Below are 144,179 nucleotides of genomic sequence, written 5' to 3'. Positions count from 1 at the left end.
GGAGGAGAAATGAGGGCATTTCTGAACTGCATTGTTTTAGGAAGTATTTCCCTTAAAAGTTGCCATTTATTCTCCAGGACTCTGTGCTGGAGCCATCCTAAGAAAACTTAACGTAAGAACTAATCCTTTGGTGGGGAATTTCTGGACAAACGTCTAGTTGGGAAGGAGAGTTCTGGAAAGGGTAATCCTGTAATCTGTTCGGTACTAGCATACTTCTGGAACAGGGGAAGCAGAATTTAGGATCACAATTTTAAGTTTTTCATCTTGACCTTGTGACATTAAAACAAAAGCAAAGCCACATTACTGTTTACTCATGTGTTCAGTCTCAAGATAACTAGCAATGGATGAACTGGCATGAGTATTTTTTTAAGAGCACATTGATTAGTACCAAAAGTGAAAAGAATACTGGATGCATCCAGTATTTGAAGAGGCACTTCAGTGCTTGCATTCTTATTTATTTACAGCAGCCATGCATGATAGGCTTTCATGAGTTACCTGAGATTCTGTTTTGTGTCTGAATGAAGTCATTGCGTTTACATATTCTCTTGTAAAGATTGTGTTAAAAGGCTCCTGATTTCTTTATTATTACAGATAAAAACTCACATTAGCATTAAAAGAAGCTAACATTGCTGGCATTGTCTTCTAGAAAAGTATTTCATATAAGAATGCCCAGTACAGGTGATCAGGTTCAGTTATTTTAAATGATTTGTCCTGAAATTGATATATCAAGCTGGAAAGCTGACTTCACATTCTTCCCCTGATGATATGAAAGGAGACCTGCCGGCCTTCTGAGACACACTAAGAGGCCAGGTTGGATGACTTCCTCCATTTACTTTAAAAGCATGGAGATTCTTGGGGGAAATGACATTCACTGACATTACTGACACCAGATAAGATGCTTTGTGGAATGTATGTGTACGTGTTGAGTTCAGGGGAGCTGTTTGCCTGTGTATCTTCATTCTGCAGGATTGGGATAGTAAGAGGTTGCTCCTTGACCTTGACATATAATGCGTTACAGAATCTGTGGAATCTTCTAGTGACTCCATGTCTCAGTAACAGGTTGGTAAACAATATGAAGGACTTGTGGTATTTTTTTGTATTTATTTTGTTTTGTTTCGTTTTTTTCATTCTCAAGGTTTCTCTAGAAGGTACATTGTGTACTGCTAGCCTCAGCATGTCATAGTAGCTTTAAATAAAGTGTGTAATAAATATCCAACTTACATCCTTACCTTTGCTAACCCATGAGCCCACAGTGGTTAGTGGTTAGTGGTGGGAAGGTAGGGAAGGAAGGGAGGGGTAAGCACCTGCCTCCCAGCAAGGAAAGACTGAAAAATGAAGGTTACAGTTATTCACACACACGCGCGCGCGCGCGCATACATACACACGCATACACCACTTGCTCACTTGTAGTTGCTCAGCAGATGGACATGCTCTTGTCCCTGGCTTCACTCTTCCATGCACTAACAGGGTTCATCTTCATCGTTTGCACTTCCTGCTCAGTAAGGTAAGGTGGGCTTGCCAGGCTTTGGTGAAAGCACCAGGGCGAGGCTGGTGCCCGAAGCAGAGAGGTAGCTACTGTCCATCAGTCAGTACTCAAGGTGGTTTAATTTGACAAATCACTATTGAAACTCTGTCACTGCAGAGCAGAGGGGCCTGGCTTTTATGTGTTCCTTCATGTCAGAGTTCTGAGGGCCACACACAAAGAGGGGGCTTGTCCTCTTGGCATCCTTTGCCTTCTTTCTAAGTGCTCTCAGTGCCCAAGAGCCCCTCGTGGGTGAGGTGGAATACACACAGCCTTCAGTTTCTCCCTTTGGGTCCCGCAGCACTGCCTTTCATGCCTGTGCCATCGTGTCATGATAAAACACAGGGAGCTGCATTTGGCGGCTCTTATTACAACATCTCTTATAAACACTATCTCACATAGAAACTGCACTTGAACGAAAGGCACAGTCAAATGTAAGGAAATACTGCTTGAAACATTTCAAGTTTGACTGTTTAAACTCATTTGACCATTTTAGGACATGTTGTGTTTTTCTTACCGGTAACAATAGCTGAATGAGGCTCCACTCTTACCAGTAGAAAGATAATGAAATCAGTCATCTGTCTTTTCAAGGAAATCAAAGCCCTACAATCCATCAGGAGCCCACACGTGTTATAGAACTTGAACTCAAGCCCTAGGTAGGGTACTGTCCACCATCAGTTGAGCTAGAGCTCCACTTCTGGCTTTTCCCTGCTTCCTTTTTCTTGTTCTCCTCCTCCTCCTCCTCCTCCTCCTCCTCCTCCTCCTCCTCCTCCTCCTCCTCCTCCTCCTCCTCCTCCTCCTCTTCCTCCTCCTCCTCCTCCTCCTCCTCCTCCTCCTCCTCCTCCTCTTCTTCTTCTTCTTCTTCTTCTTCTTCTTCTTCTTCTTCTTCTTCTTCTTCTTCTTCTTCTTCTTCTCTCTCTGTGTGTGTGTGTGTGTGTGTTTTGTAGTGAATTGGAGATAAGAGTCTTGGGGACTTTCTTGCCCAGAAAAGCTTCAAACCATGATCCTGAGAACTTAGCCTCCTGAGTAGCTAGGATTATAGGTGTGAGCCATCCTTGCCCTTGTTAGCTTTTTAATAAAAGTTAACAAAAATAGCAACAGTACAAACCAATAAAATGAACTATACTAGATTTTTAACAGTACATTTATTTATGATTCTTTCAACTTATGTATAAGTTCTGTGATCATCTTAGATTTTCATTAAAAATTTTCATATAATGTATCAAAATAAAACAAGACAACATATAAGGCTCTATATCAAGTTATATGATTTTCTTTTTAATTGGCAATTTGTGACACTAACAGGGAGGCATTACGTACCTGCTGCTGCTGTTTCTTGCTACTTGTCTGGCTTTCATGAGTAAGATGGCCTTTGTCTTTATGTTTATGGAGCCAAGATGCAGATCCGCTTGGTGTTGAGACTGGCCTTTAGCAGAGGGCAGTTAGTTGTAGACTGTTTCCCTCTTGAACAATGCCTTTTGTGGGAAAATGGTATCCATACAGCATACCAGTAATGCAATGCTTATAGTCTATTACTATTGCCTGAGTAGAAATAATGTTAATACACAGTTTCTTCCTTATTTTGTTTCCTCCGTAGTTGCATCTGTTCCCTTAGGGGAATGCTTCAGGAACATGGGTGAGTGAGCTGTGAGAATTACACACCTCTGGTAGAGCCTTGTACATCCACCTCCCCTTCCACTCACTCCAGAGCTTAGATACAGTAGGTCTTAAGGAAGTAGCAAATAAACTTGATGAGAGTCCTTTCTCCCCTCCCTCCCTCCGTCTCTCTCCGTCTCTCTCTCTCTCTCTCTCTCTCTCTCTCTCTCTCTCTCTCTCTCTCTCTCTCTCTCTCTCTCTCTCTCTCTCTTTCTTTCTTTCTTTCTTTCACAGCTCAGCTCTCAGGTGTCCACAGAGAAGGGTGAACTGGGCCTCCTGGTGGCGCTGTATGTTTCTCTGACATGGCACTTAGGCGCCTCATGCAGCCTGCTCTCAGGAATTGCAGCCTTCTTTGGCATACTTGCCTGTTGGGTGGTGGTTCCATTTTCTGAGTACTTTGACTTACAGTCATAAATGATGGCAGAAGTAAATTTGCACATATAGCAGTAGTTATGTCACAGGATGCCAGTTTTGTTCCCACTTCTCCCTAATATGTAGACAGAAGGTTCACACATTCATTACCATTTTCAAACCTTTATATCATAAATGACTGTAAATATACAGAAAGTTACGGAGAATAACTGCACAGGCATCATGTAGTCTTTGTTGGCCTTTCCCATATTTGTTTTGAATTTTACTTAGCAGTCAAACATTTTATATATCTATCTATATCATGAATTTTCCCTGTCTTCAGAGGTGATCATTCTTCTGAATTTGGCCTTTTAATCTTTTTTTTTTTTTTTTTTTTTTTTTGCCAGTCCTGGTGTATGAACTCAGGGCCTGAGCCCTGTCCTTGAGATTTCTCAAGGCTAGAGCTCTAGAACTTGAGCCACAGCACCACTTCTGGCTTTTTCTGTGTATATAGTACCAAGGAATTGAACCTGGGTCTTCATGCATGCTAGGCAAGCACTCTACCACTAGGCCAAACTCCTGGCCTCTGGTCTTCTAATCTTTTTTTCAGATAACACTTTGGTTTGTAGGGTAAAAGTTGAAGAAGTTTGACAATTTAACTTCGTGGATCCATCAATATATTAAGTACTATAGGAGAGTCTTGTGCAAGCTTGGCATTTATTTTTCAAGAAATGATCATGAGATAAAGAGCATGTTATCTTTGTTTATTATTAATGTTGTTGTTATTTTGACTCATCATGGGGCTTGAACTCTGGGCCTGGGCTCTATCTCTGAGTTTTTCAGCTCAAGGCTAGCACTGTACCCTTTGAGCCACAGCACCACTTCCTGTTTTCTGGTGGGTAAGAGTCTCACAGACTTTCATGCCTGGGATGGCTTTGAAATATGATCCTCAGAGCTCAGCCTCCTGAGAGTTTTAAGTATTTTTGAAGATGACCATTCTCAACATTACCAAGATTGAAAGTATCTTTTGTTTTTTCTTTTGGGCCAGTTCTGGGGTTTAAACTCAGGGCCTGGTCTCTGTCCCTGAGCCTCTCTCTACTCAAGGCCAGTGCTTTACCACTTAAGCCACAGTGCCACTTTCAGCTCTTTTTCTGTTTCTGTGGTACTAAGGAATCGAACCGAGGGTTTCTTGCATAGGAGGCAAACACTCTACTACTAAGCCACATTCTCAGCCCAAAAGTATCTTAATGTAAGAATTAAAACCATCATTTCATTGAGTCCTTTAAAACAGTTTCATGAAAGTAGACAGTCTAGACTGATTTCTTGAAGCTACTGTAAAAGATACCAGTTTTAACTAGCTTCCTTTGTAATGCAGGATTTGGGTCTGGTTTTGGGTTAGATCAGAGGGCAGTAAGCAATAATATTTTTCTCTATTTTAAAGATGTTTAAGAAAACTGAGCTTTGGCCACAGTCTGTCTTCTTTCCCGGAAGTGCCTTGCTCCCCATTGCTCAGTTCCAGGGAGACCCGGATGAGGGACAAAGGCAGCACCTGGCAGACAGACCACAGGGCCGGGCCTCTGCTGGGCACAGAGTCCTTCCAGGAGGCTGTCAGCTTCTTCAGACAGGGGTTGGCATTCCTGCCGCTGCTTCTCCTCCTTCTCTTCTTTGTAATTTCATGATGGTTTCATGTTTGCTTAAACGCTGGAATCTTCTGGGCTCCTTTCGGGGGGGAGTACATGTCTGCTCCAGGAAACAGCCTATCTTTGCAGCTCAGAAAGAGGAAGTTGGGATAATCAGATGCCAGCCTGCCTTTTAACAAACCCAAGCTGCCTTCTTCAGATCTCGGGACCTTAAAATGCATGGCGCACGGCACCTGTGTTTTGAGTGGCACAACCTCTAAAAGTGGAATGGAAGGTTTTTCACTTGTGTGGTGCAATCAGCAGGGTTGACATTGATCCCTGGTTTTCGGGGGGCCCGGTGCAACAGAAGGGGAGACTGCAGAGGGCCAGTAAGCTTCTGAGCCTTCTGTCTGATTTGGCAGGAGCACAGAACATAGGACAACAAAGAAGGCTCCCTCCTTTCCATAAAAATCCGTCCTCCCTCCTTCCCCTCCCCCAAAAGGGGGCTGAGTTTTTCAGCTGCACACAGCGATTTGGTGCTCACTGTTGCAGGGAAACAGTTGCTGTCTGAACAGGCAGGAAACAGTTTTCTTTTAATTGCCGAAATCATTCGGAAGTGCTCCATGCCCTGCTTCTATACAGCAGATGCTGTGCATTAATTGGCCTGCGTAGAAGTGACCCAGGGTTCCTTGCAGCGGGCCCAATTTTAGGCAGAGGGTTTAAATAGCTTATTTATTATTTTGTATAATCTGGCGTACATTATGTGCTCCTGCACGTGTTGGGTTTCATGGTCTGCAGTTTCTAATGTCTTGTGGGTTTCAAAACCTGTGTTTCTCTGGTAATGTACTAGCAGCAGGTAAGCTCAAAATACCATCCATCAGAGCTGATTTTTTATCCAGATACTCCAATGACTGATGAACCTGTCTTTTGTATGAATGTTTAGCACAGTGGAAAGCCATATGCCACTGGCACCGGTTCCTCTGCATTCTTTCCAGTTGCTGGTGAGTGGGCTTCCGAAGGGGACAAACTCGATGCCATTTGTGTCCTCCTGCCTCGATTTAAAACAATTGCACCATAAAACAGCCCTGGCTTTGGATGACAAAAGAGGGCAGGGGCCGTCTTAAAGGAAACCCAACTCCCATAATGATTTTCTTGATCCGAAGTCTGACTCCACACTCTTAATAGGGAACCTTGTTTTGTTCCTCCCCGTCTGTTGCACACTAGACCTTAGCCCATTAGAAGGGCGTCCCTCGTGTGGGAAGACCACAGCTGTTACTGTAAATCTCATCCAGTCACTGTATCACCCCCATTTTGTGGCTCTGAAGGATGAAATTGAGAAATGGAATACTGTGCAGTCATCCTTTACGTCTCCAATTTATGCCTTTGCCATCATTTTCATGCTTTTATTCCAAATCAAATAACATTAGTGGGTTACCCCACCTTCTGATACCCCACCTTCTGATGAGTATCCAGGCCCAGGCACAGCTTTCAAGTCTCTACTTTGGGGCTTCTTTTATCCTCATTGGAAATTCCCACCCCCAGCCGCTCCTTTTTCTTAGCCTGCTTGCTCGCTCGTTGCACAGTCTGAGGGGTAGTGGCAGTTTGCAGTTGGAGCCATACAAGTTGTCAACTGTGTCCCTGTCAGAGCGTGTGCTCCAAGAGGGGGCGTGTGTGCAGGAAAGGCTTGTGTGTTTTTTAATCTTTGTGGAAGGAGTGAAGAGGACTTGGTAGGAGATTGGGAGCTTTAATCTGAAACAAGATGCAGCTTAAATCATTAGCACAACAAAGCATACTATAAGCTTCAAGATAAAAGTCTCTGGGGAAAAAGTCCTCTGAAAATAAATGGAACTTGATAGATTTCCATATCATTTATAACTTCCCTTAATTACACTTGGAAGACTTGCCAGCAAAACTGGAAAATTGGCAGCCTCTATCCATTAGAGTCATTTTGCCGACCATGGCAAGCAGCTGGCTTCACTAGATTTTATTTCCCATCACTCACAATTAATCATCAGCTGGAGATGTCTGAAACTCTTCAGCACAGAGCAATGCTGGGTGACATTCAGGCCCCCAAACATGTGAAAATCTGCTGAGTAAAAGGGGTGAGTTCTCTCTCAAGCTTACTCATTTAGGGACGAGGCTGCCTCCTGCTTAATGAGCTCTGCTCTGATAATCAGATGCGAATGTGAACCTTGACCCCATGTCAGAGGAGAGGATGCAATAAGCTGGATGAAAGACACTCGATTCAGGCCTCCAAACTTTGCACTAATTACACAGGGAGTGCAGAAATACATCAGGCCAACGAGGCTCATCAGAAAGACTTGTGAGGCTTGTGACCAGTTACTAAGCCTAACATTGGAGACATCCTGTCACATTCAGTAAGTCTTTATCAGATGATTCACAGAAGTGTTCCAGAGACGTGTGCGAACACATGTTGCAGGACTGAGCCCTGCCATGAGCGCTGTCTGGCAGGGACTGCAGGCGGAGGAGCCTGCACCACGTGCCCAACTATGCCCCTGCTTCCCGAGGCCCCAGCATGGAAGGTGGGATCTGCTGTCCAGGCCCTGCCCCTTAGGCAGGTCGGTTCCCGTTGGCATGACTCTCCTGGGAGCTAGACTCAGGCATGGTGCCCTCCCAGGCCCACAGAGACTGAGTCGTGCGCTTTGCTTGCGCCATTCTCTGACATGCAGCTTATGCTATGGTTACAGTTGCTCTCCTGACTAGATTGCCTTCTTTTTTTTTTTTTTTTTGGCTCAATGTTGGCACTATACTGCTTTTTGCTGCTTAATGGGAAAGAAAAGTCTCTTAGCCTTTTCTGCCTGACCTGGCCTCAAACCACAATCCTTAGAATTCGGCTTCCTGAGCTGCTAAGATTATAAGTGTAATTCACTGATCCTCAATTCTGAGTTAATTTTTCGGCGTGTATACAGAGGTCCTCTTGTATAGTTTCTAAGAGCTATCTCCAAGTTGGGCACCAATGGCCCCCATTTGTAGTTACTCAGGGAGCTGAGATTTGAAGATTGTGGTTCAGAGCCACAATCTTACCTCTAATTAACCACTAAAAAGCCGGAAGTGGAAGTGCAGTACAATGGGTAGAGTGTGATTCTTGAACAAAAAAGCTCAGGGACAGTGCCCAGGCTTCAGGATCGACATCCATACATACATACACACACACACGCGCGCGCGCGGGCACATGCATACATACATACATAAAGATATGAGAGAAAACAACCAACAAAATAGATTGCTCCAAATAGAGAGTAGGAGAAACGGATGACTTTGGTTCTGTGTATCACTACATTATGCATGTAGATCAGCAGATACTGCTGAAACTAGGGGCCAGAAAACAAGAAGACAGTTGGAGGCCAAGATCTAATTCTGCAAGTTGGGACAAACTGTAGGTCAAGCAGAAAGAAGACAGATCTCTTCTAGTCAGGGTGCTTGTCCTTTGACAATCCTTTTCATCAATTACCAGTGCCACAGGCAGAGCATTTCCTCCTCCTTCTCTTCCTTCCTTCTTCCTCTTTTCTTCCTCTTCTACCACATCCGGCCTTTTCTGTGTATGTGGTACTGAGGAATTGCGCCCAGGGCTTCCTGCACACTAGGCAAGCACTCTACCACTAAGCCATATTCCCAGTCCTGAAACATATACTTCTGATGGTCTCCAGCTGAGGTGGAGGTTTGGAGACCTACTGCTCACAGTCATCTTTTTTGCAAGTTGCCATGTTACGAGCATTCAGAGCCTGCCAGGGAGAATCATCAGTAAGCAGCGATGACAGGGCCCCCTAAACTCATTGTCCCTCTCCCACTGCTCGCAGGTCCTGGAGGGGAGACGTGACCCTGCTCACCATTCTCTCTCTCCCTGTTCACTGTGCTCACTTCTTGGATTGGCCGTTGCCCTTTGGCATGGCCATCGGCACCTCCAGGGTTTGCTCCTGATCTGAAAAAGCATTCATGTAGGGAAGCAGTGGACTATTCTGTAAGCCAGCACGTCCCAAGAGATGGGTGAGAGAGGATGGAGGCACAGCTGCGGGCAGAGGGACAAGGCCGTGCCTGCCTATGACGCTCCTGGGGTGGGGTGGACAGAGCCCTGGGCTCTCCTCACAGAGGAAGGCAGGCCAGCTAGGTGGGTTGGGAGGCCAGCTCACGATACTCACTGGGTAGAGGTGGGGTCATCCATAGTTTTTGGATAGAATTTCCATGGTACTGTGTGGAGCTTCACATCTGTTCACAGGGAGCCATTGTGCCCTGTAGTCCGAGTTACCTTGTCCGTAGGTTGAAGTAATTGGGGTCTGGCTGTTGGACAGGCATTTGGCTCTGTGTAGGTCATGGCAGGACCTGCAGGGCTTTCCTGGAGGGAGCTGAACGGCAGGGGCACTTCAGCAGACCTGCCCTTCTCCTGGCTTTCTTGGCTACTGATTGCCTTTGAAGAGAGAAAGCAAGTCTCTAGAATGATAACGTGTGGAGTAACTGTTCTAATTCCTTGGACTTGGGCCTGAGTGTCCTCTTGGCACTACCATCTCCTGCCCTCCATGTTTTGAAGAACAGCCCTTGGAAGTCACTGTGCACAGAACGTAGATGCCAGGTGAAACGAATCAAAAAGCAGCAGTGAGCACTGTGTTCAGAGCCCCTCTCAGTCTCTCTCCTCAGTGCCAGCACCAGAGCCTTGGCATCCCCTCTCTTCCTATATTCTTGTGCCAGGAGAATGCAGCCCCCACCTGGACAGCAGAGGAAAGAACGCGCAGGGCCCAGGCAAGCGGCACTGCCAGCAAGACAGCTTGCGCGTCCCGGGGAGCCGGGAGAGGGACTTGGAGATCATTTGGGGATTGCAGGAAAGAACGTTCTCCAGGCACTTCCGCGCTACCAGCCAGCAGAGGCACTGAGACAGGACTGTCCAGGAGCTGCATCCAGCATGCTCACCACACCCCACGGAGTCTCATTCCACCATTCCAAAGAGCCAGAGGTCCTGTGCCAAAGAGCTAAGAGAAAAAAATCTGGCCCAGCTCCTCAGTACTTACCCATCAAGGCCAGAGAAAAGTGAATTAAAAAAAGTGGCTTTTAGTCACAGCTGATTTCTGGATGGAGGCCTCCACTTTCACCCCTGTGGGTTTGTACCCAGCTCTGCCTGGATTTTCCTCATGGTAAGAGGCAAATGTAGAAGCCAGGCTTGAGTGAGCACCTGTGGGTCTTCTTGCAGGACCAAGTTTGGTATGTGTGCCTCCTGCAAAGGAAGGGGCTGTGGTCCCTGGGCTCTAAGTCAGCTGCTGTTCCAGGAATGTAAGCAGAAATGTACCTTAAAAATCTTTCCTGAGATGTTATTCCCATAACCGAATTCACCTCTTTAGTGTATAGTCCAGTTGTTTTACTCTATTTAGAGTTCTGCAACCACATCACAATCTAGAACATTTTTAGCACCCTTGAAACTTTGTTTTTCCTTGGTTCCAGATCTTGAATTCAGGGTCTGGGCACTCTCTGTGAGCCCTTTTGTTTGAGGAGAGCACTTCCAGTTTTCTAGTGGTTAATTGGAGATAATAACAGCATGGACTTTCTTGCCTGGGCTGGCTTTGAACTTGGATCCTCCATTCTCGGCCTCCTGAGTAGCTAGGATTACAGGCGTGAGCCACCAGCGCTTGGTGAAGGAAACTTATCCATCAGCATTCACTCACCTATCCCCATTTAGGCCACTGTAGAAACTTTTCTACTCTGGACATAGCAGATAAATGGAATCATTCTGGTTTCAGCATCTCTGTAAGACTCAGGTTCCCAGGGCAGCCCCACAAACAGAATCACCAAACATCTAGTATCTGGGTGGTTGTCTAATGAATGAGGACTTGAGGATGGTGGGACACAGCCTTTCTCTCCTGTCCTTGAAAGATGCCGCTGGAGTGGGGAAGCATTAGAGGTCATTGGTGCTTTGATGAACATTTCAGCATGTGTGACAAAGTGTCCTAGAATGGCTTTACTGTAGGTATTATCGCAAAATTAGAATGCTTTTAAAAAAAATCTCAGTCCATTTTAAATTCATTTTCCAGGTAGCAGAAGGTCAAGAAATTTGTGTGATTGAAGCCATGAAAATGCAGAACAGTATGACAGCTGGGAAAACCGGCAAGGTATGTCCCCACGTTCCCACCGGCTTACCCGGCCCTGTGATGGAAGCAGAACTTCCACCTTTGCGTCATGCCCAGTTCTGGAAGGAGCATCGTGGGGATGCTGCAACTCTGTCCCCGGGGAGGAAGGTAACGCAAGGGGCTCTTCCCTAGCGCCTCCGCTGGTCTGTGTGTATGTTCAGGTAACCAGAGGACAATTGTTCTTCACCTTAATGTCTTTGAAATGAAGGGATCTTTAATTTTTAATGTTTACATCTGTCTTGAAGGCAGTTAGTTATCTGAGGATACTTTGATGACACTGCAGTAGACAGTTTCACAGATTGCAAAAAGGTAATATAACTCTTCAAGATAATTTCCACACAATGAGAATAGTCTATGCAGATGAAGAGGGTCTGCAAATGCCATTTATATACGTGGAGCTTAGTGATTCTGAGCAAAGAGAAAAATGTGTCACTGCTGAATTTTTTTGATTGAAACTTTTTTTTTTTTAAAGTGGGTCATAGGGCCTGGGTGCTGGCCTTGAGCCCTTCAGCTCAAGGCTACTGCCCTGCCTCTTGAACCACAGCTCCATTTCTCATTTTCTAGTGGTTAATTGGAGATAACGGTCTCAGGGTCTTTTGTGCCTGGGCTGGCTTTGAACCATGATCCTCAGATCTCAACCTTTTGAGTAGCTAGGATTACAAGGGTGAGCCACCTAGCCCAACTTTGATTGAAGCTTCTTGAAGATCTCTCTCTCTCTCTCTCTCTCTCTCTCTCTCTCTCTCTCTCTCTCTTGCTCTTTCTCTCTTTCTCTCTCTTTCTCTCTTTCTCTTCTCCCCCCACCCCCCCTCCAGGAATTGGTCCAACCTTTTTGCTCAAGGCTAGGCTACTCTCCCAGTTAAGCCATAGCTCCATTTCCAGTTTTTGGTGGTTACTTGGAGATAGGAGTCTCATGGATTTTCCTGCCTGGGCTGGCTTCCAACCACAATCCTCAGATCTTAGCCTCTCGAGTAGCTAGGAATATAGGTGTGAACTACTGCACCTGGCATAGGTTTATCTTTGTAAAGCAATTCCTTCACTATCTTTCTGTGACTAGATGCTGTTAGTAGGAAAATGGCCCTTTTCTAAAAGATGTCTGTGTTTGGCCATATCTACATGGTGGCGGGTGACTGGGGAAGAGAAGAACAGCGAAGGCTGCCATCAGCCGGTGTGCTGGGGTCACACTGGGGGACATGCGTGCAGAGAAGGAGATGTTAGTTTACAACTAAGCTTGCATCAGAATTACACATCTGTCCATCTGGTGGTCTATCACCCCAAAGTGCAGTGAAACTGATTGGAGAGGAAAACCCAGGAGCTACCTGTGTTCTCCCCAGAGAAAGGGTAGAGCCCTGTGCACAGCAGGGGCGGGAGCAGCAGTAGAAGAATGCGCGGCCACAGAGCGTGGCAGCATAGAATAGCATGATTTATGTAGAGTCTTGGGAATCCTTCCTTGAATTATGGTTTTTAACGTCGACAAGAGATTGTGTGCTTATTTTGGGGGATTATGGGACATTTACATGGCACTAGTATGAGAACGTGTCCGTCCATGGTAAGAACTTGACCTAGTTATGGGACCAAGAATGAGGGCCACATTCTAGGCACAGTAGCCTATGGCTAGGCTGGGGTGCTGACGCAGAGAGCACCGAGCCCATGCTGGGTGTCCTGCTTCCTCCCAGCTCAGATCTCACAGAGCCGAGCTGCCCTCCTCCCCAGCCATCTAGAGCTGAGCACTGCTGCTGGGTGTCCATGAGTTCTGCCCTACCCTGACTCTGCTAGCTGGAGTCCCTCCATCCATCTCCTCACCCAACTTCCTCTCAGGCATGCTTGAGTCTAACCCTATAAAGCTCAGCAGGCTCTGGCGCTGTGAGGGCTCCTGAGAGGAGGGTCCCTTGCCTCTTACACAGTTCTCAGTGGAAGCACACGCTCTGCTCTTAAGAGTCGTGCCATCATATAAAGCGTCAGTGTCAAACGGCATCAGGATTATAAGTAGCATCGGCCAAGGGAGGCCTCTGAAGAGCCCGTTTCATAAGTTCTCATTGTTCCTAAAAAGCTTTGGGGCTTAGGGTTTATTTAGGTTACTTGCAGGGGTGGCGGGGGTGGGGGAGGACGATAGGGACACAGGCAGGCATGCACTAGCCTAGCTGTTGTTGGCATTTGGGGTGTTTGCCAATTAGTTGGAAGCCATTGCTCATTCTCAGACCCTCGCAGCCACCTTTAAGGAGGCAGGGATCGCCTCTGAGTGTGCTCCACTCCTCCCTGCTTGCTTTCAATTGAACATACATTTGGCAAGTGAACATTGGTTATGTTCAAGGGAAATGAATGGAATGAGCAGCACAGGTCCACATGTATGCCACTCATCCTGCAGGGCAGCCACAGAGCCATGTGGTTCCCAAATGTCTTATTTCCCTTCACAAGAGAGATGAGTGGTCCATGCAGGTTCTCCTTTTAATTCCTCCCTGTTCAGAGTTTGTATTTCAATTCTGAAAGCCTTTCTACAACCCTAGCCCATAGCAGAGTGGGTGATCTGGAAACAGGAAGTCACCAGGATGGTGACAAGACGGTCAGGATAATGTATAGAGGGGTTACAGTTACATTCACTAGGTAGTAGGTACGTTACTTCTCGCACGTTGATAGACCTTCTCATGTTTTTGTCCCCATTTCCCTTTCCCACCCCCTCCCAATCATCTTGTTTCCCCCCCCTTTCCCATTTCAAATAAACAAACCTATGTACAGTATACCAGGTAACAAAGTCAGATACATAAGATTAACCATAAGGGCACAAAAAGAGAAGAGAAATAATAGTACATTAAGAACAACAGCCACATGAGATAAAGCTCTTATTTCCATATCCTAGAGATCCTTTCATTTAGTCTCATCCTATATGACCTTATGTACCTGGGTTCTAAGGTATTGTAATCCACTGCTAGGAGAGTCCTCAATGTATACTAATTATTACAAGTGAGGGAAACCACGGAATGTCAGGCAGGGTCCTGGGTATCTACTGCCAAGGTCCAGCCTGCAAACCATAGCTGGGGTTCCCAGAGAAATTCCCTTGGGCTGACAAGAGGAGACAGAGAGGGACAGGCAAAGACAACCTTCCTTTATCCAGGTTGCCGTGGTTGACCAAGCAGCCACCAGGCCTGCTGGTGTCCAGGGATCCTGACGTGGTCACCGCTACTCACTCTTCCCCCATTTCTTCAATTCAAGGTGAAGCTGGTGCACTGTAAAACTGGAGACACCGTTGGAGAAGGAGATCTGCTCGTGGAGCTGGAGTGAGGGATTTAGTCTCTCAGTCACCGCCTGCCCTAGTTAGCCATTTGTGTTATTCTCTCACACTCAACGAATTCAGGAATTTTACAGGAAGACTCCTGGACAGCAGGTTTTACATCAGCACATTTATTCCTCAGAAGTAAAATCAACATTCTGCCAAAAAAATCACCAATGGAAAATTTCATTGATATAAATACTTGTACATACGATTTGTACTTCTGCTGTGAGATTTCCTAGTGTCAAAATTCAGTCAATAAAACCAAGCATTTGTCTAAATATTAGTCTGCCCCCCCCTTTTTTGAATGAAGACAATATCCACATAAGCAACAAGCTATGCCAGTTAACTGTAAGTCCTAATGTTTCATTGATTCTTTACCTATATCTAGTTCTGTGCTTCTTGATGGTATTAAATTAACATTTGCCATTTTATAATCTGATTGCCTTCCTTGCTGCACGATTGAGAGCTAGCCCCTGGGCCTGGTTGTCCAGGCCTTCCTAAGGACACAGCAGCTCTGGTGAAGGTCATCAAGTCCCTTCCTGTTGTGTGGATCCACAGGGTTGCACTGGATGGCTGACCCCTCACGGGGTCGCTCTGGGGCCTGCTGGCTGAGCCAGGGAACTGACTGCATTGTGCTGAGGACACTGGCAGGGCGAGGGCAGGCTGCATCAGCTGATGTGCATCCTTTTCTCTGTTGTGTGAAGCACATTTCCAATTAAGAAAAAGAGGCTAAAAATACTGCCCATATTTTTGTGCCCGATGCAGTTAGGGACCACAGTCTAGCATTAAGTTGAAGCATAAGTGAGCTCTCCCAGTGGAGAAGGAGGTTTACTAAGGACCAGCAGCTGCACTTTCATTTGCTTCGGAAATTCTTGGAATCCATTTTCTACTTGCTTGGAAGCAGAGTCGTGCACCGACTGGCTGCGTGCTGACAGATTATCAGATGGAGGTGGTAGTAATTGGTACTTCGTGCCTTGCTAACATTATTTTAAGTGCTGTTTGTATTTGGAAGTGCAGCCTTCTGTCAGGGCCTGAGGAACAAATTACTAATGTGTTGGTTCTTCTGTGAAAGGCCCACCCCCAAGGGCTGAGCCTTGAGGTGGCAGTGATGGGCCAGGCTGCCGCTGGGAGCTCCGCTCAACGGCCCAGAGCTCAGCTGTGTCTCCAGCAAGTGGGTGGCGAGGATTTTGCTAGGTCACAATGCAAAGGACCTTCTATCGAAAGTAAGTATACTAACACAAGTGCCACACATGGCACCACACTGTACGTTCTTCCTCCTATGAAAATCGAGTTTCATGGTAAATGGCTGTCTGGAATAGTCACTGTGTGTGACCTGAAAACGGTGCTGTAAACCACACGGTGGTTTTCTTGGATCTTTTTAAGTGCTGAGCCATCTAGAACCAGCTTTTGGTATCTTTTTCTAGGTGCTACAGGCCAGAATCCAGCCTGCTGTTAATCCTGCCTGTGGTCTTAGCCTTCCTCAGAAATGGCATCTACAGTGCGAAATGTCACGCAGCAGAATTAAACCTTAGCGTTTTCTCATCGGGACATTCAAGCCGACACTGCCCTTTAAACTGCAAGCGCGGATAGGAGGATTTAAGGTACAGTCTTATTAGAATGCCTCATGGGGTGGGGGTGTGTGTGTGTGCAGAATTGGTGTCGCTGGGGGAGGCGGGAGAGGACTGGGCCTTCCTCCCGGGGTGGCTGTGGGTCCAGGCCGGCTCAGGCCCCGGCCCCTGCCGCCGTCCCGCCGGCGCTCACCGGTTCTCCCGGGGGTTGTAGCGCAGCCCGTGGGAGCCCTCGGAGTCGTAGCTGTCGTGGTAGGGGAGGTGGACCCACTCGGGCGCGTAGGTGGCCGTGCTGTAGACGAAGCACTGCACGCTGTCCCCGGGGCCCGCGCCGCCCTCCCACTCGAGCACCCGCACCTGCACCGCCGTGCGCTGGTACATGGCGGGGCAGCCTTCGAAGTCGTCCAGGAAGCGCAGCATCTTGTCGTCCACCTTGTAGATCTCCCCCGCCACGCAGTGGCCCCGGCCCGGCAGCTGCAGCAGCCGCGGGATATTGTGTTCCCCGGCGATCACCAGCGGGTAGGGCTCTGCGGTGCGGCCGCGGCCGCGGAAGGCCGCCAAGCCGTGCGCCCCGTCCAGCATGACTCGGTGGTTGGGCTGGCCTCGCTTCAGGGTGCCGTACACGAAGACGTGCGCCATGGGGCCGCAGGGCCTGCGGGGGGGGGGGGGAGACAGAGATCGCGGCCTGGCACGGCTGCCATGGGGAGGGGGTAGAGCCTGGGGGGAGGGGCAGGGAGGTGGGCAGGGCCTGGGGGGGGAGAGTGGCAGGGAGGTGGGCAGGGCCTGGGGGGGGAGAGTGGCAGGGAGGTGGGCAGGGCCTGGGGGGGAGGGGTAGGGAGGTGGGCAGGGCCTGGGGGGGAGGGGCAGGGGGGTGGGCAGGGCCTGGGGGGGAGGGGTAGGGAGGTGGGCAGGGCCTGGGGGGGAGGGGCAGGGGGGTGGGCAGGGCCTGGGGGGAGGGGCAGGGAGGGCGCCCTGAGGCCAGGCTCTGCGCTGCGCCCCACCTGCCCGCCACCCCGCCCCACTCTGACCGCCACCCGCGCCACGGCTTCCTGGCCAGGCTGGCTTTGTGGACGCACGGAGTTCACGCGGCCATCTCTGGCTTAGAGGAAGCCGCGCCCTGACCCGGACACCGTCTGTATTTTGCAGAAGGGACCCGGCCTTCCGCAGGAGCCTCTCCACACCTGCGGCCGCAGAGCAGCCCCACAGCGACAGGGAAGTGACATGTCCGCTCGGCAGGAAGAGGAGGTGCCAGGCCCTCGGTGCTGCCGGCCAGCACAGCCCGTGCCGGGCCAGTCCAGACCCTCAGTGGCCATCAGCAGGACGTCCTCAGCCCCCCACTGGACCCTAGCCACTAGGCACAGCATGCCGCCCTGACTCCCGCACTCCCGGGACCTCACTGGCTCTAACCCACCCAGGGGCGCTGCTCCAAGGCCCAGGATGCCTCTCCTGCCACCGCCTGAGCCTTCGTGGGGGCTGCGCTGGAGACTCCGGGAGGAGAAGGCTCTCGGAGACCCCGGGGACCCGGGGGCCGTCAGCTGGGCACAGCCTGGCCTGCCGTCAAACACTGCACATTTTCCAGTTTCTTCGATAGTTATCAGCGTTTTTCAAAAGGTCTTAGAAATTTGCACCACAAATATAGTGGGCAAAAGGCAGGGAGGGGAACTAGAGTTGAAGAGTGCTGGCAGAAAAGATGGTGGTGAGGAAGGAGTTCCAGACCAGCCTGGGGACACAGCCAGACTGGGCCAAAAAACAAGGGACATAATGAAACTCACTTTGCAAAAGATTTTAAAAGAGAGGTAAGAAGGAATGATAGGAAACAGTAATCCAAGGGGTAAATGTGATCCAAGTATGCAAATACGGAACTGTCACAGCTCCCCTTCCTTCACTGAGCAGTGTTTAAATGGGAAGACAATCAGGAAATGAGCAAGTCCACCTGGCTACAAGAGATGGCCCCAATTTCAGCACTACGTTTTTACTCTGTTCTGGTTGTGTTGCTGACCAAAGCTTTAAGGGCAGCCGCTGCCTTGCGTGGCCTTTCATGTCTCCTGGTCTTGAGTTACTGATGCTTCTGGCCAATTCACTGTGGCCATGCAGTGACCTTATGAAAGTCACTCCTGGGTCAGGGCCACAGACTGTTACATGACAATGCAATAATGACAAGTGACTCAATACTGCATTTAAACACTAAAAAGAGAGGCCTCACTCAGCCTTATCTGGGTTCCACTGACCTCTGCCCACTGCTATCTGGTGCCAGCACACTTGCCCGAGGCAGGCTTTGGAGATGGGACTGTGGGCGTGCTCTCGGCGCTGGCTCCAAGGCGGGCTGTTGGCCTAGCAAAGCCAGGCCCTGAGTTCCAGCTCCAACACAAAGAGTCAGGAGACTAAGACTTGCTTGTGAGGAAGCTTGTAAATAGCTTTACAGGAGAAATGAAACCCCTGTCCCTCTCTGCACCCCGGTGGCAATACTTCACAGGTACGTTTGACATTTCCACATGGCTCATGGAACTGCAACTTCTGCTATCCTCCGACTGCTACTTTTTTGATGTTTCATTTATTATTATTTTCAGGTCTTGATCTCAATGTCCCTGATGTCCTTTGCTCAAAGCTAATGATTTACCACTTCAGGCCACAACCTGGTTTTCTGGTGGTTAACTGGAGATAAGTGTCTCATAGACTTTCCTATCCAGGCTGACTTTGACCTGCAATCCTCGGATCTCAGCCTCCTGCATACCTAAATTTATAAGTACTTAGCACCTGGCTTTTGTGACGGTCCAAGTTATGTCTTTCCTTCCTGTCCTAGGAGTGCACGGGAGCAGTGGTTTTAAAGCAAACATCAGAACTTATAATTGCCTGTTGCAATACTGGCTATGATGCTTGTTAACGGTGAGACTTCAAGCAGACCACTAAACTCTCTGTGCCACGTGTTCATCAACTGAAAAATGAAGGAATCCCAGCAGCTTCCTCCGAAGGAGTTTGCGCATGGAGCAGCCCTCCATAGCACGAAGCGTACACAGTGCCTCCCGGCTGTCTTGGCCAGCACCGACCCATTTCTGGACAAACATTTAGCGTCAGCATCACAGCTATGTAAAACTTCACTCAGCTGACCGAGTGCACTGCTTGTGTTTCCTTTCTCGGCACTGTCAAGTTTTTCTTGGAATTAGAATTGTGCCACGTTTGTTTTGCTTGGGAAGTTTGTCTTGCAGTAGCCCAGCCTTGCCTTTTCTGGTGCAACTGGAACCCGTGGCTCTGAGCCATCATCACTTGTTGCCCTCAAGCTGTTTGTGCTAGAGCCCAGCCCCTTTTGGGGTAACCCCCCATTTGCAGACACTTCTCTCCTGCCCAGGTTAACAAGGGGGGCTGGTAAGGGGCAAGGCACACCTTAGCATCACAGCATGCCTTCACAGTCTTCTGCTTGCCCAGCTCTGCTTTTTCTCAGCAGGTGCCTCTCCTGCAGCCTGTTCTGAAAGCTTCCCGTGACATGGGCTCAAGTGCATTTTCTTTTTTATTCATGTTTCTGGGAATTTCAACCAAAAACACTTGATCCCAGGTTCTGGGGACTTCTTCCTTCCTGTCCCTCTGTCCCTCTGTGAACTCAGGGACTGGGCATTGTGGCTGAGTTTTCATGTTCAAGGCTAGGGATCTACCACTTTGAGCCTCAGTGTCATTGCTAGCATCTCAGCCTCCTGAGTAGCTAGGATTATAGGCGAGAGCCACCGACGCCCTCTCCTCGTCTTTGTGAGTCTGGAGGTTTCCCCCATGGTCTTCTCCTTCATTCCAGTTGTCTCTATCTTTCAATTCTGCTCATTTAAAACATTCCTTTGCCGTGTGTATTTCTAGCATCTTTCTTCCACTGTTTTCAGCTTCTTGTTCTTCCACAACTGTCCTTTCTTTAAAGTCTCTTATTGCCCCTTTCTTCTAACTTCCCATCTCCTCTTTGTTTTGGTATCAGTTTCTTGAAGACATTTCCTTCTACCATCAAGCCTTTCTTACTAAAAACTGACACAACCTTTTCACATCACTCTTGCAAGTGTGGGAGGCAGGGGCTCAGGACGGCTGTCCCTGGGGGTGGGCTGGGCTGACTCCAGACAGTCTGGGTGTGCAGTTTCCTTCCATACCCATTTCCAGGGTGCCATTCACAGGCACTCTCCGCTGGGCCGTGCTCTCTATACCAGGGCAATGACTGAAACAGCCAGGCGGGCGTAGGAAGAGTGGGGACCCCCTTTTCCTCTGCTGGGACAGAGAAAGGGGGGAAGAGGGCTCAGGGGACACGGGGCACTGTGCACACCACGTGCCTCGATACCCTGCACTGTGACATCCCCGAAACCCACGAAGAGACGGAGAAGCATGCCTGGAGCATGCCTGTAATCTTAGCACTCGAGACGCTGAGGCAGGAGGATCACGAGTTCCAGGCCAGTCTGGCTTCCTAGTGGGATCTTGTCTCCAAAAACTGACACTAAAAGCAAATCGCAGAGCAAGGTCAGAGTGGGGGCGCTCTCCTTCAACTGGAGGAGGAGGAAGTAGAAAAGGGTGCCACCAGAGCTGAGAACCAGCCTGGTATAAAGAGGTGCTAGTGGGCAAATGTGAGGTTTAGAAGGAGGGCTCTGAGATGCCCCGTGTTCACAAAGGTACACAGCACAAAGGTGTGTCTTCAGGGAAGGAAGGCAGAGAGGGATGGAGGAGAGGGGAGGGAGGGAGGAAGGAAGGAAGGAAGGAAGGAAAGAAGGAAGGAAGGAAGGAGTGAGTTTCACCCAAGAGTTGTCAAGAGTCTCTGGAGAGGGCCAGCGTCACAGGAGCTTTGACTTTGGTCTCAGCACCACTGAGCACCACAGGCTGCATGGCTTTGATAGACATGGCCATTTTCAGTTCTTGGCAGTGTGAACCGTGCTGCAGTGACCAGGGCGTGCATATGGCTGAGGTCCCGCTGTCACCCCCTCTGAGTGCACACACCCTGAGGTAGGGTTGCTAGATCCTGTAGACCCTGACTCCATTCCTCCTCCTTCCGTCAGCCTCTGCACCCTTTGCATTCCCAGTAGCATCAGTGCCTAGGGGTTCGATTCCGCCCCAGCACAGGTGCTGTTTCACTGCCGCTGTGGCCGTCCTAATCGGTGCGAGGCTGTCTCTCACTGTAGTTTTGGTTTGCATTTCCCTGGTGAATAATGACCTCTTTACTATGTTGAAGTCACATCGGAGGCGGTGCTTTTGTTCTGATCAGTTGAGATGAGTGTGTGCTCTTTCTCCATCCCTGTCAATGTGGTGTGCTGCACTGTGGTAATCGATTTTTGTCTGTTGACTCATCCTTGCACTCCAGGAATAAATCCCACATAATCGAGGCTGGTAATACCTTGGATTTGTGTGTCCGTCTTCCTCAGGGATGCAGGCTGTAGCGGCTTTTAATGTCCTTGTCTGCCTTGGATATGAATGAGCAGGAGAGTGTTTATTCCCTTCCAATGTTTTAGAATGACTTCACAAGGACTGGTGTTCGTTTGTTAAATCTCTGGGAGAATTCACCAGGGAAGCAGCATGCAGTCCCATCCCCGACCCCACACCAGTACTTTGGATCCTCTTGCTAGTGAAGGTTGGTGGATACTTTATTTAGTGGTTCAGCTACGCTAAGCTGTATCTGCCATTTCATTCAGGTGAGCCGTTGTCACACACGTGTTCATACTATTCTCTCCTAATCTTTTGTGTATGTATGTGTGCATTTGTGCGCTGAGCTTCAGGCACTAACAGGCCTGAGTGCTGTCCCTGAGCTTTTGTGCTCAAGGCAAGCACTCTACCACTGAAGACACAGCTTCACTTCCAACCTTTCTACTGACTTTCCTGCCCAAGTTGGCTTCGGACTATGATCTTTAGATTTTAGTCTCCTGAGTAGCTGAGATCACAAGCGTGAACTCCCAGTGCCCAGCTATAACCTTTATGTCCACAATGAGTTCTAACGAGTTCCTCTGTGATTTCAAGTTTAATTGTTCCAGACATCTGTTTTGTTTTGATTTGTTTTGGCCTTTATAAAAAGCAAAACAGATTTGGTTGTTTTTCAATCAATCAGCTAAAAAACATGTGAGCCAGGAACTGTAGGGCATCGTGTATATAATCTCAGCTACTCAACAACCCAAGATTGGGAGGACCAGAGTTCAAGACCAGCCTAAGCAGAGAAGTTTATAATGCCCCTTCTCAACCAGGAGCTGGAGGGGGTGGCACATCCTTCTCATCCTAAGTATACTAGCAAGTCAGACGCAAGCGGGTCCTAATGGATGCATACTTCTGGACGGGAAACAAAGCCCTGTCTCAAAAGTAACCAGTATAAAAAAGGCCACAGTGGTTGCCCCGCCAGTGAAAGCGTGACTTCAATAGAGCTACCCCAAAGAAAAAGACTGAATAGGGCCAGGAGTTTGGCGTAGTGATTAAAGTGCTTGCCTAGCATGCATGAAGACCCGGGTTCGATTCCTCGGTACCACATACATAGAAAAAAGCCGGAAGTGGTGCTGAGGCTCAAGTGGCAAAAAAAAAAAAAGAAAAAGAAAAAGACTGAATAATGTTTTAATATTGGTTGTAGCCATACGATCGATCTGTCATCTGTTTACCTTTCTGTCTCTCTGTCTCCCTGAAGTCAGGGCCATGAGCTTGTTAGGCTTGTCTCATGCTCTACCTCCTGAGCAGCAGCTAGGATTATAGCTGTGAGCCACTGGTGCGCTCTCTCTCTCCAACTCTCTCTTTTTCATGCTCTCTCTCTCACGCTCTCTCTCTCACTCTCTCTCTGTCCCTACACACACACACACACACACACACACACACACACACACACACACACACCATACCACCACACTTCTATGACACAGCTGTGGTCAGAGTCTTGAATAAAAATGCAAGTTGGAATAGAAAAGGCATTGGGAGCTATTAGCAAAAGAGGTTGGGGATGGTGCTTAGCTCTGAGTTCACACCCCACTGCTGACAAAAACAAACCCCGGGCTCATTCTATTTCCTCATGAGCTGCTGACTTCTGTGAACTGCTGGCTAAGTGCCAGCTCTGTGGATCTACCCAACCTGAATTCCCTTCCCCTCCACCTCCACCTCTTTATACCCCTCCCACCAGGTCCTTTCCAAACTCTATCCTCTGTCAAGAAATAATATGCTAATCGTATTCTTATGCACTGAGTCTCTAAACAATTGAAATGAATACATTGTATCTAGAGAAGGAATTGAAGCCTATCAAGAGGTGGCTGTGATCTAGGCCATAAAGAGTTCATCCCTACTCCAAGTTCATAACTTTCTGTATTTTGTGATAGCTGATTTCTGTGAGGGAGAACAAGGTGAAAGAAACTAACTTTTTCTAAGAAAGTCTACCAAGTGTACCCTTAATGATGTCCAATAAGTTAGTGAACACTATGCAATACACAAAGTTTGGCACGTCTGGCGTCTGCCATAGGAAAACCATCGTTACCTTTCGGATTGTTTTGAATGACACACACCGGTCCTTCAGGAAGCAACCTGTCCCTGTGGGGATCAAGAAAGATCAGAGTTAAGCACTGAAACAAGCAATTAATTCCCATTAGAGGATTAAGGCACTCGTGTTCACTTTGAATCAGACAGGCAAGTTGTGAGTAAAGTGGTGTACAATCAAGAGGTTACTTGTCAAAGTGAATAAATTAGGGAACCAAAGCTCAGCACTTGAGAGGCTGGGCAGGCATGTGACTCGGCCAGGGGGCGGCCGGGCTTTTATGTTGAAGGGCCCGAATTGTCCTGCCCTTCCCTTGGCAACCCAGGAAAATGCTGTGTGTGTTGCTAGCTGCCGCCGGGACTCACAGACACGTCCGATGGAAATGGGTCTGAAAACACACACCCGCCTCTGTGCATGGAGTCCGGTAGTGAACTCTATGTAGCCTTAGTCCACGGACCCCAAGCCCACATGTAGAAGATACCAACCTCTGTGTTGGAGGATTGCACGCTGGGTCCTCAGAGCCCGTTCCAACTGAATCCTGGAAGCTCTCCGCAGTGACAACGCAGATGTCCCAGGATGGGAGCTCCAGGCCAGCGCCGATGTGCCCTCTGCTCAGAAATACAGAAGCCCCAAATGGAACCTTTGTCCCATATCCAGGCTGCCAGCTACAACGTGGACAGCCAGGACCCAGCCTGGAGGTGGGACAGGCTCAGAGAGTCTCCCAAAGTCTTGGTTCAGGAAAATCTGACTCATTTAGCCTTGCCAAGATTTACAAAAACGAAACAACTTATAGAAAAGTCCCTCTGATCCACCAGGCCTCTGGACTTCTGCAAAGTGAATGAATAAGAGACACAGTCCGTCTCCACTGCCACATTTCATCACCCGGGCAGAAAGCCACAGTGGTCACAAGTCTTTTGTATAACTGTCATATTTGTCCTGCTTATTTTCTGTAGCCACCTGGTGGCAAGACCATAAAAGGCAAGATTTAAGAATGCATTGAAATAGTGTAAATATGTCTCAGCCATACCTGAAGACAATGAATTTGCAAAAGCATAGTGAACGCCATCCTCTATCATAAAGTAACTATTCACTGTTTGTATTGGTGACATAAGAAATGATAGCAAAATCTGTTTGTATCACATGACAAATCAAGCCCTAATCACGCACTTGCCAGGTGCCAAACTGCACCTACAGTGGTAGGAAAAGGACAGAGGCCGGATGTAGGTGGCAGGAGGTCTGGGCCTTGCAGGAGTCAGCTCTGCCACTCACCACTGGAGGGAGAAGTGATTCCAGAACCAGAAACTCCTGGCCCACAGACAGCCTGGCAGCGAGCAGCCTCTGCCTTCATTAGCTTCCACCGGTTCCTGTGTGTGTCTGCGTTGACTTCAGCAGCACCTCATTCCTGTGAGAACTGATCCCAGTGCAGGCCACTCTGTCCCAGCAGAACCCATGTGCCAAATGCCACCCTAGTCCTTGGTGACCACTAGCCGCCACATGCTGCCTGGAGCACTGGCAGCCAGAGTGGTGGAAATGCAGGGAGAAGCCCGAGTGTTGGGGCCAGCCCGCCCCGCCCCCGTCTTCCCTCCAGCACAGAGCCAGCTTCTGAGACCGTTCAGTTACTCATTAATTCTTCAGAAGTTTCTTAGAACTGTAGGAAACAGGTGAAAAAACAAGATACTGGGAATTCTAAACCTGGGCCTGGCCTGGATCAGGAGCAGGCGTGGAGGTCACCCCTGCACGGGAGCCTGGGGGGGAGGGCTGCATCCTGTGGGGGCTGTGATGCACTCACTCCAGGCCTGCTCAGTCCTTTACGGTGCACGGGGCTTCCTGCTGCAGCCAGCAGCAGCTCCCATCGTCCCCAGAAGGTGCACAGCTAACTGCCTGCCTTCCATCAGCTGACAGGCGCCTTTGAAATCAGAGCTGGGCCTCACCAGCCTGGGCAGAGGGGGAACAGAGAGGCCAGCTGCTGTGCTGTGGGATTTCACTCTAACCACCCCAGGTATTGCTTCTCCACTGAGGCATGGCTGAGCCGGGGGTAGGGGGCACGCAGGCCACCCTGCCCTGCATTGTCCCCAGAGTCCTGAGAGTTCAGCGGCCCCGGCCCCCCCAAGGCAAGGCAGATGCTCGCTCCTTGGCTCTCACGTAGGACTTCTGCCAGCCTCCAGTGTGCGCACACATCTCTAACGCACCACATTCCAGAAGCCAGCCCACAGGAACAGAATGAGGCAGGCGTGCATGCTGTGGCTGCCTGCGTTCCAGCACAGGACCACATCCAGGCCCGAGCCTTGAGGGTACAGACGTCCCGGCCGGCACTGGACAGGCAGTGTGTTCTACTCACCCAGTGCCCCGTCCGGGCTAAGCAGTCGTCTAAACAGCCATGCCCATCCCTGGGCTAAGAAGCGCAGTGAGTGATTGGCCTTGTGGAATACTTCTCCAAGCCTGCTCAACTCACCCTTGGCACTTGCTCAAAATACGTTTACTCTGCCAAGGGCAATCTCACAGTCAAGCTGGGAAGAGCCGTGAACCTGAGTCCAGTTCTAACCTGCCCTGGCTTAGGAAAACAGAACAAGAGTCAGGTCTAGCGGAGGTGTGTCCCTGGGGCTGGACCCAGCAGAGAGCAGAGCACGCCGCACAGGACTGCTGAGCTTTCTCTTACTTGCATTTTTCTACAGCACGGATTTGTGTATGTGTGGGGGTGGACTTTGGACTGGCAATGCCATGGCTGCCCTGGTTTTAAACAGGAAACAACATTGTATATCGATGTTCTATTTGGAAGGACTTGTCTTCTTCAGAAGGTTTGGCAACAAAATAGTGCAGGAAGATGAGTCTGCATACCCTTTAAATGCTTAGATAATTACTCTAGAAGGCAGAACTACTCAAAGTGGAAGGTAAACACGCCAGCGGGGCCATGTTTAAGCGTGCCGCTCTGCTCTGCAGTATGCCCATCCAGTGGCTGCGATGGGTGCAAGTCTTCTAGAAAGAGCAGTGGACGTTGAAGCCAAGTTCAAGGGGCCAGGGAAAGGGGCTACCCTGCCCTGCCTGGCCATGCAAACAAGGCCATAGAAGAACTACAGCTGCCTGGAGGGACCCACCACAGGGCAGTGAAGAGTGAGCTTTAAAAGATGACATCCAAACACAGTTGCAAGACTTGGGCTACAAAAGAAATCCAAAACACAACTCAGAAAGCCATGTCACGTGGTCCTATCTGTTAGTCCAGTGCCTGCGAACCAGCACAAAGTCCATCCTCACCTGCCACTTGGCATTGCCTGCCCCAAGCCCCAAGGCCTTCTGCCAGGTCCATGAAACAAGAGCTAAAAGGGAACAGAGAGCAGTGTGCCACAGTAATCTAGTTTCTGTGCCAATGTAGCCAGCAGGTTAGAACAATGCAAACTCTATTTCCAGTGGCTTTGAGAGCAGGATTCAGTTCTTCAGAAGGAACAACAGTGAGCTACAGAACTGCTTTTCACTAATTAATACAAAGCCAGATATTTTTTTTGTCAGTCCTGGGGCTTGAGCTCAGGGCCTGAGCATTGTCCTTGGGCTTTTTCAAGGCTAGAGCTCTACCACTTGAGCCACAGCACCACTTCCAGCTTTTTTCTATGTATGTGGTACTGAGGAATCGAACCCCGGTCTTTGTGCATGCTAGTCAAGCACTCTACCACTAGGCCAAACTCCCGGTCTAAAAAGTCAGTTTTCAACCCTCTAGAAAGACACTAGCTCCAGGAAGTAGCCAGGAAGGCAGAAGGCAGCAAACCTTGAGATGCTAATTGTCCCCCAACACTTGCATGTCCTATTTTTAAACAGTTTAAAAAAAAAATCCTTAGAGAAATAAAAGCACTGAACTCAAAATTAAGCCTGATAGGCTTTTTGACTAATTACTGTTCCCACAGCATTCAAATCTTCTCAGTGCTTGTATAATTACTCCAAGTTAAATTCAATTACAACAGCCTGGTGATAAGACTGAACCACAATAGGAGGGGTAGGGAGGAAATGAAAGGCATCTTCCCGCCATGCTTTTAAGTATTTTGCATCAGGTAGATGTGCTTACATCTGGGTAAGTTCAACCCCTACAGATGGCCACTGCTGGCTGGAGGCAGCCCAAATTCTGAGTCTGAAATTCCAGAAACTACTATGAAGCTGGGCTGATTTGGCCAGGAAAGAGATGCACTGATGATGTGAATCTTTATCATACACTGCCGCCCCCCCACAACACACAGGACTTTATGGTCTCTAGTGCTGGCAGTGAGTCTGCGACTCCCAAATGTTACCAAAAGGCACATTTTGGTTTATACTTGGCTTTTGAAAAGCACTTAAAGGGCAATGCCTAGACTATTTTTCTAGAACACAAAGATCTTTTGCTAAAACAGGAACCTGTGGCAGTGTGGTGCCCTGGGAACCAAGGCCAGCCACAGGTGTTTTCCAGGCTTTTTCCAAACAGAGCAAAAACTGCCTTGTGCTTCTGGGGATCTAACCTGGGGCCTACACTAGGCTGCTGAGCTGGACACCAGACAAAAGCTTTGGTGGTTTTTGTTTGTTTCTTTTTGCCAGTCCTGGGGCTTGAACTCAGGGCCTGAGCACTGTCTTTGGACTTTCTCAGGGGTAGAGCTCTACCACTTGAGCCACAGCACTCTTCTGACTTTTTCTATGTATGTGGTACCAAGGAATCGAACCTGGGTCTCCATGCATGCTAGGCAAGCACTCTAGCACTTGGCTTTCCTTACCGATTTTTAATTTTATAAAGATTACCATATTCTTTTAACCATGATAAAGGAACATGTATGTTTCTCCACCGTTTTCTTAATTGGGGAACTGGAGCAAGTTCGGTATTTACCATATTTTTTAGGGGGGATCCACACAAGCTCTAGCACTTCCCTTGCTCAAAGCTAATTTTGTAATTATGAAAAAACAAACATGCATGTGAACAGGAAGGACTCCCGGACATGGCTCCCAGCCCCCTGTGGCCTCCAGCTGTCTGTCCCTGGCTGGAAGGAAGGGACATCTTGCCCATGTCATTTCCTCCCTACAGGGGATGCCATCTTGCCACAGGCCAGGCTGTCATGCCTACGGGGCCTCGGCTTTAACCAAGGCCTCCCGGGAGCTCACGCAAGCGCAGCTCTCCTCTCAAAACTCATGCCACCTCCCTCGTCGGGGTGGAAATGTAAGAAGGAGCTCACTTCAAGTCATTTCTCTTTCCCTTCATTCCTTCAGGCTCAGCCACTTGAAGTACAGGTTTGTGTGCCAGAGGCAATGGGGGCCACCAGCACCCCAGGAATCCCCGCAGAGAGGGGCATGCCCCAGAGCTCCTGTGGGCGCCCTCCCACCCATCTTGCTGCTTCTTCAGGGCCCAACCTCATCTCAAACTCCCGGTGTCCTGCACCTGCAGAGCAAGCTGTCAATCCCGCCCAGCCCAGAGCTTCCAGAAAGACCCTGGGCCCTGCTGAGCCCCCTAGTATGGCACTGGGAGAGGAGAAGACGATGGGGGGCTTTGGTGGGCTTTTGTCCCCACACTTTGGCATGCTTTTAGATAATGTACCTTGGCCACCCTCTTCTCCCTCCTCTAGCTTGAACTGGAAGGGGAGCACTGGAGCGGAGTCAAGCACCTAGTCTAGTCTCTGGCACGTGCTCCCTGCTGGACAAACACTTGCTGTGTTTGCAGTGGGCCTCTGCTCTCAAGAGCTCTTCCTTGGCCTGCCCTGCCCCCGCAGCCTGCCGCGGCTTGTGGAGACATTTCTGTTTCTTCACATAATTGCTCTTTGTTTCCCCAGACCCTGGGCCAAAAGTGTTTTGTTTTGTTTTTGTGCCCATGTTTTTTGTTGCTTTTGCTCTGGGGACGCACTGTCCTGAAGCACAGGGAGCGACTGTGTGTGCGGGAGTCAGGGCACCTGGCCGTGGCCACCCATGGATGTGCAGCAAAACGGGCCCACATCTTACATCCAGAACCCCTCCAACAGCCCCACAGCTCCTTCCAGCTCAAACCACTCCCAGCCACCCCAGAAACGCCGGCCTCCCTCCCCCACGGGGTCTGTGAGCCCACAGTCATCCCAGCCCGTGGACCTGCCGTTCCTGGATGCTGTGCTGTGGGCCTGTCTGTCTGCTTTCTTTTTTTCTTTGCTTGGTTTTGAACTCAGGACTTGCTGAGCTGGCACTGCCCCACCAGCCACAGCTCCCAGCCCAAGATTTCAAAACTCCAGAGCAGCTCATGAAAATGACTGCTTCCTGCTTCCTGTTGATAGTTAGGTGAATGGCGAGGGAAATCCTGCATTTCCACTCCCATTTCTGGCCTAGTTTAGAGCTGGACCTTGGTGCCATGGAGAGACATGGGGCCTTTGTCTTCCCAGGTGCTGTCAGCCCAGAAGTGAGGAGATTTTGAAATAAGCAGTGCAGGCCTGGAGGGCGCCAGCTTCGGGAAGAAAAGTCCACGCAGTGAAGGCTTGCTGTCACGCCCACACCTGTCCATTCATCGTGAAGAACAGGACTGGGGGGATTCTGCTCATGGGTGATGTGGGAGCAGTCCCCTCACTCAACCTTGAAGTGACCTTGGAGAGGTAAAGGGAGGAGGGGCCACCTGGAGCTGAGTGGAAGTTGGGAGCTGAGGACCTGGTGAGCAGGTGCAGGGAGTCCCCCGGGGGTTGGGGGGGTCGTGCCAGGGCCTGCCTGGCTGGGGGTAGACAGGCCTGGGGCTTCATGTAGAAATCCAGGGATTAGAGGCTGGGAGCCTGGATGGAGAATGCAGTCATTTGAAGAGCCTCCCAGGGCCTGGTCCTCAGCCTCTGGGGCCAGCATGGCAGGGGCGCTTTTGATTAAAGACTGTGTACTATAAAAACAGATGCTATGCTCATTCATTATAGGATTTGCTAGAGAAAAGTTTTGTACCCAGCCTTCACCCAACGGGAAAGTTCAGTTGGCCAGAGAGCAACATTTCCAAGTATTAAAGATTTAACATCTGTAGGTACCTATTATTATTATTATTATTATTAGTTGTTGTGGGACTTGAACTCTAGGCCTGGGCATTGTCCCTGAGCTCTTCAGTTCAAGGCTGTGTCGTAGCACTTGAACCACAGCACCACTTCTGGTTTTCTAGTGGTTAATTGGAGATAAGAGTCTCATGGACTTCCAGTGCCTGGGCTGGTTTTGAACCATGATCCTCTGATCTCAGTCTCCTGAGTAGCTAGGATTCCACCAGCAACTGGCTATTTTTTTTTTTTTTAAATAAAGGCCTTTAGGTATCCAAATAATGTAAAATACATGAAAACAAACACAAAATTCCTGGTTCAACTAAACCCCCTTTCCAAGTTCAGTGTGGATTGCACTTCTACATTTTGCAGCAACGATGGAGAAGTTTTAAGTATTCATTTCTATGCTCCTGTGATTCAAGGTCCACTGAAGTAGAAATACTAAGCAACAAGTACGATAACTTAAAAAATTGGAATGCATTACATTTTTTACTTCCCACACCAGTGTCAGCCACATAACACAGGAAGGGACTCTGAGGGCCTGGGAAGGGCGAGAAGTCCAGGCCTTTCCTTCCAGGGCAGGATTTTAACCACACTCCAGATGGCTTTACCTGGGCCTGGTTTCCACAGCCATGTTCTGAGCATTTCTACGTTGGCTGGTATTTCACAGCGGCAGCCTGTCAGCGCCCCTCCGCCCGAGCCTGGTCCATGCCAGCTCCACCTCCCCCAGCCACTCACCTTGTTTAGTCTAGCCAAAGTCACACTGTGGCAGTTGACTGCACTCACCTGCTGCCGGGCCTGCGCCCTCCCCCAGGTCCTGGGCCCCGCTCCCCCATCCTGGTCTCCACTCCCTCCCCAGTCCTAGCCCCCCATCTCCTTCCCAGGTCCTGACCCTCCCTCCCTGTCCTGGGCCTTGCTCCCTCCCCATCCTAGGCCTCTGTCTGGTTCTGCCACCCTCTCCCAAGCCCTCCTGACCCGCAGGCAGCACCGCTCCACTCACCTCCACCAGGGGCGGCAGGTGCCCCATTTTGTTACCCTGTCTAGAGGCCTCAATCCATTCCCGCTGTCCACTCCACCCCCAATATGTATACACATAGTACTTAATTAAAATAATGCCAACCAGCCACGGTGAAAGAAGAATCACAAGTAAATTTTCATATCCTTTATTCTGTCTGAGACTGGGACCCAAAGTTTTATCTGATGTTTTTAATCTACCACCCAAGCCACACCTCCAGCTCCCATAAGTAATTTTTTTAAATAAAACAAAGCCTTGGGTACTGTGAAGGGTCACCCACCTTTCACTTTTACTGAATTCTTTTCCACCAACTCAGGTTGACATAATGAATAATGTAATAGTTTTGTTTTGTTTTGCCAGTCCTGGCCATGAGCTCAGGGCCTGAGCACTGTCCTTGGACTTTCTCAAGGCTAGAGCTCTACCACTTGAGCCTCAGCACCACTTCCGGCTTTTTTCTATGTATTTGGTACTGAGGAATTGAACCCGGGCCTTTGTGCATGCTAGGCAAGCACTCTACCACTAGGCCAAACTCCCGGCCCCGATAATGTAATAGTTTTAAACCCAAACTGACCTGGCTCTGAACTGCAATCTACTTTTTTAACCCTTTGTACCACATCTTCCTACCAGTAGCCACTTCTGAGGCTTCAAACCACAATCTCAAAAGCCCCCCTTTCTCATGTGCCTGTGTTAGGAAGGACAGGTCTAACCTTCCAGCCACCTTTCAGAAGCAAACGAGGGGTAATCAAGTCTCCACTTAAGAGGTCTGTGGCAGGACGAGGTTGCTTCCTCCCTCTGCACACTCTTCCAGGTAGAAAATGGACGGACACTTGCACTTCTTCCCTGGTTCTTAATGTTCCATTACCAACCCAGCACACCCACCACAGCAGCAGAGAAGTAAGGCTTGAATTTACCAATGACCCCTTAAAAAACCACAATATGAAGTGCTGCCACGCATGTGAAGCAACTGGAACTCTCACAAAGGTCTGCTGGGGACACGGAGCAGGAGTGCTGCCCTGGAATGTCTCCTGCAGAAACCAAGCCCAGTAGGGTCAGAACGGTAAGCAGATGCTGGCCATGCCAGCCGCCGAACGCATAGGCTCTGCCCAGGAAGACGAAACTTCTTCACATGAAAACCTGTATACAGCTGGGCACTGGTGGCTCACGCCTGTAATCCTAGCTACTCAGGAGTCTGAGGTCTGAGAATAAAGGTTCAAATCCAGACCTGGAAGTGAAGCTGTGGTTCCAAGTGGTAGAGCTCTAGCCTTGAGCAAAAGAGCTCAAGGATAGCCATCAGGCCCTGAGTTAAGTCCCATAACCACCACCACCACCACCAACAGAACCTAAAACCAAAATATTTTAGCACCTGTATTCACAATCACCAGAAACAATGGGAGTATGGGACTGTTGTACACAGTTTGTCCCAAAGTGAGTGGACAACAGAGCAGGTGTCCAGTTGCAATAAGAAATGATGTACACAGATCAATCTCCCAGGTGTCTGAGTAGCAGAAATAAACCTTAAAAGCTCTGTGCTGTATAATTCCATTTCCATGACACTGGAATGGGCAAAAAACAAAACAAAACAAAAAACCCATCCGTGGGCCAGGAGTTTGGCCTAGTGGTAGAGTGCTTGCCTAGCATGCACGAAGACCCGGGTTCGATTCCTCGGTACCACATACATAGAAAAAAGCCAGAAGTGGTGCTGAGGCTCAAGTGGTAGAGCTCTAGCCTTGAGAAAATCCAAGGACAGTGCTCAGGCCCTGAGCTCAAGCCCAGGACTGGCAAAAAAAACCCCACACAAAAACCAAAACCTATCCATCACGGAGCCCACAGGCAAACTCTGTGCCTTCAATGGGAAGAGACACGTGCAAGCCCCTTCACAGACCCCCATCACAGGCCGGGGACCCCCCATCACAGGCCGCCCCCCCATCACAGGCCGGGGACCCTCATCACAGGCCGGGGACCCCCATCACAGGCTGCCCCCCATCACAGGCCGGGGACCCCCCTCACAGGCCGGGGACCCTCATCACAGGCTGCCCCCCCATCACAGGCCGGGGACCCCCATCACAGGCCGGGGACCCCCTCACAGGCCGGGGACCCCCATCACAGGCTGCCCCCATCACAGGCCGGGGACCCCCCTCACAGGCCGGGGACCCCCTCACAGGCCGGGTCCCCCCATCACAGGCCGGGGACCCCCCCTCACGGGCCGGGGACCCCCATCACAGGCCGGGGACCCCCCCTCACGGGCCGGGGACCCCCATCACAGGCCGGGGACCTCCCTCACAGGCCGGGGACCCCCATCACAGGTTGCCCCCCATCACAGGCCGGGGACCCCCCTCACAGGCCGGGGACCTCCCTCCCCCCATCACAGGCCGGGGACCTCCCTCCCCCCATCACAGGCCGGGGACCTCCCTCCCCCCCATCACAGGCCGGGGACTTCCCTCCCCCCCATCACAGGCCGGGGACCCCCATCACAGGCCGGGGACCCTCATCACAGGCAGGGTCCCCCATCACAGGCCGGGGACCTCCCTCACAGGCCGGGGACCCCCATCACAGGTTGCCCCCCATCACAGGCCGGGGACCCCCCTCACAGGCCGGGGACCCCCATCACAGGTTGCCCCCCATCACAGGCCGGGGACCCCCCTCACAGGCCGGGGACCTCCCTCCCCCCCTCACAGGCCGGGGACCTCCCTCCCCCCCTCACAGGCCGGGGACCTCCCTCCCCCCATCACAGGCCGGGGACCTCCCTCCCCCCCATCACAGGCCGGGGACCCCCTCACCGCCCGTCACAGGCCGCCGCCCCCGCCGCGCCCCTCGGCGTCCGGCGAGCCAGCCGGGCCCACGGTGAAGGACACCGGGAGCCACGCCGGGGCGCTGTCCCCGAGCTCGGAGGCGGCTCCCGGGCGCCGCAGCGCCGAGCCAGCCGGGCTGATTAGATCCCCGCCGCCCCGCGGAGGCCCGGCCGAGGCCCGGCTTGCTCCTCCGGAGGTCGGCGCTGCCATCCCGCCCTGCGCGCCCCAGACGGCGGGGGGGGGGGGGGGGGGGGGGGGGGGGCCTCGGGGGCGCGCGGAGGCGCCGCTGCCCAGCTCCGCCCGCCGCCCGCGCCGACGCCCCCTGCCCGCCCCTCACCTGCAGCCAGCCGCTGCCTCCTGGCGGCCGCGGGAACCGGGAACCAGTGCCCGGCGCAGCGGGGCGCCGGCCTGCCCGCCAGCGGCCCTCGGCCGCCCCCGCCGGCGCCCCTGCAGGCGGGACGGGGCGGTGCACACCCGGCTTCGCTCGGGCACCGCGGCACCACGGCGCCGCCTGCCGGCGGGGTGCGACGCTGCAGCCCGCTGTGATCGCCCCCTGCAGGCAGGACCTGGAACAGCAGCCCAAACGTGGCGCCCCTGCAGGTCAGTCGGGGCACTACAGCAGGCAACAACTCCTGCAGGCCGGAAGATCATAGGGTGCCCTGGGCGGGTAGGACGCACAAAGCGGCCGAATGCTCTGCCCGAAGGCCAGACACTGCACTGCATCCCCATGGCAACCCCTGCAGGCAGAACGGCAGCCCACTGTGGTCCCCTGCAGGCAGAGGGGGGCACCGCACCTCCCACCATGACACTCCTTACAGGTGGGATACGGAACAGCAGTCAATTCGTCCCCTGCAGCGAAGTCATGGCAGTACATGAGAAGGGCGCCCCCTGCCGGTAAGACATGGCACTGCAGCCCAAAGGAGACCCACACCCTGCCGGCGGGACCCGGCATCGCAGCCCCGCGGCGACCCCTGCCGGCGGGACCCGGCATCGCAGCCCCGCGGCGACCCCTGCCGGCGGGACCCGGCATCGCAGCCCCGCGACGACCCCTGACGGCGGGACCCGGCATCGCAGCCCCGCGACGACCCCTGCCGGCGGGACCCGGCATCGCAGCCCCGCGACGACCCCTGACGGCGGGACCCGGCATCGCAGCCCCGCGGTGACCCCTGCCGGCGGGACCCGGCATCGCAGCCCCGCGACGACCCCTGCCGGCGGGACCCGGCATCGCAGCCCCGCGACGACCCCTGCCGGCGGGACCCGGCATCGCAGCCCCGCGACGACCCCTGCCGGCGGGACCCGGCATTGCCGTCCAGTGACGCCTGTCTGGTGCCCCGTCTCCAGTCCCACCGCGCCAGCTCCCCCGGCCTTCCAGCACCCCGGCTCCACCTCCCCCCGCCCTCCGGCCATCTTCACGAGGAATCGGGAGGATTTCCAGCCGTCCAGCGATGCCCGCGTCCCGTGGGCTCCGCCCGTCCTCGAGGTGGGCACAGGCGCCCCGGCCTCGCCAAGCGCGGCCTCCGGGCGGGCAGCAAGGGGGCTCCGCACGGCTCGGGAGTCCGCCCTCCCTCCTCCCTCCACCGCTGGGCCGCCCGCGCCCCTGCCGCCCCGGGCGTGGCGGGTCTGTGCGGGCAGCGGGCACTCACTGCGTGTGCGCGTGTGCTACCGAGGACTGCGTGTGCGTGTGCGCGCCCGTGTGTGTGTGCGTGTGTGAGCCCGTGTGTGTCCACGTGTGTCCGCACGTGTCTGTCCGCGTGTGTCTGTGCGTGTCCGCGCGCGTGCGCGCCCGCTCCAGCGCCAGGCCCCATCCCCGGCTCCTGGCTCTCCCGCTCCAGCGCCAGGCCCCGGCTCCTGGCTCTCCTGCTCGGATGCGCCTCCTCCCCTCTGTCCGCGGGCAGAGCGCTTCTTAGCCCCCTGTGAACAAACCCAAGCGGGAAGCTCGGGGTCCTGGGCTCAAGCTCCAGTCCTGGCACAAAAGCGTACAAATAAAAGGAGCGGCGAGGGGGGCGGGAAGGAGCCGGGCCTTGCCAATCCGCTCTGCTAGGACGGAGACCCCAGAACCAAAAAGGCCGCCTGGGGCGGGCGAGGGCAGCGGGCGGGCGGGCGCGTCCAGCCGAGGCCCCGCCACCTGCACGACCGCCTTCCCTGAACGCAGCCCCACAGGGAATCCTTGGAGAAGCGGTGAGCAAGCAGGGATCCTTCTGCGGGGTGCGGGGGGCAGATTTACACATCTTGATTGACACCCAAGTTTTAGCATTAGTTCAAAAAACAAGGAGCCCGAAGGAGCTTCTAGAAGAAGCTCAAAAAACGAGTGCCATTAAAAAAAAGAGACATTTCCTTAAAAAAAACCTCCGACACAGCCTGAGGCACGTGTAGCATCCGTCACGCTGAGGCCTAGGGGACGTGCAGAAGCCAGCCTCCATTCCTCAGGAGTCCGTAAATTACTGCTGAGGTTTTGAGACCGCTGGACAACGCTGGAGCGCAGCGCATTCCTTGCTGACATATTTCAACCACGACAAGTCCCAGGGATTGACTTACAACTCTACCCACACTGTGCGTCAAAGGGGGGAGGGGCACAGAACCCAACTTCCCCCAGAAATTCCACCAAACAGACTCTAAAACCCACCATGTCACACACCAGGAAGAGACCACTCGGTCACGCCAGACACTCCACTGAAGGGAAAGGAGGACAAATGTCCACTGTCTCCAATGTCAACTGTTAGGAAACAATGTGACATCTCCATGGTAGTTTGTGTAACACTTTTACTATGTAAGATCAACAACATATAGTGAAAAACCCAATCAAACAGGTAACCAAATAAAGGAGAATAAGAACAATTCTTAAAAATGCCTCAAAGTCCCCAAATGTGACTCTTTTTGAGAGAAAATTTACCTCCTGCCTTTCCTGGATGGATGGATGGATGGATGTGAGTACTTCCATTTAGCAAAACAAGCAACAGAGTCATGATTGAAGTAAGCCTAGCACCCACACTGAACTCGTGTAGGAGGGACACGCTGCGACAGGCCACCCACTCTCACCAGGGCATGGATGGAATATTCTATCAGGAGTGACATATCCAGAGAATATGGAATCACCACCTATGTTATAAAACTGCAAAAGTAGGGGAACACACTCAAAAAATTCACAAAAATCTTTCTTCCCATGGAAGAAAAAGTAAAAAGATATGCTAGGTATCAAACATTTTCAATTCTGATTCAATTATCTGCCCTACTTAGCACATAAAAATAAAAATAAATATTTCCTTATGATATTTCCTTGTGCATGATACAATGGTGCAAAATGAGATTAAAAACCAAACATTTTACTTTCTTGTCAATAAATAAATATGCTAATATACAGACACATTTGCTATTTACATAAATTGTAGGATTCTGTCATTTCCTGCTCACAAGTCTCACCTCCCAAAAGCAGGTGTAACGATAGTCAAAGTTACTCAAGATAATTTTTTTTCTCATTTTCTGTTTAGTTAAAAAAGGTTTCATTTTTGGGGATTTTAGAGTTCATTTGAGTTGTCTGGAAAAATACAATTTTGATGCAAAAACTGTTATCAAGCATTCAAGAGTATATTGCTGGTGCTATAATCTTTTTTGCATGTCTTTGTTTTTATGTAAAAAAAGAGTAAAATAAACATGTCTAAGAATCCCAAATGCTTAAACATAACCACCTAATTGATACGCTCCATGCATGTAGAAAGTCAAGACACAAAAGGAAAAGATCAGACATCCTTCTTCTGCCTTTGTTCCAGCTTTCTTCTTAGCAGGCTGTAGTTCTCTCGGGTGCCTGCGGCTGTGGGGTCAAGCTGCAGGGAGATTTCGTAGTGTTTCTTGGCAGCGTGGAAATGTCCCCAGCGGTGATAGAGTACAGCTGAAACGGGAGACACGGCTGTCACTGGAGGTATTGCTGAGTAACATGTGCAAACAGCTAGGAGGGGACCTATACAGTTTTCCCTATCATTGCTTCAGAAATGTTGCTCCTACCAATAAACTTTATTGTAACCACATGCCGGGATTCCTGCCAATTCACTCCCAGAGCTTCCTAGCACAGGGTGGGACACCGACCTCTGCCTTGTGACTTGTTACGCAGGGGGCAGACACAGGGTGCCTTCTGTACCAGGGTACTCAGGACCAGGCAGCGAGGCTGGAGAATTCTGACTACATCTTTTACGAAGAAAAGGAACCAGCCTTCCATTTTAAATAAAGATTTCCCGGTGCTATACCTTCTGGCAAAGTAATAGCTTGGGAGTTGGGGCTGACGTGTCTACCAGGATCTGAGCACAGCATCATGATTACAATGAACCTGGTTATCCATGCAGCAAGCCTGATTGTCATAAAGCTTCTGTAAGAGAACTTAGTGTGTGAACTGGAGAATGATGCTCTGTTAAGTTTTGTGATGAGAGGTTCTGAGCGAATGATGAAAGAAGCTGGGTGACCAGAGAGCAGAGACTGGAGGACTGAAGATGAGTGCCAGTTCGGGGCTAAGAGTAAAACCCCATCTGAAAAACGAACCAGGGGGGGAAAAAAAAAAGGACTGGGGCTCAGGTGGCAGACCGCGTGCTTTGGAACTATAAGGCCATGGCAATATTCTAAATAGCTGGTAGCAAGGTAGTATTTAGAGAATTCAGAGAATCTAACTGTGACGCTAGAAGAGGGGAAGGAAAGAATTCTGGGGAACAAATAAAGACAAATGTGCCCTTCACCTCCGCCTAAGAAACTCAAGCGGAGAGGACTGGAGGAAAAGACCGGAGTTTGATGAGAAACTCGCAAAGTACCTCTCAGTTTAATACCATAAGATCTGAGTTCTGCCGCATTCAGTGTGGTGGTGGAGCTGTCCTGCTTGGGAAAACAGTCTGTAAATGTAACTTTTAAGTGTCAAAATAAAACCACCTATAATCAGATCAAACAGGAGGATATGGATAATTCTTAATACTCTCCCAACACTGATGGCACAGAGTGTGACCATTTTATTTTGGTTACACACAGTCCCAATGTGAGCCAGAGGGAAAACTTTCCTTACCCAGATTACCATGGTAACTCGCAGTGTTTGGATTTGCTTTAATTGCCTTGAGGAACAGAGCTTCAGATTCCTAAAAAAAAAAAGAGAAGACACACACATGAAAGAAAGTACCTACACAAGCAGCAAAAGCAATCCCAAGGTTTATGGCTTGTCATTTTTGTTCTTCTCTGCTTTGGAGAGGGTGGGTGGACGCCTACGGTCTGCACCACCTCTGGGACAGCCAGGAGCTGTGAGATTTGAGCAAGTGGAGCAGTGGATGCAGGGGAGGCGGCCAGGCCAGGGCCAGCTGAGGGCGCCTGTGGCTGTCCACGCCTGGGGAAGGAGCTGGGGCCCGTTTGCCCGGTGGCAATCTGGAGGATGCTGTTCCAGGCAGGGTGGCATGGCAAGGCGGTGGAACGGTGAGCACGGCTTGGCTGCGGTCCTGCTGAGCACAGGTGACCCGTCCACTCCCAGCCTGGGGCGGCCCGGTGTCGTGAGTGCCTGGGCACCTCGGCTGGTTTGGGAAGGAGGATTCTTGTGTGCGGTGTGTGGTAGCTCCTCTGTACTGGGCAGCTGTGAAAAATGGCCCGGTGCACAGCAGAGCAGGCCTGGTAGGGTCAGGGGGTGGGGGTGAGCAGGTTTGGGGGGTAAGGAGCAGGTCTGAGGGTGAGGAGCAGGTATGGGGGGTGAGAGTGAGCAGGACACAGGTAGCACAGCCCCCGAGGTAACAGCAGGGCCCCAGTGCACGCGTCTGCGCAGTGGGCCTCTTCTGGACATCCATTTTCATCAACAGAAAGCTTAAATAAAACTTCACTTTCTTTCGTGCATTGGACTGGGCTGGGCCAGGCCTGCGGGTCTCAGCCCCATGGCTGGCTTATGGAACTGTAATCCCATTTCACATCACCTTCACAATAAAACGAAGAACAAACAAAAAAACAACACAAGAAGACAAACCTGTTTTAAAGTAAGTTGTTTAAAATCTTTTCCCCAAAATTTTCTTCAAAAATTTCTAAAATAAACTTGAAGCCTGGGAGAAAGTGAGGACGGGACGCTGTAAGCTGCGCTTGCCTGACAGGGTCACTGCAGGGGCAGGCAGGCCTCTAGGAGGAAGCCCCAAAACTTCCCTTGCAAACACAGTAGAACCAGGTGCTCCAAAAGCCATCTCTGGAGCAAGAGCAAGATGTACAGGGAAAGCTTCTAACTTCCCTGTGGTTCAAACAGGACCAAACACATGCCATGTCTTTCTCTTACAGTCTGACTTCTCATGAACAGAGCGAAGTCAGCGGTGACAATATTAATCACTTGCCACCTTTAGGCCTGGGGTCTTATCTGTAGTCTCAGAGTGACCAAAGTGACACATGGCTGTTATGAGTCTGAAACTGTTATTTGCAACACTAAAGTTTTGATTTTGCTAATTGAACTTATTAAAGCATGCATCGCTGTTTTAAGTGCATATTAAAATACCCATGACTTTTAATTACTAATGAAAACATTAGCGCTTGATTCTAAAATAAAAGAGTTCTCCCTGCCACAGCATAGGAACCATCTCTGATGTAATGCCCCCTGCACCACCTGTGTGGGGTGACCCTGAGCTGGAGAGAAATGTGCACCCCTCATCTGATCCAAGCCCCAGGGCCATCCAACAGGCTGCTTGCCCTTTCCCACTGGGCAGCGTTAGGCCCGCCCACGGCTCTCCAGACCCAGGGGCCCCCAGGGGCAGAGTCCACACCAGCCACAAGTCGCCCAACGCAGATCATTTCCTGTGTGCCAGGAGTAGCACTCAGATAAATCTCAGCACCTGGCAAGGGAGGTAAGGAGCCCCCTCCCCTGCAGTGGGGTGGGGGGGGGCAGCACCAACTCTTCCTGGCAGCCCTCTGTGGCGGCTTCTCTTCACTCTGCATGTGAACAGAGCTGAAATCTTTTCTCCTGTGACAGGACATGTCCATCTTTTGGACAACTTCAGAAAACAAACCAAGCCCTCCCCTGGCACACTGCCATGATGGTTGTGGCCTAATTCTGAATTTAACTGGGAAGGAGCGCTGACGGTTCTGTCAGCTGGTGTCAACTGTAAGAAATCACAGCCGGGGTTCACACACCTTGTATTTCTGGGATTTCCCCAGCACGTTTGCCAAGGAGAACATCAGAGAATGATCGTTAGGTATTAATTCCAGGGCTTCTCTTCCGACAGCTTCTGCTTGGGCTAAGTTGCCTATAAGGAAAAAATAGTAAAATGATGAAAAGGATGTTCATGTTATGCTTGTGTGTTTCTCTCTCCCCGTAATTAACAGGGCGGCTCACACGCATTATGATTAGGAATAAACCACTTAAGAAAAATCCATGTAAAATGTGTGAAACCTTGCCCGGCAGAGTCACTGCAAGTCAGGACAATTCTGACACAATCTACAAACAGCTTTTGATTAAATTTGGTAAAACCACATGAAACTGAGTTTTCATTTTCTCCAGATACCAGTTATCCTCAAACAGAAGAAAACAACTCTGCAAAATAACAGGAGTGCAGTAATACTAATTTCTGAATGTTTTTCATGTGGAAGTATATCTTCTATATTTTTCTTAGAAACAAGTATTTAGATAGCTTGTAGCTTTAAATTCTGCCAAATCAACAATGTGATTTTTTTATTTTTGGTACCAATACTGGGGCTTGAACTCAGGGTCTGGGGGCACTGTTTCTGAACTTTTTTTTTCTTTCTAATCAAGGCTAGTGGCTCCACCACTTGAACCACAACTCTACTTCTGGCTTTTCCGGCAGTAAGTTGGCAATAAGAGTCTTACAGACTACTCAGGGCTGGCTTTGAACTGGGATCCTCAGATCTTAGCCTCCTGAGTAGCTATGAATATTGGCAGAGGTCACTGGCACCCAGCCCATCATTCCTTAAAGGGTATTTTTGTTTTTTTTTCTTAAATGAGGGTGGCTAAGTACTTGAGTGTATTTCAGTGGTAGAGCACTTGCTTAGAACATACAAGGCCCTGGAATTGATCGCCAGAACCACAGAAAAGAAAACCAAACAAAAAGAGCAGAATAACTCCTTACTCATTGGCTCTAGCTCACTGTGGCTAAGACATCAGATCATCAAAGTCATTATAATGCATTGCATCTCAATGAGCGCAGACTTGAGGGTGCCCCCTGCAGGGGTGCAGTGCTGAGAGTGAGGCCTGCTCCATGTAGCCCAGAAACCCAGAAGCTGGTCTCACCCCGGTCACACTTCCTGCCATGATGTGATGCCAAGCGTAAGTGGAATTTCAGTTTCCTTCAAGTTCAAATTCTATTAGATCAAAGGAAATGATGGAAGAGGCATTTTGTAATACAAGTATTTAACCTTGTATTTTTTTAGGGGGGTGCCCTAAGCCACAGCCCCTGAGTGGACAGTGCTGTGGTGTGTGCAGGTCCGGGGCGTGGCCCCCACGGCACCTGTGTTGTCCAGCAGGATGATCATGTTGTTCCAAGCCAGGCTGTGCCCGGGCTTCAGCACGGTCGCGTTTCTCCACGCATTCAGTGCGTCCGCGTGACGATTCAGATCTGCATACTGAAAACCAACACCCCAAATCACTATTCCAGTTCTCCTGCCCCTCTTCTGAGACCACCAACACGCCCAACAAAATACCCCAAACACAAATGTGGAACAACTTCCCCTCTCCGAAGCTTCTGATTTTTCCCTATCAATCAGTTTACTTTCCAAAACAATCCCAATGAAGCAGGTATAGTTTGCCCATTTCACAAATGGAGCAACTTGGGGCATAGAGAAATTAGGGACTTACCTCGAGTCACACATCTATGAAGGGAAGATTTGGAATTAGAACCAGGTGGTCTGCCAGGTACCATGATAGTGTTTTTTTTTTTTTTTTTTTTGCCAGTCCTGGGCTTGAGCTCGGGGCCTGAGCACTGTCCTTGGACTTTCTCAAGGCTAAAGCTCTAGCACTTGAGCTTCAGCATCACGTCTGGCTTTTTTTTTTTTCTGTGTATGTGGTACTGAGCGGCAGCCCTCTCCCCAGTTCTAAATTTCCCCTTCTTGCCTTGGAAGTGGAAATGTCTGCCCCTGATCCAAAGTTGGAAACATAGACCCTTCCTCCATTCTGATAGCCCTGTTTATTCCATCCACTCGCCCAAACCTACGGAGTTCATTATAGAGCTCTACATTTTCTTCTTTCAACTACTCAGTGATTGCCCGACCAATCCTGTGTTAAATCTCCTGTTCGTGGAATCCTTCCTGTGTTCTCTTCTTGTACGCATGTCCCTATACAATCTGGCCTGCAGTGAACTGTCTCCTGCATTATCGCAGGCCACTGTTAGCAAGCTCTCTAGAATGAGCAACAGCGTCCAAAGAATCCAGCTTTTCCTAATTTCCTATTCCACAAGAGAACTGCGTTATACTCCATTCTTATCATGATCCAGAAATCAAAACTCTCTCCTGTTAAAAAAAAATCAGACTTCTAACAAATACACCTTGAAGTTATTAAGTTCCTCTTATTTGCCAATATATAAGTGGATGGGCCGAGCTGTTAAAAGATTCAAGTCTTAATGCTTTTAAGCTGTCAAGTGGTCAAAAGCTGGACAATTAAACCATAGTGGAGATTTGTAAAAGCCTTAATAAGCAGGATGGGTGAGTGGAAGGGACAGGGGAACACCATTTCAGGACAGCATAATTAGTAAACATCCCAAGGTTACTTTCCAGCTACGGAGGATCTTCAGCGAAAGTGGAACGAATCCCGGTAAGAGCCGGAAGTTTACATTCTATGCTCCTTCCTTTGGCTGTTACTCTTATAATAAGAGGCTCATTGAGCACAAATTCTTTATTTCTACATGCCAAAGAACTGCTGTGACAGGTAGCTAGTAGGGAAAGCTGAGGCAGCGCTTTGAAACAGCGGCTGCAGGTCAACTCACTCACTCTGCAAACAGCAACTTGAAAGTGGTTACATCCAGAGTGGGGAAAAAAAATTAGGAATGAAAGAACTCACAGGGACATTACCTGTAATATCTGTCACTCAAGAACTAGTTTAATAGACACTAACTAGAAACAGCAGCGCCCCGGCCGTCAGCCGTCAGTACAACTATTCAGATAATTCACAGCTCCTCTCCTCACTCAGTGCTCTCACTTCCTTCACTTTACGAGATCATAAGGCATGTGATTTCGAGGTGCAAAAGAAAACAGAAATGTACACGAGGCCCAGTGACTCCAGAGCAAGCCAACGTGGCACAATTGAATGTCATCAACCATCTTCCTTGCTGCCATCCCGATAAAGGATAGGAAGTCTGGAAGGGAACAACAATAAACACCAAGGCAGGTGCCGTGCTGTGTCTTCCTACACCGTGCCAACCACCACGCTCCACCTCTACCCTGTAGTGATCACTGTTGACAAGGAGAGACTACTGAGAGATACAGTAGCCAGCGGGCCAGCGCTGAACCCAGCGGGGACTCCCCACTTCTACAGGTGAGCCAGAGGCCTCATTTGCATCACACACCTGCAGCTTTCTGCACACACCTCCCCTCAAATGGCCCTCTTAGCTCTGAGGACACTTTATGAGGTAATTCATTCTCAGTTCTCTAGTTCTTTCAAATGCCTGCCAGTTCCTTGGAAACTCCACAGTTAGGAATATATCCTTAGCATAATCACTGAGTCCATTAAAGCTGAAGACTGGGGGATAGGGAGTAGAGGCACGTGATCTCATTAATTGCTTTATGATTACTTCTGTTGATTTAGCTTTTGTTTAAACAATCAGTTCTGTTAAAAACTCCTCTGTAGGTCCACTCCCTAATTGTTTCTTCAGTGAGACCAACTATTCCCACTCATCTCCTCTGACAATCTAGCCAGGAGAAAATAACTGTCATCCCCGTCTCCACCCCCAGTTTAGTAATCACACAGAGAAGGTATCTTCCTATAGTGCCCAAAACATGCTTTGTATCTTTAAAATAAAGACACGCAAGCCACTTTAAAGTTTTTCAACACAAGCATTATCCCCACTCATGAGCATGTATCTATCTCATCTGTCATCTTTTTTCCTTCAGTCATAAACTTCTATTTCCAATACTCACAAAAGCATCACAACTACATTCACAACCACAGATATTAAGAGCAGAGGCATTAAAAGCTGGGTACGGGTGGCTCATATCTATAATTTTAACTACTCAGGGGGCTGAGATCTGAAGATCATGTTCAAAGCCAGCCCACAAGTCCATGAGTCCATGAGACTCTTATTTCCAACAAAGCACGAAAACAAACATAAAACCAACAAACAGAAGAAAGGGAAGTAGAGCTGTGGTCAAGTGTAGAGCCCTAGTTAGCCTTGAGCAAAAGAGCCCAAGGATAGAGCCCAGGGTTTGAGTTCAAGCTCTAGGACCAGCAGAGAAAAAAAGAAAGGAAAGACATTACGGTGAAAAGGGAAGCCTGGTTTTCCATAAATTAAAGCAGTTAATGCTTTCTGGGATGGCCTTCTCTCACCCTTTAGCTCTGATGGAATCTTCTTCCTTCCTGTTAATATTGAGACAGGAATGCCTCCCAGATGCACAGCCAGAGACAGTGTATTTATTACTATTTTATAAAAATAATAAATTTTCTGGTGCTTCTGCTTCTCTAAATCTGATACGGGGTAGGTTAATATGGTACTATGAGAGGGTCAGGCTACATGACCACATGTGGTTTTGATAATACAAGGACTCCGTGAAACAAAGAAGTTCCAGGCATTCCAAACAAGGATAGACAGACTCTTTCCTTCCTCTTGCCCTGCCCTTCCTTCCTCTCTCCCTCCCTCCTTCCCCCCCCCCCCACTTTCTTTCTTTCTTTCACTCTATGATGTTATTTTACTTGTTGAGGCCAAGTTAAGAGTCTGGCAAGTTCTATATAAATTTATCTTAAAAGCCATTCACCCTGGGTGCCCATGGCTCACTCCTATCACATCCTGGCTGTACAGGAGGCTGAGACTAGAGGATCTCAGTTTGATGTCGCCTGGGAGAAAAGCCCATAAGATGCCATCTCCAAAATAGCAAAAGCTGACCTGGAGATGTGGCTCAAGTGGTCACAGGCCAGCTGAGAAACCAAGCTGGGTGAGTGAGAAGCCCTGAGTTCCAACCCCAGTAACTCAGCCGAAAGGGGTAGAATGCCAGCCTACAAGACAAGTGAAAACAGTGAGGGGCTCTGAGTTCAAGTCCTAAGACAGACCAGAAAAAAAGAAAAGAAACGCAATATTTTTATGCATCTGTCATGGTTTACATGAGCCCAATGTTTCTCCTTTAACAATTTCATCTAAGAAACGTAAGTATATTAGGGACTAGATATGATTCCTTGAAAATAAATCGAAGAGCTGACTGAGGAGAAAATACAGTTATTCCTGTCTAAAAATGTTACCATTTATGCCTCATTTCTTTGTTAAGAAAATTGAAGCAATCAGATCATCATAAATATTCAGTGGCCCATAATATAAGGTTATTGTGGATGCATTATTTTCTCTTTCCAGCACTTAAAGGCAACATCCTTTTAATTAAATGCCCTGACTTCCAACCTGGGCTTTTTTGGGAAAAATTTCCTTACAGAGGAAGGGACTAATACCTGACACTCTCAGTTTCTATTCAACTTGTGCTTTAAAAACAGACATGAACATTTGTCAGGAAGTTATCCCTGGGAGTACTGTTTACCAGAGCAGAAAAGATTTAAAACATTTTAATTTATTCCTTAGTCTAACCTATTGCCTTGGTGATCTCTTAAGCCTGACTAATTCAATTTGGATTGCTCACTAATTAGAGTGTCAACATCACACACAAAGAAACCAAATTGCGCTACCTTCAAATGAAATAAATACATGTGAAAGGACTTTATAAAATGGAGTGTGCTGGACAGGTTTTAAGAATATCATTTTATTTTACTTAAGCCTTTCCTTCAGCAGGCCCAGGGCACCCATCCTTACCAGCCGCCCAAGGTTGTAGTAACAATCTGGGTACTTCCTCCTGTGCTTAATTGCTGTCCGGTAACTTTGCTCTGCTGCCTCAAATCGTTTCAGGCTGTTCTGCACTATGCCCAAGTTCATCCAGGCAGCAGCAAAGTCTGGCCTGGTAGCAGGTGAAAAGAAAAACAAGAAAGGGTAAGATAGTGCTAAACATTGGCACCCACTTCTTTGTCCTTGACATTCTTATAAAAACAAGGCTTACTGAATTTGGACAGCCAAAGATAGCAGCTCTTCAGCTTCCTGTAGCTTGTTCCTTTCTTTTAAGATATTTCCAAGATTATTCATAGCATGAACATACTTGGGATTTAACCTGGAAATGGAGAGAGAAACCAAGTTGGCTGTTATCCCAGGGTCTGACAAAAGTATCTCAAACTTGAGGTCTTTAAGGGAATAGGTTTTGGAATTCTAGGAAGTGAAAGCAACACGTGCACCAAAGTTGCATTTCTTCTGTACAGTACCTTACTGCTTCCCGGTAATATATGATGGCTGCTGTCTGGTTGCCTTTATCAGCCAGGTTTTTGCCAATGTTGTAATGAACCTGAAAATACAGATTACAGTTTGGCCATTGACACATAAAACTTCTGATACCAATCACCCCTTCTAATGGAAGACAAATGGAAAAGCGATTTTAAAAAAAATCACCCATCAAAACTTCTGTTAAAACATACAGAACTTTAGCAAGCCTCGGGCTTGCAATTGTTTGAATATCTACAACCATAAGAACGGGAGGTGACAAGCAGACATCACTAAAGTATGACAGGAGGAGGAATAATAAAAGAACCCACCAGAGAAAATGGAAAATCATGAAACAAAGCTTTTTTAAAAAAAAATTACTAAGCCTTAAATTTGCTTTCCTCCCCTCCACACACACTTCCATTTGAGTCAAGTACACATGACTACAAGAGGAATAAACAATAGTCTGCCTACCTTGTCCAACTATGGTCTTTACCTGTATGATGCATTTCTCCGATGGAACTACAAGCATTTGGCTTTACACATGTTGGGGGGGTATTTAGGTCCCTTCCCCATTCTTATGTTCAAATCCTGGCTCCTAATAATGTGTGGAGTCTTTATGGGGTGATCAGATCATGAGGGTGATATTACTGTCCTGGAAAAAGAGAGATCCTGAAGGCTCTCCCTCCCTCCTTCCTTCTGCTATGTAAGAACACAGTGGAATGGCGGCCACCCCCAAACCTGGAAGAGGGTCTTCACCAGATATCATACTCCAGTGCTTGAGCCTTCAGGACATGGTAGAGATGGATGGTATGGTACTGTGCTAGCAGCTCAGAGCACGATGGGAACAAGAGCCCAGCAAAGCCCTGCCTCATGGTGTCCCTGGGAACCAGAAGCTCTGGGGGAAGTGTGCCTAGCAATGGCAGCTGGGTCTTGGGTAGTCAGGGAGCATGTTCTGAAGGATGGACTTTCTGGCTAAGACTTGAAGGTGCTCCGAGGCAGGCTAATGGAGAGGATATCATTAGTTATGTGATACGGATGGGAAACAATGTCCCTCAAAGCTCACAGACTGGGCCCCCAGAAGCCCCTACTGCAACTGTTGTAATATGAGGATTTTCAAAGAGAGAAAGTAAAATGAAGTCGCATCGGTGGACCTCAACTCAATCTCACTGGTGTCCTTTTTGTCGTGGTTGCTGGTCCTGAGGGTTGAACTCGGGCTGAGCACTGTCCCTGAGCTACTTTTTGCTGAAGGCTAGTGTTTACCACTTGAACCAGTGTCATTTCTGGCTCTCTCTGAGATTAATTAGAGATAAGAGTCTAGTGGGCTTTCCTCCTCTAGCTAGCTCTGAACCCTGATCCTCACATCTCAGCCTCCCGAGAAATCAGAACATACAGAAATCAGGGATTCTTAGGTCAAAGACCACACGAGGACACAGGGAGATATCATGTACACGCACCAGGGCAAAAAGCCTCGGCAGAAACAACCTTGTGACACCACACTTCCAGCCTCCAGGAATTTGAAGAGCAAACTCATGTTGTTTTGGTATGGTAGTCAGAGCACACAAATAAAAACCTTGAAATCTAGCACAATGTTTTAAACACATTCAAGTTTTTTGTTGTTGTTTTTTGTGGGTCATGGAGCCTGAACTCATAGCACCACTTCTGGTTTTCTGGAGGTTAATTGGAGATAAGAGTCTCAATAGCCTTTCCTGTCTAGGCTGACTTTGAACCACAATCTTCAGAATCTAGCCTCTTGAGTAGCTAGGTTTACAGGTGTGAGTCACCAGTGCCCAATGCAAGGAAATGTTTTACCTGAACACTGTATGGAAACCACCTCTGCAAACAGAACCACATCCTGCATGATAACTGCATGCTATAGCAACAGCTCTTCCTCAGATACACTTGTATCTCTGGCAGGGTATGCACAGAACGACCTTCACTGAGAACGTGAGTAACAGGTTCCCTTTACCCTGCCCATTTTAAAGTGCTTACCTAATCTGATGGAAGGAGTCACAAGCAGAGAGATCGCAGACGATGTCAATGTATACTCACTCCTGCATACCACACCGTATAATTTAAACTTCCTGGGCTATGGTATTGTCTCCTCATATTCATTTCACCCTTAAATTATAGCCTGGTGGCAGCTCAGTTAATACCAGAGTACATGTTGTGAAAAGTGTGTTATAAATGGCTTGACTTTGTGCTTCCCTCCAATCCCAGATTGGAAGTGTGGCTTTCCTCCCATCCCATGCACAAAAGAATTCAAGGTTAGAGAAAGCCACCTTCAAGGGAAGCCCTCGTGGTGCCCAGAACACAAACAGCTTCTACTCAGATATCAACGTGACTCCAGCTGCCTCTGCCCCCAAGGGCCTGCTGTCTTCCTTTGTGCTTGGCAAATTCTGGTTTCTCCATAAAAAGCTCACAGAGTTCAATGCCCTCTGCTGTATGGGCAGTGTTCTGCTAGATGCTCAGAACACGGACTGGAAGCTCAGGGGAGGCCCTCAGAATGCCGATTGCAATATTTATATGAAATGAGTTTACTTCAGCCTTAGAATGCCATCCATAATTTAAAACTGGTTAACAGTCTCACCCAATGGATGGGGAGAGGGGTTCTGTGAACAGGAAAGAGTAGTCTAGGTTGTGAAGGACAACAAAAGAGGAACCTGCTAACTGTTTACAGAAAGAGTGATTTTCTTTTTGTTTCAATAGTATATGTGAAGGAGTGAAAAAGCCTGCTCTTCAACTTTCCCTCCAGCCTCTGTGTTTCACATGTCAAGGCAATGAGCCAACTGAGAAGTTAGATAACAAAAATGAATACGAGCAAAGAAAACGCATCACAACCTAACACTTTTAAAACCAGAACAAAACTGGTTGTTACAAAGATCCTTCCAATACTGGATATAAAATTTAAATCTTAAAAACATATGCTAATCCTCTGAGTGCTTAGTCAGAGTTGAAATTTGATAGTCTGATTTCCATCCATCAATTCTGATTAAATCCTACTGGAATTGGTAAGTGTAAATGATTTTTAAGCTTTAAAAACTAAAAATGACACCAAATAAGTTGGGTGCTTGGAATCTTCACCCATAGTAGTTTTAGGAAATTCAGTTTCTGTTTAGTCCAATTCCATAGCTAAGATTAAGTGCTTGTCATATGCAAAGCCTTGTGGGTAATGCCAATGTAGGTCAGGGACAGTAAGTATTTACTGGGATACTGTAAACTTAAAAAATAAATTAATCTTAGTTTGTAAATTTGGGCCTAAATTAGAGCCAAGTGCCAACTGCTTACTTAATGGTCCATGTATGTCCAGTGGAAACAAGTATAGGAAATAAATCCTCTGTCACTGTGTTTTCCTAAATGAAATCTCTTCCTTGAAATGGACCTAGCTTTTTTTTTTTTCACAAAAAGACAATCTTTACAGTGGAAAATTTTAACCAAAACAGTTTTTAGATTGAAATTCTTATTGTGTTTATATTGAAGAGTGTCACTAAAAAAGGTTGCTGGGCAACCTATCTGAAGGTACCGTCTTCACGTAGGTTTTAGGTTAGAAAAGGAAACAAAGTGTGCCCATGTTTTTACTCACGTGTTTTTTACTCTACTTGGGTGATGTCTCATATGGATATACTTTTGGGACAGAATATATATATGTATGCCAGGAGTTTGGCCTTGTGGTAGAGTGCTTGCCTAGCATGCACAAAGACCCGGGTTCGATTCCTCCATACCACATATACATAGAAATAGCCAGAAATGGTGCTGTGGCTCAAGTGGTAGAATTCTAGCCTTGAGAAAGCCCAAGGATAGTGCTCAGGCCCTAAGTCCCAGGACTGGTGAAACAAAATAAAAAAAAAGAATATACACCTATATGTATGTGTGTGTTCCAGGCTACTCATTCACACCAGGCCAGGTCTCAGCTAGCCATCCAAATCAAACATCTAAGTAATATCAATGTAGTCTCAAATTCTCCCATCTGGAAAAATAAAGCAAACCACTTTGTGTCTAAAAACTGTAACAGGAGGAAAATAGAAATTAGTAATATGGCTCCATAAAGAGATGATATAAACAGAAGGGGCAATTCCTGCTTCTCATACAGTGAACTGAAAAGGTGTACCTATTAGCAAGTACAAAATTAAATCACAGGCAGTTTATTTTTAGTAGCAAAAAATAAACTGACCAAAGAACAAAAGCTAAGGGTAATTCACTCTTTTATCTATGTCTGTTTTTCACACATTTTTATTATCACATATTAATTGTCCCACAGCATTTACCTCTCTTAACTGTAAAACATGAACAAGATAGTTTAATTCAAGAAAAGAGCAAAGGTAGAGTCAGCATCTTTCTAGCCATTCTTTCCTTCAGGCAGCAGAGACATCAACTATTCATTATTTTTACTCATGTATTTTTGTTTGATATCACTGCTTTCTCTTAAAATAAAGAATGAATAAATGAGACAGAATTCCAGAACTCCTTTTACTCTCAGCCCAGGAGGATAATATTTAAAACCATCTTGGGCAGCTCCTATTCCGACAGCCTAAGAGGCATAATTTAGTGATAAGTTTATACTAATAGCCACGTATTCCAGCCTCATGCCATGGCCTCCTGTTTTAGCAAACAGAATTCCCTTACTGTTAGTTCATGTGAAGCCCAATCTAAAGTTAACCTCAGAAAGCTAGCATTTCATGAGCATAAGCCCTCACAATAAGCTCTGAAGGTGCATCTTATCCTCTTCTTATAGACGAGCCACTGAAAGCTCAAAAGGCACAGCCTGTTGAGTTAAAAGCTCAGGTTCATCAAAAACACAAGTACAATAAATACCTACCCAAATGCCTCACCAAAAAACACTCCCAATTTTCATTATTTTTCCTTTTCTTTCTTTTTTTTTTTGTAGGTCATGGGACTTGAACTCTGGGCCTAAGTGTTATCCCTGAGCTCTTCAGCTCAAGGCTAGTACTGCTCTACCACTTGAGTCACAGTGCCACTTCTGGTTTTTCTGGTGATTAATTGGAGTAAGAGTCTCACAGACTTTTCACGCCTGGGCTAGCTTTGAACTGCAATCTTCACATCTCAGCCTCCTGAAGTAGTTGAGATTCACAGGCGTGAGCCACCGGCACCTGGCATATCCCCAATTTAAAAAAGCAGCCATCTACCTTCACCTAATCTGGTCAAAGGAATCATAAGCAGAGAACTCCAGGAAATTTTCTCCCTCTCTCTCTAACAAACAAACAAAACAGCATAGTTCAACCTTCCTGAGTCAACTTCCCATCCGTTCACAGGTACTGGAACCTTCCTATCATAGCTCTTGCTATCACCAGGGCCTTGGCTTTGCGAAGTCATGCCAAATAGGACGTGTGCCTGGTCCAATTCCAATCTTGAAATGTGATGATGTCACCTCCCCTGACCTCCTCACAAGGGTGATCGGAAACCATCTGTTTTGCTAATAATGTCTGGTTTTGATGATTTCTTTAGAATTATTGTGGTGCAATTCTAATAAATCTTATGAAATCATTAAAAAAACAAAGCCAAGACCAAGTCTTTGGTCCAAGGATCAACTTCCTTCTTACTTAGAGAAAGGACTTAAAGTATCCCCTAGTAGTCTAGAGAAGGAATCTGGCAGCCAAGGTACCTTAGCGTTGAGGGGGCACACGGACAGGGCACTTCTGAAGAGCTGGTCTTCACTCCGCCACTCGTCACTTCGAATCACACACCTCAGCATGTTGGTGAGTAAAATGCCCAGGACAATGGCAGCGATCAGTTTCTTAGGGATAGAGACACAAGGCAAGTGTCACTCGTGGGCGGTGTGGTGGTGTTTCCGCTGGAAGCAGTGCCACTCTAAGTCGATACCTTTTTCTTACTGTGCTTGCTTAGGGCTCCGAATCCAAAGGTCAGCAGCATGCAGTACCCGGCGCTGGGGAGGTAGAGGACTCGCTCAGCCACCACGAAGCCCACCCGGAAGAACAGGTTACTTGCTGGAAGAAATGGGATCACAAGAAATCCCAGGCCCAGTGTGAGAATTCTGCAAGAGGAAAAGTACTTCATCAAAATTGACTTCCAAACTTCTCAAAAATATCCTACTCAACATTAAATTAATGATTGTTTTCTTCAGGCCATCAGCTGAGAAAAGATTCCTTCATAGCAAAAAAGTTGTCACTGGAAGAAGTGTTTAGTTGGTAGTACGGGTTAGGACATAAAAATATGACTAACATCAAGCAAAAGAATGAAACTTAGGACTCATACAATTTATGTTAATAAAATCAGAATAATTATATTGTGAGGCCTTATTAATTCACATAGTCAGTGTGTGTGTGTGTATGCTAGTACTGGGGCTTGAACTCAGTGCCTAGGTGCTATCCCTTAGCTTTTTCCACTCAAGGCTGGTGTTCTACCACTTGAGCCACACCTTCATTTCTGGCTTTTTGCTGGTTCATTAGAGATATTTCTGCTTAGGATAGCTTGGAACCACAACTCTCAGTTCTCAGCCTTCTAAGTAGCTAGGACAATAAACCACCAGAAACTGGCTACTTCATCTTTTCTTCTTTTTGTTGGTTGTGGGGCTTGAACTCAGGGTTTTGAGCTCTTTTGCTCAAGGGTAGCACTCTACCACTTTGAATAATAGCTCTATCTGTTTTTTTTTTGTGGTGTGTGTGGTTATTTGGAGATAAAAATTTCATGGACTTTCATGCCTGAGTTGGCTTTGAACTGTGATCCTCAGATCTCAGCCAGCTGAGATTATAGCTAGGATTACTGGTATGAGCCACGAGCGCCTATGTGTTTATCTTTTTTTTTTTAAACCATGTCTCAAACGACATAGGAATTAAATCTTCAGGAGACACGTCCCAATAAACAATATAGTTTTCACAGAAAATATAGAAGACTGGTGAAGCAGTTTAGATTTTACAAAATCTAAAAATTTCTTTTTTGTTGCTATATTAGCACACATCAAACAAAGAGAACACTGAACACTGAAATACTTCTCAAATTAGTGGGTCATTCCCAATGTCCCCTATGATGCAAGGAGACAATTAGAGAAGAGCTAGTTCAAATTCGGTAGCTCCTTTTAATGCCTATACCATTTAAAAATCCTGCTTCACATGTAGATAGTGAACTGACTGGGACTAAAGCCTTGTCGCACTTTAAGAATCACTAACTGATATAAGATGTAGGTGAACTTAAAACATTCATTTATTTGGAGACATTACTAATCTAGTTCTGGGCTGTGCTTCATGGAAATCATCTGAATTTTCATTTTTTTTATGAAACATCTTCATCTTCCCCAATTCTTTTTTAGAAATTACATTTTATGATCTTTAGGTATATAAATGAGTTACTATTCAACAAATCAGTTTAGAAGTACAATACACCTTGATTTTCTTAATAACTTAAAAAAATCTCTTATTGTCAAGGAAGAATAGCCACTTTGGGGTGACAACTTATTTTGTACTCAATGGCAACAAAAGGAATCACCCTCGCATTCACCAGGGTTTTTATTTTTTATTTTTAAAGGAAAATTGCGAAATAACGGGCACAGCACACATAAATTACTCTGTTTTGACCATAAATTACTCTTTACCACCTACAGTGAGAGGGATCTCCAAGTGCTACTTCCCTGGGGAAGGGGCAGGGGCCAGGAAGCAGCCATCCGTACGCTCTCCCCACTAGCTGAAGGCAGCAGTGGGCGGGAGTGTAGGGAACTCACCCTCGCCATTAATATGTATTTAGAACAAATGGACTTAGACATTTTTGTCCACAAAATTGTTACTGTGATCAGTGCTAGACTTAGCAAAATGCTTCTGCCTTGACCCAGGGCGGAAGTTAAAATTCCTCACTGCCTCTTACCTTCTCTTGCCGCTGTCTTCAGAGCACAGGGCTTGGCATATTAGGCCAATTAGACAGAGCCAGAGTGCTGCTAGAGCAATTACCCGCCAGTCACCGAAGGACTTAATGAGGGGGATGCAGCCCATTGACCAATCAAAACACAGCCACCAGGGACACAGCAGCAGCCAGGCATTCAATGAATAGTAGTAATTATAGTTTATGGCCTGTCAGTCAAAAGGAAAACAAACACTTACTTGATACTGAACTTGAAAGAACATATATCTTAACTTCACTTGTGAGGTATTCATGTTCAAGGACACAGCAATTGTATAAAAATGTAATGCTGCCATTTATCTTTGGGGTATGGGTTGTAGTCTTGAATTATTAAATGCATTCAGATCTTAATACATTAAAAATACAGCCAGGCCACCACACCCGCAGTACATCTGTTCTGTTTTCTGGCCAAGCAACACACGATGGATTTATGAGGTGAGGCGAGGCCGAAGGCCCCGTGACCCAGGAAATCTGAGGCCTTAGGGTTAGTTACCTTTCCTAACCACATAAAAACAGGGATGCATCCCTGGCTGTCCTCTTGATTTCTCTCTGTGAAGGAGCAGCTAAGAATTTATGGCTTGATAGCCTTTAGGAAAAAAGGGCAAACCCCCAAGAATAAAGTATTTTGACACTGCTAAGACTCTTAAAGATACCACCAATATTGTTACTTTTTGTTGTTGTTGTTACTTTTTTTTTGTAAACATAATTTCCTCTATAACAAACAATGAGGCCAGTGGTCCTTTAAAAAGACTGGCAAGGACCCAGATGGGGGACAGAACCGACTTTTTCACTTCCAAGAAAGGACAGAGTTGCACCTCTGACTCTGTAGGTTCTGAATCCCTGGCTGTAACCTACCAAAGATCCAATCAACCATGGACGAGACTATTTAGAAAAAACAATTCCAGAAATTTCCAAGAGGCAAAATTTGACTCGTCTGTGCAGTGAGGACTTCACACATCCATGAGAATGAAGTGATGTGCAGACATTTATTAAGGTATTAAACATGAGTGAGAGATTTTTTTTTAAAGCATTTGGAAGATGTGCATAGGTGATCCACAAACACTCTGCCATCTTATGGAGGGACGTGGGTATCCCTGGAGGCTCCTGGAACTAACTTCCCAGAAGCCAGTTCCTCACCAAGAGACAACTTCCAAGGAGCTCACGCAAACCCTCCAATGCCTAACACAAGTTGCTTCATCCCAAACCACCAAGAAGCATGGAAGGAAGAGTCTGGATGGAGGGGAGGAGGATCATGAAGGAGTGGGGATACGGCAGCTTTGAGAAGAGGGCAGGCTCAGTACTCACCCTCACCAACATGCTGTCGGCAAACGAGGCTGGGTTGTCCACCTCCGTAAATGCCGGCGGCCCAGTGCCCATGATTTTCCAGCGCACATAGAGCATGCCGGCCCCTCCAGCGGTGAGGAGGGCCATTCGGAAGAGGAGGCCCCGGCTCCTGAGCACGCCCACGCTCTGCAGGGACACACAGAGCCCCCAGTGCTTAGGATCTCCAACTCACAGAGTCACAAATGCAGCAATTCTACCTGAAGGACTCCGACATTGTGCATGAAAAGGCTACATTTTTTTTTTTTTAGAATAAAAAAACCCAGAGAAATACTTGGAAAATGACACTTTAGATTAGTGTACTTGACATTTTCTATGTCTGGGCTGGAGACTGAAGACTGTAACTCACCTCCAATGACTTGCCCTTCCGCAGCACCTTCTGAATAACCTCCAGCACACTGAGCTTGCCTATCACCAGGACATCAAACACCGCATTCAAGCCCTGAGGACACAACGCCACACAATCACTCACAGGGAGCCTGGTCAGGGTTACAGTCACAATATGATTATTTAATCTAGACAAGGAGTGTGAAGGATTAGATCATCCTGGAAGAACTCTTCAGCACTTAAAAAGAACCACTCCATATTCATATGAAATTAGCTCATGTTTATATAGCCGTTTTTATTGAATAAAACCATTAGTAATAATTCTGTAGTAGATACTTAAGGGAACTAAGCTTCAAGATAATTAGAAATTTAGGGCTTCCCAGTGGTCTTTATCCTACCTTCTCTCAAAATTGAACATTCCCTAGTTCATGTAATAGTAGTTAGATACCTGGGCGATAATTCTGCTTAGGAAAATAAAGGCAGTCTCATGAACAGAGCCACAGAGCTGCACTCGAATTGCTGGCTGATTTGGACATGAAATAAGCAAGGAGAGGCACACATTTAAATACTAGAAGAAACTCTGCAGACCTTTTGGGCACAATCCTCATTGTTCATGTGTCTGCTCCCCCGGGGACATGGTTGGACTACAGCTCCCAGCCTGCTCTACAGTCAGATAAGGTCACGTGGCCATACTGAGAAAAGTACTATTTACCATTTTGGAGGTTTGGTTTCCTCTTCTAGCTGGCCGGGACGGAGATGGCCAGGACAATTTTGGAAACTATATGCTGAATACCTCTATGAGCTGAGAGGTTGCTGTGTGAAGGACAGTCCCCTCCACACACTACCACTGGCCAACTAGCCACGGGCACTTCCGTGGCTCTGCCTGTGTGAAGAGCTCATATTGGCATAATGATTCTTTCTTTTTAGCAGTTAAGGGCTACTATGACAGCTATTAGACTTTCTTTAAAAATCCCAGTAGCAGGCAGTAACATCTAACAGAACTCATGGCCCAATCTAGGTACAGGGGTCTGAATACATATGACTTGGCTCTTTAATATGGGGCTTCATGGCAAAAAAAAAGACAGGAATTTATCAGAAGTCAGAGGTAATTTGTAGATTTCACAGTAAGGATGGATGAAACCCTACTTAACCCTTTCCCACGAATGCTGGGAGCCATTCATTATCCAATACACAGGCCAGGGCTGGGTTAAACATTTCCATCTTGATTCATGTGACACACGGTCACTGTGGGTCACAGAAGACCATTTCTGCTTGTTCTACTCAAGGCAGGAGCCCCCTGCTGCTGTGTCTTTTCATATTCATTTTTTTTTTTTTTTTGCCCAGAGCTGTAGACAGTCACCGAGAGGTGACTGTGGTCACCAAGGCCGAGTAAAACACGAGGCTGAGACTCCTCTCTCCCATTTAAAGCTAATGCCAGGAGTGGTGTCTCATGCCTGTAATCTTAGCTACTCAGGAGGCTGAGATCTGAGGATCAAGGTTCAAAGTCAGCCCAGGCACTAAAGACCTTGAGACTCTTATCTCCAACTAATCACTACAAAACAGGAAGTGGAGCTGTGGCTCCAGGGATAGAGTGTTAGCCTTGAGCTGAAGAGCTCAGAGACAACGCCTAGGCCCAGAGTTCAACCCACAAAAAAAAGATCTTTATACCCTCCCCAAATGCTGATGCATTTGGGAGGGGTCTCAGACCTATTAAAATGAATGCTAACTCAACAGATCTAAATCTGGGATGGTATGTTTTCGACACCACTAGTTTTCAAAGTATTCTTTTGTGTGTGTGTGTGTGTGTCAGTCCTGGGCTTGAACTCACGGCCTGGGCACTATCCTTGGACACCTTCTGCTCAAGGCTAGTGCTCTACCACTTGAGCCCTAGTGCCATTTCTGGCTTTTTCTGTGTATGTGGTACTGAGGGATCAAATCCAAGGCTTCATGCATGCTAGGCAAGCACTCTACCACTAGGCCACACTCCCAGCCCTCAAACCATTCTTTACATTAGTCTGAAGTGTTAGAGCAGTGGTTCTAACAGAATGATTCTGTGGCAGAGGGCTGTCCAATGTCAACAATGGGGTAATATGGACCTCCCCACGTTTTTAACAAATGGTAAGTGAGGCTCTTTCTTTCCTCCTTCCTTGCTTGCTTTGCATCCTTTTCTTTTCTTCTTTTTTTGTTTGACCAGTCCTGAGGCTTGAACTTTGGGCCTGGTCACTATGCCTGAATTCCTTTTGCTTAAGGCTAGCACTCTACTACTAGAGCCACAGCCTCATTTCTAGCTTTTTCTGTAATTGGAGATAAGAGTCTCACAGACTTTCCTGCCCTGGTTGGCTTTGAGTTGTGATCCTCAGATCTTAATCTACCAAATATAAGACATTATGATACATATTGATTTCCTCCATATAATTTTTTCATCTGATATAAAAGATATAGACACATTACACATTCTGTTACTACTCAATATGGTGAGTTTTAAAGTGGTTACTGAAAAACTTTTGAGTTTACTCATTTTAAAAAAACACCATTAGGTTTGTGTTTGCATGGGAAAGAGGTGCCAGGGTCCTCTCTGGAGCTTCTGTCTTGTATTCATGGTTGGAGAGGTGGTTTACACTTAACCAGACTGAAGCTATACCTTTAAAGTATATATTGAGCTGTATCTTTTAAGTATAAGCTATACTTTTAGAGGTATACCTTTAAAGTGAGTAAACTACACTTTGAGAAAAGAACGTTGCAAAGTTTGGCTTTAAAAATTGGAATAGGACTGAAAAAGACTTAACCTTTTCCTCAAGTTTTATCTCTGGTTAAAAAAGTTTCTGGGGCAGGGAGTTTGGCCTAGTGGTAGAGTGCTTGCCTAGCATGCACAAAGTCCTGGGTTCGGTTCCTCGGTACCACATACATAGAAAAAAAAGCCAGAAGTGATGCTGTGGCTCAAGTGGTAGAGCTCTAGCTTTGAGAAAACCCAGGGACAGTGCTCCGGCCCTGAGCCCAAGCCCAGGACTGGCAAAACAAACAAACAAAAAGTTTCCTACATAGGCTTTAGTTAAATTTCCTAAATTGTGTTTTCTAATTTAATAACAATCAAAATGAGCTGGGCACCAGTGGCTCATGCTTGTAATCCTGGCTGCTCAGGAGGCTGAGATCTGAGGATCATGTTTTAAAGTCATCTCTGGCAGAGAAGAGAAGTCCATGAGACGTTTATCTCCAATTAAGAATCAAAAAGATAAATGAAGTTATTGCTCAACTGGTAGAGCACTAACCTTGAGCAAAACAGCTCGAGGAACTGAGTTTAAGCCCCAGAACTGGCACACCCCCTAAAACCAAACAAAGCCCTCAAGATAATACATTTACTATATAACCTATAAAGAGACTTGCACAGCTAGCCTGGTAACAGCATTTCTTCATTTCCAAATTATACCCTGCTCTTGCTACCTCCTAGACTAAATGCATCATGGAGTACTCTTCTATTACACCTACAACTGCTGACATATGTGAGAGCAAACTAGAAAACACAAAACATCATTATCTTCTTTTTTTTTTGCAGGAACTCTCCAAGAAAATGAATCACGCTCTTCAAGAACATCCCCCAGTTTCCCACAAGTTGCTAGCCTGTCCACGTGTCAACCAAAACGGCAGAAGCATGACAGAAATAGGGTCAGAAGTATGGCAGCACAAACTATTGGTCCAGAATTAGAGGAGGTCCCAGAGCAGGATGGCCACAGTATCTGTGAGAAGAACAGGTGTGGGGAGTGGGCCCAGCCGTGTCTGAGGTCTTACCAGCACAGTGATCCCTTGCTCTTTGCACAGCATGGCCACTGCCCCCAGAAAGATACTCAGCAAAACCCAGAACGTTGAAGGATGAGTTCCTTCCTTACCTGCCAAGAAGAGATAAATGCAAAAATCATGTAATATACTCTGTCCTGTTAATATCAGGAACTAAAATTCCCAAGCATGCCATGAGCTTAAAGCAGTCTGGTTCTAAGCACACCTCTATGAGTCAATGTGCAGTTGCACTTCAGGCTGGACAATACCTCTAAATGGGGTGTGTATCTCCTCTTCCTGAGATATTCCAGAAAGATGCAACAGCCCAGAGTCCCCACTGGGCAAGGCCCGTTCCCCAGCCTGCCAACCACCTTTGAGACCACTGTGACAAATTGTTTCGAGAATTCCAAGACTGCAAATGATGTATTTGGTGGCAGGATGACCCCAAAGGTCCCTGCTGCTGTCATGATGGAGGAGCAGCTCTGAGTCTCTACTCTTCTACAGTACAGGACTGGGCTTTCTGTGTCAGATGCATCTGTTGGCTCTGGCCTCTACTACTGATAGAGGGCTGGCCCTATCAAGTGCCTGTGACAGGGAAAGCCATGAATCAGGTGGGCTGCCAACCTGCAGGCAGTTCAAACACCACTAGACATGTGACCCCGTAAACAACCCATGCTGGTGACAGCCACTGAACCCTAAGCCTCCTTCCTTCTAATGAGGCAGGTCTGGCCACACACAAATTGGGTACCAGAACTCTACTACTGGGAGGGACAGAAGGGTAAACGTAGACTCATCTCTAGCCTTCCTTTGAGCCCTGCCCCTCATCTAAATAAATGAATGGATTCTGATCCTATAAGGAAGCTAATCATTAAGTTTGTCCAGGTGCCTTAGGTAGGTCCTTTCTAGCTGTGTCAATTCCTACAAGACACTGCAGGTTATTTACCCTCACTGTCTCAAGGCCCTTGTCTCTAGAATGGGGGCAGCCTAAGCTATCATGGGATAGACTTGACAGGCAGAATTATAGTGGAATACTTTGCCATTGTGCTATAAATTGCAAGAAAGCAAAACACTTATCTCTGGAAAATACACGGGAAACTGTCTGTAGTAGTTTCTGAGACATTCTAAGGAAAAAATGGAATGGTCAGGAAGCTTTACTTTTCACTATATAACCTTTAGTATCTTTTAGAGGTGCACATATTAAAAAATCATACTAAGATGGTTAAAAAAAAACCCAGATTTTTAGACATTCACATGGTGAGATCAAAGGAGGCTATTCATAGGACTGAATCACAAAGCTCCATAGCTATGTGCATGTGACCCTATCAAACAATACTTTACAAAAAGACCTTCAAGAAATGGAGATTTCTGGTTTTTCCCCTTTTGTCTTGTTTGCTAGTTTATTTGTCTTTGGGAGGTGAGAGGGTGGGACAAAGGATGAACAAATCTGGCAGTAGTACTCAGTATCACTAGACACTATGTGGAAAACCAACTATACGACCTGTGCATGGGGATGGGAGGAAAAAACTGAGAGAGATTGAGAGAAAGGGTGATGTGGCTCAGGAGAAAATGTACTCACTACCTGACTTATGCAACTGTAACCTCTGTGTAAATCACTTCTAAGTAACAATAAAATATAGTTTAAAAAAGATTCAGTACAGTATGCTACCTCATGTACGGAAATTAAAAAAAAATCACTGGTTTGTTATACCAATAAGTAACTGTAGTCCATTTTTACAGAAGTAACAAAAAAGAATAAAACACTTTAGGCTAAAAAATCATACTAAGATATGAACATTTACAATCATCAATTGGGATGGTGCCAGAACCACAGCAAACGTCTGATAAATGTTGCACATGAAACAGCAAAACTCCTGCAGTGTGAAGGAGATAGAATTTCCATGAGGCTCAGTACAATTGTCAAGGGGGTATCTAGTGAGTCATTTTGTCATGAAATGTGCCAGGCACATTATGTAGTGTAAAATGTACAGCTTGATTCTTATTAAACTGCTTGCTCAGGAAGCCAACAATAAGTGTGTGTGTGTGTGTGTGTGTGTGTGTGAGATGCAGATAATGAAAGAGAGGATACAAACATTTTGTGAATCCTCAGGAACTAGTCAGCACAGCCCCATGGTGGAAGATCTCACATCCTACCAACACCAGGGACCCCGATCAGGGGCGGAGGTGCTTTTAGCCTCAGGTGCTGGATAAATGGATTAAGACTTTGTTAACTTAGGAGAGGAAAAGAGGGGCACAATGCCTGTGTGCATCTGATCATACAAAATAATATTTATCAAAATGAACTCCAGGAAATGGAAACAAGATTTCTCTTAAAAAAAAAACAAAACAAAACCTTTGTTAAGATGGTGAAGCCAACAACAATAAATGATGAGTCAGACATGGTGGTTCACATCTGTATTATTACTCAGGAGGCTCTAGACTGGAAGGATTACATCACACACACACACACACACAAAAAAAAAAACCCAGGTTCAGACTTCTTAACCAATAGCTAAGTACAGATTGTGTGATGTACCTATTATCTAGGCTATGTAGCAGGCTGAAACCAGGACTTATGCCTGAAGTTGCCAGCTTGTCTAGGTAAAAAATGTTTCTGGGACTCTATGTCAATTGGAAGATACTAGACACCAGATCATGCCTGTCATCTCAGTCATATAAGGAAGAGTAAAATGGGAGGACAGTGGTCTGGGTGTAGGTCTAGGCAAAAAAGTGCGATGCTATTTCAAATAGCCAGTGAAAAAGGGCAGTGTGTGTGTGTGTGTGTGTGTGTGTGTGTGTGTGTGTGTGTGTGTGTGTCTGAAGTGGCAGAGCAACTGACCAACAGGCTTGAAGCTCTCAGTTCAAATTTTAGTATTGGTAAAAAAAATTGATGATAAAGTCTGTGTGTACCCAGCTGAACCCCTGGGCACAAAACAAGACACAAGCCAGATCACTTCTAATGGGACTCACTGCTGCTGCCCTTGGGTAGAGTGGCTTTCACTAGAGGCCTTGCTATTGTGACCAGGTACCTCTCCACTTTCCAGAGTCCACACTCCTTTCCAGTCACATAAATCAATTCAACAGGTCCTCACTTTGTTCCACTTAGTCTCCACAGGCTACAATGCCTCTGGCAAAATCCTACCCATCTTTTATTTATTTATTTATTTATTTATTTTTTGCCAGTCCTGGGCTTTGGCCCAGGGCCTGAGCACTGTCCTTGGACTTTCTCAAGGCTAGAGCTCTACCACTTGAGCCTCAGCACCACTTCCGGCTTTTTTCTATGTATGTGGTACCAAGGAATCGAATCCAGGTCTTTGTGCATGCTAGGCAAGCACTTTAACCACTAGGCCAAACTCCCAGCTCCCTCCCTATCTTTTAAATGTCACTCAAGCTGTGAAACCACACCTCCACCCTGCCAGGCAGTCTAACTTCTGAATTCGTTGTCTTTGTTACAGGCAGAACAATCATTGGTCCTATTGCATGTCTAATTGCTCCTGTGGGCAGGTGTTACCACCAGATCTCCTAGATTAATTTAAGACAAACCATAGCCTCCACACTGTCCTCTAAAAAATTTAGCATAACAGTCTTTAGTTATTATAAACCCTTGGTTTTCTGTCATTTCACCTAACAGGTTTCTTCTTGTCAATACTGCTGACTTCAGGGCTATTTGACTCCTTATTGTGGGGGAGGTTGAGTGCCACCTCTCATTTCTACCTACTGGATACCAGTAACAGCTTTGGTTGTGTCATGGATATTGCCAAATAACCCTGATTCAAATACCACCACCAGTTGAGAACCACTGCTCTAAAATGGCGGCTTCATGGGGAAGGAGGGGCAGGGGGTGTCCCAGGACCTACACCTGGATCTTTTACGAAGCACAGCCTCAGCCTCAGGTCCTGCTGTCAGGAATTCTGAGGATGGAAATTGGCCATCACCCTTTCAACAAGCTTTCCAGACCGTTCGGATGCTCTGCGCAGCTGGCCATCGTACACTTTTGCACAGCTGCTTCCCTGGCACCGTGCCTTGCCTTGAAAGCTGTACTGACCAAAACTCATGGCAGCACCTGAGTGGAACATAATCCTTTCCAGGACGCTTACAGCAGGGGGCCACCTGCCCTTGACTGGAGGAACTTCAGTGGCGGAAAAGAATTTAGAACACAATCTGTTTTAATAAAGAATATTTTGCCTTATATCTAGCCCAAGCCTGCCTCTCTTCATATATTTTATTGTAATTAACAGAAGGGTTACATTATATTCACCAGAGAGAAGGTGCATTAATTCACATACATTGATACCTTCTCATGTCTTGGTCCCCATTTCCCTCCCCTCCACCCCCATCCCTCATCTTGTTTTCCCTCCTTCCCTATCCAATTTCAAATAACCAAATACAGATATATCCAATATATCAGATAACAAAGTGAGATACTGTAACAATATGAGATAAACAAGGGACAGCAAAAGAGATGAGAGATAACATAGTACATTAAGGACAACAATCACTCATTATATGGCTTTTGTTTCTATATCCTAGAGGTCCTTTCATTTAGTGTCATACTATATGGCCTTATGTATCTAGGCTTTGCTCTATTGCAAATCTCTGCTAGGAGAGCCCAAGGTTTCTACTGAGTATGACAAATGAGGGAAACCATTGACCCTATGTTCCTTTGAGTCTGGCTTACTTCACTTAATATGATTTTTTCTGTCTTTCCATTTCCTAACAAATGGGGTGATGTCATGCTTTCTGACAGCCGCATAGAATTCCACTGTTTAGAAATACCACATCTTGTTGATCCACTCATCAACTGAGGGACATCTGGGTTGGTTCCATATCTTTGCTATGGTGAATAGTGCTGCAATGAACATCGTTGTGCTAGTGGATTTAGTATGTCCTTGTTTCTGGACAATTGGGTAAATGCCAAGTAGAGGAATTGCTGGGTCATAGGAGAACTCTATGTTTAGCCTTTTGAGGCACTGCCATACTGCTTTCCATAGTGGTTGAACGAGTTTGCACTCCCACCAACAGTGTAGTAGTGATCCCTCCTGGCCACATCCCCTCCAGCATCTGTTGTTATTAGTTTTCTTGATCCTGGCCATTCTAACTGGAGTGAGGTGGAATCTTAAGAGTTGTTTTGATTTCCAAGCCTGCCTCTCTATATTACCTAAGTTGCTTCTGTAGCTTGCAGTTGGGAAATTAAGCTCTAGTTACAATGTATGTGTGTGTGTGTGTGTGTGTGTGTGTGTGTATGTGTGCGTGTGTATATGGATGTGCATATCAACATATTTAGTTCCATTAAGTAAACTAAGGTTTGTAAAAATTAATTATATGTTTGTAATACAATGCTAAAAAGTCACCATTATAACCAAACAATGTAAAAAAGAAGCCCATTACATTATGTATGATTCCAGTTTAAGTGAGCATATAGGTCAGTCAGTAACAGTCACCATAATGTAAATGTTGTCAGGTCTCTAAACTTAAAAAAAAATGGCTAAAATAACTAAAGGTAATGTGTTAACTAACTCCTATTGAGGTACGGTTCTTAGAGTATGTGCACATGTTTGAACAGTGAACAGAGGTCTGAATGGTACAACCTGGGATGACCACAGCTCACAATGTCCCACCCTGTGCAACGAAAGCCCAGGTCTTGAGGCTTTGCCAGGGCTCAGGTGCAATCCTCCGCTCAGAACACGTCCTCCTGAGGGCACTTCAGGGTATGCTCATAGTACCAGATTGTGTGGAGAGCCTTCGATGACGATAAACGACCCTTCTGATTACCACAGGTTCCCATCTATGAATAAATGAGATAAAAGATGGCCACAGCAAAACTCTAGACCCAGAACAGGGAAGAGTCTTCATGCTGACCCAACATTCAGTGCAGCTACTCACTGGAGACCAGTGCACTCAATCCTTGCTTACCTCAACCTTCTATCTGGATTTGATTTTTTTAAAAAGCTTTTTAATCTTTTTGATTTTTCCCCTTTGGTCAATCATGGGACTTGAACACTATGCCTGGGTTTTGTCCTGAACTCTTCAGCTCAAGGATACTACCCTACCCCCTGAGCCACAGAACTGCATCTGGGTTTTCTGGTGATTAGAGGTAAGAGTCTCACAGACTTTTTAGTGCCCGGGCTGGCTTTGAACCATGATCATCAGATCTCAGCCTCCCAAGTAGCTAGGATTACTAGTGTGAGTCACATGCCTGGCTCATACTTTGTAATTCTTTTTTTTTTGGCCAGTCCTAGGCTTGGACTCAGAGCCTTGAGACTTTCTCAAGGCTAACACTCTATCACTTGAACCTCAGCACCACTTCTGGCTTTTTTCTATGTATGTGGTACCAAGGAATCAAACCCAGATCTTCGTGCATGCTAGGCAAGTACTCTACCACTAGACCAAACTCCCAGCCCATACTTTCTAATTCTTGTAAGTTGTGTTTGTATTCTTCGCCTAAATAATTTCCTAATGTCATGCTTCCTGCTCTAAATTTCACAAGCAAGTCTCTTGATCATTTCACATTTCTTCTATGAAAAGTGGAATTAGCTTGCATTTTAACTGTAACATGATTTTTCCCCATAGGCAAGAGCCTTTGAGAGGAGACCAGTTCCCAGTTCCCCCACTGAAATACTCAAAGAGCTCTCTTGAAGACACTCTGAAAATATGAAGCTAAATCACTACCTGGATGTGATGATATGGGCTATTATTCAGTTCATCCTGTCTAGAATTTAAACAGTCTTCTCTTTGGATGGCTAACTCAGACTTACTAGGATACAGATAAGATGCAGAAAACAGTTTTTCTTGGGTGGTAAAAATGAGGTTTAAAACTCAGATCTCAAGCCTCCTGGCAGATGTTCCACTACTTGAGCCATTCTCCCAACCCTTTTTTGCTTTCGAGTATTTTTGGTAAGGTCTTGCAATTTTTGCCCAGGGTAGGCCTCAGAGAGTGATCCTCCTGAGTCTCTGGTAGCTCGGATTACAGGTGCATGCCACTTTGCAAACAAAGCCTTTAGAGTTATGGAGTGTTCTTGCAATAATCTAATATTTCTTACTCTCTAAACTACAACACTTCCAAAAGAGTTTTTCTCATCCTTTAAGTCTCTGACTTTGCCTAAAAATCCCCCCCAAAAATCAGAGATGAAGGTATACTTTCTTTGCCTAAATTTTATCCGTTTTAGTGATCACGAAATACTAGGCATCACATCTCGTCAAAGGCGAGATTTCAATGGTCAGTTATAACCCAGTAACAGCTTCATTTGCAGATAAGTGTCTCCCACCTCATTATTGCTAATGAGTACTTGAGATTCATCTTCTCCCAGTGGAGGTGTGGTGCAGTGTAACGCACACATCTGACTCTAAGACTTCAGATGGGAGGCATAATGTATTTTATATTTTTCTATTGATTGTCCAATGAAATTATATTGCTGACATATGGAGCTATTACAGAATATTAAAATTCATCTCACCTCTTCCTTATGTATAGCATGTTTACTAGAAAATTCAAAATTACATAGATAGTTCTCATTTTTTTTCTTTCAAAGCAGTGTGTATGGTCCTGGTAATCATAGTCCCAGCTCATAGTTGAAATATTTGTACATCATATATCTGTATTCTACCTCTAGCTATTGCCTATTTTAGCCTAACCTATTCTCCTGTAATTTCTGCCAGATTTACCACTCAATATTTTATCATGTGTCATAAGACTAAGTATGCACATGCTCTTTTTTGAGTTTTCCACCAGAACACTTAACATTTTTAAACTATATCATAATCTAAGAGGTCCTTTTTATAAATGTGGAGTCTTGTGTGTTCATGATAAACTAAGGCCAATTTACATAATGTTGGCAAAATATTTCCAGTACTGAGGTGAGCAAGAAAAGTTCATCCCAGTAAAGCTAAACCAAGTTACTGGGTTTGAGTTCTAGGGATGGCCCAGCCTTGTATAGCTTTATATACATACTTCCCTAAATTAAAATTTAATTTGAATTTTGGTTTATCAAAGTGACTAATGCTAATAAATTGCCAACATGTGACGTAGCCTTGATGAATTTGGACTTGTGTTTCTATGATAACGTTTTTACTACCAAGTAACATTAACTGTTCTTGAATTTCACATCTGAAGATTTCAATAAGGAGACTGAGTGGATAGCACTAGGCCACCTTACATATAGTAAGGACTTACAAATCCAAGAGGGTTTTCTTTTTCTTTCGTGGGTCATGGGGCTTGAACTCTGAGTGTGGGCACTGTCCCTGAGCTCTACAGCTCAAGGCTACCACCCTACCCTTGAGCCCCAGCCCCATTTCCTGTTTTCTAGCATTAATTGGCAATAAGAATCTCATGGCTTTGTAGTGCCACTTTGTAGTGCTGGCTGGCTTTGAACTGGCTGACTCTGAACTGACATTCTCAGATCTCAGCCTCCAGAGTAGCTAAGATTATAGGTGTGGGCTGCCTTGCCCAGCTTTCTTTTTCTTTTTGTGGCCAATCCAGGGCTTAATACTGTCCTTGGGCATTCTCAAGGCTACAGCTTTACTACTTGAGCCACAGAACCACTTCAGGCTTTTTCTGTATATATGGTACCATAAGGAATCAAACCCAGGGCTTCGTGCATGCTAGGCAAGTACTCATCACTAGGCCATGCTCTTGGTCCATGGCTTTTATTTTCAATAAGCGAAAAGCTAGTAGAGCTGTGGCTCAAGTAGTAGAGTGTCAGCCTTGAGCAAAAAAGCTAAGTGAGAGTTATAAGGCCTTCAGTTCAAGCCATAGTACCTGCTCACACAGGCACATGCATATAGGCATCCATGCAAACATTCACATACAAGCATATAAGAAAGACACAGATACCAAATTTTAAACTGAGAAGTAGCTCTTAAAAACACTAAAGCTAAGGGGGGAAAACAAGATGAGGAGCGGAGGTGGGGGGAGAGAAATGGGACTAAGACATGAGAAAGGAGATCAATGTTTGTGAAGTAATGCACCTTCTATCTGGTGAATATAATGTAACCCTTCTATTAATTACAATAAAGAATATATGAAAAAAAAAACACTAAAGCTAGGGCCAGGAGTTTAGCTTAGTGGTAGAGTGCTTGCCTAACATTCATGAAGACCCAGGTTTGATTCCTCGATAAAAAAACAAAACAAAACAAAAAAGAGCCAGAAATGGTGCTATGGCTCAAGTGGTAGAACTCTGGCCTTGAGAAAGCCCAAGGACAGTGCTCAGGTCCTGAGTGGAAGGCCCAGGACTGGCAAAATAACAAAAAACAAACAAACAACAACAATTCCCCCCAGCCCCCCCACTAAAGCTAAATCATGAAAAGCTGATGTCATCTCTGGTGTAGTTAGACTTAGGAATGATCTCTGTTCTGAAAAATCTTCCCAAGATAAGGATTCTAACTTGGACATGGCTCTGCATAAGCATCTCCAAATGTGACCTTTCTCAGAATTCTCTGCCTCACTGTCCAGATTGCTACATTTTAAGCTCCAATGTCTCCAGAGAGGACGGGGAAAAACATTCTTTTTTTGTTTTGTCAGTCGGTCATGGGGCTTGAGCTCTGGGCCTGAGCAATGTCCCTGAGCTCTTCAGCTGAAGGCTACTGCCGTACCCACTTGAGCCACAGTGCCACTTCTGGGTTTTCTAGTGGTTAATTGGAGATAAAGCATCTCACAGTTTTTAGTGCCCAGGCTGGCTTTGAACTGCAATTCTCAGATCTCAGCCTCCTGAGTAGCTAGCATTACAGAGGTGAGCCACTGCACCTGGCTAAAAACATCAGTTTTTTTTTTCTTTTTCTTTTTTTTTTTTTTTTGCCAGTCCTGGGCCTTGAACTCAGGGCACTGTCCTTGGGCTTTCTCAAGGCTAGAGCTCTACCACTTGAGCGACAATACCACTTCCGGCCTTTTCCTATGTATATGGTACCGAGGAATCAAACCTGGGTCTTCATGCATGCTAGGCAAGTACTCTACTACTAGGCTAAACTCCCGGCCTAAAAACATCGTTTTTAATCACACTGCATCTCTCATCTTTTGGGACAGCACTCACTGAGCTGCAGTTACACACCCTAGCAACCATCACCAGTTGAAGATCCAGACTGTAGTGGACATTTGTCTTTCCTTGATTCGGTACATGTCTGTTATCAAAGATAATTCAACCCCTTAGGTAAAAGGCTGACAGTGAAGGAAGTATAGGAAAATAAATAGGTAGCTAAATAAACAAACAAACAAACAAACAAACAAAGCAACATGCATAAAGACACTTGTCAGCACTAACACCCACAAGTGCCAACAGATGTGACCAATTAAATGAAGCATGTGCCTCAGACTTGGCACTCCTTCCGGAGGAGGTGGGGGAAGTTCTCCTTTCAGCAAAAGCAGCACATTGTGCAAGCTAGCCCTTTCCACCACCCTCTGCCTGGCATCTCTGCCTAGTGTAACTGGCACATCATGGTGTGCATGGGAACTGTGCCACCCTGACAGGTGGCCACGACTCTGTAGCTGCCAGAGCCACACAATGAGCATCAGATTCACACCCAAAAGTTGTACCCAACCAAGCCTGCTTCCATGTGCAGAAGGGAAGTTGGACTTGCTGTCCTTAAACTTATGAAAATGAAGGCATTGGAGAAACCGAAGAACAGGAAGGCAGAGGGGAAGAGAAACCTGGCCCCTATGTCAGCATTCAGTCAGCAACAACCCCTACTCCGTAAGGCACAGTGTCCAGTAGGATGGAGGGGGGAGCTGCCCTGCTTTGTTAGTTGGGAGATTCTAAATAAAATGTCCCAAATCAGACTGAAAACATGAAGTTTTTGTTAGGCTCAAAAGAGAGCAGAAAAGGCTTAGGAAGTTAAAAACAACAGAGATTTGATCTCTCATCTTTGGCATTAGGAATGATGGTTTAGGATTAAAATGACTGTCTTCAGAACACAGCAAATCCACTCCTCGATGGAAGGGACTCTGTCTCATTCCAATGAGGTGACAATTTTAAGGTATTAGCTTCAAGAGAAAACATTTTTGTGGTTCCAGCAAGATTACTGTGTACAGATTATGTTCCCAAAAGGAAACATCAAGCTTTAAAGCAGATATAAATACTGACAAAACATCTCATTGCAAGAATAACACTTTGTTTCAGGTATTCGGAAATAACGAGTGTCAGTGATGTCATTTTTTGGTCTTTCTAAAATAACATTAGGTCTGTTCCATAGTGAAAACTTTTCTAGAAATTTATGTTTATGTGTAACTAATGCCAGGCCTTTATTAAACTTTACATTCAGATCTAACACGTATGAAGACAAAAATCCTTCGCTAGTCCTCTTTTAAGACAGAACAGTGCTCTGATTTGCATCCCAGGAATTACTTGTACCTGTAACTTGTACCATAAAAGAGTTTTGCTTCTCTGCTGAACACACACAAATACGGGCAAGCAGAATAGGAACAGTCATTGCAACAGTATGATTGTGCACCACCTGGCCTTTGTACATTTGTACAGACTAGTAGGGGAAATATAAATGGGTCACTCTAAGACATTTCCAACTACAAATGAAAGTATGGACAACCTAAATTCCTATGAGTATGAACAGTGCTGCTCCATTAGACCAAGGGAAATTTAACAGAGATTAGCCAAGAAATTAGTAGTACAAAGACCATAGCCATCCATTCTGCAAACATGGAAAGACGGTGACACTGAGCAGAGGCTAAGAGGTGGGGACAGTGGACATAGTTCATAGGGAAGTAGGGAGAATGGGGTCATTCTGCTCTTAAGGCATGAGCTTCATGTAAGCTTTATTTTAATCAAACTACGCTGCCCTGGTGCTGGGATGTAACTCAAGGGAACCATTGTTTAGCATGTGCAGGCCCTGGGTTCTATCTCCAGCACTGATATAAATAAGCGCGCGCACATGCGCGCATGCGCGCATGCACACACACACACACACACACACACACACACACACACACACACACACACTCCCTAATGTATAAGTACTGAGCCCTGTCCAGACTTTTGTCTCTCTAGGTTTGTCTCCTTATGGTCTGGTACAAAAGAATATCATTAATGTTTAGCTTCTTATTGGTGATGGCATGAACAACCTAGGTTGCTAAGTCTCTATTGGAGACCTCATGTGCTTATGCCTGAATTAGAATGACTTTTGTACAGAGGACTCTGACGTCTACTCTGGTAATCCCAGTTTATAGGTAATATATTTTGTTCTTTTGTTTCTCTGTTGCCAGTACTGGGTCTTAAGCCACTTGAGCCACCCGTCCAATTCTATGTTGGTTAATTGGAGATAAGAATCTCACAGATTTTCCTGTCTGGGATGGCTTTTAAATCTCCAATCTTAGATCTCAGCTTCCTGAATAGCTAGGATTACAGGCCAGAGCCTAGCCACTGTGCACCTCTTGATACCCTAGGTGAACATTAACATAATACTTCAGGATTCTTCCAAAGAGCTGCTACTTACAAAGGACCATACTCTATTCTTCACATGTTTAAAGATGAGCAACACAGAAAGTAGAAACACAGAAAACTGAAAACACTGTGCCTCCTTTGTCAAGAGACAAAGGAGAGGGAGGATGCTGGGTCTCACATTAGATCTCAGTGAAGTCACACCTGTGAGACAACATGTGTTCCAAAACACAGCTTAGGTGTTGTTGCCCAGAAGGAAAAAGCAGGGCAGTGAGCGAAGACTCCCACAGACCTTATCCAATCCTCCCTAGGAAACCATGAATAGGTGGCTGAGCTATGAACACGTACGGTAGATACCAGACAAGTGCCTGGGTTTCTCCTAGGATTCTACTAGGGGTGTATCCAATCTCATAATTTGGCCAGAAATAAAACAGCAAAAACTATTCTGAGGGCTTGGGCTTAGGTTCTGGGTGCGGCTTCTGCTTGTGGCTTGGTGCCTGCCCCCTTAACACCCTCCAGCCTGACACTCCCATATCAACACGGGCATAACACTATTAATCTATGGATCAATGGAAAAAGGCAATGGAGTAGACAGACGGATCAAGGACAAATTATACCTCTGCCCCATGTCCTTTCATAATCCCGAGCAAAGAGATCATTTCCCAACTGTTAAAATACCACTTGACAGGACAACATGGAAGCTGGAAATTGGGAAGGCAAACATAATGCTTACTTTCTCTAAATGCCTTACAGTAGCCAAGGAAAGATAACAAAAAGAACAGGGCACACAGGAGGTCTGCACGGCCGACAACACCAGCAACCTTAAAAGAAGGGGAAAAGAAAGAGATTTACGTAAGACACATAAAAACATTCCTATACAGTATTAATACAAACATATTCCTTGACATATAAAACAAGCAGCTTACTAACCTTAATCATCAATGAATGTATAACAGTGCAAGGATTCTGTGGTATTGTCTTACAACTGGCTCACTTCATCTCTGCTCTGGGACTGCTTGGAAAAGGTGGGTTGGCTTGAATACAGCTGTTCAAGCTGTGCTAGGTGCATGCCAGTGACACGTGCCCTGCAGAAGCTATGTTGTTTAATGCCTTACACCAAGATCTTCAGAACTGGGCCTCTCATGTTCCCACAGTGGGTTTTTAATTGGAAAATGTTATCAGCTCGGAGGTAATATTAAAGAAATATGTTTAGAAATGTGAAGGATATAAAAGTGGGAGAGGCATTTATTAAAAGCCGTCAGTTAGACCAAAACAGACTCAAAGATGACTTTTCCAAGCTACCTCTGCTATCTGTCCCTAGCTTCAGGCTCAAATGGATCAGTGGGTTAATCTGGGAACCAAGAGGAGCGAGAGGGAGCCACAAGATGAAAACGGAAGGAATCAGGAATATCCCGCTGAGCAGGATCAATCACGCTCAAAAACCAAAATATTGTGCTTTCACTCATATATAGAAGCTAGATATAAAAGATGGACACATATATCCATTTGCATAAGTAGATATATACATGGATAAACATTAACATGAATCTAAGTAAAGGATTACTTGTTAGAAGGTGGGGAGGGAGGAAAATAATAGAGGGTGAAGAATTTCAAAATACATTTGAAAGGGATGAATAAATTGCCTGCAGCTATAAAAACTGAACTAGAAAAAACGGCTTAAATTGTATGGGAAGCAGGAGAGGAGGCAGGGGAGATGGAATAGAGGGAGTGAAAATGATTGGAAGATATCGTAATCACGTGTGAAATCCAACAATGAAATCCACCAACACCATATAACTACAACAGAGACCTGAGACTAAAACCAGTCCTAACTCACATGTAATTACAAACAAAGAGATTTAGCTGAACTCTTGTATTAGTGCCAAGTCTACCAAGGTCCTCAGTCCTTTGCCTTTGCTGAAGTAAAAATACAAATTAATTCTTTCTCTAAATCCCTTGCATACAGGAGTGTCTTGTGAGAGTGGTCATGAGGGTTGGGCAGTCCTAACAAGCTCACAAATGACTACATGTACACTGGCTCCATGGCTTAGAGAAGTGGCCATGGGAGTGGCTGGGCTCTTGCCAGGGGCTACCCCTTCCACCCTGTCCAAGCCTGTGGGGAGATGAGGCCTGCAGAGCAAGGAGGAGCAGTTTTCTGAGCAACTACTCCCTGCCAGCATGTCCTCAGTGTGGATTTGGGGAGTCCAGAACTTACATCTATCCCGCTCACACCCATGATGAACAGTATATCTGTACTCGCTCTTTTGGGCCACTGCAGTGCTTATTGTAGATGGACGTCAGAGTGTTTTGATGACCATCTTATCAAGAAAGTAGTTCATAAATCATAACGAACGTACGCACCACAGAAAAGCTGTCTCAGACCCTTTGCTAAATAAAGGGGGGTTCTCTTTACCGGCCTTTAGACTCCAAAGCCAGGCAAATTAACTGTCAATGTTTAGGGCTGGGGTCGTGACACAGCCACACAGTCACTGTCACCAGAGCTTGCACTGTACTTTTGGTATGAAGTCTCTCCAGGGTGGCAGAGAGAAACATGGTGAACCTAGAAACAACTGACTCACCCAGAAGTGGAGGGGACTTACAATGTATAGAATATACCAGAACCAATTGGAGTGCAGGATGGAAGTCCATCTAGTGACGAGGTGGCTCATAGATGCCTTGGGTTGCTCACACACTTGCAGATGTCACAGACAGGCAGTACTTACACACTCAGTATGCACTGGATGCACAGCAAACAGCAGGGCTGCCAGTAGAGATGCTCTGGGGGCCAGGTGCACTCTCCGGCCTTTACTAGAGTACTGCAGACCACCAAACAGCACCGAGAAGACGTCCACCAGGAGGACAGAGATGCCGGCATGCAGGAGGATGTTGACCACGTGAAAACCCACTGGGTAGAAGCCGCCTGATAAGTAGTAGTTCATCCTACAGTGGTCAGGGCAATCACAATGGATCAACTGGTGAGCGGAGAGCCAAGCTAATAATACCTACTAGCTAAAAAGCCTACCATCCTCAGATCTCAGCCTTCTGAGTATCTGGGATCCTCAGATCTCAGCCTTCTGAGTATCTGGGATTATAGGTGAGTGCCACAGCACCAGGAGAGATCAGTTTTGAAGTGTTGCAAAGGAAGCGCTTCGGACTGGATGTGATGACAGATGCCCGTAATCTCAGGAGGCAGAGACTGGAAGTATAGTTCTAAAATGCCCTGGAAAAGTCAGCAAGACTCATTTCAACAAACAAGCCTGGCATGGAAGTGTGACCTGTTGTTCCTGGTATATAGGGGGCTGTAGGTAGGAGGGCTGAGGTCTGAGGCTGGCCCAGTAAAAGTGTGGGATTCTATCTGAAAAATTTAGAGCAAGAAAGGGCTGGTGATTAGTTCAAGTGGTAGGGTACCTGCCTACCAAATGTAAGGCCTTGAGTTCAAAACCCAAGTACCACAAAAGAAAGGGGCGGGGGTAAGGAAGAACTACATTCCAAATAAGACATGATTATCTGTCCGCCGCAACCGCTACTTGGATTAAGAGTTGTGAAACTCAGCGGGGCACAGTGGCTCACGCCTGTAATCCTAGTTACTCAGGAGGCTAAGATCTGAGGATCATGGTTCAAAGCTAGTTGGGGCACTAAAAAAAAGTCTGTGAGACTCTTATCTCCAATTAACCACCAGAAAACTGGAAGTGGCATTGTGGCTCAAGGGATAGGGCAGTAGCCTTGAGCTGAAGAGCTCAGGTACAACCTCCAGTCCCAGAGTTCGAGTCCCATGGCCACTAAAAAACAAAACAAAAACCCACAAGGGTTGTGAAACTTATCTATGAAGACGTGCTCCTAACATGAGGCTAGCCAGCGTTTCTCAACTAATGTCCTGTCCTCTTCCTTGCTGCCTGGGATTTCTACTTTTGACTGCTTCTCAGTAGTCAGCGGCTCCAATTCACCATTTCATGCTTCTCTGAGAGATCTAGGCACAAGTATTAAATGAACCCAACCAATAGGTGTGAAAGAGAACAATTGTACAGGATCATTACTTACTTATGTGATGTAAATGCTTCCTGATTCACAAGGGTGGAAGGTTGTTTTGAACTTCACTGTCATTTTTTTCACAGTGACTTCTACCTTACTTTTGTTACAGAAAAAAGCCCCACAATGACATCAGAAGCCTCATGCTGCTGTGATTCTTTTTGACAGTTCCCAGGAAGTAAAGGGTACATCTTGGACAACAAAACAATGTGGAGCACCTCACTACTTACAGCATTTCTGTACCCAGGGCCGTGTTACCCTTTCCTGCAGCTTTCCAGTTTTCATCTGTGCTGTGGGAGCAAGCACTCAGACAGGACATATCCTCTCCCTGGGCTCACGTCCTGAGACTGGAAATCGGCATGGAATTCTTAAGAGTACAGGGTGTCTCAGCCTACCTAGGAATCACTGACTGGCCCAAGGCTAATGACACAGCCATGCAATCACATGTAGGCCTTGGATGGCGGTTACTGCTCCAGGCCGACACCTCACCTGAAGGTCAGCACGGTAAGAGGCCGGTAGGACTTGTGGCTGGTGTTGCTGCTCAGTCTGCTGCCCCAGAAGTCATGATGCCACAGGTCCCCCAGAGGAGTGTCTGCCTGGAGATCCTGCAGGACACACCAGGGACATCTGGATAAGGGAAACACAATTCTTCCCCAGCCCTCTGCTGAAGCCCTCACCTAGCCAACCCACGAAAGCTCCTAAGCCACCCAACATCCCATCTCTTCACCTAGCACAGAGCAGGGACATGCTCCTTCAGACATGTTCTGCGCGGGAAGAGCTTGGATAGCTGCTCCATCCTGGGCAGCGTGACCCCTTCCCACAGCTTTCCACGACCTGTAGCAAACTCATGTCCTCACAGAGTGGCCACACGGCCTCCACTCACTCAACTCCGGCCCCCTTGCGTGAACTCCACTCCTGTGATGAGCTCACCATGACGGCTCTGCCCACGGAGGTCTCTCTACATGACTCCTCCACTGTTCACATGGTGGCCATAGAGCTCTCTGGCTCCTGAGTGGATCCCTCCTGTCACTCCTGTCCCATGTCCTGTAACTCTAGACACACTGGAAGCTTATAATCACTGCACTATCTGTATCATGAGGTTGGGGCTCCATAAGGCATGGGCCACACAGGCCTTGTGTACTGAAGTATCAAAAAAAAAAAAAGAAAAGTGTTTTATATATGCTGAATGAGTGGAAAAGTCAGCTAACTAGAATCTATATCATCTTTCACATGCTAAGATTATTTACAAAACATCCCCAAGCTTGAAAGTGTGGTTAATTTTTTAACTTTTTCATTTTTGATAAGTTAAGTATAACTAAGAGATTAGGGGAGAAAAAGCTTCCATATATTTTTTTTTGTTTGTTTGTTTTTTTTGCCAGTCCTGGGCTTGAGCTCAGGGCCTGAGCAATGTCCTTGGACTTTCTCAAGGCTAGAGCTCTACCGCTTGAGCCTAGCACCACTTCTGGCTTTTTTCTATGTATGTGGTACCAAGGAATCGAACCCGGGTCTTCATGCATGCTAGGCAAGCACTTTAACCACTAGGCCAAACTCCCGGCCCAGCTTCCATATATTTTTTAAAGATATAAATCTGTAAATAGTAAAAAAAAAAATCTTGCTGCTAAGATAATACTAAAGAAAACTTACAAACAGAAAAAAGCCAAACACAGAAAAAGTGCTGTGGCACTCAAGTGGTAAGGCTCTAGCCTTGAAAAAGCTACACAGCAAGACGTTTTCTCAGAAATACAATAAAAAGCCTTTTTTTCTTTTCATATTTACAACATGAAACTAAATGCTGTAGAAGACAACTAAGACATGGAGGAAAAAGTAACAAATGTAATGATCAACCTTCTCCTTAGAGCAGAAGACCAGGTGGCTGGGTGAGGATCCCTCTCTTTCAGAAATCAAATTTGCTGTGATTCTCTGAACAGAAGGAGCCCTTTGAAGAGGAGTGGGAGTCTCACAGACACGCCATGTTGTTCAAAAACCAGAAGTAGCTAGGGGTGAGGCCACGGCATGCCTGGCCAAGACTGCCCCCATCTCTTCATGTCCTATGGGCCTCTGCAGGTGCCAGCTGCCTAACAAAACGGTCTTTAATACGCACCACAGCGCCGCACAGAACAGGTGTCAAATACCAGGCAGTCTCAAGGAGCAGCAAATGTTGGTACTGTACAGCTCAATGCCCAATACTTAAGATGCTTACAGATGGGGCCGGGAGTTTGGCCTAGTGGTAGAGTGCTTCCCTAGCATGCACGAAAACCCGGGTTCGATTCCTTGGCACCACATACATAGAAAGAAAAAGCCAGAAGTGGTGCTGAAGCTCAAGTGATAGGACAGTGCTCAGGCCCTGAGCTCAAGCCCAGGACTGGCAAAAAAAAAAAAAAAAAAAAAAGATGTCTTCAGAAGAGGGGACAGGCACTAAGCTGGTCACTTGGGGCCCACTGTAAGGAAGATTTTTATTGTTGCTGGGGATCTGAATCAGTGGCCTTACACAATTGACCACTCCCATCCCAGGAGCTGCATCAGTGTTTTGGGACAGGAACCCACCAGCTAACTTAGCTGACTCAGTGACAGAGTGGAAACCCACCTAGCTTCCGCAAGAAGGGCTTGCTCAGTGGTGGACGGAGAGGCAGTGCAGCTCCCTCTCTCTCCCAACAGGAAACAAGCACCAACAAAGCTCTAAATATTTGATTAGGTGCAGCAGCCTGTACGCTCTAGGGCACACGATAGGAAGGTGGGTCGATTTTTCCTCATGATTTATGGAAACAATGTAGTGGGTCTGAAATTTCTTCTATTCCACTGTTTCAATAAGGATCTTGTGGCACAAGAAAGCAAATCAGCACAGCAAGAAGAAAGCATCTGGAAGACAGTCTTCCACACTGCCAGACCCCGCACTGGCCTGTTCACGACACTGTAGGCAGGCTGCCAGGAAGTGAGACATGACTGCCATTAAGCAGCGAAGGAGAAAGCTGGGCTGGCAAGTCAGCATAAGGGGCATAAAGAGGCACTCCAGAAGACATTCAGAGCCACGAGCTGCCTCACCCACCTCGCCCCATGCCAAAGGAAGACTCACATTGGACAACCCTCTACAGAACCCAAGCTTCTGTGCTGACAACAGTCTGGAATGTTTTCAATATTGTTTCCCAATTAACATTTCATATATCCACTCTCACAAAATGAATAATAGAACTTACAATAAACATGAACCTTGGTTAGAAAAGTGACTAGTGAGCCTGTGATCTTGTTGCTGAGAGCTACTGACTTACCCATCGTCACATGTGCTAGCTGATGGGTGAACTTGAAGGAAAGAATGAGCGAAGCACTTAAAAGTAAAGATTAACTTGCAAGGCAGATGTTGAGAGGATTGTGGTTTAGAGTGAGCCTGGGCAAAAAACACACATCACTTGAGCCATTTATCCTTCCCCCCAAAGAAAAGGGATGGGGGGGAGAGGTTCAAGTAGTGCAGTACTGCCTAGAAAGCTCAAGACCCTGAGTTCAAACCCCAGTACCACCCCAAATAGCAAGCAAGCAATTAACCAACCAAAGAAGCAAATGAAAAATGAAGTATGGTGGTACATGCCTAGCACTGGAAGACTGAGGCTTGGAGGCTCACCAGTTCAAGGCCAACAGGGAAAACACAGGTTGGCAAGGGACTTTGAAACAACAACACTGTTTCAAGAAAATGAAAAAGAAGAAAAAAAAGATAAGCATGATTAATAATGCCATTTACAGTCAGGCGCTGGTAGCTCACACCTGTAATCCTAGCTACTCAAGAGGCTGAGATCTGAGGATCTTGGTTCAAAGCCAGCCCGGGCACAAAAGACCCAAAAGACTGTGAGCTTTTATCTCCAATTAATCACTAGAAAATGGGCCTGTGGCTCAAGGGATAGGGCGGTAGCCTTGACCTGAAGATCTCAGTGATAAGTCCCAGGTCCAGACTTCAAACCTCACGACTGAAGAAAGAAAGAAAGTCATTTATTTGTGCCATGTTGATGACACACAAAAAAATCTGCAAACATTCAACTCCCGACATGCCTTATAGCAAATATTCACGTCACTGTTTTCTTTCTTTTTTTTTTTTTTTTTCTGGTTGTGGGGCTAAAACTCTGGGCCTGGGTACTGTCCCTGAGCTCTTAAGCTCAAGGCCAGTGCTCTACCACTTGAGCCATAGGGCCACTTTGTCATGTGACAAAGTTTTCTGTGACATTTTAAAAGATGAAAATAACTTCCTCATGTGGTAAAAATCTGAAGCTTTAAGGTTTTATAAACATTCAACTATAAAAGTTCCCATGATTAATGCCAGGTGGAGAGAGACAGGTGATTCTTTCCTGTCCTCTTCACTGGTTAAGCAGCATACATAAACTGTTGGCTAAGTAACAGATGGGCTGTCCTAAAACCTTCATCTGTGCCACTTCCAAGTTCTTTCTCCTCTGGCTCTTCATACCTCAAAGTTCCTCATTCTCTTTCAGCGTATTTGAATCTTTTGTTCCTCATTCTCTTTCAGCATATTTGAATTTTTTCCTTTTCTCTTCACAAAATACTTTCTTCATTTCTAACTCGGGTCATCAAGTGAAAAAGAATAGTTTTCCCTTGGAGACTGATGTAGCTGCAACTGGTGATCAACACTGTCCAAGATTCTCCAAGTTCAGCAACAGTGAGTCTCTAAACATGACATGTCAAGGGCTGCAGTGTCCCCACAAGCCGCCTCCTATCCCCAGCAGCTTTGGCAGCTGTACTCACACTTAGTAAAGGGCAGAGATGGCCGAAAACACCTTATAACAGGTGCTCATACCCATCCATCATGGCAGCAAATAGATTTTCTTTTCCTCTTCCTCTTTTTTCTTTTTTTTGGAATTTTGCAGAAAACCTGAAATATTCAACCTGAATATATGACATACACTTGTTTTGAAATCTTAGAACAGCTTTTCTGTAACAAGTGTGGACTGGGTCTCAAGGGCTAGGCAGGGGAGGAAGACCATAGACACTAAATTATGGAGATGATACAAAAGGAGAGACAGAGATAAAGAAAGGAAGAAAGGAAATGCACAGCACAACTGGGGCCCAAAGAAATGCTTAGCCCAAATCTAATAAAGAATCCTACACTACTGTTAGCTACTCAGGAGGTAAAGACTTGAAAATTGTGGTTCAAAGTTGAACCCGGACTGACAAATCTGAGGCTCTTATCTCTAATTAACCAACAAAAAGCCAGAACTGGAGGTATGGCTCAAGCAGTACTGTCAGCCTTGAGCAAAAAGGCTAAAATGAGAGCGTGAGGCTCTGAGTTCTAGCCCTACTACCAGTACAAAAATAAATAAAATAGAGACTCTTGAGACTCAGGCAGCTAGATGTAGTTTGTTTCCCAGAAAAATGTTAAAGATACAAACCTTATTGTTAACAATAGCTTCAGAGTCATCAAAGACAAAATCGCCATCATAGCTCCGTGCAAAACACAAAAGGGAAACGAATCCCACTACTAACTTGGCCCAGAAAGGGGCAAGGATCGAGGATGGGAGGATGTGCTCCAAGTCAGTGTCCAGCTCGGCCATCCTGACAACTGCAAGCTGTTGGCCTCTGGTTCTAGCATTATGCTGGCTAGAAATCTGCAAGAAAAATAACATTGCATAAATATTTACCACTGCAGTTAGGAATGCTTCAGCAGTAGCCATCTCTACCTTATGCAAGTAACAGCTAGATAGTAATTTGTTGCATTTTCATAGGATGTTATCATTAAAAATGTTAAGTCGCAGCTCTTAAAGACTTCAGTGGGCAGAAAAGCCACCCTCATTACAACCTACAGAATTAGACACTCGGCCAGGCGTCTGTGGCTTACGCCCATAATCCTAGCTACTCAGGAAGCTGAGATCTGAGGATCATGGATTGATACCCGTTAGGGCAGGAAAAATACATGAGACTTTTTTCTCCAATTAACTATAAAAAAGTCCAAAGTGTGGCCGGGAGTTTGGCCTAGTGGTAGAGTGCTTACCTAGCATGCACAAAGACCGGGGTTCGATTTCTTGGTACCACATCCATAGAAAAAAAGCCAGAAGTGATGCTGTGGCTCAAGTGGTGGAGTTCTAACTTCGAGAAAACCCAAGGACAGTAATCAGGCCCAGAGTCCAAGCCCAGGACTGGGAAAAAAGTCCAAAGTGGAGTGCTGTGGTTCAGGTGGTAGAGTACCACCTTTGAGTGACCATGAAAGACAGTCCCCAGGTCCTGAGTTCAAGGCCCGATACAGGCAAACACACACACAAGAACAAGAAAAGTTAGTGACAACTCATCCAATCAAGGAAAATCAGTAACTACTCACCATGGGATGGCTAGGTGCCAGGGGAGGACACAGTAGATAAAACACGCCCTGACTCTGATATACTCAATATTCTGTAGGCTCATGTGCAGTCAGAGGGACATCTTAAGATAGAAAATCCGGATGTATGTACACATGCCTGTGTGACTGGTTGCTAGATTAGTGGCTCATACACACATAGAACTCATGACATTGCAAGAATGTTGTCACAGAAAAATCTGATCTATGTCCCAAAGCAGAGGAGGGGAAGCAATTCTATATGGAGACATAAACTTTAATAGTGAAGTCAAGATAAAAATGCATACTTTGTGTTTTCCTTACCAAGAAGCAAAAATATTATTATTATTGCTGGTCCTAGGGTTTGAACTCTGGGTCTGGGTACTATCCCTGAGCTTCTTTGCTCAAGGCTAGTGCTGTCACTTGAACCACAGCTCCACTTCTGGCATTTTGTGGTTAACTGGATATACCACTCTCATAGACTTTCCTGCTGGTGCTGGCTTTGAACCTTGAGCCTCAGACCTCAATCCCCTGAGCAGCTAGGATTATGGGTATGAGCCACTGGCACCTGCTTAGGCAAAATATTTTGTCGCAGTCTTGCTAGTAGTTGTATGGACTTGTGCATGACACTAATCCTACTTTCAAAACATTCCAAGCAGCGAGAACTGTCTTAACAGCTTCTGGACCTGTCATTCAGTCAAACAAATATATTACTATGCAAGCCAGATTTATCTATCTCCATTTGCACCACACCTTGATAACTGCTTTCTGTAGATCTGCCAGGACCACATCTGGGTCATACTGCTGAGTTCCAATCTTGTTAAAGTTTAAGCTCCCTAGATGTTTCTCATTTCCAAAGCAGGGATAAGAGTATCTATACTTCCACAGTTGTCATGAGGACTGTAATGGATGCTCAAGGAGACTGGCAATTCTAACTATACTTTTTTCCATGAGAGTGAACAATTTTCTTTAGAAAAACCTAGTTGGCTTACAGGTGTTGGAGTCTACCCTACTAAGGGAGTAGATGGGAACCTCAGTTCCCTGGCCCAGGAGGCAGTTTAGCTCTAGCTGGTTCCAGATCTTCAAGTGAATATCACACATTACGCAAATCAAGTATAAGCCAGCCAATAGAAACCTGAGGCCCAAAGGAATCTTTTCTCCAGCCCACAGTCTCATTAAGGTGGAGACAGATCAACAGACAGCAGGACATGCCATTCTGTGACCACACTGACCCTTTCCAGAGGCAGAATGTCCAAATTTACAAGCCAGAGACAAAAGACTGCAATTCTCCACTGCAAATCCCTTGAGCCTTATCATCTGAGGTAAAGCATGCTGGGAGAACCATCCTCCACTTACTTCTCCGGCCTTCTTTTCTCTTCCAGTGAAAGGCTAAACTACTGCTTAAATTCAGATTACAGTTACAAACACAATTCAGGTCACTGTGAAGACCCCAATTACTGTGTTTACATTTCAGCTAAAGAAATTGCTCCTGCTGCTTTAAAAAAAAAAAAGTCAAAAGACTGAATAGCTAGGAAGCCACCATGCTTTCACACAGAAGGAATAAAGGTGTTCTTTGATTTGGGAAGCCTACATAAAGGAAAACAAATAGTTTATACCAATTTTAAGAGTATAAGATGGCAGCTGGGAGCTACAAAAGCTTGTTTAACTAAAGGGCGCTGGTGGCTCACATTTACAATCTGAGCTACTCAAAAAGCTGAGATCTGAGGATCATAGTTTGAAGCCAGCATAGGTAAACAAGTCCAGTAGAAGCTTCTCTCCAATCAGTCATCAAAAAGCCAAAAGTGGAGGTGTGGCTCAAGTAGCAGAGTGCCTGCCTTGAATTTAGAAAGCTAAGGAACAGTGTGCCCAGGCTCTTAGTTCAAGCCCTATCACCAACATATGAATACTTCATCAAAGTTTGCTATGAAGTTCAAATAGCTTTAAAGGAATACTACTGATTCAGGGACTACTGTGGTCATATGTAGTCATACTATATATTCATTTTTGCTAACTAATGCAACAGTTAAGCATATGTAATGTAGACTCCATCATCTGAAAGGGCTCCAGTAGGACCCCTGGAAAGTCAACAAATGTCCGAGTCGATCTCAGAATGATTTTCTCCTCTTCTGCAGAGATGGAGTGGAGCAGGGAGTCTACCCAATTCTGCCCTCCAGGCTCACAGCATCATTTCTCAGTCTGGCAGGCTCCCTCTTCTTCCCATCCCCATCCCTCATTTCCTTCTCAGGGAACTCCTGCATCTCTAAGGCTCCCACATCTTTGCTGTCACCAAAAATACTCACAAATGCCCTTTTCACTTACTGTTCACATGTCTACAAGAATAGTTCAGAAAATGTCTTGCAATAGCAAATGCCACATCAAAAAAAAAAAAAATTCCACAATGTTGCCAATGGTGTCTCACACCTGTAATCTTAGCTGACTGGAAGGCTAAGATTAGGATCATTTTGGTTCTTGGAACCCTGGCCAGGCAGGCCAAAGTTTGAACTAATAGCATGGTGGTATGCTCTCATCTTCTTAGCTATGAGAGAGGCTATAAACTAAGAGGCCTGCACCCGCAGGCCATCCCGGACAAAATAGTCCACAATACTGCAATAGAAGAGGATGGGTGTGAGGATGCACACCTGTTATCTCAGCCACTGCGGTCAGAAAGCATAAATAGGAAGATTTAGGTCCAGGTTGGCCCTAGGAAAAAAGTGAGGCCCTATCCTCCAAAAAGCCCAATTAAAAAGTGCCTGAGACTTATCTCAAGTGGTAGCATGCTTGCCCAGCACGTTGGGAGCAGAGTCTCTGGAGAGAAGGACAAGTGGAGTTGGTAGCTGCATGACCTTGAGCTTAGCCTTCCTAAGGATCACCAGCAACTTAAATACCGCTGCCTTCTTCAGAAAGTTGAGGTAGGGAAGCACATAAGCACTTGGTTCCTGTTCTTGCTATTAGTATGGAGAAATTAGCTCCTAGTGCCTAGTCCTTCTGTCCTAGGAATACCCACGCCAGGCTTATTCCTGGGGATGGGCTTCCCACCAGTGGCCCATCAGATAATCTACAGCACATGCCATCCTTGGTGAGGCATCTTTGCGTCCTGTACAACGCAGTGACCTCTCTGACAAGAAGAGACCCTTGATCCACAAGGAGGTTTGGCATTCATGGGAAAGAATCGAACCATGAAATTAGAGGGGACACTCTGTTTTGCTTGGACCTATTACTTGAGTCCAGGTGCCATCCGGCCTGGGAGCTGTGTCTTCTCTGAAAACCCAGTTCCTTGGCCACATCTGGACCTAGGTTCACCTGTGGAGGCAGGACAGATGGGACCCTCATTTTTGCCCTGGTTCTGGCAGCGTTTCATCAAGCCACCATCAGTGCTTGGATGCCCACTTGACTCCTGTGCTGGAATTAACCCACCCCTTAAACCAGAGGTCTCTTTAGACCCCAGTTCCTCAAAATTCCAATAAGAAACCTCTGTTTTGGGGGGCCAAAACAAATTAATCAACCATTAATAAGAAGGTCAAAAACAGCTCAAACAGAAACTCTCCAAAGCCAATGACCCTAAACTGTGAACACAGAGACTCAGAGACAGTGGACACAGAAGCCTGGACTGCAGAAAACAGAAGAGTGAGACCCAATCTAAATAATGCATTGTGGGAAATGGATAACTGGCACCAACTGTAGACACTTCTGTCCATGTTGCAGGGGTGGGCTGCTGGCCTCTGTCTGGCCTTTCTATCTCCTGGGGAACAATCCATCCACACAGCCAGCTGCCCTTTCTCTGTAAGGCTGAGACGTGACAGTGCCTCTCAAAATCAGATTCAAGACCAGGATGGTTTCAACTCAGCATCTGCGGCCTGGCAGTACCATGGAGACAGAACTGCGGCTCCTACCTCAGGCTCCCTTCCCTTTAGCCAGCCATCCCTCCTGCCCTCCTCCACGACACGCTGAACCAAAGGATGCCCATCGCGCGGTGTGATGACTGATTTCCTCTTCCCTAATTCAGTGATGTCCTAGGGCCAGGGATGCCCATACAGCAAGAGTGTCTGTGTGCAGCTCCACATTTAATTCCTGTCCCACAAAGTTTGCAGTCTCCCCAGGCATCCGCCTGCCACCATCACTTTATCCCACCTCCCCCTGGTCCAACTTGGGCCAGGTCACCAAGGCAGGGCAGGGGCGAGGAGGGGATCCAGTCACTCCTTACCACTCTAGTGACCAACGGCATCATCCATCTGCCCCGGGCAGGGCAGAGCGTGGATGACTCAGTGGCTCTCCTCGTCCCTCCTCCCTTCTTTTGTGTGGGGTTAAGACAGGAACACACACACACACACACACACACACACACACCCGGCCCACAGCCGCAACCTCCAGACCCGACGCCGGGTGGAGCTGGGTAGCAGGTGGGGGCGGTCCCTGCTCCCCTCGCCCGGCTTCCCCAACTCCCGGCCCACGCGGGAGGGGGCAGCGCGGCGACCCCGCGCCCCGCCGGCGGCCCCGGCTTTCGACGCCAGGCAGAGGAGTGTCGCGCGCCTGGAGCGGCGGGGAGCCGCCCGGGGACCCGGTCCGAGCCGGAGCCCGCACCTCGGCCAGCGGGCGGCCCGGCGCAGGGCCCCGAGGCCAAGTGGCCGTCCCGAGAGCAGCGCGCCCGCGGGGCGGGCAGGGTGACCTGGGCCCGGCAGGGGGGCGGCAGGAGCCGGAGTCCGGGGCGCGCGCCCCCCACTCCTCCCCTTTGTCCCAGGTGCTAACCCCGGTGTGCCCGACGCCCGCCCCCCCACCCTGCTCCGGTCCCGCAGCCAACTCCTCCGGCCGGCCCAGCGCTGGGCGCCGCCCCCCGGGCCCTCGAGAGCCGCGGGGCGCGGGGCTGGGCTGCAGCGGGGGCCCCACGCGCACTCCGCGCCCAACTCCGCTCGCCCCGCGACGCGTTCGGCCCTGCAGGGGCCGCCCCGCGCGCGTTACCTGCAAGGAGCCCGGGCCGCATCTCCCTCCAGCTCGAGGAAACTCCGGCGGGCTCCCGGTGCCCGCCGCTGCCGGCAGGGGAGGAGTCTCCCGCGCGCCGCCCCCCGCCGCGCCCCCCGCACCCCGCAGCTAGCTCCCCACGCTCGGGCGCTCCCGCTCACACACCCACGGCGACCCGCCCCTTCGGCCTCCCTATTGGCTGTTCCTCCTGCCACTCACACGCCGCAGCCCGGTTCCTCTTCAACCCATTGGTGGATGGGCGGGTGACGTCACACCAGAGGGCGCTAGTAGGAAGCGAAAGAGGCGCGGGGTGGGACGGACTCGGCTGGGGAGGAGGAAGCGAGCTGAGGGCGCGGGGCCGGGCGTGGCCCGCGAGGTAAGGACGGCTCCGGTGTGGCCCGCCACGCGGTTTCTCCAGCCCGTTCCGGCCTGTCTGGCGCGCTCCTGCAGAGGGACTGCAGTGTCCCTGCACAACTCTCGGAACTCCACACTCTCCCGTGCGGGAGGAGCCGCGGGGCGCCCCAAGGGCGGGCCCTGCCGGGGCCACGGAGCCATCCGCGCGCCCCCGGGTCCCGGCCCGCTCGCCGCTGCCCCGCTCCCAGCCCGACTTGTCCTTTCATCTCGGAGACCGGTTTCCAGCCTAGCCGCCAAACTGGTAGAAACCGAGCAACTTCCCGCTGCCCCGTCCCGGGCGCCTCCCGGGCGCGGCGCCCTCCTCCAGGGTGGTGAATTCAGGGCAGCCTCTTCCTCCAGACGGAAATCTGCATCCTCAGCGCCTCATCCTGCGCAAGTTCCCGTCACCTCCACGTGCGCCTGCAGCCGCCACCGCCTCCCCGCCCCGGTGAAGTCCTGGGAAGCCAGCTCCACCGCCTCTTCCTTGCCTCTCAGGGAAAACGCTTTTGCTACAGTCAGCGCCCGCACAGCCCGCATCCCTGAGGCCGCAGGACGCCTTGCTTCGTGATGTTATCTCACCTCCCTCCCAACTCCTTCATCTTTAGAGTATGTCCTGGCCATGCCAGACTGGCTGTCCGCCTCTGTGTTCCCCATCTCCTTGGCTTTATGATGGGTGACCTCTGTTTCTTCTTCTTCTTCTCCTTCATTTGCCAGTCCTGGGGTTTGAATTCAGGGCCTGAGCACTTTTTGCTCAAGGCTAGCACTTTGCCACTAGAGCCACAGCACCACTTCTCTGTATGTGGTACCGAAGAATCGAACCCAGGACTTCGTGAATGCTAGGCCAAGCACTCTACCACCAGGCTACGCTCCTGGCCCAAGGTCACAGTCCTTACTTCAGCATTTCTCCCTGCATGACTTGAATATGCTGCTAGCATTTCAATCAGTGCAGCTCACATTTTCAGTTCTGGTTTTTGCTTTCTCTGAGCTCTAGACTAGTTTTCTTGTTGTGTCACAGGCACTTCAAGTGGAACACATCCAAAGTTCATCCCCATTTTTTTTTCTCTTCCCTCCTGCTGGCCTGTGCTATCCAGAGTCCCAACTGCTGTTTTCCAAACACTTCCTTCGCCCGATGTCTAACAAATTCCCACGAGTCTTCCTTCCTAACATCTTTTAAGTCTGTCCACTTTTCACAATTTCAACTCTTACTTATAGGCTGAGCATGCGAGAATCTAAAAATCTGTAATTCAAAAGACTTAAAAAAATAATGAATCATTTGAATAATCAATTTTAGGTTTTGGTGCATTTCACATGTCAGACTTTTCGCATTAGAAATGGTCATTGGATATTTAATATCCTATGGAACAGTCCCAACTTAAAAAAGCTTTGAGGGCCAGGAGTTTGGCCTAGTGGTAGAGTGCTTGCCTAGCATACATAAAGGCCAGGAGTCGATTCCTCCGTATTACATACAAAGAAAAAAAGAAGCTGGAAATGGTCCTGAGGCTCAAATGGTAGAGTTCTAGCCTTGAGAAAGTTCAAGGACAGTGCTCAGGCCCTGAGCTCAAGGCCCAGGACTGGCAAAAAAAAAAAAAAAAAAGCTTTGAAATCTAAGCCACTTCCAGACCTTTTTGGATAAGGAATACCCGACCACAATGGCTACACCCTATGGCATCACATTGGCACATTGCTGTGGAGTTTACTCCAGGGACATCAACAAAGTTACAAATTTGTTCTTCCTCTGACTGTCTCTGGACTTAAGAAAGTGATAAGGAAACCTGTAATACAGATTATAATTTTAAATAGGGTTGTGCTTATTGCTGAAACAGAGAAATCAGTCTGCTGAGTTTAACGTATGCAAAAGTGAGACGTATTCTTTTTCAGATTTTTTTAATTGTAATTAATAGAAGGGTTACATTATATTCACCAGATAGAAGGTGCGATACTTCACAAACATTGATACCCTGTCTCATGTCTTGGTCCCCACTTCCCTCCCTCCACCCCTACCCCTCATCTTGTTTTCCCCCTTCCCTATCCTATTTCAAATAACCAAATAAGCATATACACAATATTTCAGATAACAAGGTAAAATACGGTAACAATATGAGATAACCAAGGGACAGCAAGGGAGATGAGAGATAAATGAGAGGAAAAAGTGAGATGTATTCTAACAGATCTCACACACCAGATTTAATGGCCATAGGTTTATTGGAAGAAAGTGGATAAAGACGCAATTCCGTCTGTTAAGTCACAGTTGAGTTGCTGTCATTGGTTGGATAAAGGTCGAATTCTTCAGAAAAAATCAACAAGAGTATTTTATGGCAATCTGGTATGAAATTTAAAATGCAGCATTTTATTATTATTTGCAAATTTTGATCTACACATTGGTGGCAATAACATAATTCATACATGAACAAATATATATATATATATATAGGTCTCCATCTTTATCCAGAGAGCTAGTTGTTAATTATTTTTTTACCAGCACAACAGTGACAGACATAGTGAGAATCACAAGCATGCCTGAAAATAACAGGTAGATAAAATGTTAGTCCATTTTATTATTATCTTTCAGTTGTGTATAGACAATGCACCCCTTTCCTCCTATCCCTAAAGGCGTGCTGCGCCCATTATGGTTCCTCTCAGCAGGTGGTGTTGCTCCTATTTTGATCTCTCTTAGCAGGCCATGGCTTGTCCTTGCTTTTGGCTCAGTCTGCGCGTTCTCATTTCTAGGAGGCTGATATTAGGAGGATTATGTTTTGAGGACAGTAGGGGATGGGATAGTGAGATGAGGTTTGAGGAATCTGATTGCAACCAATAAAATGCTGGGAATGGATACATATCTGTCATCCCAGCTATGCAGGAAAAGCAAATAGAAGGAGGCAGGTCTAGACTTGCCCAAGCTAGTAGACAACCGACTCAAAAATTAGATGAAAAAAAGTTGGGGGTGTGGTTTCAAGGGCAGAGAGTTTGCCTTGTAAGAATGAGGCCCAGAGTACAAACCCTAGTGCTATTATTGCTTCTCTCTCAAATAAGCTTGTGAATATGAAATTTATTTAACAGTGGGTGATTATTTACTTCTTCATTTTTTTTTTTTTTTTTTACAAAAACATACTGAGTGCTGGTTATCTGTGAGTGGCTATGCTGAAGGCTGACATTTCAGAGCAGAACATTTCATCCCCTCAGGGAAGAAACAGATTCCTAACCATTGAATGGTAGGAGACAGGTGGCGAATGGGTCGTAGAAGTGGTCCATTTGAGAACCCCGTGAGACATCGAGGAGATGTACCAGGGGCTGGATATTTCTGGTGCAGAGCTCAGGAGAGAAGTCTAGGCTGCTCTGCGGATCTGAACACACAGTGGACAATGAAAGCTATAACCTTGTGTGAGCTTAAAGGAGAGAAGCTCAAGGCCTTTTTCCAGAACCCCAGGGAAGGAGTAATCCTTCCCAGGGTCGAGGGGGGGCGGTGGGTGTACTCATTTCATTTCAAGACCTAAAGATCTGCAGGGAGATCTCAGAAATGAGCCAAGCTGCTCACAGTTCCAGTTTGTATAGTATCCAAGGCTACAGACAAAAATCAGCAAGGAAGAAGAGGCCAGGAGATACCAGACACAATCTTCCCCTTGGCCTCTCCTTGCGGAGCCGTGTAGGCAGTGCTTGGTTCTCCCATCAGCCCCGTGAAGGCTGCCAACTAGGAAGTTCCAACAAGCCTTACTGTTCAAGGATGATAATAAGGTGTTAGCCACATGGACAAGACCATTAGCTCATATTACTGACCTGAGTTTCCAGTCTCTCCAGAAGTGAAGCTGATGGAGCCTGAGGCCCCTACCATAAATTACATTGTTAGTATAATCTAACACGACTCAACATCCCAGGGAAATAAAGCCTGACTTATCAAATGGAATATTCCAGAGCCCTAGAGCTGACCTTTGGAAGAGAGCTTTCTTTGGAAGGTATAAGATTAATCCTTTGCTGCCCATAAGTCAGTATTGGAGAGGCAGCTGAGAGAAGGTTCTACAACAGAGTGCATTTTGTTGGCCCAAACTAAGGTAATACAGGATCATGGTGTTGTGCCCAGATTTCGGGGTCCCCAAAGACCACCAAGGAGCCGAATCCTATGTTAAGAACGGGAGACTCTTTATTGCAAGCTCGAGCCTGGACTCACAACTGACACCAACACAGCAGGTCTGAGTTGAGAGTCTTGACTACCTTTTTTGGTACAGGGTTTTTATAGGGTCTTGGGAGCTTTCCAAGCATAGTCACAAGTTTGAGCAAATCATAACACACCATGGGAAAAATCAAAGAACACTACTCAAAGTTGATTTGTGCAGCTAGTGGCGGGCCAGTATTTGGCTGGAAGTAATTGGTTAGCTCAAAGGGTTGACATTTTATGAATTGATTGGCTAGTGCTAGGGGATATGTGCCGAACTGCAAGGCAGCTGAAGGTCAGCTGGTCAGGATATCACAATGGTTATCTTATCCTGGAGTCTTTAATCACTAGGGGTGGCTTTTACACAAGGAGTTGTCTGGAATTTACTATTTTCTTTGAAGCTGCCATCTCTGCTGGTTTAGAATTAGTTCAGAGTGACCTTCTTGGGGTGGGGGGGTCTGGGTGACTTTCTGGTGGGGCCTGCTTAAAAATAACTTTTTACTGAAGTTCATTGAACTTCTGTAATATGACCATTCGGATCAAGAAAGAAAGGAATTGCATGAATTGAGAAAGATCAGAAAGTGCTTTGGTCTATGTGGGATGCTATAACAAAATACCATCAATTGGCCCCTTTATAAACAACAGAAATTTCTTTCTCTCAGTTCTGGAAGTCAATTAGGCTAAGTTCAAGACACCTGCAGATCTGGTGTCTGGCAAGGGTCTGTTTTCTGACTTACAGAGGTCACCTCGCTTGATGGAAGGGAACGTTCATTTAATTTCAGGACCCAATTGCCTCCCAATGGCCCCATCTCCTAAAATCATGAATGAATTTGATAGGAGACACAAACATGAAGACCACATCAGATATAGTAAGGGGTTTTCATTTCCTGAGAAGTGACAGAAAATGACTTAAACTGGAAACACACATCTCCTCTCTTGACAGCCCTGGCTGAACTGTCTTCTTTTCTTCTCCCTCCCCAAACATCTCTCGAAATATTTCCTTAAAAGAAGGATATCCTCAGGTTCTCATCATGTCTTTGTGCTGCTATCCTAATTATGATGGGCTCTCTGTATGTTTTTGGCATCATCTTTATAAGGATAACATGACAAAGTAGAAGAAATCTTTTCTTGTGATGTCTTTTCTAAGATTCTTTAGGGAAGAGAAAAATCTTTCCCAGAAATTACCTAGTAGAGATTCTGGCTACATGACCACCTCCAAACTAACCTCTGGTAAGAAGAAGAGAATCAAATTTCAAACTTTGATCTATCAGAGATAAGTGCAATGCAGAGTTCTTTCCCCTAATCATACAGGGCCAAGTGGCTGAATGGCTGGTAAACTGGAGATTCTTGAAGGGGGAAAGGATTTTGGATAAGAATTCATCTTTGTATTTTACTAGATGACCCTTGGAGAACACAGAGCAAACAAAGAATTTTAAAACAGAAGTTGTTTGCTGAGCTGTAAGAGAAGAGAGAGTCCAAGGGAAACAATATTGAATGTAATAGATTAAAATAAGTTTTATATAGAGTTATTGTCTTTGATGAACTAAAAAGAAAATTTAATTCCTAGTGTAGATTGGGATACATCTTTTATTCCTTGAGTTAAAGAATACTTATGTATTTAATATTTAATAATGTCACATATTTTATTTTATTGTTGGGGTGATGTACAGAGGGGTTGCAGTTATATTCATCAGGTACTGGGTATATTACTTCTTGAACATTGTTACCATTTCCCATGTTTTTCTCCCACTTTCCCTCCTCCACCCCCTCCCACTCATCTGTTTTTCCCTTACCTTTACTTTTTCAAATAAACAAATAAACATATATACAATATACCAGATACCACATTCAGATACAGTAACAACATGAGATAAACCATAAAGGGAAAAGAAGAGAAAAGAAATAGCTTCACATAGTACATTAAGAACCACAATCACAAAGATAAACTTCATTTCCATATCCTTGAGTTCAATAATGTCATATATTGGAAACCTCTCATTGATGTGTTGTCATATTTCTGAAGCTTCTTTTATTTTCCCTCTATAGTTTAATAAACTTGCTATTTATTTTCATCTTAGCTACCTATTTTTTTACTTCTTTAACATTTCTTTTTCTCCAGAGTATCATGTTCATCTCTATTTATACAATCCCCAATTGTTCAAGAGCTGGTGAGAACATTTTGTAGGTCAATCAATATTTCCCAAGTTAAAGATTTTTTGATATAAATATAAAAAATGCTTTGTAGAGGAAGGCTAAATGATCTTTTTATCTGCTTAATTTGAAAACATCATATTTTGCATAGTATTTCCATAAATTTTCATGTTGATTGTGTGTTTTCAATACCAGGTGTATCGCAGTAAATTAAGTAAACAAGCTGGGTAGTCTGAGTAGTTAGATTTGCATCTAAACTTTAATACTTGTGATCTCCAAAAAAAAGTACACTACTTTCTCATAATAGTATAATTTACAATATGTTGCAAACGAATGCATTATCTTGTGTTAGTTTACAAAAGTCTCAGCAAGTCTGTTTTATATATTAATTCATTTGGTTGGAGGTACTGTCCCTTAGTTTTTTGCCCTCCACATTTAGTTTTTTGATGGTTAATTGGTGATGAGAGTCTCACCAGCTTTAATGTCTGGTCTGGCTTTGAACCATGATTCTCAGATCTCAGACTCCTGTGTAGCTAGTTATAGGTGTGATCATAATCACTATAGATGTAAATGCAGAAAGGCACAGAAGAGAGCTGTTATGTGGTAAATCTAGGAGTCAAGGTCAGACAGCCTGGCTGGAAAGGGAATGGTGGTTACATTTTTAGCCAGTTTCTCTGTTCCCTACATGGCTTGCGGGTGTACATCAATCAAGAACTATAAAAACCATTTTTCAAACTCTGCTTCTTCATCTTCTTAGCCTTTCTTCTTTCTTAGCTCACATCCACAAATTTTATTCACTCTAACCTTAAATCTTTATTTGAAAACTCGTGTTAAAACCATACAGTGATAATGCATAATAGCAATAGAAGAGAAACCTTCTCTGGTAGCATGTGACAGGGACAGACACAGAACACATGTTTTCATGGATTATTTACACAAATGTCATTCCCCCATGAAGTTTGCTAGTAGTACTAATTTTATAGATGAGGAAGTTGAATTTCAGGCAAGTTCATTAGCTGGTTCAAGGTCATACAGAAAGCAAGAGTCAGACCTGGGATCTGTACTAGATAATCACAACCTCCTGCTTCCATGTTTCAGGAGCTGGATAATCAAGCCTAATAGTATCATTTATATTTTCCTGATTACATTTTCAGTCTTTGTACTTCTAATGGAGTTTTAGCATGCCCTAGTACTCTGTGATCACTTCAAGGTTTCTCCTTGGCTTCCTTTGTTTGTATTTCTTGCTACCTTTGTCTGCTGGGCATGCCCTTCCTAGCCGTGGAGACTTCCCTCCAGCTTTGGGACCAGTGTGGGAGCACTTCTCCCTACAAAGCATGAATCACACTTTCTCTTGTGTCCTCAGTGAAATCCTAACATGCTGTTCAGTAGCTTTCCCATCTACCTGTGGTTCATGCAGAGATTTGTTTGAGTATAGTATTGTCTTCATGATTTATATGGTATCTGATTCACTTTGTAACAGCGGAAGTTCCAAAGAAAAGGGTTTGTCGAATTTAATTCAATGTTCATATCCAAAGGACTATATGATATATGCAGAGTAGGATCCTACGTATATTTAGGTAGTAGGAGGATCTGATATTGAATATCTCAAGGGCTGTCAGATAATGTGTAGCTCCTCAAGGCATAATTCTAATTACCCAGCAAGCATTGGAAAGGGATTTTGAGATAGTCAGAGAAAACTTTGTAATGATAAATATCTAACAACAGAACAGGTTAACGTAAAAAAAATCCTCAGCTTCCTATAGAGCTCAGGCCTAGGACAATTGTAGAAGTTTGAGGAAAGCACTTTCTTCAGTTCAGATGGAAAATGACTCATACCCACTCATAAGGATGTCCCAATCTTGAAGATCAATGTGTTGCTAACGCACGACTTTCAAAAAATGAAAACCTGACTCCCATACTTATATCAAATGAAGAAGTATCCAATACATTTATTCAACTTTATAATAAGGAAACAGGAAGATAGAGGACCAATTTAAATAAGAATATGAGGAATAGGAATTTTCTCCATCAGCAAAGACATTTTCACATTGACTACTTTGGAATAAATTGATGAATGCACTTGCAAATTTTAAGCTTATTTGTTTACAAGTCAGAGATAATTCGGGTGTCTTTTTTTTTTTTTTTTTTTTTTGCCAGTCCCTGGATTGAGCTCAGGGCCTGAGCACTGTCCTTGGGCTTTCTCAAGGGTAGAGCTTTACCACTTGAGCCTCAGCACCATTTCTGGCTTTCTTTTTCTATGTATGTGGTACTGAGGAATGGAACCCTGGTCTTTGTGCATGCTAGGCAAGCACTCTACCACTAGGCCAAACTCCCAGCCCTCAAGTCTCTTTTGGACAAAGGTCTACCACAGATATATAACACCACAGGCTGTAGTCTTGCCAAAAGCAACAAGTAGACCACTCCCCCCCCCAAAAAAAAAAAACAAGTGACAATCTTCTCAAATGATTTAATATTTGTGTGAGCTTGTTAATCACTGCCCTGATATATTAGTTTCCTACCACTGCTATATCAGATTTCCACAGGTGGCTGGTAATACCACTAAATTTATTCTCATAGGAGACTGGAAGTTCAAAACCAAGGGTTTTGTCAGCAGGGTTGAACCTGGAGGCCCTGGGATGTTCTTTGCTGCTCTCTCTCTGCTCTGGTGGTTGTGAGCTCTCTGTAGTGGTCCTCAGCTTGTCTCTCCATCCCTCTAACCTTTGCTTCTATTGTCACAAGTTATTCTTTCTTTTGGTTCTGTTTCTATGTCTGTCCTATTCTTTAAAAATACCTGTTTATTGGATTTAGGGTCCACTGTACTACAATGGCCCCATGTAATTACATGCCCAAAGCTCAGACTTCCAAATAAGGTCATATTAGAGAGTTTTGGGAAGAACATAATTTCTGGGGAGAGTGAAACACTATTCAACCCAATAAGACAGAAAAGGCAACATGCTTCCTGCTCTTTTGCCTTGTTTCCAAGGTTTAAATGTTTTTATTTTCAGAGACAGTTATTTGCTTTCCTGGTCTTTCCATAAATGTTCCAGTGTTGTTTGAAAGTCACTGAATGTTACTTTGCCAGCTTGAGCTTGCTGTATATTTAGTGTCACACACACACACATACACATACACACACACACACACACACACACACACACACACACACACACACACACACACAGAGGAAAGATGCAAAATATGTTCCTAATAAAAATTGAAGGTATGGATCAAATAAGAATGCTGAACATAATGACAGTGTAGGTGTCTAGTTAGTCTATTTTGGAAGAAACCATCTTCATTAATCATGGGTAAGAAGTGAAGGTAGTTCCTAGTTTCTTTCCCAGTGAAGATGGAATTAGTACCCTCCCCAATGGCTGGATGGGCTCCTGCGAGGCCCTGTCTCTGAAAGCTTCTACCGGCCTTCCATAGTGTCAAGTCTGGGAATGGCCTTTGGGAGACATTCCAGACTCAAACTATAGGAGCTTTATATTAAAAAATGCCACCTATTTTTTTTTTTAAGTACAGAGAGAGAGAGCAGTAGAAATCCCGCTTTTATGCTGCATATTCACATTGCTCTCAAACTTTGTGTAGGGTTTTTTTTTTTGTTTTTGTTTTTGTTTTCCAGTCCAGGGCTTGAGCTCAGGGCCTGAGCACTGTTCTTGGGCTTTCCTCAAGGCTAGTGTTCTACCCTGAGGCACCACACCACTTCTGGCTTTTTCTATGTATGTGGTACCGAAGAATAGAACCTGGGTCTTCCTGCATGCTAGGCAGGCATTACTCCATTTTCTGTCCCAAACCTGTTTTAATTTTGGTAAATGTGGAGCTGGAAATCACTTTTGATGTTCCAAGATGACAGCATTGTCTATATACCGCAATGCATCTTGTATCAAGAGCCATTTAGGTTGCACTAAATCCTCACCATTCTAAATAATGCTAAATATCTTTGTTCAGGTTTTACATTTTTGTAATTATCATTCTAAGGTTATTTCTTGAAGTGGGATTGCTGAGTACAGATGTGAAAACACTGCAAAGCACTTTGAGAAAGACTATATCCATTTGTATTTCTTTCAATGATCCATAAAAGCCCATTTTCAAATGTCATGCCCAAATAGATCGTCATACTATTTAGTCTTTGCCAGTCTGATGGGCAAAAATGGTTTAATTTTGTTTTAAAAATATTTCAAGTTTCAAAAATTTTAATTTACATGTTTTCTCTATTACCTTAGGGTCCGTTCTATATCTTATTTGATATATTTTGCTTTTTATTATTTATAATGAAAATTTATAATCTAAAATTACAATTTCCATCAGTCTTCCTGTGGCCAATTGCAAATGGAAAACAAATTCTTTCATTTTTATTATTAGATTACTTGAATCTGAGTAGCCAGGTAACCAACCACTTTCCTAATGTCTTACAGTGGACATTAATCGACAGCAGTTCCTGTCTATTAAAATGCTTGTCCTTGCAATGCTTTCTTTCAGAGTCCAGGCAACAAAACTGAGATGCATCCACGCATGCGCCAACTCCCACCCCCCCCCCCTCCAGCCCCCCTCTCAGCCTCCACCTTTAGCTCTGGGAGTACTTGACCTGGGATTTTCCAGATGAGGTGATCAACAGAAGTTTGTAGCTTCTGCTATCTGGGATAGTGGAAATCAAAACTGCATTGGATAGCCTTGTGGGCTTAGTTCACATCACACGGGGCAAAAGAAACACGTTGAGAACTGTGATGAAATTTAATAGAGCAACATATATCTGAAATGGATGCCCAGCCGCTGGGTTTATATTGAAGTTGAGATAGGTTTATATAAGTTATAAATATAAATATAAACTCATCTCAACGTCATCACAACCTTATCTCTCCCCCTTTTGTTGGCTCCTCAGCCATTCTCTCCTCATCTCTCATCCTCCTCTCTATCACTACACAATTGCTTTTCTTCCTTTCAAGAGCCAACCTCTTGAGACTTTTGGAAGTGAAAGATTGTGCTGAATCTTGACTGTTGTTAGAAGAATCTCTCTTTATATCTCTATATCACTTTATCTGTATCAGAATTGTGCACTTAAAATTGACAATGCTTTTTTGTTGGTAAAATATACATCAATCAAATGGATACAACAACAAAAAGATCCAAACAGCCAGCTTTCTTCTCTGGCCTTTCGAAGCTATCTTTGAAAAATAGCCTGTAAACTTTGTCTGTTGACCTAGACCGTGAGAAGGCACAAACTCATCATAATATCTTTCCACATGTAATCCATTGCCTCGCTAAAGAGAGCTGTGATGAGTCAACTTTCTCTACCCATGAACTTTGTGTGAACTGTACTCACCGATTTTTACACTAGTAGCAAAAAACCCAACTTCTTTCCTGCTCTCCTTTTCTATCCTCTCCCCTTCTCTCTCCTTCCCTGACTTTTTCTCATGTCCCTCATTTTATTACCACACACAAATAATCTGTTGATGGTGAGGTACCTAGATACCTTGCTTTCAGACCAATAGCTATTTCATTTCCTCAAAAGCAAATAATCTTTTTGTAAAATTGTGTTCCTTGAATCCATAACTATTAGGTAACTATGGAAATGGATTAATTAGTTCATTGACACATTAGTTAAACACCTGGTTTCTACAAGGCAAGAGTTAGAAAAAAAGATGTATAAGATTGGTTCATACTTTATTTCCTTTCCTGTCTTTGTCCTCAGTACCTTACAGAGATGGCAGTAGTTATTATTCTAGTTGCAAATTTGAACACATTTTCCTAGTATTTCCTGTGGGTGCAGGCAAGTCAGAAACATCTTGTCAGTCAGAAGTTTTTTTCTGTTTTTAATTTCTCTCATTGGATTAGTTTTCTAGAGCTGCCAAGACAAAGTACCACAGACCAGAAATCTTGAAACAGGAACTTACTCGTTTTTGTTCCTAGAGGGTGAAGTGGAAGTCAAGAGATAGGCAGGGCCATTCTTGTATTCATGTTCTGAGGCTTCTACAGGGTCTCTCCCTCACCTCCAGCTCCTGATGCCCCTAGCAGCATTTCTTTAATCTCTGCTTCTCTCTCTCTCTCTCTCTCTCTCTCTCTCTCTCTCTCTCTCTCTCTCTCTCTCTCTCTCTCTCTCTCTCTCTCTCTCCCTCCCTCCCTCCCTCCCTCCCTCCCTCCCTCTCTCTCTCTCCCCCCCTCTCTCTCCCTCTCCCTCTCTCTCTCTTCTGGGCACTGTGCCTGAGGTCTTTTGCTCAAGGCTTGTGCTCTGTTACTTTAGGCCATAACACTACTTTCAGTTTTCTGGTGGTCCTGGTGGTTAATTGGAGATAAGAATTTCAGGGACTTTATTGCCTGGGCTGGCTTTGAACCGTGATCCTCAGATCTCAGCCTTCTGAGGAGCTAGGACTAAGGGTATGAGTCACCAGCATCCAGCTTGCTTCCATCTTTAAAAGATCTTCCTTCTGTGTTATTTGTTTGTATTCAACATTTTCCCTTTTTCTAAGGACACTGGTCATGCTGGGTTAGTACTCACTGTAATGAATTCATCTTAAGTTAATTACATCTTCTGAGACCCTGGTTTCAAATAAGCTCACATTTGCAGGTACTGGAGGTAAGGATTTCATCGTGTAGTTTTGGGAGAGATAAAGCATAATTGTTCCTCTCCCCTCCCCTTCTCTTCCCTCTTCTTTCCCCTTCCTTCTCTTCCTCTCCTTTCCTCTTCTCTTTCCCTTCTTCTTTTATTCCCCTTTCTCTAACTTGTTCCCATTTTCTCTGTACACCGGCACCACCCATGTTTTATTTACCTGCACCCTCAGCCAGCTTACTTTGAAGCCACATTTCTCTTGGAATAGTGACACTGTCTCTTTGTAGGTGGGTCATAGCAGCTCAGATGTATATGAGGAGGTGTGGGGAGCCGGAGCAGCCAAGACGGCGCCTGTCCCCTGCCTCGCTCATTGTATACAAATTTCTTAGTTCCCCTTAGTGGGTGTGTGAGTGCAGAGCCTTTGCTCGCTCAGCTGCGTCTGCGCGTATGACGTCAGAGGCCTGACCAATCCCGAGTTTTAAAATGACCTTAGCAGCACAGCAGCCAATGGCAAAAGTCCCGCGTTCCTTGATTGTATATAAGCAGCTGCACTTCCCTGCCCCGCGCCTCTCTGCTTCAAGCCTTCCCTTCAAACGAGTTGCTCTTCATTAATAAAGCGTGATCGAGAAGGATCCTCGTGTGGTGTCCGTTCTTCCCTGCTGGTCAGGGGTGCCGGGCGCCGCAACTGGTGCCGAGACCCGGGACCTGCGGAGGGGCCGAAGAGGATCCAGAACTTGACACGTGAAGAGGACTCCTTCTAGGTATGTTGTTCTGAGAAGTTCCTGTCTGGGTGCTTGTTATCGTTCTTCCTCTGTGGTTTGTGTTAACTCGGTCTTTAAACATCAGTATGGGTAACTCTTTAGGAAGTGTGTGCCGTATAAGGGACTTCTGTGCCCCTTTACAGGCCCTTCTTAAACAGCGTGGGCTGAGAATTTCCCGCGGCACAATACATAGAGTGTTAACAGATATTGAGATACACGCCCCATGGTTTGCGGAGTCTGGAGATCTCTCACTGGCCTGTTGGGATATATTAGGGGAGGACCTGAATAGAGCTCTAGAAAAGGGAGGGGTCTCCCGCGCCACGTTGCCCATATGGAGAATGGTGCGTACTTGTTTGGAGGAGGGCAGAAATACTGAGATTATTAAAGAAGGGAGGAAGGTATTAATTAAGCACCAGGATAGTCTCTCGGAGTCATCGTACAAGGAAGGAGGGACCACCAAGAGTGGGGTAAAATGTAAGAGAAAACAAAAGAATGGAATTGAGGGACTGCAGCCCTCACAAAGTACAGTGCAGGAGGAGGAGAGAAGAGAAAAGAAAAAACAGGAGGGACCAAGGAGTTCCCTCTATCAGGATGCAGGAGAGTCAGATCAAAGCACAGATAATGAGGGGGAAGGGCCCCCGGAGGAACAAAGTTCAGTGGAGGAGGAGGAGTTACAGGAACAGGCTGCCAGGTATGAGGCTGACAGATACAGCCCCAGGGGAGGATTTGGTGCAGACAATGGCCAGGCTCAACCTGCCCCCTCTGCCCCACCCCGCTACATCCCAAAGAAGGGAAGTTCCTTTATCAAAGCCCGCACCTGGTCTCGGTTGGCCTCTGCTTTTCCTGTTTTTGAAAATCCCATTACGGGACAGAGAGTTTTTGAGCCAGTTTCTTATAAAGCTTTAAAGGATCTCATGGCCGCTGTACAAAATTATGGTCATTCTGCAAATTACACCATTGCACTGGTTCGTCGATTGCAGACCACCAGCATGACTCCAACGGACTGGTATGAGGTTGGACGTTCTTGCCTGACGCATGGCCAGTACCTTGATTATTGTGCTTCCGCAGCAGATTTGGCCGCTGCCAGACATAGGGAGAATGTACTGGCGGGCTGTCCTCACTGGTCAGCTGAAATGTTATTAGGAAAAGGCCCTTATGCAGCGGACCAGACTGGGTATCCTAACGAAGTCTATCAACAAATTAATAATATTTTTTACAGGGCTTGGAAGTCCCTTGCCAGTCGGGGGGAGCGCCGTGGTAACCTTACTAAAGTTGTTCAAAAACCTACCGAGCCTTTTACAGACTTTGTTGGGCGAGTCCTAGAGACCGCAGATAAATTATTTGGGGACCTAGAGGATCACATGCTTTTTATCCAACAAATTATTTTTGAACAAAGCCTCCCTGAATGCCAAAAGGCTATTATTCCTATAAGAGATAAGCCCTTACAAGATTGGATTAGGGCCTGCCGGGAGGTGGGAGCCCCTGTGAGCTTGGATAAAATTGTTGCTGCAGTAGCTGAGACCACTAGAATTAATTCAGGACTATGCTTCAACTGTCAAAAGCCAGGACATTTCAAGAAGCAATGTCCCAATTTAAAATATTCAAAGCAGAGGCCCCCTCGCGAACCGGGACTTTGTCCACGATGTAAAAAAGGAAAACATTGGGCAAATGAGTGCAGATCAGTTAAAGATGTGAATGGACAGCTTATCCCACAACCTCAGGCCTTGGAGCCAAAAAACGGGTGGAGGGGCCCGCTGCCCCAGGGCCCGCAAAATCAGGGGATTCGGTGCCAGGAAACTTATCAGAGGCCCTCACCTCATCTCCAACAGCCATTTGTTCCCGCAGAGCAACCGCAGGATCTGCAGGGCTGGACCTCCGTGCCACCGCAGGAGTGGTCATAACGGAGGACATGGGGGCTCAACTCATAACTACTGACCTAATGGGCCCCCTCCCTGAAAATATGGTGGGAATAGTGTTGGGACGTGCTTCCAATACTATGAAAGGCCTTGTAGTGTTCCCTGGAGTTGTTGACCCTAATTACAGGGGAGCCATCCAAGTCCTCTGTTCAGTCTCTCGAGGGGTCATTTCAGTGGCTCCTGGAGATCGAGTTGCTCAATTAATCTTAGTGCCTTCCCATCATCAAGTTTCCCCGGTGCAAGAAAAGGAAAGAAGTTTAAGTACCTCAGGAGCAGACCTTGTCTGCTTGTCCATGGCCTTAAATAACCGTCCCATGTTAACATTAACAATTGAAGGAAGGACCTTTAATGGTCTGGTGGACACGGGAGCGGACCGGAGTATCGTCCAAATAACTCAGTGGCCAAAGACATGGCCCCTACAATTCTCTTCACAAACCCTGCAAGGTTTAGGTTATGCAGATACTCCTCGGGTCAGCGCAAAACAGTTGACCTGGTCCACAAAGGAGGGTCAAAAAGGAAAATTTCAGCCGTTTGTCCTCCAGGTCCCAGTTAATTTGTGGGGCCGGGATATCCAACAGCAAATGGGTTTAATTCTAACTACTGATTATTCTTCAACGGCACAGACTATATTGAAAAATCAGGGCTTTGTCCCTACTGGTGGGTTAGGAAAATATTTACAGGGCCGGCATGCCCCTGTGGAGCCAGTAGCCAATAGAGATAAGCAAGGTTTGGGTTTTTCTTGGGGGTCACTGAAAATTTAGCCTCTGCCAGTCCAACACCCATACCCTGGTTAACAAATAAAGCGGTGTGGGTGCCTCAGTGGCCCCTGTCCCAAGAAAAATTGGAGGCTATAACTCAATTGGTACAGGAACAACTAAGGTTGGGACATGTGGAGCCTTCTGTTTCTCCATGGAATACCCCTATTTTTGTTATTAAAAAGGCCTCAGGCAAGTGGAGACTATTACATGATCTCAGAGCCATTAATGCTCAAATGCAAATATTAGGGTCAGTCCAACGTGGCCTCCCACTGCTTTCTGCTTTGCCCCAAAGATGGCCCATTATATCTATTGATATTAAGGACTGTTTCTTTTCTATTCCTTTGCATCCCAGGGATAGAGAACGTTTTGCCTTTACCCTGCCTTCTGTTAATCATGAACAACCTGATGCACGATTTCAGTGGAGGGTTCTTCCACAAGGAATGGCTAATAGCCCTACAATATGCCAACTATATGTTGACACAGTTCTTTTCCCTGTGAGACAGCAATTTCCCATTGTTAGAATTCTTCATTATATGGATGATATTCTAATAGCTGCCCCTGAGCAGAATATCCTTTTTCAAGTATTTAGTAAATTGTCTAAACTTCTTGCAAAGGCAGGCTTAAACTTGGCACCAGAAAAGGTGCAATTTTCAGAAAAAGTTCAGTTTTTAGGTTCCATAATTTCTCCCATAGCTGTGACACCCCAAAAGGTCGTCTTGAAAACAAAGCATTTGCATACCCTTCATGATTTTCAAAAATTAATGGGGGACGTAAATTGGGTCCGAAATTTTCTTAATGTCCCTCGCTCTGAATTGTTGCCCCTCTTTTCCTTATTGGAGGGAGATCCGGATGTTACTTCACCTAGAAAATTGACTGTTCAGGCTAAGAGTTCCATTCAGCGTCTTGAACAGGCCATAGAAAATGCACAACTCTTGCGTGTAAATCCATCAGCGCCAATCTTATTGTGCATATTTAAAACAAAAAATTATCCTACAGGAGTATTATGGCAAGAAGGCCCATTGTTATGGTTGCATGGAAATTCTTATGGCTTAAAAACTATTCAGTATTTTCCAGAATTAGTTGCTTTGCTAGCTCTTACAGGTTGCAAGGCATGTTTGACTCACTTTGCAAAATTTCCTGACAAATTAATTATTCCTTATACCCGGCAACAAGTACAAGTATTGGCTGCCTCTGTTGACTGGTGGGCAGTTTTGGTGTGCTCCTTTCCAAATATAATTGACAATCATTATCCCAAACATCCACTGCTGAATTTTGTGCGTGAAGATTGGGTGTATTTCCCCAAAGTTACGAAAAAACTGCCTCTGAGTAATGCCCTAATTATATTTACAGATGGGTCAAAAAACAGGCCGAGGTGCCTATGTAGTTCAAGGAAAAGAGCCAGTAACTTTAAATTTTCAAACAGAAACTCCACAAGTAGTTGAATGTCTAACAGTTTTAGAAGTATTCAGGAAATTTCCTGAGCCTTTTAACCTATATTCTGATTCACAATATGTAGTTAATGCAGTGGCATCCCTGGAAGTCGCAGCCTCCATAAAAGGTAGCAGTACAGTTTCAAATATATTATCCCAACTTCAGAGTTTAATTTTACAAAGGAAAAATTCCTTTTTTCATTGGTCATATTCGGGCACATACTGGCTTGCCTGGTCCCATGTCAGAGGCCAATGCCTTAGTGGATTTGACTGCCAGAGCCCTGGTGGGCCTTTCCCATAATTCTGTTCAATTAGCACGAGATTTTCATCAACTTTATCATGTTTCTGCAAAAACCCTTCGTTATAAGTTTTCCATTTCACGCCAACAGGCTAGAGAAATTGTTAAAGCTTGTCAATCTTGTGTAGTATATCATCCCTCTTTCATAATTGGAGTTAATCCTAGAGGCCTTTGCTCTAATGCCTTATGGCAAATGGATGTTACTCACGTGCCTGAGTTTGGCAGGACAAAATATGTTCATGTTTCAGTGGACACTTTCTCTGGCATAATGCATGCCACGGCCCTTACAGGGGAAAGGGTGTCCAATGTTAAAGTTCATTGCTTGGAAGCATGGGCAGCATGGGGAAAACCATTAAAATTGAAAACAGATAATGGCCCTGCTTATGCCTCTGCCGGATTTCGCTCTTTTTGCACTCAAATGCAGGTAGTTCATTCCACTGGCCTTCCCTATAATCCCCAGGGTCAGGGAATTGTGGAACGCGCCAATAGAACACTTAAACAACTTTTATTTAAACAAAAGGAGGGAATAGGCCGAGATGCCTCACCCAGAGAAAGGCTGGCCATTGCACTGTTTACCTTAAATTATGTAACAGTGGATGACAATGGACAATCAGCTGCTGATCGGCATGCTGGAAAAATGGCAATACCACCCACACAAAAAGTAATGTGGAAAAATGTTATCGATAACAAATGGTATGGACCGGATCCTGTAATTCAGAGATCCAGGGGAGCTGTTTGTGTTTTTCCACAGGGACAGGAATCCCCCCATTGGGTGCCGCAGCGCCTCGTAAGGATATTGGAGGAAAATCAAACGCCTAAAGAGGATGATGCGAAACAAAATCCTGGGACTAATCCTGTTAATAATTCTTCTGCTGCCACGACTTTGGATGAAGAGACAGAAGGGAAAAAGCAACAAGGAAAAGACGATGTGGGCAGTGATGAAGACCTTCCCATTACCAATGCCTGTGACTAATGCTTCTTCCATTTTCCCCTTTGTACCAATTCTTCCTTGCAACTTCCCTAGGACTGCAAGGTTCCCTATGCCTTACCCTGTCAAAAAAAAAATCTGTCCTTCTGTGTTAGGCTGGTTTCTCAAAAATTGGGTCGCTCTGATTATTTTAAATTGTTCTGCCATAGAGTGTAAATTGAGTCAATGCTGGAGCCGTTGCCTACATTTGTTCCAGTTCCTGTGAATGTTTGTTGCAGTTTGTTTTGGGTTTTGTGTCTTTAGCCTTTGGTTGCTCTGCTGAATGAGGTCTCGCAATAAGAGAGAGAGAGCAATGCTTGTTCATGCACTCACTGCCTTGGAGCAGGGACACTCCCCCAAAATTTGGCTTGCAGCTTTAAAGGCCAACTAAAACTGCCCTGTACTGCCTTTGCACCCTCAAGACCTTAGTCTATTGCACGAGGAATAGGAGTATAGGCAGCCAAGAGTTGTGAAATGTTGGACAAAGTACCACTCCTGACCCTAACAGGTCAGGGAGAGCATGTGCGTCAGCATATGGGTCTGCGCCCCTAGCCCATCTCCACAAAGGGAAAAGAGGACCTGAAGGGGAGGGATCCAGGGTTGGCCGCCTGGGTCACTCCTCTAGAGTAGGACCTCAAGTTTTACTTTGGAGGACAGCACCTCTACTCTCTTCACAACAGGTATGTTGGCCTGCTGCGTTAAAACAGAAAGGGGGAGATGTGGGGAGCCGGAGCAGCCAAGACGGCGCCTGTCCCCTGCCTCGCTCATTGTATACAAATTTCTTAGTTCCCCTTAGTGGGTGTGTGAGTGCAGAGCCTTTGCTCGCTCAGCTGCGTCTGCGCGTATGACGTCAGAGGCCTGACCAATCCCGAGTTTTAAAATGACCTTAGCAGCACAGCAGCCAATGGAAAAAGTCCCGCGTTCCTTGATTGTATATAAGCAGCTGCACTTCCCTGCCCCGCGCCTCTCTGCTTCAAGCCTTCCCTTCAAACGAGTTGCTCTTCATTAATAAAGCGTGATCGAGAAGGATCCTCGTGTGGTGTCCGTTCTTCCCTGCTGGTCAGGGGTGCCGGGCGCCGCAAGGAGGGAAATGAGAATAAGCAAATGTTTCCAAGTGACAAGTGTCTTTGCAATTGCATTCTTGTCCTTTCACAAGTGTCCTGCAATCTTGGCTGTGCCACCCATGCATAAAGACATGGGAAAGACAGAGCTGAAAAAGAAGTGGAATAAGAATGGAACAATTCTCTAGATAATTATAGCAGGCAATGAATCTAATTAAGCTGAGATCTTTCAACTACTTTCATAATACTTGCCAGAATGTTGTCAGATTTGGCTAAAGTGCAGCAACACATTGCAAAATAAAACATTACAGCTTTTACTATTGGCAATAAAACTTTTAGTAAATCTATCATCTCCATTTTACAATGGTTTCTTATTGGACAGTCCATTCTATGGAACTGTGGAAGAATTCCAATAGATTAAGTATCAGAGCTGTCCTACGTGACTGCTGATGGTTCTGATTTGTCAATCTGAGCCAGCTTCTAATATCAAGAGGCAGTATCTCTGACTGCTCTCTTTATTCACATGAGAAGAGGATGATAGCCATATCTTGATGGACACAACCATATTGTCTTAGTTGTTGATGATCCAGTCTCTAGTTTTTCCTTTGCCTCACTTGAGGTCTTTGTTCATAAAGTCTTATCAGAGGATGCCTCTGCCCGCTAGGTGGGAAAATGAAGAGCATTGTAGGGTAGCCACACATTTCAATCCACTTCCTGCAGACTGTGTACCACTGAGGCAGGTAAGATGAGCTACTCCATCAGCTAAGGCTCCCGAACACCACTGGCTGGGACCTTGAACAATAGCATTGTATGTACTTACAGTGCTGAAGACCGAGGTCAAGGCTTCAACTAGTTTTGTGTCTTTGGGGACAATGGAGGTGGTGGTGGAGTGCTTTGATTTTGAACAGCAGCCTCTGCACTGGGTTTTCTTGTACTTCTTTTTCAATCTAAAGTTATGTTTCTTAAAAGAACACTGGCGAGGTTGATTTAGAGGCCACCACTGTGACCTAATTTGAAGTGATCCAGCTCTTTAAAAGCCATTTCCAAATACAGTCACCTTCTGAGGCACTGGGGGTTAGGGCTTCAATGTATGAACTGGGAACACAGTTTAGCCCATGACACCTGGGTTTGCCAAGCCTGACTTGGAAAGATTTATTACTTCTAATATAGCTTCATTTCTTTCTTCCTAACTTCACCCCATCATCCAGAGTCCTGATGTGATGTTCCAATTTAGTACTTCTAGAGACTGTAGGTGTTGTCTTCTTCTTCGTCGTCGTCGCCTTCTTCTTCTTCTTCTTCTTCTTCTTCTTCTTCTTCTTCTTCTTCTTCTTCTTCTTCTTCTTCTTCCTCCTCCTCCTCCTCCTCCTCCTCCTCCTCCTCCTCCTCCTCCTCCTCCTCCTCCTCTTCTTCTTCTTCTTCTTCTTCTTCTTCTTCTTCTTCTTCTTCTTCTTCTTCTTCTTCTTCTTCTTCTTCTTGCTTTTCTAAATAGGAACTAGAGAACAATAGTCCTCCATCTCATAAAAAAATGAAAATTTAATCACTGGAATGCAGATTCCAAGGTTAGCTGAACCTTATATATTGGAATAACATGGAGCCCAAGAACATGAAACTGTGAACTTGTAATGTTGCAATCAGTTGGGAATACATGACTTCATAAAATTAACAACTGATTTAAAAAAATACATTTTCTTTGAAATAAAAGTTTCAGGGAAAGCAGGCTTCTGTGAGTGAAGAGGGTATACCTCTTAGGATCATTTTGTTGACATAGTGATCAAGGGGGATGGTCCATTACTAGAGCATTACAAGTGGTGATTAGAAATTATTTAGAAATCTAAATGTAGGAAATCTCATGAGATTGTGTCTTCTATGCAGTTTGTAGGTCTTCAGAAGATCAAAAAGCATAATTTCTCCAGCTATCATTTTCTAAAACCAGTAAGAAATATGCATATATACATCGACACCAGGACACGTGCATACTCAATTAAACACAACCACAGAAACACAGACTCACGGGCATCATCTTTAAATATCCTGGAGGATTGGTTCAAGGCCCACTCGGTGAACAGAAAATCTATAGCTGCTAAAGTCCCTAATACAACACAGCATAATATGTGCATATACTTTGTGTTCACTTGCCTGGATACATTAAATTTTCTCTAGATTACTTATAATACTGAATATGCAAATAATACTGATGTCAGTATAATACTGACATTATTATACTGACATCAACATCAGTTGTTATACTAATGTCAGTTGCCTGCATGAGACTATGTTTCAGAGCCTCTGAGAACCCACCTGAGGTGACAGGAAGGTATAAAGACATCTGAAGTATGTTTGAATGGTAGGGAAGAAAGGAAAGCCTGCAGACAGACAGGACAATTGAGCTGTGTATCCTGGGAATGGAATGCTCTAGCAGTCTCAGAATGGACAGTTAGCCTTACCTGCAAGGGGAAAACACGAATGTAATAAGACAAAGCTAAATATTGAATAATGAAGGCTTAAAGTAGCCTTGTAGGAAGTGGGAGCAGCAGAGAAGGACATGGGACACACGTGAGTGGGTTTTGGAGGCTGTCTTGGTCTGCAGGGAAACTGACCCCTTATACAAGAGAGCATGTGGGGACCTAGGGTTTACTGTTGCAGGAATCAGAAACTCAGAAAGAAGAAACTTAGGAGGAAGGCGTTCAGCTGCAAGTGCCATCTGATACACCAGAAGCAACCTCAATTCACATTTCTTTTCCTTTGCATTCTCTCTTTCAAGAGCAGATCAACCTCCCCACATCATCATCATCCATTATTCTTAGATCATCCTGGCTTAGTGCGTGTTTGATCATGTGCTGCCTCAGCCTTTCCACATCAAGGGAGCATTATGAGGGGAAAAGTGATCTCTTCATTGCAATGACACTAAGTCCTACAGAGCCATGAGCTAAGTTCATTTCTGCAGGTTCTTGAGGGGTATTGCATTTAGATAACACCTCCAACCAGCAAATCTGTGAGCTGCAGGATGGAGGTGTAAAAGGATGGTGTCTGACAGTAGGGATGAGCTCATTGTACATTTAAAAAATTAGCCTTCTTCATGATTCTAAGATATATTAATCCTTCCATGGAAGTGGAATGAGAACATTTTCAGACCTAGAAATTCTGAATAATAGAGAACCAACAGAGCCTATGTATCACTTACATCATTTTTCTTCCAGGCACAATGCTTAGCTTTATTTGTCAGAATTATCTGAGGTTTTATTTTGCATGAGATAATGAGTCTTTGTATTCTGAACACAAAAGTTGTCAAAGGTATTCACTTTTTAAAATGGATTTAATAGCACATAGTGCATGCTGTTTATTATATAATATGCTACTCTTGTTATGTAAAATCATATAACACAAAATTTATAACAAGTAGATATCCAGGTACATTGTATAAATCACTTTGTCAAATGGCAACTCCTTTGAACAACTACTTAAAGCTAATTAAAATTTGAAAAAATAACATTTAATATCCTTACATTCTCACATTGCATATAATATATACGCATATAAAAGTTATCATCAACAGTGCCTGCAATAACATCTTTTCTATAGTCTGGTATTCACTTTGATTTAAGCACAAGTTAAAGTTACCATTGTGGAGTAGAGATCACTGTGTGTTAGTGTTAGTGATTCTTGGATTTATTGCCTTCTGGATTTACTTGTATTTCATGTTAGATGGGGTCTGTAGTTAAAATCTGTCTGTAGTTAAAATCTTGTACTTGTCAAACAAGGACCAAACAACCCCAGGAATGATGCTGAAAGGATCAAACTAAGTCACTCATGAGTCTAGACCTATTAATGTTTTGAGGACTTGTAGTTTGCTGACCACTAAACACTGGATACACAGAAAATCATGGTCCCTGTGGCAGAGAGATTTGCAGGCTAGTTAGGGTAATAAGTATCAAAAGCAGATTGTTTTGGTGCAGTGTTTTGTGAGTTCCAGAAGTAGGAACAATCTTGGAGTGTTTCAAGCCCAGCCAGTTCTCCTCAGCCCATCTGTGTGTGCCAGTGAGATTGAGCGCACTGAGGAAGTCAAGCCACAATGTATAGTTCCAGCCTCAGAAGCCAGCTCACTGTAATGAGGGTAGCCTACTATCTCTGAGAGCCAGACCAGGAAACTACCCTACTACATATATATCAAACTGGAGGAAGACAGACTTCTACATGTGTAGCCAGTGGCCCAAGAAACCAAACAATAAGCCCTCTATCAGCCTCAAATAGCTAGGACTTGCTTGATAACTGGCAGCTTCTCTAATCTCTAATCTGGTTGGGCCCAGAGGAGGTTAAATGTGCTCCCTAACTAACTGCATAGGCTGCTATTTCCATCCTGCTACCACAGCTTCGCCAGGCCTATGGTAGAGATGGCTCCCTCCTCTGCTTTTCTTTGAGCCACTATCAAACTTAAGGGCCGCTGGTTGAACTCCAAATATCAAACTCTGAGCCAGCGACCTTTGCTTTCTCATTGGCGGTGGTCTTCATTTTCCACCCCACAAAAGCAGCAGAAAGACACTATGTAGGGACAAAGGAAGGCATAATTTAGGCTGTTCTTTAAAGTTTGTAATAATCCATTTCAATGACTTGCTGAAAAACATCCATGGTACATTCCTAAGTAATATTTCTTTGAAATTCTTATGCATTGACTGCTGAAATAACCTGTGCACTACTCTCACAAAGAAGGAGAAGTTGACATATCTCTGAAGGATCAGGCAGAGGGAAAGCTGCAATGGACAAGCTTCATCTTCTTCTCAGCTCAGGACATTATGAAGATCTGAACCACTGAAACGTCACGAGCTTGTCTAGATGTCAGGATCTGCTGTTGGACACAAGCCTGAAGAGTATTTGGGAGTGAGAACCCTGTGTGTTCATTAGTAAGGGCTACAGAACATCATAATATTGGGTTATTTGTTGTTCCAGCAAAAGATGAACAGCACTGAGAATTTATATAATATAGTTTAAGTCCACGGAAGATATGAAGCTATAGATTCCAGAGGGTTCTGCTTGAGAATCAGATATCAGGAGAGGCAGGAGTGAGTAGCATGACAAAAATTCTTATGGTACACTGGAAGCACCTCCCTTACTAAGGAGTGGAAAGAATTTAAGTGAGAACCCCAGGGAGTCTCGGGTTCTTGGAGGAGGGGCTGGCCTTGGATTCAGCTTTAGGAAAGCACCTGCAGACACTAAAGGACTCCCTGGGAGGAGAAGTGGCTCATTAGACAGTTGGGACAATGGATGATTGACAATCTTTTTTCTTCTTCTTCTGGTCCTGTGGTTTGAACTCTGTGCCTATGCACTCTCCCTGAATCTCTTTGTGCTCAAGGCCAGCACTCAACCATTTGAACCACAGCACCACTTCTGGCTTTTTCTGAGCAGTTTATTGTAGGTAAGAGTCTCATGGACTTTTCTGCCCAGGCTGGCTTCAAACCTGTATCCTCAGATCTCAGCCTCCTGAGTAGCTATGATTACTGGCGTGAGCCACTGGGCCTGGCTGGGAGGAGTCTCTTTAATTCAAGTCAAAGTTTGTCCACAAGGCTGGTACCAGAACCAAGGCAGACACCCGTTCTTCCCTTTTCTATAGCTTCAGGAAGCTATTTGGAAGCTGAATATAATGGGATTTAAACTTTCTACTACCTTAGATTTAACAGCATTTAGAAATCAATCTGACTTATAAAGAAATACGGTGCTTTGTGTACCTGGGTTGTAGACTGTGGATTATGAGAGTTACATAAAGTTAACAAAACTCAAACTGGCCATAGACAAAATTGGTACAAATCACCTCAAGCCATGTGATGTGAAGCTTCAAGTTGGACTATGTTTATGGCAATAATCAGAATTTGAGGGAACAGACCAAGTAGGAGGGACTAATTAGTAATCTAGCCACCCACTAGATAGTGTCAAGGAGTGTATTATTTTACATTTAGGGACAGGTTGCTTTGTTTTTCCTTTTTTTCGCCCTCTTTTTCTTATTGCAGGCTTTGCAGCTGCTCTTTTTTTTTGATGGTTAGAAGTCATTTTATTTGGTTAAACATCTATGAACTGATGGTTATGTTTTAAAAGTACCCCTAGCATCCGGACAATATTATTTTAAACTCACATTAATATATTTTGTGCAGCTGCTCTTTATGTCAGGATGTTGTATTTGTGAATTGGTTAGAAAGTTAGACTCCCCCAGGAAAACCCATTGAGTAGAGGTTGAAATGATGAGGAGGTGGGGAAATATTAAATCTGTATTATATACATTCTCAGTGCTGTTTGTGTTCCTGGCCTTAGAGACCGGAAAGCTAGAACATATTTCTTTCTGAGGAGAAATGTTTTGAAATAAGCAAGATTTGGAAGAACACATTGTCAACACTGACAAGTTCCCAAAAAGGGACTTGATTATAAGTATTTAGTGGATCTCCAGCAAAAAAAAAATGAATTGGTCTTGATTTATGGCTTACCTAGATAGCTTTGCAGTCTCCACTTTTTTTTTTTCCTCCACCAGATCTAGCAGAGAGTTTTTGATGGCTATCCTGAGGTGGAAGGACTATGAGGACAGTTCTCAGAGCTGGGTCCTGGGGGTGAGGCAGCTGGAGTCCAGTCCTGGTGGATGGATGTTATAAGCTCCTGCAGTGTCCTATAATCACTTAGACAGCCCCAGCCTGTGGCTGTCCCCTGGTGAGGAAGTTGAGGTTGAAAACTGATCTCTCAAATGTGTCCTCAGGTGGTAAGGAACCCTGATCCCTTGGTATGACAAGGATTCAAGCAAGAATTCAGGTGGAAGCTACTTCTGTGGTTTGGTCCAGTATAGAAGAGCATGGCTGGGGGCAGAGGGCTTTCTGTTGATATCACAGTATGAACCTGCCTGGAATAGTTCCCTAAATTATGTCTCTACCTTTCTTTTGGAAGCTAGCCAAGATGTTTTATGAGAGGAAATGGGGATTTTGCAAATCCGATTAAAATACGAATAATTTGTTAACATGCAGATAAGAGGATCATTCTGGGTCATGGGGAATGGGATACAGGATACCAGAGTGGTCATATGAGTTCTTAAAAAGTTGAGAACTTTCTGTGGTTGAAGCTGGAGGGCTTGACAGAGGGAAAGTCAAAGACATGTAAAGATTCCAACGTGCCATTGCTGGCTTGAAGATCAAGGGGTTAAAAGGTGAGGAAGGAAGGCAATCTCAAGTAGCTGAAGGAGGGAGGTTCCTGGACATGAAGACCTCAGCTTTACAGCCAGGAGGAATGGAATTGTGCTAATAATATCAAGGAGCTGGAAAACAGATTCTTCTCCAGAGCCTCTAGATTAGAGTCCAGCCAGGCTAACACCTTGAATTTGGTTTTGTGAGATCTACAGCCAAGAAATAGTTGCTCTAGAGACCTGGGAACTATTAACTTTGTCATATTTCAAGCCACTAAGGTTGTGGTAGTTTTTGCAGTAATTATAGCAGTAGTTGGTGAGGAATATTGGGCTGGAGGTGAGGTAGTGATAGATCCATTTAGAATGAGCTAATACTGCATTCTAAATCGTTCTTGAAGGTGAGGCTGAGGTTAGGAGGCAGTGGGGTACATCCCTAAATCTGTGTGTACAGACAGTAGGCCCAGTTCAGGAGGCAGCAGCTTAGGAAAAAGAAGATGATAGTGATTCAGCTATTAGTTGGTACAGGAAATTGCTTTGGGGGTTCCTCTAGGGGTTATCTTTGGAAAACCCTCTAATAATTCTAGGTCATTTAGAAAGTCCTCTCTGCCTTGACAAGGATGAGCTATCTTTGAGATAAAGAGAAGCTGTATTGTCTACAGACAATTTAGGAGGGGGCATGAGGACAGTTGTTTGTTATTTTGTTTCTTTTTTATTAGCATGTATTAATTGTATAAAGGGGTTTCACTGCATATAATAGACTCTGATTAAATTCACCCTCTATATTACTTTTCCTTAATCTTCCTTCATCTAGTTACTTATAATATCTGAAATTTATGTATACCAATGGCCACTTTCCTGATATGATTCTATGTTGTGTCAAGATCTTACTTGCCTAAAAATGTCACCGATGACCAGCTTCAACCTACCTTGTAATTTCTGCTCTTTATATTTAATTTTGATTTTTAATGTTTGTTTCTATATATGTACATATATGTATTGTAGTTATATTTGGAATTAAGGCTATCTGAATGTAAATTATTCAACCAATGCTTGTAAGAGAAATTAAAAATTAAAAAATAACCAGAAGTTTTGGGGGCAGTAGTAAGGATTGAACTCAAGGCCTTAGGCTTCCTAGAAATGTCTTCTACCTCTTGATTCATAGTCCAGTCCTTTGTTTTTTTCAGTTTGCCTTTCAGATTGTCTAGAGATTTTGACCTTGGGCCAACCTTAGGCTTGAATTCTCCTCTGCCACCTGAGTAGCTGGGTCTAGAGGAGTGTGCCACTATATTTCATGAGACTTTGTGTGTATGTATATGTGTGTGTGCATGTGTGTGTAAAATAATAAATTTTATTAGGAAATGAGTTTATTTTAATAGAATGAATGCAGTGATCTCTGGAGTGAGACTGAGATAGTTATTTTTTATTATACTTTGTCGGGTAATGTATAGTGGGGTTACAGCTGCATTCATCAGGTAGTGGGTACATTACTTCTTGAACATTGATACTCCTCATGTTTTTCTCCCACTTTCCTTCCCATCCCCAAATAATCTTGTCTTTCCCCTTTCCTTCCTTATTTCATATAAGCAAATAAATAAATAAATACACACACACACACACACACACACACACACACACAGACACAATATACCAGGTAACAAAATCAGGTATAGTAACAACATGAGATAAACCATAAGGAGATAAAAAACAGAAAATAAATAACTTTGAGGTAGCTATTTTTGAATCAGAAAATTTAAGCTCAGGAAAACACAACCTAGAATAAAATAAACTTTCATATTTCTGGAGGCCAAGAAGAAACAGCAAAGCAGGAACAGGATGTGTTCTAGATGTTTCATGGGGACCCAGGAGGGAGCACTGTTCCCTTGCGAGCTGGTGAGAATTCTCGTGTGTGGGAGGTAGAGATGGGCATCTTGATAACCAGGGTTTAGTGCCGGCCTGTGAGTCAAAAGAGCTAGACTCTGTCTGAAAAATACTAAAGCCAAAGGGCTGGGGTATGGCTCAACTGGTTGATCACATGCCTACCGAGTACAGGGCCCTAAGTTTAAGTGTTAGTGTTTCAGTAAGTAGGTAGTTAAGAAGTAAGAATCCCAGGCAGATGTCCTTTCATGTTATCTGAAAGGACATCAGAGCACCCAACGGATTGTTGTGGCTTCCATTTGGGTACCTTTGTGGGTAGCTCTGCCCACTGACACAGCGGCGGGGTCTACCCTCATCTCCCAGATCAGTACACATTTTTAGAGTTGGCATTAAAAAACTCATCATTATAACCTTAAAAAAATCATGATGACTAATACTAATTATGAAACGATTTATTTCCTACTTTGGATATTGAGCATAGAGATGTCACTTCGAAATTTATCTTATTTAGAATTTATGTGGTTCCCGAGTTGAATGGTGAATTTGATTGGGGTTACTTCTATTAATTAAAAAAAAACAAACAAACATGGATTTGTTTTACTCCCAACAAGTTTTAAGATAAATAGCTGGCTGCATCTATTGGCTGCTCAATTAAGAGAATAGTTCTTGTATGTGGCATTTGGTTAGATACTGCCAAACCACCCTTTAGTAGTTTTGCATCAATTTAACCCTCTACCAGAGATACAGGAATGCTTTTCATCCACACTGTAGTCAACAATGTGTATTATAAGCCTTCAGAAAATTTCTGCTTCGATGAGTAAAGGATTTCCATGTTCATGTTCCTTTTCCTTTCCCTGGTTGATAGTGAAGCTGAATAATGTCTCGTGGCTGACAAATATTTGTATGATGCCCTGGGTGAAATGCCTGGCTGAAATGCCTGTCTGTAAATTTCACTTAGTTTTCTATAATGTAGTTAATGTACAATGACTGAGTAAGAAAAATATTTTAACAATAAGATATCCATAATTCTTAAAGGAATATTGACATGGTAAATAATAGCACAACTCAGGAGTCTTTCAGGAAAATGTCAGAGTAGACTCTTTCTCCATCTGTGAGTGAGAAGAGCCAGGGTAACAAAGGACAAACTAATCTGGAAGCGAGAGGAAGACAACTGAGAACCAAGAAAGAGGGACAGGAAAGCTGGAAAGTGTGTGACAAAGCCACAAAATAAATTAAGAGACCATTTGCAGTTCCAGCCCTGTCTCCCCTCAAGGGATGGAGAACCCAAAGTTTTCACCACAAGGTAAGCTAGGTGGTCTTGGCAGCAGATTGAGAGATAGAAGATAGGATTAGCTCCCTCCTGAAAGCCTTAAACCCAGTGTGGAGATTTGGTGAGACAATGATTCCTGGCAGGACCTGTCAGCGTTGGAAAGGAAAGAACTTGTTTTTTCCTTCTTATATCTCGTAGCAGTTTCAAGAAAACATTCTGAGAGTGGGCTGACTGTTCCAGACTGAGCGACACAGGAGACTGGAAAACAAGGAGCAGCCAGGAAGTCTTGGAACATCTGACCATGGTATCTGGGAGGAGAATGGCCGTAAGAGGTGTTCCTGGAGAGGGAGGACGTTTCTCATAAGTAAGCTGAGAAGTTTACACAGCCAGGAGATTAGGAAGTGAAATGGGGCATGGTTGGCAGCTCCACTCCGTCTGGTGAGAACAAGTTTTATTGCCTGAGAATCATTTCGGAAACAGAGAGCGAAGCTGGTAACTGGCAGAGTTCTCAGGCTTCAGGAGCTGCCAGCTGGTTGCACAAATCCACTGCCAGACAAAGTTTGGTACTGAGCTACCCTAGGGATCTAAAATTGAGGAATAATTGCAGCTAAGGGAGTCTAGGGACATTTGGCTATAGTGCTGGCGGCAGGCATTTGCTGATAAGCAGGGTTTGAGTCTGAACTACTTTAGGGACTTGAAAACCAGAGAGAAGCCATGATGGAGGGGATATTGGGGCATCTTCAACTATATCAAGGTGCTAGACAAGTGTGAGAGTGGTTTGAGGAGAGGGAGATGGTCTGATGTGAACCACCAGAAAATGGAGGAATCTGGGAGATGAAGCAGGAATAGGTAGGGTTATTCATGTCCCAGCCTCCCTAGTAGGGAAAGAGTTCCATTACCTGACAAACACTGCAGAATCATCACCAAGTCCATGGCTGACAGAATTCTTGGCAGAAGATAGTTCTTGAACTGTCTCTGGCTGCAGGTGCTTGGCAGACATGACTGAGAGTTCTTAGCAGGTCAGGGGATCACATGATATCCCCCAGACTCATCCTTTCCACAGAGTGCTGAACACCTAGTTGCTGTCTAAAAGAACTGAGACATAAAGCACCAGAGTCCCTCAGTTTTCAACTACAAGGTCAGAACTCAGTGCTGTCTGTGGCCCCTCCACTATCAGAGGTGAGTGAATAATACCATGGGGTTTGCATAAATGCTATCCTTTGGGATACAAACTGGAGACCCATACAGCAAGTGTGTGCCTGCCTGCCCCAGAGACCACAAAGATCTGTGCAGCCAGCAAAGGATTCTAGTAAATAAAGATGAAGGGTGACTTCTAAAGGGAATGAATTACCAATGTGAGCAACTTACCTGTGACCAGTCTTGTTCTCAACTTACATTAACACCAACCCATGCACAAAGAGGTATAAGGCGAGTCCAAATAGCTTATTCTATCTGATTGGTACTGGGATGAGTTCGAGCCTAGTGCTCTGGAAATAAGGTGAATGTTTGACAGTTGAACTAATCTCCAAGTCAGGTGATGAGAAGACAAACTGCTACCCTGTCACCTCACACCCTACCTGAACATTGAGAACAGAACTATGAGACTAAAGGTGATTAAAACTTCCAACAAATGAGTTGGCCTTTGATGTGCCAATCTCGATATAGGGACACATGAATCATAGAGAAACAAGGTGACATGATAACTCCAACAGTCAACAGCTTCACAGTAGTAGACACTGAAAACAGTGAAGAGCATGAAAGCCCGGATACGATTACAATAATGACTGCTGAAATGAAAGAGAACATGTGTAAGAATTGGAAAGAATTTTAAGAGAATACAAATAAGGCAAGAGAAATTGAATACAGATAAGAAATCTTTTAATATCAAATTTTAAATTATGCAAATATACAGTTCAGTTAACTCAGGCAAAAAATGTTGTTGACCTTGGTGCATGCCTGTAATCTTAGCTGGCTAGGAGGTGGAAATGTAGGGGTTGGGGATTGAGAGATGAGGCCAGCTTGGACAAAAAGTTCAGAGAAAAGCACAAAAACACAAAACGCCCATTTTGTGGGAATGGTTTATTTCATTTAAAATGCTCTTTATTTCCATTCATTCTTCAGCAAGCAATACAATTTTATTCTTTTTTTCCTATATATTTTTATTGTAATTAATAGAAGGGTTTCATTATATTCACCAGATAGAGGGTGCATTACTTCACATACATTGATACCCTTTCTCATGACATGGTCCCCATTTCCCTCCTCCCACCCCCACCCCTCATCTTGTTTTCCCCCTTCCCTATCCGATTTCAAATAACCAAATATGCTTATATCCAACATATTAGATAACAAGGTGAAATACTGTAATAATATGAGATAACAAAGGGACAGCAAAAGAGATGAGAGATACATAGTACATTAAGGACAACAATCACTTGTTATGTGGCTTTTGTTTCTATATCCTGGAGGTCCTTTCATTTAGAGTCATACTGTATGGCCTTATGTATCTAGGTTTTGTTCTATTGTAAATCTCTGCTAGGAGAGCCCAAGGTTTCTACTAATCATGACAAATGAGGGAAACCAGTGAGCCAATGTTCCTTGAGTCTGGCTTTCTTCACTTAATACGATTTTTTCTAAGTCTTTCCATTTCCTAACAAATAAGGCAATGTTGTTCTTTCTGACAGCAGCATAGAATTCCATTGTGTATAAATACCACATCTTGTTGATCCACTCATCAACTGAGGGGCATCTGGGTTGGTTCCATATCTTTGCTATGGTAAATAGTGCTGCAATGAACATCGTTGTGCTAGTGGCTTTAGGTTGTCCTTGTTTCTGGATGATGGGGTAAATGCCAAGTAGTGGAATTGCTGGGTCATAGAGGAGCTCTATGTTTAGTCTTTTGAAGAACTGCCATACTGCTTTCCATAGTGGTTGAATGAGTTTTCACTCCCACCAACAGTGTAGTGGTGATCCTGCCTGGCCGCATACCCTCTGCCATCTACAATTTTATTCTTAATTACCAAGTAAAACTCTACCTATACACAACATATAACTTTTAGATTTACTTTAAAATGTATGCAGTGATTTGATAAATGTATACATGAACAAACCTTCCCTAAATATTGGGAAAATTTGCATTTTTGTCTTTCTCCTTGACTAGAATTTCTATTTCATTTCCCCTATTTATATTATAAATATACTATAAATTTATGCTTAAAAAGTTCTGTTGCTCACATCATTAAATTTTCTTGCAATAAAATTATGAGCATTGATTGAAAATGTTGCTTTGTTTCCTATGGATTTTAGGCTCTTACTAAGAAGAATAATAGTCTGACACTTAGTTATAACTTGACCTAGAGCATAGCTGATCCAAGTAACAATATATTATGAATTTTGCTAAGTGACTATGCAACTTAAAACATGAATAATTGTGTCTGGCAGAATGATGGCTACCTATAAATGATTCTGACTTAGTGTCTAAAATCTGAAAGTTGGAACAGTGCCCAGGCCCTGAGTTCAAGCATAAAAACTGGCAAAAAAAATCTTCAGTTAAATATTTTATGTCTGATACTCATTTTTAAATATTTGATAATGTTTACCAGGAATAATTATCTAAACATTTATCTTAATAAGCTTTGTCTGGAATTCCCTTCATGGACTCACTTAGAAGATGAGAACCTCGCTACCTGTTTAGTTTCTGTCACATACAACCTCACTGGGTGCCTCGCTGTTTGTTTAAATTTAAATATTTAGCATTTATCTAGACAAAACAAGTTTTACTGTCAGATTTGTAATGCCTTGCCTTATACATTTCATTTCTTCCTCCTGGAACCTTCCTATTCCTCCTATTTCCTGATGATTCACAAGTAGCTTCTTCCATGGAAGCTTATTGAATGGTGAATTTGATAAAAGAAAGTATTTTAAAGCAAACAATTCTCTTTAAATACCAAATTGGGCTGGGAGTGTGGCCTAGTGGTAGTGTGGTTGCCTAGCTAGCATGCTCAGATCCTTGGGTTCAATTCCTCAGTTTCCACATACGTGGAAAAAGTGGCGCTGTGGCTCAAGTGGTAGAGCGCTAGCCTGGAGCACAGAGAGGCTCAGGGACAGAGCCCAGCCCCTGACTTCAAGCCCCAGCACTGGCAAAAAAAAAAAACCCCAAACAAACAAAATGGTAGGTATTGTAGGCTGATGGCCACATGGCTTCCATTACAGTTATTCAATTCTGTCCACCAAGTCCAAAGGCAGCTATGGGGAATGAAATCTTATTTGTGAAGCCAGGGGGCTATTCCGCTGGCTCTAGTTAGTTGGACTTGGGGTTATGGGCTTGTTTAGTCTCGGGTATGAAGTTTCAAGTTCAATGTTAGTTTCCTTCGGAAATGGAGGACAACTGCTACACGGTCTTCTGTGTCTCCTGCTGTCTGGAATCCTGAGATCAGCTTGACCCTTTTGCCTTTGTAGATAGCTAGTGTGTTCTTTTCTGCAAGGCTTTTGGATTTCATTTCTTGGTTTTTTTTTTTTTTTTTTTTTTTTTTGCCAGTCCTGGGCTTGAGCTCAGGGCCTGAGCACTGTCCTTGGACTTTCTCAAGGCTAGAGCTCTACCGCTTGAGCCTCAGCACCACTTCTGGCTTTTTTCTATGTATGTGGTGCTGAGGAATCGAACCCGGGTGTTCATGCATGCTAGGCAAGCACTTTAACCACTAGGCCAAACTCCCGGCCTCATTTCTTGTTTTAACCATGGAATTTCTTCCAGTTCTGAACTTTCACCTTTCTAAAGTGACAATCACGATAAATAAAAAGCAGGGAAAACTGTCCTGTTGAGAGGGAGGCTCTTGCCCATGTCTGGGGAAGAATATTTATGTGTGTGTTGGAACTTGTCGAATTGAAGACAGATCTTTCAAGGTGGGTAATTGCAAAGGACAAGAGAAAATTCATGATAAATGATTTAGAATTAGTAGTGGACACAGTGAAGCTAGGGGCTTTAAGCAAATGTCGATATGTAAATTGTTTGATAAATGAATGTTTTGCCAAGATGAAAACCATTATTGACCGGAGAGGAAAGCTGTTTTTCTAGATACACAAACTATTTGCTCAGACAAATTGCTTTACAGAAATTTTCTGAACTAAACAGAAGATATCTATTTATTTACAGCCTTATCTTTCAGGGCAAAGACTTCCAAGGGCAAGTAAATAAATTATGTTGTGATAAGTGGTTTTTGGCCCTTAGTGTTCGTAGTCAAGCCATCTATGGATACAAGTTTTCTCTATTGGTAATTGTGGTTTTGAGTTTAAACATTTATTGTGCAGATTAATGATGCCTTCTTAATATCTTCGGTTTTGTATACCTGTAAACAATTATTCTTTTTTTCTGTTTTAATTTTCTTTTCTTTTTTTTTTTTGCCAGTCCTGGACCTGAACTCAGGGCCTAAGCACTGTCGTTGGGTTTTCTCAAGGCTAGAGCTCTACCACTTGAGCCACAGCACCATTTCTGGCTTTTTCTATGTATATGTGGTGCCAAGGAATCGAACCCTGGTCTTCGTGCATGCTAGGCAAGCACTCTATCACTAGGCCAAACCCCCAGCCCTGTTTTAATTTTCTTTAGGCTTGTCTTTTTAACTCTTTTTGTGTGAATAACAGAATCACAGTATTGGTTTAGTCTACAAGACTTTTATTTTCTTTTTTTACTGGTACTAGGGCTTGAACATAAGACCTGGGTGCTGTCCCTTAACTTTTATGCTTAAGGCTACTGTTGTACCAGTGAGTCATACGTCAACTTCTGGATTTTTTGGGTGGCTATTTGGAAAGAACAGTCTCAGAGAACTTTCTGCCCAGGCTGACTTTAAACCGTGATCCTCAGATCTTGGCTTTCTGAGTAGCTGGTACCCAGCTTCTATAGATCTTTTAACTATATATCATTTTGAGCAAATTCTTTGACTCCATTTTCCAATTGTTTCCCTTCTCAAGAGAGCTCATGCTGTTTTCCAACCTACATAATAAGCTCTCCATTCCAACAATTAAAAATTTGATGCTTATTCAATTTAAGCAGTTTGTGATGGTTTGTTGGGAGCCGTGTAAAGCCATGTCCTAATCACTCTCTACTGAGGCTCGTAATAGGGGTAAGACACGTGGATCTCTTTGTCCTGCCCACCTGCTGAGTACGGGAGGACACTGGGCCCTCTCTTCTTGTGGCTTGACCTGGTCAGGGTGTGTTTTTCCCCATCCCCCCTACTAGTAGAGAGGGACCGGGGACGAAGGATCCCGACAATGGTTCACATTTTATTGTGAATCTTTTTCTTTTTCTTTTTTTTTTTTTTTTGTGGGTCATGGGGCTTGAACTCAGCCTGGGCACTGTCCCTGAGCTCTTCAGCTCAAGGCTACCGCCCTGCCCTTGAGTCAAGCCACACTTTCCATTTTCTAGAGGTTAATTGGAGATAACAGTCTCGGGTTCTTTTGTGTCTGGGCTGGTTTTGGACCTTGATCCTCAGATCTCAGCTTCCTGAGTAGCTAGGATTACAGGTGTGAGCCACCCCACCTGGCTTTTGTTGTGAATCTTTAAAAGATATTTTGTATGTGTTAAAAAGGAATCACTTCAGTGCACAACTCTATTTCTTTTGTTAAAGCTTTGCCTTTCACATGTATCTTTTCCCCTTGAGTCTGATTTTGCACATGACTGTTAGGATTCCCTAATGCTGTTAGGCTGCAGAGGGAGTGGGAGCAGCTGTTGAAATAGCTCCACCAGGCTTCAAGTTGCACAGGGTCATGGTGTGTCAGGATTTGCTGTCATGCTGCTGGTCTTTAGAGCACAGCTAGGACACTGTGTTTCTTATCCCTGAGTCCCCACTCCACTGCAGTTGGAAGGTCTGCACTCCCAGGGAGGAAGCGGGACAGCTCAGGGGCTGCTCTCAGTCTGGCCCCTCAGAGATCTTCCATCTCTTTCTGATGCTCATCCTTTGGGGGGTCTGGTGTACCCCTGAAGCTTGTAGCCACATCTTCCCACTCATCCTACACCGAAGCCTTCTCTCTTTATTCCATTCTTGTTGACTTCCTCACTTTAAGAGATTCTATGCCATTTCTGCTTCATCTTGAATTAATTTCCTTTTCACTTGTGACTCCCTTCCTCCCCCATCTCCTCCTCCTCCCCCTCCCCCTCCTCCTCCTCTTCTTCTTCTTCCTCCACCACCTCCTCCGCCTCTTCCTTCTTCATCATCATTGTCATCATCAGCCTGCACTGAGACTTGAACTCTGGGCCTTTTTTGCTCACACCCGGAACTCTGTCATTTGAGCCACACTTCAACTTCTTGGTTTTTTTTTTTTTTTCTGGTTAACTGGAGATTGAGAGTCTCTAAGGTTTGTCTGCCTGGCCTGGCTTTGAACTTGATCCTCAGATCTCAGCTTCCTGAGTAGCTAGTAGGAGTGTGTATATCTTTTTTTCTTTTACTCTTTAAATTTTTTATTATTACAAAGGTGATGTACAGACGGGTTAGAGTTACACTAAGTCAGATAAAGAGTACATTTCTTTTTGGACACCGTCACCCCTTCCCTCATTTTCTCCCAGTTATATTAGTTTCATCTTTGTAGTGATCTCCTTAAATTTTATGTAGAAGTGATGGATAATTGATCACATAACATTTATTGCCTTATACCCAATGAAATTAAACTCCAAATTGCCACTTACATAATTGGAGCAATTTTCTTTAATTTGGGAGTATCCAGGAACATCATATGTAGTCATAATTAGCCTGGTTGCTGAGATGTAGTTACCCCTTTGAAGCCTATTGTCAAGACCCATTTTTGGTCCTTTGGGATTCGGAAGTCATGGTCAGTGCTGGCCCCTGTGTCTGGCCCAATTTCTAGACACAGCAATTCTCTGTTTCCGAGGTCTGGTCCTCTTTCCTAAGAGATGGTGGAGCATAATTTTCCCCATCTTCGTCTGTTCTTGATTTCAGATTTAAGAAACGCTCCCTTATTTATTTTGATCCTTTCTACAGCCTTGTGTTTCCCAAATGCATGGCTGCAACATTTATTTCCAGCTTTCATTTGAGCTCTTTGTTCCTCTTATGTAGACAACCTGTAATGCCATCTCATTTCCAGTAAATTATTTTGCAAACCTTACTGTATACTGGAATTTTTCCTTTTTGTAATTATTTTAATGCACTAGGAATACCATTGCAATATTCTTATCTTGTTCCGCTGAGCAGTTCTTAAATATTTAGTTTTTCTAGATTTTCCTTGTAAGGATACTTATTAAGTAATTAAGGAGGTTTATCTTGGAATGTATGTATGCATGCATGTATGTATTATACCAGTTCTGGGGTTTGAACTCAAAGCTTGGGTACTGTCCCTGAGCTTTTTCACTCAAAGCTAGTGTTGTACCACTTGAGCCATGGCTTCATTTGGGCTTTTTGATGGTTGATAAGAGACAAGAGTCTTATGATCTTTCTTGCTTGGGCTGGTTTTGAACTGGGACCCTCAGTTCTCTGCCTTCCAAGCAGCTAGAGTTACAGGTGTGAGCCATTGGTACTTGGTTTGGATTTTAGTTTTAAAAATAACTTAAGGAAATTAATAAAAACAGACAATTCCAGGACAGTGATTTTATCTTAGTAAGAAAAAAGGTACTTGGATCAAAATGTCACTACTTGATCCTCCTAGGATTATATTTTCCTGGTAGGAGGAAGGGAAAACATTTGATGGTCACAGTGACACCCAGACATTCTTTTTAAAAATTTTGTTTGAAGGGGAGCTATCTCCCACCCCAGCATCTAAAAAGAGTGGTGTCCTGGGAACACCTCTGTACAGATAATCCTGTTTTACAAAACAGGAGAGCCTGTTTGGAGACTGCTTTCCTTATCCTGGTCACCATCTCTCCTTGATTCCATAGACTCTGCTGTGAAAATCTTAGGTTTGGGGCAATGGCAGCCACTTTGTGTCTCAAGGGCAAAAGCCAAGCACTTCACAGAATGGTTGACTCAGTGTTCCAAACTGAAACTACCTATGTGTAGACTTCTTTGTATATATGACAACTACCTGTATTTCCATTGACTCAACAGATGTTAATTAAGTACTTGCAATCCATTTGTCACTGATCTAAGTACTTTTTTATTTTAATTTTTTATTTTAACGTATAGAGGGGTTGCAGTTATATTCGCCAGATAGAAGGTGTATTACTTCTCATACACTGATACCCTTTTCATATTTTTGTCCCCATTTCCCTTCCCCCACCCCTTCCCCTCATTTCCCCCTCCTATTTCAAATAAACAAGCAAACATCTATATAATATACCAGGTAACAAAGTGGAAAACTGTAACAATATGATATTAACCAAATGATCTAAGTACTTTAAAAACATTAAAGGACAGAGATTCTCACCTTCATAGAGCATCACACTATCTACTTGTACTTATGACCTGCTGCCTGTAGTTTAAAGCATCTCCAAATGTTTGAAGTGCAAGCTGAACTCACATGGTTGGTGCATTGGGGCACTGGAGTTGGCTACTACCAATTTTGAAGAATTTTGAAACACAACAGATCAATGTCACACGTTATTCACAATAGGCAAAAGGTAGACACAATACAAGTGTCCATCAACAGAAGAATGGAGAAACAAGATGTGGTATGTATGTGCAAATACACTATTGTTTAGTCACCAGAATAGATTATGTAACAACACAGACATCATACTAGGTGATAAACCACACAATAGCAATGTCAGCTGGGAGTGGTGCGTGGCTGTGATCTCAGTAACAGGGAAGGGAGGGAGGAAAGGAGAGAGGGAGGGAGGGAGAGAGGGAGGGAGGGAGGGAGGGGAGAGAGAGAGAGAGAGAGAGAGAGAGAGAGAGAGAGAGAGAGAGAGAGAGAGAGAGAGAGAGAGAGAGAGAGAGAGAGCTGACTATACTCTCATTTATACGAAATACCTAGCCAAAGCCATAGAGACAGAAAGTAGATGAGGGACTATCAGCAGATGGGGATAGAGAGGAAGTGTTTAATGTATATAGATTTCACTTTGGGGGACAAAGTCCTGGAGATGGACAGTGACGTTTTCTGTGGACAATATGTTTTGCTTTGCTTTTTGAGAAATAGGATCTTATTGTATGGCTCAGCTATAGGCCAGTTTCAGGCCTGAAACTCAGTATTCTTTTGTCTCAACCTTCCAGTTGCCATGGTATGAATGGCCTTAATGCTACAGAAGTATTCACCTGAAAATGAGTGAGATAGTAACTCATATATATATATATATATATATATATATATATATAATTTCCCATAAAGTACTATTGTCCCAACAGTGGTCAAATGGCAAATTTTGTTATGTAGATTCTCTCACAATTAAAAAAATAACAAGGCACTGTATCAAACACGATTGAATGAGACCCTTTAAATGGGAGAACTGTAAGGTCTCTAAATTCTGGGCTAATCCAGTTGTTAAAAACATGACCAAAGACTGTCATGGTTGAGCGCTGACCAGCAATGGAGAACAACAAGCTGAATTGTGGGCCATGCTGGAATGCCCCCACGTTCCCCTTTCTAAATCACTGCTGAGGCTCTATTATCAGGTGATGGAGTGAAACCATGAACAGGCTGTGCTTCCACATAGCCCCACTTTTCAGAGTCTGAGCAATTTGAAGAGTAGGAGGTGGTAGGCCTAGGATGGCTTTCCTGGGTTGACCAAACGCTGCTCCAGCCACGTGGCTGTCTGCTTGCAGTGTGGGTCCATTTCCTGCGTCTCAACCGGAGCCATTCTGGTCAGGTGCCACCTGCTTTATGTTGCCCCCACTGCATGGACTTCTCTACACTCTACAAACATACACCAGACATAAATAAAGAGCCCAGCTTTGGAGCCTCTGAGCAGGCTCATTATTTACTGCTATGAAGTTGGATTCTGCACCCCCTCTCCCAGGCCTGAGGTTAGTGTTTGCCTTGGCAGCCTGATTGAAAAGTAGTTCGTCATGATCATAAAAGCAAGTTGAAATCCTCTCCTGTGATCTAGCCTGCGGTTACCAGCTGCAATCGCTGCTTTTACATTATGCATGATTCTGGACTGCGGCTATTGGAGGAAGAAGATACACAACTCCATTTGTGATTCCCAGTGTTATGCTAAGCGTTTTCCAGGCTACTACTGCTAATTAATGTTACTATAGAACTGCTTACACATTTACGTCTCAGTCCATGCATCATGAAGATGGCACAATGGTCCACTTATTTAGGACTGATCAAGCCAATTTACGACTGATTTGAAATCTGTGAGCTATGGCATCTGAGTGTGTAACTTTGGCAGTGCGGTTTCCTGCCATTAAGCAGGAGGGAGCCCACAGAGGTGTCTGTCTATGGGAGATGCTGCCAAACATACACACGCACCCAGGCCAATTTGTGAAGTCCCTCTTCCCTGACAATCCTGCCATATTTGTAACATTTGATAACTAGTGTGGTTTGGTAGCTACATGAATCTCTTCCATATTCTGTGACTACTTGAGTTCTAAGCCCAGCTCTGATCTCTCATCCTTTGTCTTCTAGTATCCTCCCTCTCTGTCTCCTCTCAGCTTTTGTTTCTGCTCCATGTTGTTGCTCTTTTCTCTCTGCTGGTACACACTATCCCAGGAGTCCTCAGATTCATGCATTCTGAAAAGCCAGAGAGACATTCAAGTCTGAACTGCATGCATGAAAGGATTCTGACTTGTCATGACATATGGGTATAAATACAGGATATAGGCCAAGGGTTAGAAGGCAAAGGCCAGAGGTTAAGGGTCATGGGTCAAAGGAGTTCAAGGCCAGCTTGAGCTACATATGTATACCTAGGCTACATATCTAGACCTTGTCTCTAAAGAAAAAGACATATGGCTCCTTTTTAGTGGCACAGTGTTAAATAATCACCTGTATTTTCCAATGTGGCAGAAATTTGGCAGACTACAAGAAATACTTGTCTTCAGTACCACATTAAGTGCAGCATAAAATACTCTTTATTTAAGACTTTCCACTTTGTAGATGTTAGGGAATTGGTATTTGAAAAAAATCTTACAAAATCTTGAGAGTCATTTTAAAAGGCTCTTTTGGGAGAGAGATCGGACTGCATTAAACTGCAGAGCTTTTGTATGGCAAAGGACATAGATAGTAAATTAATTAGGAAGCCTACAGAGTGGGAGAAGATCTTCACCAACCAAACAACGGACAAAGGCCTCATATCTAAAATATATCAACAACTCAAAAAATTGAATCACTCCAAAACTAATCTCCAAAGTAACAACCATCCGATTAAAAAATGGGCCAAAGACTTAAGAGTCTTCTCTGAAGAAGAAACAAAAATGGCCTATAGACACATGAAGAAATGCTCCACATCTCTGGTCATAAAAGAAATGCAAATCAAAACAACTCTAAGATTCCACCTCACTCCAGTTAGAATGGCCAGGATCAGGAAAACGAATAACAATAGATGCTGGAGGGGATGTGGCCAGAAGGGATCACTACTACACTGTTGGTGGGAGTGCAAACTCATTCAACCACTATGGAAAGCAGTGTGGCAGTGCCTCAAAAGACTAAACATAGAACTCCCCTATGACCCAGCAATTCCACTACTTGGCATTTACCCAACCATCCAGAAACTAGGGCATACTAAATCCACTAGCACAATAATGTTCATTGCAGCACTATTCACCATAGCAAAGATATGGAACCAACCTAGATGTCCCTCAGTTGATGAGTGGATCAACAAGTTGTGGTATTTGTACACAATGGAATTCTATGCTGCTGTCAGAAAGAATGACATTGCCCCATTTGTTAGGAAATGGAAAGACTTAGAACAAATCATATTAAGTGAAGTAAGCCAGACTCAAAGGAACTTAGGCTTAATGGTTCCCCTCATTTGTCATAATCAGTAGAAACCTTGGGCTCTACTAGCAGAGATCTGCAATAGAGCAAAATCTTGATACATAAGGCCATATAGTATGAAGCTAATTGAAAGGACCTCCAGGATATTGAAACAAAAGCCATATAACGAATGATTCTTGTCCTTAATGTACTATGTTATCTCTCATCTCCTTTGCTGTCCCTTGGGTATCTCATATTGTTACAGTATCTCACTTTGTTATCTGATATATTGAATTCATTTGTATTTGGTTATTTGAAATTTGATAGGGAAGGGGGGAAAACCAAGACGAGTGGGGGGGTTAGGGGGGAGGGTAATGGGTACCAAGACATGTGAAAGGGTATCAATGTATGTGAATTAATGCACCTTCTATCTGGCAAATATCATGTAACCCTTTTATTAATTACAATAAAAAAATTAAAAAAAATTAAAGACCCAACTAGAGTTTCTAAGTAACTTTAGCCAGAAACTTACTTTGTATTTCGTATGGTGTTCTACCTTTGTCAATCAGTATTTTTCTAAGCACAGCACTGTAAAGCACTAAACAAAACTGCGACGATTAATTGCCTACCATTGAGAAATTGAGAAAGCAAAGGGCTCAGACATGTATATCATCACATAACTCTATACAGACAAAAATAACACTAATTGGATTTAATAGCTCTCCTTGTCTTTATCATGTAAGATTTGGATATAGTCATTTGTCAATGGTCTTGCCTCCTGGTGTCCAGGCTCTTGAGTAAGCCTGTCCCTGTAAGTGGACCTGTTCTAGTAGCCTGTTCTAAGTCAACAGAATAAGGTATTTATGTGTTGCCCTTCCCCTGATTAGGTTACAAAAGATTGTGACTTCTGCCTTGCAAGCAGGTCTGTGGCTTGCACTCTTTGATAAAGCATGCTATAATTTAGGAAAGTCCATATGTAATGATCTGAAAGTAGTCATCAGGAAACAGTGAAAAACGGATACTTAGTCCAGTGAGAAGTTAAATGCCAGAAACTCCCATCTGACCTATAAAGATGGTCGTCTCAGAAAAGATCTCATCCCTTTATAACCTTTCGAGAGATCTTGAATCCAAGGACCCAGACCTTGGGCTCCTGACCACTGTGGAAAATAAATGTGTGTTGTTTTAAAAAAAATAAACAAATATAGGATATACATATGGAATTTCAGAACTTTAAAAGGAAAGCCCCCTATTTGATTTCCTGGACAGTAGACCTTACGATGTGCCCCTCTGCCAGACACTCTTGTCAAGAATTCTGCATTGGAGATAGTCTATTCTTTATTAGTGGTATACTCTTAGCTGGTGTGGGCAAGGGATCCTGATGCTTGTTATGTTGAAGCCTTGAAGTGGCTGTACTGGCTAGCTTCTAGAAACTACTGCCAAGGATGAGAGGTCTATTCATCCTTAAGACCCTATAAAGACTTCTGTCTCACTGTTTAGATGGGCAGAAGACCAAGAGAGGGGAAGTGGCAGTGGGTAAACTGGACTCACATTCTATGTCTTGGACAGCATACAGCTGAGGAAGCGAGATGTGTTACTGGACAGAGCCGACGATAAGGAACCATTGGTACTTATACTGGGTGGAAATTTGAGAATTCCAGAAGTCTCCAGCCCAGGACCAATGGGGACAATCCCTCAGTGAACCTTAGAATCAGGGATGTGTTAGCCAGAATTTCATGACCATGACACATATTTGCCACAAGAGATACTCAGAGATTTCAGCTCATGGTTTAGGGCCATTGCTTTTGAATCTATGCCAACAAAAAATCATTTTGGTGGGGAGCACTGGCAGAACAAAGGTGTTCCCTTCTTGGTTGTTCTTCAGAGGGCAACCCTTCATAGTACAGGGCACCTGTACTTGCTGGGAAAATGGCAGCTTCTGCATGAAGCGAAAGCTTTACACAAAGAAAGGCAGTAAATAGTTTTCATCCTTTCCTGTCTTTTGATGACATTTTAGACTTTGGTCAAGAGATTTGCTTTTACTTTCCCCAAGCAAATGAGCTAAGAAATATTAATTTGTGAATATAGTTTATTGCCAATAGTAATAGAATGGCATGCCAATTTAACTTGAAAAAAGAGAGAAAGAGAGAGGAAGAGCCAGAGACTCATTGTCCTCTTTGAGGCCATAGGCCCCCAATTTAATTTCCAGCAGAGACTCACAGTCCCCTTCGAGGCCCAACTCTAAAGTTCCACCACTAAGCCTTTAACACTTGTGCCTTTGGAGGACATTCAAGATCTGCTAGATCAGAGCTTTTAGTGCCAAACAGCAGATTGATTCCTGGATCCCTCCTATGGACTGAATTGCCATAATCTCTGATATGACAGCATTTGGAGATGTAGGAGGTGCCATATTGTGATAAGAGGAAATCCTACTGTTGCCTAAGCAATATGAAAAAGCTGTGCTCGATGCCTTGAATGCAGGACTCTTGGTGACGGGAAGGTGGAGAGGAGCTGAGAAACCAGCAAAGCTCTCAGTGTAATTTAGTGAGGCTCAGTCAAATTGACAAGATCAAAGGAACAAGCTGCTGGTGTGTCACAATTTTAAACCTAGAAACTCACTCAAGTACGGAAACAAGAATCTCCCAAACCCATGCAAAAAATATTTGAAAATTCTCTCATTTAACACAAGTAGCATCCTTTTCCCCAATTCTCTTCCATCTCTTGTCAACAGATGTCCTCATGCCGAAAATTACTGTGTACCCTCCTCCACACTCACACATATGTATGTATGCTTACACACAAACACACTTTGATATGCACAAAACATGCCTATACACATTCGATACAAACAAAGATAAAAATGAAAACATACATTTATGCGCAGGAATACACGGAAACACACACTTGCATATACACATGCATACAATATACATTTATGTGTGCAGATACACAAGTGCACAATACATGCAAACATGCATTTATATCAACACACTTGTATATGCATGTTAATATTCACAAGCACATACATGTATGTATCTATAGATGTATATGCACACATATACACATATACATGAACACAAATGCAATGGTGTATATTTTACAAATATACATAGACACACACAGAGCTGCCACAATATCAGTCATGGGCATGATTTCACATTGGTGTGTTCCTCATTCCCTGCCTCAGGCTTAAAAAGCCATATACGTATATATGTCCATGCATGTGTGAATATGACTTTATATGAACATGTGTGTATGTATATATACATATATATGTATATATATATATATTCCTTTCTTCTGTAACCTTTGAAACTAGAAATCAAAATCACTCTCTTGGATTTCAATGCAGGAGAGCCAGTCTGTAGCCCTCTGTGAGTTTTGGAGCTAAGAAGTTGAATGAAAATAAATAGCATTCATCATATTTCCTCATCATCCTGCATGTCCCTTGCTCCTACATTGAAAGAAATTGGTCTCTAGCATGTGCAGAAATTTAGAATGGTGTGTATCCTGTCTTTTCTGCCTGAGTCACTTTCCTTTTTTTCCTCTCACATTCTCCCAGGCTCCCCATCCATCACCATGTGCCTTTCCTGCAACTTCTGCCCCTGTCCCATCCTTGGTGGGGCTCCCGGGAGCTTGGAGGAGAGACTTTGATGAACTTCTGAAGCATACAGATCACGTGTGGTTCAGCCAGAGCCTCCTCTGGAGGCAGAAGTCTGGGAAAATCTCCAAGACAAAGGACAGAGGCTGAACCAAGGTCAGCGAAACCCTGTTTCTCATTTTCCTCAGCAGAGCCCTCCATCAACGCACTGCTCTTTGCTTGCTGGCTAGGTATTGTCTCTGAGCTGTTGTGGGTGGTTAAAAGCTGTAGAGGTCCCAAGACCTTTCACTGGGATGGGGGGCATCAACACTGGCTGGCCCCTGCTACTGTGGGTTGTCCAGGCAGGCTGGCCAACTCTGTGACTGAGCAGCAGCTGTTGTGAAAGGCAGACACAGCCACATAAGGTGAGGTTACATATGTTCCTCTACCTTGGGGATTTAGGGAACCCCAAAGACGGTCTGGTTTATCCATTTAGCAGGATGATATAGTCTGATGTGAAAATGGAGACTCTACAGGCTCCAAAATCTTGCTGAGAGGACAGGACTCCCAAAGACCCTCCGCAGAGAAATGTCATGTGCCAGCGGTACTGGGATGAATGGCAAACTTCTGGAGCCTAGAAGCTACTGTGCAACTAGGTAGCTGCTGGTTGTTTTCCCAATCTCACTGCTTCCTGAAGAAATGGGCAGACTAGAGGGTAATAGAGAATTGGGAGTTGATTTGTACATGAAGAAGACAACCTTCACAGCACAGAAACACTGGATGCTTTAGTGAATTGCCACAGTGCAAATTGAGTGATATTAATACAGTCTGAAGGCAAGAGAGAACTGAGATGACATACGTTTTCATTCATAGAAGACACTTTTGCTCAATTAATAGATCATTTCTTTCTAGGAGCAGTAATTGGGAATCTAGAGGCACCTGGTGCTATGGATGGAACTATATGTTCCCTAGAATTTCTGTGTTGAAGCCCTAAACCCCTGTGTGACGGTAGTTGGAGTAAGAAGTAAGCACAGTTAAATGAGGTCACAAGGAGGGGCCCCTGGTCATCAGGACTAGTGAATTTAAAAGAAGAGACACTAGACTGCTTTCTTCATTCTCTCTGTGTCATAGAAGAAGATTAGTAAAGACAGTCATCTACAAGCCAGGAACTCATCATCTTGACCTTGGACTTCATGACCTATGGAAGCATGAAAAGTAAATTCTGCGTGTGTGTGTGTGTGTGTGTGTGTGTGTGTGTGTGTGTGTTTAAAGCCATCTGGCTCATGGGCTTTAGTGATGGTAGCCTAAGATGACTAAGACGCATGAGTATTAGACTCAGTTGAATTGACACTGCATAGTTCCCAAGGAAAACTTCTTCCAGAGCAATTTCCTCCTAAAAATATGGCTTTAACTTATCTCCTCCTCTGTTCAGTTGACATTTAGGTTACAACAGATCATGTGCTAGAATTATGGATGCATTGCAAATTGTGAATATACTATCAAGAATAAATTGTGTTTCATACTTGCTCTTTCTTCATATAAATCATGAAAGTCTTCTTGTTGGCCTTTCGTACTGAATGGCAGACAGTGTGAGCATTGTTTTTTATCAGATAAAAATTTGATGTAAATAGAGACTATGATCTAAATAGAGACTATGGTTCAAAGTGGATTTGCTTTAAACTAACTCACAAAGAAGCGTGAGAGGATAAGTATCTCATCTCACCCTTCCCTCTTCTCCCCCCAGGATAGGAGCAGAAATCACAGATTTTTCTATTTCTTTGGCAGCTCTGAGGACCATGTGGTGCTCACCACACAAATTTTCAAGTGATCTGCCTTTTGTGTGTGTGTGTGTGTGTGTGTGTGTGTGTGTGTGTGATAGTTTCACAGCCACTGTTAGAACTAGAATGTGTGGCTTGATGTGGTGGCTCACACCTGTAATCCAAGCTACTTAGGAGGCTGAGATCTGAGGATTGCAGTTCAAAGACAGCCCTGGCTCTAAAGTCTGTGAGACTCTTATCTCCAATTAACCACCAGGAAATCTGAAGTGGTGCTGTGGTTCCAGAGGTAGTGTGGTAGCCTTGAGCTGAAGAGCTTAGGGACAACATCCAGGCCAAGGGGTAGGGCAGTAGCCTTGAGCTGAAGAGCTCAGGGATAGTGCCCAGGCCCAGAGTTCAAGTCCAAAGACAGACAAAAAAAATGAACTAGAACTTGTGTTTGTGGCTTGCTTAGATGTGAACAATTCCGGGAATACTCCAGTTTTCTCTGTGGTAATATCGCATTTTGAATCCTCCATTGATTTGTTGGATAGAATTGAGCACAAATACGCCTCTTGGGCACTGTCACTTACCAAGGGCCATTCCCATGAGTTTTCACAACATACCACTGTTCACAGTTTAATTTCCAGCTCCTCTGATGGACATAATCAAGGGACTATGCTTCCAAAAATTAAGGTATTTATCTAAGGAACAGATGGATTTTATTGCACAAACCACTAGCCTTACGAATCTCTGAAAGCATAGGAAATCTGCACCCTGGAGGATGGCTACGGTTTTGTCTTCCAAAAGGGCTTAGAAAAACAAGACACAGTGGCCCTCAACAAACAAGCAATGCTTGTGCTTCAGGTTGACACATATCCTTACCTTTAGCTACAGGTTCCTTCGCTCTCTCACTCTCTCCACTCCAAGAAGATCAATCTCTGCTCTCTCTTCCAAATGTTCCAGGAGAACACGTGCTCTAAGATATATCCTCTATGTGTATTCAGTGTGCTTGTTGTTGGAGAGTTAAATCCAAAAGACTCAAGTCAGAGAGGAGAGGTGCAAAAATATTTCTACCACTATTTCTCCCATTGTGATCTGAACATAATGAGCCTTCTGTTGCAAATCAGCTAATTTTCGGTGAGTGTTTTCTGTCACAATTCTGTCAGATTTGGGGATAAGGTTCTCTATTTTCCAGCAGTGGAGTTAAGAGTACAGAATTGGGGCAAAGCACACATACCATAACTGCAGAAAGAATCAAGGTCACTGGCATCATCTTGAGGCATTCTGGGATACAGAGAGTCTCAAAAAAAAGGAGAGAAACAAACACTGAAACACATAAACATCAATCAAGATGCCTGTTAGAGAACACATGGGATGAAGAAATGGGTGTAGCAGGTATGTGCATACTGGAATTAAATGGAGAAGCCACAGTAGTACCAGTCCCTGGAGATATGGGGGATACAGAAATGGCACCTTCCAAGAGAGATGGGGCCCAGTGAAAAAGTGGGACCTAAGATGTTAAGAGATGCTTGTCATCCTATATTTTTAGTTCTAATTAATGCTCTTTTTTAGTTCTCAAAATGTGACATAACATTGGCAGACCACTGCTGTGGTCTCGGATGGAGTGGAATTGCAGGACTAAAAGCAATGCTGCGCCATTTAGTACTGAGAGCCAGCCCAGGATTCTACGTGGACACCAAGTCATAGAGAGCAGTTTATTGTCAGCAAGCTAGCAGGTTGACCCTCTGGGACAGGAACAGTACTTGTCCTTGAGCAAGGGATACATATGGCTGGGGAGGTGAGGGTAGAGAGTTTTCCTAGGGCAGGGGGTTGTCTGCGTTCTGGTGTGCGTGGGATGTAGAGTTTGTGAGGTGCATGAGAGCAGGGGATTTTGTTGTGGCAGGGCTAAGGTTTAGGGTTGTAACTGCCTGTGTCACTGGATGAGAGAAGACCCAAGCCCGCTAATTTCAAGGAAGGGCCTGTGTCACCAGATTTCGGGAAAGGCCATGCTTTCCATCAAGTTCTAAGATAGTGGAGTAGCTCCTAAAATGGAGGAGATTAGGCTGACAACTGCAGTACTTAGGCAGAGTTCTAAATGAGCTTTGTTGTTTGTTCTATGGTCTAGGTCCAAGAGTTTGGTGGTGAACTTTGTGTTAGTCACTTTTTTGTTGCTGTGAAAGAAACAATTTGAAAGAAGGAAGGATGTATGTTTGTGTACTGTTTTGGAACCTGGTTGTCTGGCTCTATGGCAGCGGACCTACGGTGAGACAGAACACTGGTGGCCAGGAATCATCAGAAAGAGAGACAGAGAATAACTGGACAAGATGGAGTCTCCAAGGACACCTCCTCCACCCAGCCTCCAACCAGATCCCATCTCTGAAAGTTTCTGTCACCTTCCAAGAATGCCATCGAATTATGAATCCATCGGGAGATTAATTCGTCAACAAAATTATAATCCTCATGATCTAATTGTCTGTTAGTGACTACATCTGCCAGTTTTGGAGGAAATCTTCAACACACGAGCCCTTTGCGGGGACAGTTCATATTCAAACATGTAAGATTTTATCAGCTACCATTTGTGCCATATGCGCATATGGCTTCATTAGCATATCTAGACTTAGTCCATGTATAGATTACATTGACAGTAGGTGTTCAGTAAATGGCTTTTGAATGAGCCCATGCATACAGACATAAATAATTGCCGAGCAAATACAAAACTAGTCTTGGGGCTATTTAGTGTGCTGGTGCTTTGTTTCCTTGATCACCTAATCTCGATATCAAAATAGAATTATAGACTTAGTTTTCCTGTGGGAGAGGTGTCTTCATGTTAGGTGTCTTGAGTGATTCAAAAGGCAAAAGAAAGGAAGCAAGAGTGTTACGTTGAGTAATTAGCCATGCAGTTTTAAAAAAAATACCACCATTAAAAAAATCTGGGAATGGAAAACGTATCTCACTTTGAGTTAGAAATGTATGCCCTAAATAGGTGAAAAGGATGAAATGAAAATAATGCCTTACTTATCTGTGCATTATCCAAATGCGTGATAATTGAATTGGAGGAATTATTGAGAACAGATGCTAACCAAAGCTCTGTGCATACCCTACAGTGAGAAAAATGAGACTTCACTCTACTTGTCCAAAATCCATTTAAAATTTTAAATTACCTTAATTGTTGCATTTTTTTATGCAATAGAATGGAAAATTTCAGAAAAATCCGATGGAAAACAGTAGGCTGTGTGCAGGGCTTCAGGGTTTTAGAATGTCATAAACGGTAGCCAGTACTATTGGTCCTAACTATCCAATAGGGATATGCCTTTTATCACATTTCTTTTAATAGAACAGCATTTGCACTTGCATATCTCATCACTATTTACATTCTAATCACTCTCTCGTGATGAGTTCAGAATGGAGGCATTTTTCATTAGCTGTTTTGCCATGGCAACTTGAATTGGGGAATAGCCTTGACTGCCTGTGCCACTGGGCCTGGTAGGGGCTTTCTTCCTTCTTGGCTATCATTGACCTCCTATTGGGGTATTCATCTTCTGATGTGCACTTGGTGGCAAATGGGACCGGAAAATGGCACATTCTCAGTTGGAGAAAAGAAAAGATAGTTTGTCTCCAATTGTTGGAAGTACAATTAGATGCTGATAGACATCCAAGAGGCGGGGAGACAGAGTTCATTAAAAACGATACAATCTTGTCTCGCGTAGTCTGAGGAAGCTAAGTGGAATGTACTACTGTTGACCTTGTCTGAGTTTTTATTGGCACAGCCATTCTGGTATCAGCACATCTTTTTTTTTTCTTCTCCCTTTTCCTTTTATCTATATGTCAATACTGGGGCTTAAACTCAGGGATTCACTCTATCAAACTGTTCTTTTTCATTCAAGGCTGGCACTCTGCCGCTTGGCCTGTACCTCCACTTTAGGCTCTTTGCTGGTTAATTGGAGATAAGAGTTTCACAGCTCTTTCTTCCCAGGCAGCCTTCCAACCTTGGCCCTTAGATCTCAGACTCCTGAGTAGCTAGGATTACAGACATGGGCTGATAGCAGCACACATTTTGATATTTCAAAAAACTGCCCTGTGTTTTCAACTTCTTATGAAAGACCGAGCTTGGTGATTATAAAGTCTGGCTTTGGTAACTGATGACAACTACAAACTAAACAAAGGAGGTTTGCAGAAACTTAGGAGTCCACCATAACTCAGTATGAATGACGTCGATTTCTGAGGCAATGGACAACTAACTACTGAAAAGCAAATGGATCCTGAAGCCAGTTAGTTGTAGAGGTACGAGGGCTAATATGATCCACTCATTACTAAATTCAGTCTTTATGTGGAGACCTGGGTTCTAGTAAATTGGAATAGGTGTCTGTGTTTTGATTGTGGACAGTTCTGTCTATTATCTGATATAAATCTGACCTTCACCGTCAGGAATCAGTACAAGAAAGAGGAGCGGACCATAAGAAGTGGGGAAAAAGAAGGAATGCACACACAAACACTCCAACAAACACACGCATGCATATATGCATTCATGTAAACAGTGCTAAAAATATCCACCTGTCAAAAGTATTACAGAAATGATGGGGGTGAGGAGAAAGAATTCAGAGTTCTCATAGAATGTCACAGAAGTAATTGTAAAAGTCATTCTTATGATCAAAGACATTATCAATAAATACAAAGGTTAAGTATAACAAGTATGTAGAATATACCATGTAGAATATTATGACCCTTTATAACTGATAAATGAGTGACGTGGTAATTGATAGATGAGTGTCCTTGGCTTCTGGACAGTATAGAAAAAAAAGCCAGGAACAGCAAAAAACAGCAGGAGAGAAGTTTATTGCAAAGGGAAAGATGTAGCTGCTTATGGAAATGGACAGGGAACGAGAGCTGGTGGTCCAACTTTGGCTGTTCAGGAGTTCTCTTTTATCTTCTTCTGAGGAACTTAGGATATATACACACATATATATATAAATAAAATAGCACACATTATATATATGATATATAAGTATATAACACATGATAAATAGTATATAAATATTATATATGAACTATCACACAATCAATATTATCTGTTATATATAACATGTACTATTTATATATGATATTTATACATGTCTATATCACATATAATTTTAATGAAAACAAATTCTGTTATACATAGCTTTTCACTAAACAGAGTCTTGTCAGGTCATAGGCGGTTGACATCGGCTATATGGAGAGTAGAGAGATAATTGAATGCATTTGGATGAAGAGGCTAAAGGGAGGGGCGGTGTGGTAATTGGCTCAGGATTTGGCTGAGCCCAGTACCTGGGCACCTGATGAAAGATCATCCCTGCAAGTGTTCACATTCGTTAATATTGCCATATATGTGAACAGAAAGGTAGACGAGACTTACATTTCAACTTTAAAATGTTTCTGGAAAATTGTCTTGTCTATGAGACAAACCGTGATTGAAGAAGATGATGGAAAAAATAGGGAGGAGAAATTGAGAGACAATTCCAAGATGGAACACCATTCTCACATCAGCACAAGAACAACAGGATCACGTGGGAGGAAACTCAGTTCCAATGACGTATTTCATTTATCTATTTATTTTTTTTGCTTTTAAGCCAACTTTGCTCTTTGTTCTTTCTTTTTAAGTCTACTTTGTGTAGCCTTCTGAATTCAGTGAAGATAACCCTTGGCCCAGAAACGGCTCGTCTCTGTCTTCTGTTCCCTTTTCCTTTTTGCTTCATTTCTGAGTCAGTAGACAGAATGATGGCATAGATTTTTGCCTTCTTTGAAACCTGATTTCCTAATTCTTCATTTCCTTTTGAATGTTGATTGAAATGGTGTCATGGAGATGGCACGAGAAAAATTTTTTCATGGTGCTGTTCCTGTGATTGTACAACAGGCAGAAAGTTACCTGTTTTGTTCTTAGAACCTGATTCCCCGTTCAGTTTTCTGTTTATTTTGATTGCAAACAGAAATGTATGCCCTACAATACATCAGAGAAGTCTCCTAAGCAGTCATCAGATAAACAATAAAAATCCAGTTACTTCTGATGTTCTTTTTCACATGGGCTTTGTAATTGAATAAGTGAGAGATGCATTTATTTAATGCATTTAGGATACAACAGGCTTGCTGTGGCAGGAGAGGTAATGTAAGAAATGATTTGTGCCAGTTACTGTTGTAACATGCTATTAAATAGTCACGGTTTCAGATACTCAGGTTGTCTCTGTTTATACTACACACGAGATTAAGCCTTTAATGTTTTTAGTATTAAAGTCATATAAAGGGCACCTATAAGATTTTTTTATTGTGTTAGTTGACTAAAATACCTTGCATTTTTATATTTAATTTTAAAAAACATAACGAAGCTAAGTCATTGTATGCACTGGGAGAAAATTTTACTTATTTTTTGTTCATGTGTCACAGTTTGAACGTAAAATTTCTCTTCCAGGATCATATTTTGAATGCTTTAAGACAGATTTCCCTATATCCAGGCACTGGTGGCTCATGTCTGCAATGCTAGCTACTCAAGAGGCTGAGATCTGTGGCGAAGAAACATTTGTGAGACTCTTATCTCCAATTAATTACACACACACACACACACAAATTCTAGAAATGGAACTGTGGCTTACATGGTAAAGTGCTAGTCTTGAGTACAAAAGTTCAGGCATAGCTCCTAGGCCT

At 44.9% G+C, this 144,179-nt stretch overlaps 3 protein-coding genes and 1 long non-coding RNA gene across 6 annotated transcripts in view; 2 read left to right on the top strand and 2 right to left on the bottom strand.

The window, feature by feature from the left end:
• Positions 1–14,824, top strand: part of Pcca (propionyl-CoA carboxylase subunit alpha) — a 274,525-nt gene extending 259,701 nt beyond the window's left edge. For all 3 annotated transcript variants that reach the window (XM_090341922.1, XM_090341920.1, XM_090341919.1), the window contains 2 exons: positions 11,181–11,258; positions 14,481–14,824. In XM_090341922.1, the coding sequence (XP_090198048.1) occupies positions 11,181–11,258; positions 14,481–14,549 (147 nt within the window). In that variant the 3' untranslated portion in view covers positions 14,550–14,824. The remainder of the gene's footprint in view (positions 1–11,180; positions 11,259–14,480) is intronic.
• A 1,312-nt stretch (positions 14,825–16,136) lies between these two features.
• On the bottom strand, positions 16,137–24,059 carry Ggact (gamma-glutamylamine cyclotransferase). The gene is made up of 3 exons (XM_090341918.1): positions 24,030–24,059; positions 23,548–23,600; positions 16,137–16,761 (listed from the first exon to the last, which is right to left on the bottom strand). The coding sequence occupies exon 3, from the start codon at positions 16,746–16,748 to the stop codon at positions 16,299–16,301; it is 450 nt and encodes a 149-aa protein (XP_090198044.1). The 5' UTR covers positions 16,749–16,761; positions 23,548–23,600; positions 24,030–24,059; the 3' UTR covers positions 16,137–16,298.
• LOC150056720 (uncharacterized) lies at positions 18,029–19,284 on the top strand. Its single transcript, XR_016537087.1, has 2 exons — positions 18,029–18,582; positions 18,910–19,284. It is a non-coding gene; the product is annotated as an uncharacterized LOC150056720 (long non-coding RNA).
• Positions 24,060–36,875: 12,816 nt separating the features above from the next.
• Positions 36,876–88,005, bottom strand: Tmtc4 (transmembrane O-mannosyltransferase targeting cadherins 4). The gene is made up of 18 exons (XM_090341917.1): positions 87,915–88,005; positions 82,797–83,012; positions 77,905–78,020; positions 76,113–76,329; positions 74,123–74,210; positions 61,031–61,128; positions 57,270–57,362; positions 56,885–57,049; positions 55,547–55,749; positions 53,555–53,726; positions 53,337–53,468; positions 47,722–47,801; positions 47,466–47,573; positions 47,225–47,366; positions 42,740–42,854; positions 41,409–41,521; positions 39,334–39,403; positions 36,876–38,184 (listed from the first exon to the last, which is right to left on the bottom strand). The coding sequence occupies exons 1-18, from the start codon at positions 87,936–87,938 to the stop codon at positions 38,036–38,038; spliced, it is 2,301 nt and encodes a 766-aa protein (XP_090198043.1). The 5' UTR covers positions 87,939–88,005; the 3' UTR covers positions 36,876–38,035.
• Positions 88,006–144,179: the final 56,174 nt, after the last annotated feature.

This window comes from Megascapheus bottae, chromosome 11 (genome assembly GCF_031878675.1).
Source record: "Megascapheus bottae isolate mThoBot1 chromosome 11, mThoBot2.hap1, whole genome shotgun sequence".
NCBI classification, from domain to species: Eukaryota; Metazoa; Chordata; class Mammalia; order Rodentia; family Geomyidae; genus Megascapheus; species Megascapheus bottae.
The sequence above is the reverse complement of the archived record's forward strand: the minus strand, read 5'-3'. Positions and strand labels throughout refer to the sequence as shown.

Coding starts and splice junctions, on each gene's coding strand:
- Ggact (XM_090341918.1), bottom strand. CDS start 16,748: ATGGCGCACGTCTTCGTGTACGGCACCCTGAAGCGAGGCCAGCCCAAC.
- Tmtc4 (XM_090341917.1), bottom strand. CDS start 87,938: ATGATGCCGTTGGTCACTAGAGTG. Junction 39,404..41,408: donor GGAAATCCCAGAAATACAAG/GTGTGTGAACCC, acceptor TTTTTTTTTTAG/GAATCTGAAGCTCTGTTCCT. Junction 38,185..39,333: donor GAGTTACCATGGTAATCTGG/GTAAGGAAAGTT, acceptor CTCCCGTTTCAG/CTGTACTCTATCACCGCTGG.